This window comes from Seriola lalandi, unplaced genomic scaffold (assembly GCF_002814215.2).
Source record: "Seriola lalandi dorsalis isolate HSWRI2012SDOR001 ecotype SW California unplaced genomic scaffold, Sedor1 jcf7180002054825, whole genome shotgun sequence".
Taxonomy (NCBI): Eukaryota; Metazoa; Chordata; class Actinopteri; order Carangiformes; family Carangidae; genus Seriola; species Seriola lalandi.
Genome location: NW_019525378.1, coordinates 1 through 124,988, shown reverse-complemented (window position 1 = coordinate 124,988; position 124,988 = coordinate 1). Strand labels below are relative to the sequence as shown.

Genomic DNA, 124,988 nt, shown 5'->3' with positions numbered 1-124,988 from the left:
CAGGCTGTAACATTTCATGAAAATAGACATCATTAAGTAGAAAAAGAGAAATCTTATTTTATCTCTTATAAAAGATATTTCCCAACTTGTGATGCAAGATCTTATTAATTGGGGATAAGCACAAGCCAAACACTAAGTCCTATGCAAAAGTTGAAGACACTAAAAGTCAGGAGAGGATGCTTTCAAAACTAATGTCATCAATAGTTTTTATTTATCAATTGACTCCATAAGTGCAGTAAACAGAGTGGTGTGACCACGCTTTGCCTTTAGCACCAGTTCATCCTAGATATACAAGGTACTTGACAGGTGGGTTGTTTTCAAGCTTCTTAGAGAACTTCAGTTCTTCTGTGGATTTTCAGGCCGTTTCAATGTCTTCTGTCTCATGTGATCCCAAACTGACTCCATGATGTTTAGATCAGGGCTCTGTGGAGGCTCGACCATCTGTTGGAGGACTGTTGTTCTTGTCTTCTTGTTGATTTGTCTGTGTGGCTCTTAATCTTTGGGTTCACTGTCATTCTGCATCTTATAATCTCTAAAGTGTGTGTTTGTAGAGATAAAATCTGGCAATGTGATGGTAGCTTCCGTGAAGAAGACATTCAGGGCATGATCCCTTATTTTCAAGTCTATCTGAATTAATAAATGCCTCATAGACATATGTATAAAATATGTATGGTGCATGAATGAATAGGAAAGTACATCCAATATAAAATTAATAAATACTACTCAAGTGGTTTTGATGAGACAGTTATCATAGGAAGATCTACACCACATCCAGTTTACATCAGTTTTCAGCCCATTTTTAATCATGACTAGTTTCTCTGGATATAGGCATATAATACTAACATAGTAACTAATATTTGCATGAAGTGGTTCATGAAACCAAGACAATACACCTTACATAAATCTAGCTTAAAATACAATGATGAAGGCCAGCTATTCACATTTCTAGAGGTACTCAAGAGAAAAAGAATGAGTTTTGTTTTGTTGCACATCTATTCCCAGTCCCTGCTGTTCTTCATTCCTCACAACATTGCAATATATTTTAGCCAGTTTAAAAGCGAATAGCCACCAGTCAACAAATACCATTGTTGGATCAATATGATGATTAAGGGTTACACAATGTTTAGTAATGATTATTGTATGTTAGTAAGTTTGGTTCTTCCACGGTTGAGAGAAAAGAGGTGGAAAACTCAGGATAAATCATCACTTAAATGAAAGATTTAATTGAATCATCTCAATCACAGAGATATGAATAAATCCAGCTCTCTAATTTTAAGAACAGTAATCATGCCAGGGGCAGGATGCTAATCATGTGCATGAACCATGTACAGCACAGAACTTTTGGTTCTAGACAATCAAAAGATTTTATTCACACACATACACCACACCATTTGCAATCTGAATATTAAATTGTCTCTTCTTTCGAACTTGCCATCTTTCTCAGCTGTATGGTGCTCACAGACTGAGCGAGATTTGTGAAAAATGGGTTTTCACTTCACAGATATATAATTTATTAATATGAATGGTGACAGGTGCTGGACTGTGTGGGCAGGTTATCAGCCGTGATACTACCTGAGAATAGTTAGTGCCATCTGAGCTTTGGCTTGTTCTGCTTCCTCCAGTATACTGCACACATGCTAAACACCCTGTGTAGGCAATTGGTTTAAGGGTTACAGTGTATTACACTTACAAGCCTTCATTAACAATTTGTCTCAGAGCTGAGGAGCCACTGAACCTCCTGGTGGTGAAATGAGCAAATTACAGTGATTGTAATGCATCAGAGACAGCCAGTGCCTAAATCAAACATATTTTTCTGCCCATTGTGGACATCCTGCAAGAATTATTTCTGTATCAGTACAATGTCGCCATCTGTTCTTTCATTTAAGCCGTTATACATCTCGGTGCAATAAATGTATTCACATGAGGGTTTAAATATGAGTAAGGATCCAGCAGGTACAGTATAATATAACTCTGATGGTCTAGAGCTGTGAATTATATGAAGGCAATTTCACCTTTTCGTTTCATTTAAAAGCGCACTTGTACACTCCCACTGGTGCTGTATAGTCTTACTGTGGCTTATACAATATCTCGCAGCCTGGTGATGGGGGATTTTATCATAGACGGGCTCTGTGTGCTCACTAACCTACTGAAGACTAAAAGGCTTTTTGTTATTATAGAGCTACTGCTTTGACCCTTTATAAAATAATAATATTTTATCTTGTGATTATTTTTAGAATCCCAGTTTCATAACAATATTGCCGCTGACCAAGCCACTGGTCTCAAAACTGTGGCTTGGTGCACAAACATATGTCAGTCTGGTCTGTCATATGTTAGACATATGTCAGACACGTCTTGGTTGGAAACTTGGCCTAAAGTGAGTTAGATATTTTTGCAAAAACAGACAAAACTACCTCAGGCCATCCCACAATTAAGGGATGTTCATCGACAGTAACAATCAATGACTATAGTGCCACAAAATGTCGTGGAGTGAGCAATGATAAGGGAAATGTTCTGGATTAATTTCATGTCACGTCATACTTCATCTCCACTGCTACAAGTCAGAAGGAAATAATGTACTTTTTACTCCATAAAATATGATGCACTCAAATAATCTCGACTTCAGTCAACTACAACAGTAAAATGCTACTTACACCTGAATGCATCAGCGATAATAATTCTACAGTATAACATTCAAAGCATTAGGTTTTCTGCTCTGTGAGTACTTTTACTCTCGATACTTTAAGTATGTACTGTTACAGTAATACATGTTATTATTTAAGTGACATTTTCATTGCAGGGCTTTAACTCGTAATGGAGCGTTTATGTTTTTGCAGTATTGCTACTTTTTGCTTAAGTATCTAAATACTTCTGTCACCACTGAAAATGAAGGTCCCAGGTAATTTCGCTCCACATTTTCTGCTGAAACAGAGGAGTAGTTTGTCATGAGTTTAGATCAGAAAGAGTCTCAGTTAGATTCGATTATATAGCAAATTAGTCCAACTCAAGATAGTCCAGAATTAGCATGAACATGAACATAGATGTCTATCTAAAGCGTGCTGTATTGTTAAATCTTAGACAGATAGGTTTGGGCACTCGAGAGCATTTGTCGGTATTATCCCATCCCTCTAAAATGCACAGGAACAATGTTTTCCTCAGAGATTAATAAAGTATAATTTGAAACAGTCATATAGCTAAATTAATGGTGTTAATATTGTTAAGGTAACATGCATGCTACTGTTTGACTCATTCAGAAAACAGCATGAAAGGCCTAATGGTTAAGAAATATCTTTAAAATGTTCCACACTAAGATAAATGGAAAAACAGTATATACCAATATCACTAAATGACAAAATAAAATATTGCCTTATTGGAAATATTGATAAGCATGATATATGTGCCAGAGGAGCAGATGTAAACTGCAGAGGTTGTGGGTGATCCAACCATTCGTAAAATATCGCATGTGAGAGAGAGAAACTCAAAGTCCTGATTTTACCTTCTGAAGTAAAAAAAAAGATCATTCATGAACATTAGTGCAAGAAATGTCATGCTCTACAATGAATGACAAAACATCTTTTCCCACCAACTTTATTATACAAATTCTTTGTAAGTCCATGTCGTATCCAAGGGGATCAATGCATTAGACAATAACAAAAGGGTTGTTTTGTAATTTACAGGCATGAAAATAAATCCATGAATTTCGTTACTGGACACTGTCCCTGTCCCGTACAATTGACTGTTAGTAATGCTTTACATTTCAGGTGGCCATAAACCCTCCTCACTCTAAATGAATTCATAATGGTAAAAACACACACCATATTCATTCATTTCCTTCTGAAAACTAGCCTTTTTAGCTCACTTGCCTGTATATCAGTTCTCAGTTGTGAAAAAGAAATAACTCCTGTAGCTGTGTAGGAAGCTACGACAATAGAAAGACAACAAAATGTTATGAGTTTGGCACTGTACAATTCATTAAATACTAACACATAATTTGTTGAATCCTCAAATTAATGTCGAAGAGATCACTCAAAATATTCTGATTGTACTAGCTATACAAAATACAATACTTGCACAAATTAGATTAACCATTTATAAAATTGTGATAATGAGTTTCGATGGATATGGCTTGTGAGATATTACAGACTTTGCTACAGACCTTTTTGTGGCTCTATTAAAAAAATCTAAAACTACTGTGTGTCATCTGTCCTAATTCCCTGAAAAAGACACTGCACTCAAAAGCATTCGGGTGTCCGTCAGACCGGTCTTTATCCAACCTGTATAATAAACATTCATCCGAACACACATACATTATGGCGTCATGGGCTTTGTGTGTACAACCCATTATAAGTTATTGGGTCAGGCAGCTGCAGTGGCGACATCAGACTGTCTCTAGTCTGGTGGCGTTCCCAATTCCTGGCCCGTCCCAAACTCATCTATCCCTCACTGGCTGTTAAAACACCATCATCTACACTTACACGTTTAGAAGGCTGCAGATTTTTTCAATAGATGTTTTTGTACCAGAGTGGAAACCTAAGTAATCACTTGAGATCAAGAAGTCATAAGGCCGATGTCTAGGCACAGTACATACAGCTGGAAAACTGGCCATATAAGCATTGATGACCTTAAAATCCAGGCATACTGTAAATGCCTCTCAATGAAATGGAGCTGGCATGCATCAAGATTTGGAATGTTTTTAAAAACTTGAATTTATGACCAGATGTATGAAAAACCAACTAGTCATGAGAATGCTAGTTATCTAAAAACAATAAACACTTAAATCCCACCAAGTAAAAGAACATCACATCATAAGATAATTGTTAATAATAACCATAACAGTTATAATAATCATTAATAATAACACTCCATCATATTCATAACAACTACATTTAGCACTGTGTATAGGAAGATTGTCCAAATGAAATCTGTGTTTCTGTTTGTCAGCATTTCGTCTCTGTATCCTTTCACATGACTGAACAAAAACCGAGCAGTAACACGTTCCTTCTGTGATCTGCGTAATTACCTCCGATTTCTGTTGATTAAAAAAAATCCTCTCTCAATACAATACCTTGACACATTGATCAGTCACACTTTCAGCCGTGCTCGTACAGAATGTAAACCTTGAGGACACGATACAAAGGGTGTTTTGTATCTGGTGCAAATATCAGGGGATAGATTTGTGCAAAGTTTTGTCTCTGTGTTTCTCTTTGAACTGTGCTTAAATTGCTCTTGTTTTTTGTACACATTAATACTTAATACATCATGACAATATCAACACAAAATCAAGAGAAAGAGATAGCATTTTATATGGACCACAGATATCACATACTACAGTATATAGGATAGGATAGCCCTTAGTATTGATAATAAGCGTTGTTATTGATGAAGATTTTTTTTTTCTCTTTTCTTTTTTTTTTAAACTCATACTGGCTGAAGTGCGTTATGATACAGCAAGGTCTTCGTCTTGAGGATGGGAAGGGCTTCCTAACCATCCAAGTCTCTTACGGCATACGGAGCCATGCAGGAGAAAGGCCTCAGGATGCCCCTCGCTCCTGACTCAGAGGATTTTGGCTCGCTTTGAAGCCAATCCTTTGACTGTACAAAACATCACTGACTCGTATAATCTGTCACCTGGTGAGAAGAATAAAATGGTGATTGTCAGACCAGCTTCTTCTGTTGTTTTTTCTTTGTATCTCCATAAATGGCTTTGAAGGACAGTTGTGTAAGTGCAACCTCTGCGTCATGGTCTATTCATTTGTGCTCTGTAGAAAAACCTTTGCTCCTCATACACAACCTACATAAAAGCAAGTTGCCTTTTTATTGGTAAACTGAACACATACGTCTGTTCGGTAATCTCTTGACTCGTGTGTGTGTGTGTTCACGTCAAGATTTTTTGTAATATTGTGGCTGATGGCTCTATATTATTTGGTAGCCCACTGTTTTTACAGTTAGCTCCTGATCTATAGATGGGAACACTAGGGAAAACTTACCCAAAATGTAATCTAACGTCAGCTTACACTGCTGTAGTGTAACAGTGATCAGAATGTGTGGTCCTCTGGGGATTTGATCTAAGGTCACATGGAAAACTAGGCAACCCAGGCGTCAGATTTGTAATGTGGGTACGTCTGCAGTTTAAATCGGTCGCAGAGTCCTGCCAATAGTGTCAGGCTGCTGTGTCCCAGTCAGAACCAGCCCCCACCTTGTCCGCTCATTTACAAAGGAAGCAACAAAAAGCAGTTCTGTTTCCCCGTGTCAGGATGAGGTTGGTTCAGCAGAGTGTCACATCTCCAAACTCCCTCACCAGGCGCTTGGTTCATCCAGACTCATCCGGTGCACCGGGCTCTTTACCTATGGGATTCAGTTTAATAAATCATTGATGGCGAGGGCTGAGCAGGTCGACAGTCCAGCAGGTAGTTGGCTCGATTCTCTATGAAATTCTGTGATACAATATTCCATATGGTCCTCCTCCTCATCCGCCTCATCTTTTATTTTTTTGATATCGTCTGGTTCCCTATCTAATATGGCTCCTGAGTACTTTTTGAAAAACATATATATAAAAACAAAATTATGAACGACACTTCTGTTGGTTTTGTTTCACCCTTCTAGTCAGTCTTTCTACAAGTAATGGCACCGCTGTATATGGCAATATGGCAAATTCTGTTACAAAATATGGCTGATGTAGGCTATCACATAATTGGAACGGATATTCCCCTCCTAGATATTTAATTAAGTAATCATATTTAAGCTATTTAATTACAAGATAACACTAATTTGAATAGCCTAAACACATTATACTGTTACTATACTTTATACTTCTAGTTGTATTTCTTGTAGTTGTATATCTAATAGTTAAATGCAGAAGGGTGATCTATTCCCATACCTTACATGAGGGGTAAACTCTACATTAGGCACAAACCTCACACTGTCACCTCATTTTTACTCCCCGTCCTGATCCCCTGACTGCCCCCTCCACTTCCTCCTGACCCTCCGCCGCCCCCTCCCGGTATGAAATGTAGCTGCTCAATTGTGTTCTGCCTTTTCGCTGCAAAAGCCATCCTCCTCGCACTGTGGCCCCCTAGTGTTCCCGTTCCCATGACTACCCCCGCCCCGGGCATCTCCCCCGCCCAGCCCATGCCCCCACTCATGTGCCCCGTCATGGCCGTGTTCCTCTCCTGCTCTCGTCCAGACGTCGGGTGAGAGTTCATCTTGATCATGTGGTGCCGGTCAAGGGAGGGCGTGGCGCAGACGTTCTGCTGGGACTGGGCCTTCTGCTGGCGAGGCAGCGTGGGGACAATCCCTCCGGTGTGGGCGTATGGATCTACAACACCCATACCGCCAACCCCCATCCTGTCCTCCAAATGGTCCGGTGACATGAGCAGCCGTTCCTCCTGCCGTCTCTCCTGCCTCTCCTGGGTCTTGCGGGTGAGGGTCTGCGTGTTGGAGTTCTTATTGGAGGCAGCCATGGCTTTGTAGTACTGGTGTTGCTGGTTCTTTGACAGCCTGGACAGAGTCCCCGTGTTGCCAGGGACATCACCCATGTTGAGCAGCTGGTCAGTGGACTTGACTTTCCTCGGGGGCTTGGAGAGAGTGTCGTAGTTGGGGTTGTACTGGGGCTCCGGGGGATCCAGAGGGTAAGGATTGGGGGTGGGTGAGGCAGGCATGCCAGAAGGCGGCGGTGGGATCCAGGGACGAACTGCGTGCCTGGGGAGGGTTCCTCTCCCACTGAGGGTGTAGTCTCCGCCCCAGTGGAGGTGATGCTGAGAGGACTGGAGGGCCGGCTGAGCTGTGTGAGGCCGGCGCTTGGTTGTGCAGTAACCAGACGAGTACTCATCAAGACCTTTCTCTGAAAGCCAAACAAAATTTATCTGAATTGTTTATCACCACTGTAAATAGAATCAGCACATAATGACGAATCCTGCACTTTATGCCATAGTGTCAAGAGTGTCACCGTGCTTCAGTACACATGAAACTGCTGCACAAAACACAGTTAGGCGAGTGAGGGGTAGACAGGCTGGTACATTTGTCCTCATTTTTCGAAAAAGGAAGGTACTTACCGAGGCGTTTAAGGGAGGAGTATCTGTTGAGCTCAGGCTTGGTGGCGCTCTCATAGGAGGGAGGCAGCTGAGCCAGGTTGTGCAGGGAGTGGTGGAAGGCAGGCTGGGATTTGGTGTTGTTGTGTTTACTGGAGAGCAGGGTGCCTCCAGCTGCCAGCTGAGCATTGTTCATTCGAGGGGTGCGTTCTACGGAGACCACAGGGAGAAAACGACTGTGTGTTAAATGAGATTTTCTCCTCTGGATAAAGCGCGCTGCACGTAGCAGCATGTGAATCTGCTAAGATTCACTGGAACAGACGGATTTTAACTTGTTTTCAACACTAACAAAAGCAACGAAGGCTATGACAATCATTATTATTGTTGGGATGAATGAGTCTATTTTTGAGCTTAAAATGAAACTGAATGAAGTAAATGAAGCATCGTGGTGATTACATGTAATTTACATAGGAGCCCGGCTTTCACCAGCTGCCTTACCGATAGTTGCGGTGTGTTTGGGGCTGGAGCCTGATGAGTGGATGAAATTGTGTTGCAAATTGCCCACTGTAAGTCAAAAGAACACAAGGTAATCAGCTCACAAAATGGATGTCAGGCAGTTTCAAGCTCAATGGTATTTTAGCATAAAAAGATCAAGGCAACTACGCACATATAGCTATCTGCATCAATTATCTCCACATGATCCTATGAGGCATACATATTTTGTGGGCACTTATGTCCAGATTCCTGTGCATTTCACTACTTTTGGAGTGCAGATTTACTACTACCACATGAGGAAGTCAGAGGTATCTCATCTTAGTGACCGCAGTCAGTACAGAGAAATACTGAGGCTAAAGATTTACTTTCTTTTTTCGTTGAGAATTCTTATTTTTCCTGTATTTTAAATAGTTGCAAAGTTATCTTGATGGTGGGACTGGGACACACACACACACACACACACAAAAGAAACATGCGTTCATATACAGACACGACATACACAAGGTCCCTCTGCATACAGAGGATGCAGTTACAAAAGCTCTGATTGTGCTATTCACTAATTCTGTAACAGCCCTACACCCTCACATCTGTTGTCCTTGCTGGGCAGTCCTGGGGCGTAAAGATTTTTTGGAGCTCTCCCCAGTGTCCCCTGTCCATCCCCAACAGTCAGAGCCACGCTGTTGTTTCTCTCATCCTGCTGGACCGGGCTCGACTGGTGCCGCAACATGTCAACCAGGGCTCTAATGACATAATAAACACAAACGAAAAGGAAATATAAAAATAAACTTGACAGTAATTGGCTAATGGGCGACTGTAATGTCACTTCAGTTTCTACCAACATCTCTAACACTATGTTATACTTAGTAGTCTATGTTTTAGCTCTAACACTCTTTCGTAATGAGGATTTTTTTTATATTTGTCATTACAAATATTGATAACAACGTATCTTATTTACCTTAACATGAAGATTTGTAAGAATAAGATTTGAGAGCAATTTATTGGTCCCTTCTTAAAGGGGCCAACCACCACTTAATATTGGTCTACTACCATCATCCTCCACTAGTGTAGCCAAAGACTGAAAAATGTAACCTGTACAAAAATCTAAATGCACATATTCAATGCCAAGATTATTGGTGTTATATGAGATGAAAAGCCCAGAGGAAATCAAAACAACTACGAGTTCTGCAGCAGCCACTTGATGAAGATCAAATATGTTTCAGCTGATGACTAACAATATTATTCCGAGCCCAGAATGATGAATCTAGGCCATTTATGGAGTCCTGAAAACCTAATTTCATTACAGCATTCATATATGGAATGAAGAAACAAATCCAGCAGTGACGGGTGATGAAAGGAAAACTTGTCTAAACCTCACCTGGGCATATTGAGGTCCCTTTGATTGGCTTCCTGTTGCACCTTGTTGAAGACCACTTTGATGCCCACAGCAACAGCCACCATGAACACAACCACACCACCGATGACAAAGCCAGTGTTGTGGCTCTGCTGCTTCAGTGGGTCAAAGTCTGGGTCAGGACCTAATTCTCCTGGTAATATCATGGCGTCTGTCTGTGGCTTGGCCCAGTCTGGAGAGTCATAGTTTTTACAGCTGTCCTGCTCCAGTTGCCGGCTACGCTCTGGACAGCAGAAGCGGTAGTGGCAGGTTCCACAGCAGTAGATGAAGGTGTCCTTGGAGCAGTTGAAAGCGCTGTCAAAGTGTCCCATTACGTCATAATACCCCCGACATACATCCATCCATACATCTATCAGTCGTGGTCGGATGGGCGCTACCTGGGCGGCACCTAAGGGAGGAGCCAGGGCCTCCGCTGAAGTCACATTCTTAGGGAACATGACCTGGGGCAGGGGTCTCGGAGGCGCCTCCAGAACTCCCTCTGAGGTCTCTGGAAGTTTCTCGGGGGTTTTGGTCCTGCCTTGGAGAGCAGCTGGCCTGATATTGGCCTGGATGGCAAGGAGCAGGAGCGAGGGGCTGGGGTCAGTTTTGGGCTCCTCTGTGAACGGCCTCCCTGAGGGGTCAAGGTGCTGAGGAGAGGGGGAGGGAGAGGTCTCGACAAAAGTGGTAAGTGGGGCAGTAAGGAGGGAGAGCAGGGAGACAGCGAGGACTCTGAGATTGGTGGTGGGCGTCATTTTTACATGACTAAGAGATCTATTTTCTGTTGTTGAGTCAATGCAGTTACAACGCTGTATCCGCTTTTGCAGTTTAACCCACTAAAACAGCATGTGAAATATTCAAGAAGCATGTACGACCTACTGAATATTGATGATGTATCAATAGTTTCATTCAGTAATGTTGCATGATGAATTTTGAAACCAGGTGTTTTGTTTGGTCAGAAACTGAGTATGTATATGATGTAACTGCAGAAAAGACTCAGTTTGTGTGTTTCAATAACTTTGGTTAATGGAATTAAAATTGTTTTAATTTACTCCTAGAAAGGAACTCTGAATGTGTAATGATTTCATCTTTTGCCCTCCAAAGCCACCTCTCAAGTCCACAACACTAAAATGGATGCAGCTTTGTAAAAAGGACAAATTGAGAACAACGATCCTCATGCTTTTAGTCCTTAATGTCTTATTCTACATGTCCCACTGAACAAAAGAGTGTCTTAACGTCCTGCTGGATGGAATTAATTTTCACAAGCACAAAGCCCAGTAGAAATTAGTAGCAACTATTTTCACTAAAATATGGCAGTCCTATACATTCCTGTGCTGATCATGGCACTTGAACAATAGTCTATGGCCAGTGCTATGTCAAATGTAAACAGTTTTATCTGTTTTGTTCATTCCTGGACGACTATTCCAGTCTGGTACGACATACATTCAGAATTGGCACTTATTTAAGCCGTAAGCAATTCTTTTCTGGAAAAACCTATGAAATCTTTAACTCTTGTTATATATTTGGTGCTTTTTGGCATTGTAAACAATCAAATGGAAACAAAAGACTGCACCACTGATGAAAACTGTTCATTAACGATGCCTAGTTTCTCTGGAGCAGGGACTTATCTCCATGTTAACTTGTTCTAGGCACTCGTCACATCTGTAGATACACCGTGTGCTTTATCTCAGTCTTTTCTATGGTGGGATTAATGTGCATCAGTTCTTGCCTGGCACGGACTGTTTCTGTGATTGGGATGGGGGTGATAATGAGGCAGGCTCAGCTTAAGTGCTAGAAGACTGTAACAACTGAAAATCAGGAGTAAGCATAAACCAAATTAATGACTCCCAGCATGTGAAACACATTGCAAAATGAGGCAAATGTCGTGGATTTTAAATGCTCCGCATTCAGCTTTTAGGCACAAAATAACTCATTAGATATGAACTGAATGGCACATCGCTTCTCCATGTGACACGTCTCTCTAAGTAAAATTATTCCTGATTTGTGTCGGAGGTTCAAAGAATATCACTTTTGTTGAGAAATATGTAAATGTGTGAAGTTATTGTGTTGGAGGTGTTGGCAATAATAGACAGAGGCAGATCTGTCTCCCACAGAAATTATAATTATATGTAATTATCAAAACGTCCCTATCTGTAGCAGAGAATGTAGGCACAGATGGGGGAGACAGAATGCTGAAATCACCGAGGGCTCCACTTGTTTCAGTTACATGCTCCTCTAACCTTCTGAGGAGAGTTCAGTGGAGGAAAAATGAGAGACACAAAGCAGCAGTTCTCCCACTGACTAATGTTTCCAAAAGAGCTCTCCGGCACAATTTTTTTTTCTTCTCGTCGACTCTAAACGTTCTGCTTGATTTCCAGAATTGTCTTGAGGTTTACATGTCGACAATCAAACCTGGAATGTGCTGGCCGAGAGATCCACTGTAACACAAACGAGAGACATGATTAGAAAGGAGCTCTGCAACCTCTTCTCCGCACTTATTGACACCTGGGTGCACGCACATTTTGAGTACATGTGCACACAATACAGTCATTTTTATTAATTACATTATGTGTGTGTGTATGTGTGTGTGTGCATTGTGGGAAGCTGAGTGTGTGTTAGTGTGCCTGTTTGGCTGCAGGAGGAACACACTCCTGAAAAGCCAATGATAGAGAAAGAGAGAAAGAGAGCAGAGGGATAAATGCAGGGTAGGGATTTAAATGAGCAAAGAGATTGTGGCGAGCGGGAAGAGCCAGAGGTATAGATGCAGAGACGACCATGAGTGGGAGGGCGGTGTGTGGGTGGCACAGAATCAAGTACATTTCTCCCAGCACTTACCAATACAACATAGCACATCACACAAACAGCACCACCAAACAGGTCTGCAAATACTGTCCATGCCACACACAAGAAGAGTGCTAATCAAGACTGCGAATCAGTCCCTGTTAGAACAGTCAAAGGGGAAGAATCTGAAACTGTACAAAGGCTTTGTGTGTGTGCATGTGTGTGCATGTGTGTGCATGTGTGTGCATGTGTGTGCGTGTGTGTGTGCATGTGAGAGACTATAGTAGGCATTCTGTAAATCTCCTTGTAGTCAGTCTCTGCCTCTCCTTTATTCCTCTTGCTCCCTCCTTCTCCTCTTTCTCCCTCATTCTGCCTTTCTCTCTTTCTCAGATTCTGTGCGTGGGTTGAGGCAGCTAACTCTCTCAGAATAGCACTGCAGCTCTGTCTGTGTGTGAGTGAAAGCGGCAGTGAAAGAGAAGGGAGGCAGAATCCAATCTACACCCATTAACCAAACCAGATTTCAAAGTCACATCTGCATCTTGCTCGACAAGATGACGCCGATGCCTTACACTGTCATCTGCCAGCGCTGCTCAACTTCCATTGCCGTTTTCGCCCCCTGCTCTGACTCCACTCACTTCATGAGGATTTTCTGGCCAGATATCCAAACCACCCCTCGATAAATGTGCAATTACAGCTGAATGAGGTTTGAAATTCACACTAAGGAAAATATTCTTTCAAATGATTGAGGGCAAGTCCTTCTGCACCCAAAGTCTAATATTACATATTTCCAGTAAAAGTGACTCAACATACAAAAGCAGCAGTCCTTCTTGTAGGTACCTCTGTCTGTACTGTGCTGCTGAAGCAATGCAGTAGAGAGGGAGAGAGTGAGGATGGGAAGCAGAGGGTGAAGGGCACACATTGAGAGCTGTGAAGATGCATCCCTGAGTTACATGGCCACTGGAGGGAGGACAAATCGTTTCAGCAGAATCCTGGCATTGCAAGCAATTGTATAAAAGCAAAATGAACCAAGCGCCCCCCCACCCCCTTTACTTTGGTTGCAGGTTGCTAACGAGCCGTGCAGACGGCTGGGCATTCAACAATTTCAACAGGTGTTTGTTGGAAATGAAACAAAATGGCCTCTTTTTCTTTAGACACGCTGTGGCAAACCGCACTGTGGTGTGAATGGGTGACGGGGAAAGAGAAAACCCTGAATACAAATGTCGATGCAAAAGAAATTCAATTAGAGTGAAAGCCGCGGAGCAGCTTTGATCAAATATGAGCTGCGCAATGACTTTGCATCAGCCGAGTGATTTGGACATCGACTCCTCAGACAAAAGTCCATCCTTTGCTTAATAAGTTGCAACTTGCAATGAACAAGCACGCGGGTTACGGACATGACTTGCATGTATCAGTAGGCTAAGAGTGCGTGGGTGTATCCGTGCCGGTGTGTCTATGTGTGTGCGCGCGCGTGTGTGTTTGTGTGTGTAGTCCAGCTGGATGTATCCGTGTGTGTGTGTGTGTGTGTGTGTGTGTGTTATCAGTGGTCTTAACATCAGTATGTTAATAATGTCGCATTTGTCGAATAAAGTGTATAAGTGATGAAAAACATGTCTGCCCAAAGTAAATCCTGTGTGTAGATGTTTCTGTGGCGCAGCTTTCATCCAAATGTTTTGTCTGACAGCCTCCAGCACAGCTGATGCGTCTAAACAGATGCCAAACTCATTTTTCATACACACGGAAACAAGCAGTGAACGTATAAAACAGTTTAGCCTGTAATTCGGTAATTGCTTTTGCATTAGTAAAAGGTGCATAATGTCGTGTCTTACCTGTGCGTTGCTCTGGGGTTTGATGCTGGAGAACAGCGCTGGGAGAGCCTGCGCACTGTATCTCAGCGTCTCGCGGATGGCAGCCTGTTATTGAGGCAGAAGATGATCAGGACAGCTTGAACTGTTGCTGGATCTGCCACCTGTTTTAAACGCCCGTGTTCTTTTTTACAAGTGCCGCAGATCTCAATCGTTCTTGATGCGTCTCCATCCGGCTATTGGTAATCCATTATCACGGCAGAAAGAGGGGGGAAAAAACGCGAGCAGGAGAGTGAGAGAGAGAGAGTCAGTGCCCAACGAGATGTTCTGAGATTTTCTGATACATGTGACAAGGCAGTTCAAGTACACACTACATCGGAAAATTCCGTTTGCTGTTCAGCACAAGTTACAGCGCAACTATCCCGAAGAACACGCAGTAATCCTGGTGCTCAAAATCTCAAACGCGTCGCTAAAAAAAAAAATCTTTCCCCTCAATTTAACTTTTCTCCTTCTACAACTGACCGAAGCTGGTTCCCTTCATAATTTCCAAGCCAGATAGGTTTACACCGCCTAACTGCGACTGGCCTCACAGAGGTCCGCCAGTGGGGGAGCGCTGTGATTGGTCGGTCAGACTGGCGCTGACGAGACTCTCAACTCCGCGCTGCTCGTCGCTGATGGTCATTAGGCCCATTCAACTGGTGGCGTTCATCTTTATTCACCTCCATTTCATTTCCCTCATTAACTGAATGACCCCGAAGGCTTACATTTAACACGGGCTCTGACGTGGGATTTTAGCGACTATTCCTTTCAAAAAAAAAAAAAGTAAAAAACGGGGCTGAGACAACGCTGCAAAAAACAGAAAACCCTGCAAAATTAAAGCAGCCGGTAAATTCAACGGAAGATCTCCGAGATCCAAAGTGTGTGTGAGTGTGTGTATGTGGTGTTTCTTTTTGTGTGAGAGAGAGAGAAAAAAGAGAGACACAGAGAGACACGGTTGCCACAGCAACTGTGTCATTATGTTGGTGGCAATTATGAAAGCGATGAAAACGGGGAAGGGGGAAAAAAAGCGCAAAAGCTTTAACACTGGAGCGTGAGCGAAACTCAATTAGAGCCAGACCTACATTGGCAATTCAGACATTTGTTTTTAGTTCAGGGCGAACAGGGAGGTGATCAGAGGTTTGTGAGGGATGAAGTTGGCTCTTGTTTGGCTTCAGTCCACCGTCACATTACAGTAACTGCCTCCTCACGATCCTCAGCACATGAATGAATTTAGGTTTTTCCAGTGAATTTCAAACCGAGTATTGTGTAACATGAAGGGAAATCTGTGATTACACATTAGGCCTGCAGGATGTTTCACAATTAACTAACTACACTGTATGTGACACAGGAAAATCAGCATGCATTCCCCTTTACACCTGACCCAGACCACACATCAGCCCAAAGATTCATATTTAACAAAAGAAACATTTCAACCCGTTTTTTTTTTCTCGAAGGTAAATGTTGTTTTGCATTAAAGGGGAAAGCTGTGCCATGGAGGTGGATACCAGGTGGGGAAGGAGGTAAGCACTTCCAAAATGGGGCTTGGGAAAAGTGTAAAGTGCTACGTGGAAGCCCAGGTGTCTAAGAAGGGCCTGATAATTACCTGCATAGCAAACTGCTATTTCTACACAGGTGGGTGGGCTGCTGCATGTGTGCAGCAGAGGCCAGTGGAGCCCTTCATTACATGGTCCTGTGACGCTCTACCGGGTGCACTTTCACGCACTGGTTTGCTGGGGTGGATGCAATTACTGCTTTCTTCATAACGGTTATTCCATCACTGCAGAACAGGAGACCACTATAAACAAAATGAAGTGCTATTATACGTCACTGAGCAGTAACTCTTTATCCTAGTAGCCATTTATCGGTGGTTACACTGATACACTCGCACCCATCATTGCATAAGTTACATTTTTAACATAACAATTATTCATGCAAAGCAACACCAAATAAAAGCGCAAATATGACTCATTTTTCATTTCACTTCTCATATTTCAATGTTTTATTTATTTAAATAATTTAAAATGGACACAAAATATCCAGCCAACAGTCTGCACATTAACAGGGGTTTCAAAGGCACCTTTTCCATCCACATTAAGACAGCGCTTCAGTGTGTTTCCTTGGGAAATGTAGGCCCCGCGTGCATTTAGAACAGAGAGAAAACCTGCCCAGGAAACCCTGCTAGTGCAACGGGTGGGGAGACAATTTCTATCAAACGTGGAGGTTTTCCTACTGATGTCTTCTCTGGTACCCACATGGCTGGTCGGAGAGCTGGGTATTTAAGAGCACATACTTCTTTGTAGGGAAGTAGGGGTAGTTTAAGCAAGTCACATCACTGTATGCTTAATACAGAGAATAGATGATTCTTTTTTTTTTTCTTTTTCTTTTTTTTTTTTTTTTTTTTAAATAGAGTTGTCTGGCAACCTACCCTGTTCCCATACAGCCACTGATCTATGTCTTCACACACAACCACAAGACAGCTGAATATGGACATGTCAATTATAAACAACTTTTGAAAATACTGGACAGTGAAACAATTTTAGAGAAATAAAAAAAACTTAAGGGGGTTGAGACTCTATGAAGAACACAACAGACTTTCTACTCCGCTGCAGACTCCTGCCATGCCTTTACTTCAGTCAGTTCAGTTATGAAAAGTACACTTTAAAAAGATGTTACTATTTCGTGTGACATTAACAACATTTCTCTCCCAATTGTGACTTCTTGCATAATTGTTTGGCAACTTCCACCATTATTTCCTTTGAGCTCAATTTGAAAACCTGACTTTAATTAAAGTAACATCTTGGTTCAGACTCAAGAGTGAGCCTGGCTGAGCAGTACACAGTACCATCACAGCAGTATTTACCAAGAAATACTTTAAAAAGGAGCTGCTATCAAGTCTGAGGTTATGTTTCATTAAAGGACAGACATTAGAGGCCACGTTTTACACAGTGAAAACCATTCCCTGTGTCATTCATTCTGAAGACGGCCGAGGGAAGAATACAAATGATGGCATAATTTTCGCAGTGAAAGTGTATTCGTTCATTTAAAAGAGGGAACAAATATTTTTCATCACGTCTTTAGGTATGGAAACAATTAACAAACCTGTAATGCCAACTGGTGGCAAAACAAAGGCTAAGGTATGAGTACAAAGTGGATAGTCTGGATTGGTGGTAGAAAGAGTCAGAAAAAAAGGGAACAAAAACATCGTCAGCACACTTCAATATTTATATTTACACACTCTTGCGCGCGCACACACACACACACACACACACACACACACACACACACACACACACATTACACACACACTGAAAATTTCACTGAGGTATTAAAGTCGCCTCAATGCACGCTTTTTATCTGCTTTCTTTTTCCCTGCTACATTATTAGTGCTACTACTACTACTGTTGCTATTGCTGGTGGTGGTACTGGCTCCATTAGCGCCATTACCCAGAGCTGCTGGCACAGCTGCTGCACTGGGTCCCGCTCTCTTTGTGGGGTCACCTGCGTGCTTCTTTGGCTGTGGGCCATCGTTAGGGTCCTGAGGAGCCCCAGAAGTCCCGCCGGGCCCGCCCATTGCGTGGATCTCTGTGAGCAGACGAGCACGGGACTCATACTCTGCATAGTCCTCTAACAGCAAACGCCCGGCCTCTTCGTTCAGAGCCGACTCTGGGTTCGGATGGATGAGAAGACACTTGATTGTCTGTGGGGAAATAAAGGAGAAGACAGAAATGTAAAAAATAGTGGAAGAAACAATGTCAATACTCAGAATAACGAAGACTGATGGTTCATCTTACAAGTAAGACATGTCTGAGGCCGAGTTCTGCCTTCCAGTCCCTCTTCAACACGTTGACACAGATCTCTCCCTTGTGACCCACGTTGGGGTGAAAAATCTTGGTCAGGAAATACCCCTTGGGTGGAACCGCAGGGAAGTCCTTCCCAAGGACCAGTCGCATTCGGAAAATGCCACCAGCAAATGGAGTTCCCTCTGTCAAAGCATAAAGAATTCATCACATGAACAGTATGTCCTCACTGTGCCAAACTTGCTCCATAAAAAGAAAGAGGGTCATAGAGCGGCAACTGAGTCAACTAACAAAAACAGAAAAATATTACATCCAAGCCAGTCATAGATCATTAGTTCAAACTCCTTGACTTAATCATAAATATTCTGGTTCTAATGAAAACTCTAATGAACACATGACCTTATCAAATGTACTCTATTGCTTCTCGAAAATAATGAATACATTATCCGCAATAGCTTATAAGTACACCGTCCTTGGACTGAGGAAAGCAATACGACAGTATTGGCTGTACTTTGTTCTGATACCAGTACTAGTATCAGTAGCCATTAAGTCAAACTGATGCAGAGAGGGTCCTCTGTGGAGGAGTTAACGAAATGTGTACAAGTGTCACTTAACAATAACAAGGTCTGAAGCAGTGAGCTCATAGTTACAAGACAGCATGGACTGTCTGTGTGGTAAGAGTGGGTTATGCTTCTCACATGATTTGCAACACCCCAAAAATAAAGCACGATAATATAAATCTTGAAGGAGCCATGGAGAAGAATATTTTCTACAATGAAAAACTGATACATTAATGCACGTCTTAAGGAAGTGTTAGCCTGATGAGTAAAAAATTATTTAAAGAGTTACAATTAAGCTTGCATAGTTAACCACCAACTACCTAAACATAGTGGAGCAGACGACCGTCACATGTAAGCCATCATAAGAGAGAGGTTAAAAGGCAAGAGCTGTTATTACCTTAGGCTGATAATAGAAGTTTGGTCATCAAGTGAAATCTCCATCTACTGCCAAATATGCCAGTATGAGCCGTTTTACTCAATGTGTAGTGGTGGGGCAGCTGCAAGTATGACCAGTGTTTAGGTAGGCTCTATTTGGGCAGCCTGTCCAGGTACATAAAACCATTTGGTTTTAACCTAGGTTACTCTTACATTAGAACACCTTATTTCACTCTTACTAAACTAAACTCAGTAACTGAGTGACGACTCAAGGCATCTTTGTGGTCTACCGATAGCCTGCATGTGAAATGTTTAGGGAACATCGGTAGACTGCAGGGTCTTTCACAGTCTGAGTATGAGGCATTTACAGGACATCTGTAAATTGTAGCTGCAGAAAATGAAACTCTCCCGCTCGAAACTGCATGAGCCTCTGCATGCACATCGGTCAGACATCGCAGCAACCACCACAAGTAAATTCTCAACCTGTGGGAAACACTGATGACGCAGATGCAGTATAGATTAAAAGTTGCAGTTTTTAAGTCGACCTTTAAAGTACAGTGCATTCACAAAGTATTCAGGCAACTTCTCTTTTTTCACACTGTTTTATGTTGCAGTCTTATGCTAAAATTGTATGATTCATTTTTCCCCTCATCAATCGCCACTCAATATCCCATAATGACAAAGTGAAAAAATTGAATTTTAGAAATTTATTAAAAAAGGAAAAACCTTAATATCACATTGGCATTCCCATTTCTGAATGCACCGTATATGGTCTGCTCAAGAATCTTTACCGTTACCCGATAGTTTGCATGTCTGATAAATAAAATGTCAAAATACACATTCTGTATTAACCGTTCAGTAATTCCATTTGGCCAGGGTCTCCGATGTATTTATGGACAATGAGATAGTGAGATATGCTGCCTCATGGTCAGACAGAAACAGATCCAAACCAATACTGAGATGTGAAAAACACTGTGGTGTGAGATTCTAAAACTTGAAAATGAAATAAAAGATAAAAAACAGTGGGCCCATCTCTGCACAACCCTTACCTGGTCCTTCAATGGCTGTGTGCAGTTCAGTTATGTCTTCCTCACTGGGATAAATCTTGATACCCTCAGGCGGGTCTGCTGCTAAAGCTGAAACCTCTTTGTAGACCAAGCGAAGAACATGAGGGGGCAAATTCTCCACATTGGAGTTCTGGAGAGAGATGTAAAGATGGTTTAGACAACTCAGGTTATGCATATGTACAAACACAAACCTACTATAAAAAGGGAAAATCTAAGAGCTAGGGCTATTTTGATAATGTTGAGAGAAATGCTCAAACTACTTTACTGACACCATTAACTTGGCAGACAGAAAATAGTTAAATACACCTAAATGTTTATAAACTTTGTGTAGTATATTGATAATGGCCTGCGACAACTTTAGAAAGTTAAAACAAGACCTTTAATAAACCATTGTTGATATTTTACATGCCAAATATATATTTACCATGCCAGCAAGCAGCGTGGTTTTATTTGTTTCAGACATTTTGACTTCAGCAAAAATGCCACATCAAGGTTGTGAAAACAATGATAACTGGCATCAGCTTCGATGAGCCTTATGAAGCTATTAACAGTCAATTTTCTGACATCGTGCAGTCGATAGTTAATTGCGCTAACACGAAAATAAACCAATGTGACCGTCCTTAATGATATCCACAGAATATGTTCAGTATACTAGTGTTTTTAATAATGAGAAATACTCACTATATCACTCAAGATCCATGTAGCATAAAACAAAGACCCCATCAACCTGAGATCTTTTTTCTCCTTTCTGACTCTGTGTTAGGCTGCTCTTCATCAATTGCTGTTCTTAATTATATTTTCATAATGATGATACAAAGTTTCACCTTTCTGGCAAAGGTTCATACACTCGGTAAGTATCCTCAAATAAGTCAGACAAGTTTTGGCCTAACTTGTTTAACCTGGTCTTATCTGACCTCGACACAATCCCAAAAGCCAGGTAACATAACTATAATAGTGAGGTAAATGTAACGTTCATCCCTTTGTAACTTTACGTTAGCTTTAGCATTGCTAGCCTAGCCTCAATCAGATAGCGTTAATGTTAAAGCTGCTCGGTGGTTTTAAAATGTGTGATACAGTCTTTGTTATATTCAATCAAATAGTTAAATTATACAAATATAGAAGACGACTCTTAGTTAAAGCCAGAGACTCCAGCAAATAGACACAACCCAAATTAAAAGCTCGACGGCTGGCGACGGATAAACATCGCATCAAGCTAGCAGCTACCCCCATTAGCCCCGTTAGCAGTGAGCTCGGCTGTCCGACTTACCATCTTTAATATGAGTTCTGCTAAGGTGTTGGATGCCTGGCTACTGTCAGGTAAGAGGAGACCTTTCCGTTAACGTTTGAAAAAAAAACTATCTTTGATGACAACTTAGCCCAGTGTCACTGGCTGCTGTTCTTTTCTTCTTTTCGTTGACACAGGAACAAAAATACGATCCTCAGTTTAACCTACCACCACTGACCAATGGGCATCTTAGAGACATGATACGTCATAAAACTTGATCCAATCACGATGCACTATTGTCGTTGCATCCCAGTCGAAAGCCCTATCAGCCACACGGAGTCGAAACTAAGACTGATACTGTTCAGCTATTGGTCTATTTGAAAAACTCACACCCCCCCCCTCATGAGCAGTACTGAAAAAAATCTGTTAAAATGAAACACAATAAAGATAAAGAAGATCCACAAGAGTAAAACAGAAACACTCACTTGGAAACATTAATAAACAGAATATGTGATCAGTAGACTAGATTAAGTGTTAGGGGAAGTATTCAGACCCATTACAATACCACTCTGTGAAAATTCTCTAGTACAACTAAAAGCCCTGCTTTGAAAATGATACTTGAGTAAAAGTATGTAAACATAATCAGGAAAATGTACTTTGTCCAATCAATAGACCAAACCTTAAAATTATTAGAAATAATACAAAGCAGAAAAGGAAAAGGAGCAAATCTTCACATACAAGATGAAATGTAATCTCCACATTTGAGTTGCCAAGTACTTGCCAATTATTTTTCTTTCTATTAACTAATGGTTTAAGTTCTACTGGCAAAAAGTGGCAAAACCCACAGGATATTTTGTTGTTCACAACTTAAATACAACTATTATTTTTTAGTTAAGTTTAATTTAGTTAATTTTAATTGACATCACAAAAGGAATAAATCAAATCACAAACAACTACAAAAAAGGTCAAGGATATCCAAGACTTATTTCCACAGTGGTTGTGGATGTGAGTTCAGGTGACAACAAAACTAACACAACTGATATGTACAGTATATCATAAACAATAATAACAGGACACACAGGACAAACATCCAGAAAAGACAGTGAAATTAATTAGATTTAGGTTATCGAGATGTATGAGTTTTAGCTACCCCTATAGATAACTGCCTTTGTCATGATTTAAGACAACAATTTATATAAAGCATAAACAAAATACTTAACAGCCAGAGTTAGCTAAAAGTACCTGTTCTGAATAGTACTTGTACAGATCCCTGGCTTGATTCCAGCTGGGGACCTATGTTGATCCTTATGCTTGTCTCTTATACTGCCACTGTCCGACAAAGGAAAAATACAAAAAGACATAGAATCTGTACTTTCAAGATCATTGATCAGGATAAGTGCATTCATTGCATTGTGATACACGCTTGATGCATACACATACATACGGTATAGAGGGTTATATGAAGGCCGTTATCTCCTTCCTCATAAACATCTCAGATGTGGAGGCCAATTTTCAATAAGATGCTTATGGAATTCATATTTTAGGTGCATGTGGTGGCCTACTGGTTAAGGTGCATACCACATAACCACAACATCCATGGTTTGATTCCTGGCTTGGTAACCCTTTTGCATATTATACCCAGTGATAGAAGGTAACTGAGTATAATTAGTCAAGTACTGTCTCTGTACTGTACACTCATACTCTGGTCTCCCCTGGGCAGTTTCCCACTGTGCCCAGTTGGTCATCCAACCCTGCATGACACTTGTATTTGTATTATTATCCATTTTTGGTGTTAACTAAAGGGAAGAAGAGAAGAAACAGTTTTGCTGAAGGGCCAGGTTTAGCCCACGGGACGCTCTTGTCCACCGCTGGGTCACTATTATCAACAATAACCAGGCTGAGCACTAGAGGGCGCTTAGACATAACATCCACAGTTGTTAGCAGGGACAGAGCCTGGTGGGTTGTGAGCAGAGCGCTTATGCTCGGTGTCTCTAAACAAAGGAAACAGGCTGCCTGAAACGTTTGTTATTATTTGAACAAGTTCAGCGGAGTCACGGTTAAAGTGACGGAGTTTCTAGTGCTCCTGTGCTTATATCGTAAGTGGGCGTGACAGCTGCACAACAACAACAACAACACAACAAAAACAACGGCTCTGCTTCCGGTTTCTGGATGTAGCTGTCAGACTCCAGCATCTTTTTTTTAACGAGGAACCGCTTTATCAGCAGGTCAGTAGCTTCATTTAGCTGTTGTCAATTAATAATTGTCACTTTTTTCAAACGGTCAACAATCAAATTCAGAGTATAATCAGCAGGCTGTCACTTTTTAGCCTCATTTAACGTAAGAAGTTGCTAACATAATTTAAGTTACTGTTAGCTTGAGTGGGCTGTGAGCTGCGTGGTTGCCCCGTTAGCTAACCAGCTGTAACGTGTTTACTCCGTTAACGTTACTCCTTTCTGTGTGTTTGTGTGCGGTAAGCAAACATTAGCATGAGCGAAGGAGAAGTTTTTCATGAGAAGCAACGACTGGAGCTGTGCGCCATTCATGCACTCAACAACGTGCTCCAGGAGCGGGTGTTCACCAAGGAGACAGCCGATGACATCTGCAAACGGTAGGGTAACGTCTGGATGATGTGTCGGTGTACGTGCTCACTTGGCTATAAACAGAGGGGGAAACACATGCAGCTGATTTGCATCATCAAACAATTACTTTCAAAGCAGGAAACGTATAGAATTAGGATGCAACAGTGGCGTTGCTTAGAAACCTGCCCCCCTTCCCCCCACTCACTAATAGACACACACATGCACACGCACACATTTTATGTTCAGTTTTTGTTGATTCTGTGTTAAAGAGGTGTTGATTCACTGTTTGATCATTTGGAGGTTGCAACTTGTGGTGCTGATGAATTATATGGCATTATGTTGACAGATTTTTATTATTTTGTCCACCGATTCAAATCAATAAGTGTAGGCTAAGTGTCACTAACTTAAAAAGAATAATAAAATAGATGCTTCATTATAGTTGACATGTCACCCTTGTTTTGTGTGACTGTTCCAAATACAATTCTTTAATTAAAAAATATATTATAATAATTATAATATATAGTGTTCCCTAACAAAACCTAATCTTCTCTGTTACTTTTTGTGATTCCACTGATGTCTACTTTCTGCATTTTATCATTCAAGGTAGACTATACATCTGTGGGTTCACAAAAATACATTTGAACATGCAACCCAGCGCTTGATAACAGATGGAAAAAATTTCAAATATATATGAAATGTAATGTAACCTTCAGGGAAAAAGTGAAGTTTTCACACAGCAAAAACCATTGTATTTAGTGTTGCTATTGTTTAAGAGGTCATTTACTAAATGAATCAACTAGTTGACGAGATGAGTCATGAGCTCATGACCTGAAAAATTCCCTGTGGGAAACCGTGTGACTCAGAGAAACTTTGTTCAAGTTGTTATAAACAAGTTTTATTTCAATGAAGGGTGGTTTTTGAAAAAATGAAGACACATCCAATTAAAATTACAATGGAGGATAGTGAACAGCCCAGATTATGGAGGAATAATCTTACAGAGGAGAGAGGAGAATTAACAAAAAAAAGTATTCTTGATTCTGAAGTGATGGGAAGAGGAGTCCTTCCCACAAACTTAAAACTGAGCTGTACCAAATACGAGGTGGGTTTTACCTTTTAAAATGCTGTATTGGTCTGTTGCTTCCTCTTTGTAGGCTGGCTCCACAGTGTGTGGTGAACCCTCATCGGTCAGTGTTAGGCACGGGAAACTATGACGTCAACGTCATCATGGCTGCACTACAGAGCAGGGAACTGGCTGCAGTGTGGTGGGATAAACGCAGGTGAGTGAGACACACTGAGCCTGTGCAATTAGAGTTTTTTCTTTTCAGCAACTTTAAGCCTTACTGCACTAACATGGGAGCTCAGGACACTCATGACTTGAAAAGCTCTGGGGTTTGACGGGTTCACACCAAATTTCTATTTTAAAAATCCCAACGTCATTTAATGAGCCCTTTAATAGATACGTACTGTTACTCAATTGACAACAAGGCACTGACCCCAACAGCTCAAGAGGCCCTTATCACACTAATTTGCAAGCCAGACAATGGCCCTGTTCAGACCTTGTATTAACATCCGTCTCTGGTGATCACAAGTGGACAGCTCTGTGAATGCATCCAAGACGCATTTGAGATCTGATCACTCAGACCACATTCGGAGGCGGTCTGGGCCACATGTGTCCACATTCTTTTAGCAGTTTGAATGCAAATGTGTCCAGGGCCACATTGAAGGACCACCTACTCAACTGACGTCCTCTGCCACAGTCTAATTAGTCCCGCTGCAGTTTCAGTGTATGAGTATTTATGTTTGCTTGAGTGCATGTGATTATCTTCTTGGTCACCCGCCAGTGCTCATCTGTATATACAAATTTGAAATGTGTAACTTGCTCTTTGTGCCAGGCCGTCTTAATCAAAGAACAAAGGCATGTTTTTAGACTCACAGACGGATGCAGAGATTCCCATTTCTGCACAATTAGTAGACCATAATACCAGACCATCATGCAATCTAACCCCACGGCATATTGCATTGTAGATATGAGGCGTGACTCTCACTTTTTACCCACACTGAATGATCTCTGTGAACCAGTGGTTTAATCTTAAGGATCTATTACAACAGTTCATCATTAAATATCTGCTAGAATGCACTGACATAATAGCTGGATAACAAAAAATATCTCAAAATGGAAACTTTGTTTAACACTCTTTCACTGTTGTTTTTTCTGTTTGTTTTTTTCTAATACAGGACGGTACAGAGTCTTTGCATGTCAAAGGTCCACGGCTTTATTCTTAATGTCCCATCACGAGTATCGCTTGGGATCGTTTCCCTCCCACTCAGACGGCGGCACTGGCTCGCAGTTCGGCAAGTTAATGGACAGTACTACAACCTCGACTCCAAACTGAAGAGTCCCGTCTGTATTGGCGGAGAAGCAGAGCTACGGTAAGAATGTGCATTTACATCTTGAAAATGTTTATAGGCTTCTCTGTAAGCTGTGCGTGTGTGTGTGTGTGTGTGTGTGTGTGTGTGTGTGTGTGTGTGTGTGTGTGTGTGTGTGTGTGCGCGCGTGTGAAAACTTGGCCTCTGTGTGCTGCTTGAACTCTGTCTCAGTGAGTGAGTCATCCCATATGAGTGGTCACATGAGGCTTACCTCACTGTTTGTTTGTGTTACGATGCTGTGCTCAAGTAATCTTCCCCATGTCTGTGTCCATGTTCTTTTAACCTTTTCTCTTCTGTCATCCTGGTTTCACTTTCAGCTCATTTCTCAGCGAACAGCTTTCTCAGGATGTGGCAGAGATGCTCTTGGTTGTCCGGCGGGAGGTGGAGGAGGACGGTTCATGGCTGAACTCTGACAACCCCAAAAAGTGATGCCTTGGGACAGGACATACCTTTATATTTTAGCATGAAAAAAACCTCCTCTGGGAAAATGACAGACGTTTTTTTTAAAACAAACACCTCATTACAAAAACCTCTTCAGGGAATGCACTAAAATACATTTAATATCTACAAACAAACACACAGTGGAAGATCCAAAGAGAAGCAGAGATGGATGTTTACTCCCAAAATAAAGAACTGTTTTGATTGTAAAAACTGTAAAAGCAATTGCTCTGATAGGAACTGTGTATTTGCATTGTCCTGCTCTTGGTACGTTTGTTTGAGAAGGTGCATCAAAACTAACAATGTTACAAGTTTGTGGGCTAGTTTGATGATACTTGAGACATATGACTGAAATTTTACTATTATGGTAGAAAAATTGCAAATTGCATGAAAAACCACCTGCAGTAATGATAACTGGACTACTTATTGATTACTAAAAACGAGAAAAAATCATTGGTTTGAATTTGCCATGTAGGATATCACTTGATTTTAATGATCCAGTTGGCAAAATTATATCAGTATGTACTGTATGTACAAGATGGTTAAGTCCAAATTTATCAGCACCTGAGTGCATCATCTCTTCCCTCGACCTTTGTTGTAAACTTTCTATGCACTACAGAGTTAGATTTGTTAGCACTGTTTGTCTCTGTGTGTGTTCATACAGGCACATGTGATGTGAAGGAATCACCCGGCGAGGCACTGAAGGACAATACCAGTGTATTTGCATGTTTTCATCAGTTTACTTCAAATCACCTTCCATTGTTCATAACATGATGCAGTTCCTTAGATCTTGGTATATGTTTTTCTGATCCTCCAGGCAGCCTTTGTTTTCCTTTCATTTAACTTCAGTGTACAAAAACCTGTTTGCAGAGATTTGAAACATGGTTGAGACAGGTACAACGAACATCTTGCCTCTTTATTTTTGTCCAAGTTATGTTATTGTAATGTGATAACACCGTTGAATCCACACAGTAATGAAGCAAGCTTTGACAAAAATAAAAGTAGACATGACCTATTGCAACCAGGTTTCAAGTGTCTTCAGGTTGATATTAACACTGCTTTGTATTGAATGAAAGCCAGGGACGAGCAAGATGTAAGTAGGATTACTATTTTAAATCTAAAAGGAAACAGCAGGAATGTAAAGAACACTATTCTTGATTAGTTGTAACTGAGTTAAACATGCAAAAACACTGGTTCTGTGACTGTATGTAACCGTAATGTTTGTATTCTGTCTCTCCTATTGATCTATGCATATCCAAAAGAACGGCAGCACGGTCTCCAGTACACACTAGTGACTAACTCACACATAAACCTAAGCTCAGAGGCTCGTAATAATGAATCTTATTTATAATAAACTTTGATCTTTTGTTTTAAGTATCCATTGTAACGCATGCTGTGTGTGTTTCTTGTAGACATGATGAAGACCAGTGTCGGGTAATTGAAGTTATTTTTATTTATATTAGACTCTTGAGTGTAAAAGGATGCCATTCAAAAGGAGCATTGATAACCATACAAACTCAATTCAAGGGTTAACAAGGTCAGTTGGAAAGGAAGGGGGATTCAATGAAATCTCCAACATACCATACCATATATACACAAAACATCTTGGAGAGATCTCAGAAACCCAATGCTATACATAGTTATTATTGCTAGTTACGGTAGGGCTACTGCAGCACCAGTAGCAAGATTCATATTGCTATGTACCTGCTGTCATTGCACGGGATTTGTAGTTCTCCACTCTCTAGACATGAGTGGCAGTTGTAGTTCTCAGTTCAATCAGGGTCTTGGTAGCCCTCAAATATTTTTTTTTTTAAGAGCAAAGGTTCATGATTATTCAGATATTATAGACAGTGAGATATACAGAATACCATAAGGTAATACAAGGAAAATACAGAATTGCCACCTATAAAAAGTAATAAAAAAAATTAGACCATGTGAGGGAACTGCATAACCATTCACAGAAAAAAATGTGTCTTGTTGCTACGTGCCAGTGCTTTTCTACAACAATATTTATATAAAAACTTGAAAATAAATTGGTGGTACTGATACATTTAAGAATATAAAACTACAACGTAGTAACGTCAATACCATTCTGACTTGCCTCACCACTGTTCACAGTTTACACAGAGTTCAGACAGACAAGGGGAAAGAATTTAGACCGAGTGGACTTGGTTCGTAGCTTTGCACAACCATCCCTACCAGTATTATCACTGTCGGTTATATCAACAGTCCGTTTAGACTGTTTCTTTTAAGTGCTTTTCACAATAATAATAATAATATTCAGTGGTACTGACGTTACGCACTTTGAATTCACACCTAGCATTCATTTTATTTAGATTAGTTTCTTTTTCATTTCAGTAAAGTGTCCATTCATATGAAAACTAAACATTTTTTTTTCTATACATTTCCTAACAAAAAAAAAAAAAATCAACGTGAATACAGGTTCCTCGAATGGGCGGGGTTGGGGTGTGATTGACTTCCCCCGTAACCAGTCAGCATGCTGGGAGAGTACTGTACGTCCAGAAAACGTGATGGGAGATGGTCCAAAGGTGTATTGAGACAAATTACAAGAAAGAAGAGAAGATTATATGTTATTAACGAATGTTATAAACATCAACTCATCAAGACGTGTTTTTTTTCACTATGTGACCAACAGGCTTTAATATAAATATGGAGATTTTTCAAGTTTCAAGGAGAAGGATAAGTAAAGGTACTTAATTTTAAGTGGCCTTTACTTCATATTAGTGTTCACTTTCATTCCTTCCTCAAAAGTAACCGATTACAGTCAAGGTCCACTTACAAACTTTTTTCCTGGGCGTTAAGCTGCATCTCATGGTCTTCCTCAGCGAATGGAGTTGGCTCAGTTGTGTTATAGCAAAGTCACAAGACTGAAAATTAGCTCACATGGGAACTTGACATCATAATAGGGGGGAGAGTTCGTAACTCCAGACTCCATCTACTGTGGAAGACCATGAGATGCAACTGAGAAAAGATAGTAAGGGGACCTTGAGATCAGATTTCTTTTTCTTTTTTAGTTTTCTTTTTTAGTTTTTTCAAAGGTCAAAAATGAACTTCAACTGAAACAGTTTTGGTCACTGTGCCCAGATAGTGATGATAAAACAGGATGAGCTCTCTTATAAAGTTCATTGGTAACAGGGAAAACATGTAAATACGCACAATTTGAAGCACTGTAACAAGAATGAAAAAAGGGCCAGCCCACAGGGTCCTGCGAGGTTGAAGCCTCGCCACCACGTTAGTCCGTTTGCTACACATAATTGAAGCGAGCGTGTGCACTAAGAGCAGTGACAAAATGGCACAGATTGCAATGGTGTCACAAGTACAGAGGAACTCACAGAGGGGGGTGGGGACTGCCTGTCAGTCAGGGGTAGGCTCTCATAGCCAGGGTTGCCATTGGAGGAAACGTTTGGAGTCCTGTATAGAGATAGAAAGAGACAAGGAGAGGAGGAATGGAGGATGAAGAAGAGAGGGAAACCGGGGTGAGACACATTGAGAAAGACAGAGGGGACGGGGGCCGCGGGGTGACGGGAGCCAAGGACAGGTAACAGGAAAGAAGGAGAAAGTGGTTAGAGATATAGTGCGTAAAAACACAGCACTCAGTATAACTAGTAGGTATTAGTACCACTGTTGCTCAAGCACCAGCAGCAGACGTACAGTCCACTCCTGACTGTCGATGCACTGCAGGATTTATACAATAATCTGCAATTACATGCATTTAGAGCTGGGTGTGACCCACCAGTCCATCTCAGCTATAATGTTGTTTTCCTAATGAATCTGTTTATCGGCATGATGAACCCCAGAAAGCTTTTAAAGCAGTCCTGAGCAGATTCCATTTAAGAGGAGTGGACTGTATTGTTACTGTTCAGCTGAGTTTCTGAGCCTTGATAGTTTCGTCAGTATCGTTGTCTTTGTGTGTTAATACTGGAATATGGGGGAGTCAAGATGATCAGCTGGCATTAGACTAGGAAGTTAAATAGTCCACGATTAGGTAGCACTAACTATGCTTGGAAACTTCAGTGAGGGAGAAAGGGATAAAACATAATAAGATGAGAAAACTCGAAAGAGAGAAAGAGGGAGAACCAAAAAGGAAGCAGGAGGAGTGATGAAGAGAAAAGCAGCAGGACAGATGCAGAGAAATAATCTGAGAGATTTGGACACCACAGTGGGGAGACAGATGAGAGTGATGCAGGAGGGGATGGGGGGGGGGGCTTGGGTGGGGGTTGGGGTTACCTATAGTCAACCTGAGCCTCACATCGCTGGAGTTTTTACGAGCGCGGCCTCGTCAATGACACCCTCCCCCCAACACAGCAGTAGTCTACTGCCGTTTAGGAGACAGGACGCCATTTGAGACAAGATCTGTGAAATGACCGAGCGGCCTACATCGTCTGTCCTGAAACACTCGACAGACGAATAGACAGACACACAGACAGACAGACAGACCTCTGGAGTTGTGTCTGTTTCTCTGCCTACTCTGTAGTCCATATTGACCTGTCTGTGTGTCTGTCTGCAATGCATGTGTTCAACCTGACAGCTCTGTGGATTTGGACTAATCCTACATGGATTATACATATATATATATATATATATATATATATCCTATATAGACAAAAGTGTGTTAACCTAGCTGACTACACTGCACTGCCACTACTCTCTCGTAAAGATGGGTGTGCATTATGTCCAACATCTGTTATGTCTGTCGTCAATACAAAAAAGTGTGTTTTGAGAGAAAACAGAATTTCAAGCTGAATGTCTTTAGCAGAAAGACTATGTGTCTGCACGTAACAATCTCAAAAGACCTCAGTCAGTCTCTAAGTGTTGTTTACATGTACTCTGTGTTGTTGTGCTACATTCTGGACTGTTTACGATCCCTGATCTAGGGGGGCATCAGTACAAAAGTTGCCCAGAGGTACAGATTAGAAAAACAAAAACACTTCAGTTTAATGCTAAAACCGTATCTTAGGGCAACTTCCTCCTGCTCTTGCAACATCTGGGACATTCTGTCTGTCTGTCTGTCTGTGTGTCTGTGTGTCTGTGTTACTCACGGGAGGGGCGGCGCACTAGAAAAGGGGGGTGTCCACCCGGCCCCCGGGTAATTATAGAAGGGGGCCATGGCCCCTCGCTGAGACCCCGAGGCCGTCTGTCTACGTGCCTGATGGGAGGTGAAGGGGTCCTCACTCTCGCTGTCCGAGTCTTCGTACTCCTCTGATTCACTGTCATTGTCCATGAAAGAGAGAGAAAAGGACGTGTGAGAGCAGAGCAATGATGAGTACCACTGTGTCTTCATACAGAGCAGCATTCATTATTATAGTTACATATTAAGTAAACACGGATCATTTTTTTAAAATCAAAAGACATCTTACAGGACAGCTCTATTTATTCTCTTGGCCACTAATCATTATCAGTTAGACACTAACATTTACATTACACTGTGAATGTTAAGAAGGATGTATTTTCCACAAATGGTGAACACAGAAAACATCAAACTGCCAGCAGCACCAGTTACAAAACACTTACTCTCCCTGTCAGCTGATGACAGTCTAAGAGGCTCCGTATGTGGAACTACCTGCTCCATATCCACTCGCAGCAGATACTACAAACCTGTGCTACTGACACCAACAACTGAATACTAAACTGTCTGCAAAAAGAAAAATGCATTTGATAATGGGTTAACAAGAACCAAACCTTCAGCCATTATTGGTAATTTTTACTGTATCCCCTTTTAGACACTTATCCCTCCTGCCAATTTCCATTTGATATTTTCCAAGGCTAAATTTGAACTGACACCTTGCAGTAGATTCCAATATTTTTTCCGCATTGTATGCCAAGCAGCATCGTATGGCGTGCAGACACGCCAACATTTTGTTATCATGATCTGCTAGTGGATCACCAGCACACTGTTGTTCATGAACAGAGGAGCAGAGGAGAGAACAGTATATCCTTCCCAACACTGTGGGACATGATGGATTTATTGCTTTTGAACAATGTTGTCTGGTGTGGTCTCTTAAATACTTGGCGATGTTTATAATAGGCAATTCATAGTGCACCTGAGCATGAAAATTGTAATATCCCACCTGTCCTTATTTCAGTAGGACAAAGGTTTAAAGAAATATTGCAGTTAAATATCAGCACTTATACCTATGCACAAACAAAGAGGCACATTCACATTCCTCTCACCTGGGGAAGCTCCTCCAAGCACCGGGCAGAGAGCAGAGAATAGCAGTGAATGCCAGCGCAGAGAGGAAAGAGTACAGGGAGAGGTAGAGCAATCCCTCCATGCCGTCATAGCACAAGCCTTTCAGTGAGTCAATGTAGTCCTAAAAGAAAATGGAAAGAAATGCTAATTAAGAAGCAGTGGCTTGGTAGTTTGTTGTTTTTGCTCATTAGCACAGGGCCTATTTCCTGTCTCCAGTGCCTCACGTTACCTTATTCAGACCCCGGCAGTTCAGTAGCGCCACCAACTGATGGAAGTTGCCCTCCGTGGAGTTGAGTATCTGTTGAACCTCCCTGAGTGATTTCTGCAATGGCACAAAATCACTGAACATGAGAAAATCATGTTCATGTGTAACAGAAATTACATGTGTTGTGTATGAATTACAACATACCTCCGCTTTGGGGAACTGTGGGAGAGCGTTTCTGTCCAGACTGGAGAGGTGTGTGTGAATGTTTGACAGAGCCCTCTGCGACTGGGTCAGCAGCTGAAGCCAACAAGTCAGTAGAATTAAGAGCTTTTATTTTGCATTATTGCTCAAATACACCATTAATATGCTGAGGGTGTAGCTATTTATCTGGGGAGCAAATCATTTGAGGAGAGGACACACAGCAGCAGCTGTGTGTCCTCTCCTCAAATGATTTGTCCTTAACCGCCCTTGAGCAAGGCTGACATGCAACCTGCTCACTTACTTTAAATCCCTCAGTAAGAGTTACAGCTAAATGCCTGCAATGTAATATGTTATATACATAAGACATGTGACTGACAGAGGTCACATTACCTGCTGGAACGGACTGTTCATGCGCCTGCTGCAGGTCAGGTAATAATCCAACACATCTGAATGGCCAACAAAACACCAGTGCACAACAGATCAGTGCACAATAGACAAAGATGTGGGAACATTTGACTGCCATTATACTGAGTTCTGCTGACATAATCACAGTTGGGGAGGGGAAAATAGTGTGCATGACAGAAATGGAAAACAGCTAGCTCTTCCAGAAAATATTGCTTGGATAGGGGCAGGTTAATTCTGTACCTGAGCTGGTCCCAGTGTTGAAGTTGGTGGAGTTGAGGACAAATGTGTTTGGGTCTGAGCAGAAGTCACTGAGAGCCTGGCAATGCAGAAGAGTGACAGGGAGCGTGAGAAAGGATGACAGGAGAAAAGAGAAAAAAAATAAAACAGCGTGAGAGAGGGACAGATGAGGCAAAAGAGGGAAGGTGGGAGAAAATGATCACAAGGGAAGAGTTAGTCGTCACACTGACCGACTGACATATTTACCTCCTCAGATATCTGACAGCAGCTCACAATGTAGTGGCAAATATCGATCTGCCTACATCACTTTGCTGCCCTGGATAAAGCTGCGCTACACTCTGACATCCAACTGTCTTTCCATTAGGTCATCACTCATACCCTCCCTCCCATATCACCGTTAACCTCTTTTTCCAAATCATCTCTATACACTGTTGTGTCTAGCTTGTTTTTGAAGAGGATCCATTTAGTTCAGAAATCGTACACCCACAAACACACTCAGCTTGAAATCGCCCCACCAGAAGAGGGAGTGAGAGCCACACAGAGAGCCCCACAACTGACGGGAAGAGCAGCGTCCCCGAGACAGAATGAAGTGGGCAGGCCCACAGCTGGCCCATTGTTTCCCTGTCACTGACCAGGGACAGAGCGGCTCTGTGTGGACCCACAGGCCTTGGGACATCTCCCGCCAGCTCCACATGACACTGAGACTCAGACAGCAGTGCAGGAAAACAGCCACCATTTACCCCCTTCAGACACCCCCAACCCCCAGACCAAAACAGTCTCCACTTCAGAGAGTACAACCAGACTTCACAGCAAAAATGGATATAAAATGTTCTCTGTGCTCTTTGTTCATGAGAAATGTCACTGTGCTAAAGGCGGTTGGACTGTTGCCTGTAGGACACAGCACAGTGGCGGTGTTGTCATGTTTAGGCGTTAAAAGCACAGCTGGACTTTCAGCTGAACATGGTCCAGCAGCATGTTAGAGAATTTCACTTTCACAGGATTACACTCGCACTTCCATCTCCGTGCATGCTCGGTAGAAAGCCCCAGGGGGCCCAGGAACAGCCACAGCTTTAAGTCTGGCACTGCTGATGGCAAGCTGATGGTCTATCCACTCTCTCTCTCTCCATCCCTCACTTTAGCTCTCTCTCTCTCTCAAACTGATCTCGAGATGCACTCGCCAGCTCTTCCTCTCCCCTCCTCACTCTTGTTGAAAGCACTTCTCTTCATCTTCTATCTTTACTTCTTGAAGCCAAACGCCCACACACTTGCAAACACACTTACATGAAAAACACGCACTCGAGTGCACAAACACACTTTGTTCACAAACGCACTCGTGCACACGCACATTGAATCTTTAATCTCTGCCCCCATTTTCCTGCCTTTTTGGTCTTCTGCCACGACTGCAGTGTTCCCTAGGAGGCAGGTCTTTTCACAGTTTAGCACAATGGGCACAGAAATCACACACAAACACACGCATACACATCGCGTTGGCCTGCCATCAGGGGTCGGACTCCCAAAGCTCTCTTCCCACTGCTATAGCCGGCCAATCCCTCCCATGACAGCCCCGTTCGCTTCCTATTCCACCCTCCCCCGAGTCCTGGTCCCGCTCACCATCGCAGCTTCACTGGGTCTACTCACCACTACAGTGGCCGTCTCCAAGCCCAGGGAGCCCCAGCTCAGGAACAGAGCCAGCCATGCCAGCACGGTCATCCTGTGGGAGAACGGCACAAACTCTTCAGCCAAGAGGACACCCTGACCATCAATCTAGTGTTGTATGGTTTGAGTCCAAAGAGTGCGTGTGCATACTTGTTTTTGTGTGTGTGTGTGTGTGTGTGTGTGTGTGTGTGTGTGTGTGTGTGTGTGGCTGTGTACTCACAGGATGAGCAGCCAGCGGGCTTGCTTGGCCAGTCCAAGCAGGATGAACAGACACACTATGAGGTCAAGCAGCAGCAGCAACACGTATGATAGCCACCTATGATATAGAAACACACATACAGCAAATGTCATTATATCAGAAACAGTTATAAATGTTGAGTGTGTAAGGTTACACTTGATCTTAGAAACAGTCTGGCCTTAACTTAAGGTCCACTTAAGTTCACTGTATTGTACAGTTTTCTCATTTCTGACATCTGACTGATCTTAGTTAAGATCTCTTTATTTTAGTAAACATGGTTACAACATTTGTATAACTGTGTGTTTTATGACTGTGGTTACACAGAGGCACAAAAACAAGCTACTGACAACAAATCCTTCAACTATATTTTGTTATCATATACCAACAGATATGTTGTGTTATTTTATCCCATGGGGAATAAATGGCAGGAAAGTTTATGGTCCATAGTTTTAATGTATAGTTTCATTTTATGGGTATTCATTTCCTATGTTTGGGTAATCAGGATGGCAGTACTGTAATTTTGATGTTTTTAACTTCAGCCCTTCAACTGCTCCATTTAGCACGACAACATAAGCAACTGTTTTCCAACAGTGATTCCTCCCACAGCTGTTGTCAGGAGATCAGACTGCTCCCATGAGGGCTGTCAGACTAAACCTGTATTAACTAGTGGATCGCAGTTTTTGCAAAATTGCGAATGTAGGTTGTTGTTTTGATTTTGTGAAGGAGGGATTTAGTTTAATTACTAACAATTACAGTTTCTGTTTTGCCGGAGCAGGAGACATGAAGTCTCTGGAGATGTCTAAAATGAATTGGCAGCTAACTGGATGTAATGCAGCCGACAGTCTTAAACTGAGGCCAAATAGATAACAGACCCTTAGCACAGAAAACACTGACATGTTACGCTAATAAAAAAAAAAGAACAGGTGTAAATAATAAGCTGAATTCTGTTTCGCTGCTTCAGTTTCAGGGTCCTGCTGTTGCTCATGTGGCGGTCACTGTCACACTGTCATGTCTTACTGGGACACTTGAATAGAACTCAGCCATGGTTATTGTGAATGGTGCCACCTGTGTATCTGTAGTGAAAAAGGCCTATTGTTGTGAGAGAGAGAGTCACCTGTTGTTAATCAGCTCATCGGTCCTGACAACAGTCGGTGAGAGCACTGACGGCCGAGAAGGGACACGATGTCTACTCTCAGGCTTTTGCTGAATTAGACAGATTTTTCCACCTGATCTGGGATTAGAACTTGCTTCTCTTTTCCCCACTGTACCCTGAATTAAAACTGGTGACAAGTGTAATAAGATTATTAGGACTCTGATACCACCGATGATCTGGGAGATCTATTTATGTCTCTATTAAACAGAAGAAAATGAGACATTCCAGTCTGTACTCAGCTGGATTAAGAGTTTTGTTTTTATCTCATTGTTGTTTTCTTGATTAGGCGACACAAAACTTTCTGGTATGAAGTCGTGGTTAGGATTACGCTGTGTTTGCTTTGTGTGGTTTGTTTATGGGAAGCAGAAAATTTATATTGTTATTACTCACTGGACATTATTTATCAATACTAAGATATATTTGTGGGCTTTTATTAACCAATAAAGAATATGAAACGTAGAAGCATCCTATCAATCTATTATGTGTAAGAATCTTTTTTCCATTTTTTTGTTGCATTACCTCAACAGACACATCGTAATAAACATGCAACATTTATGAGAGGCTGGGAAGCACAGTTTTCCTAAGAGCAGGGGTGTGGCAGTGTTGATAAACAGCTTGTACATGTTGATATTTGTCAAATTGTGTGCACATAAGTGAAAAATGTACTCAAGGATTGAATATATTTTAACTCCTCATGCTCCTCATATTATCATTTCAGAAAAAACAATACTCACAATGCTTGGATTGGAAATTTGAGCAATCAGTGTTAGCGGATCCTAAAGTTTGTAAACTCTAGATTGTTTTAGTAGGAAAAAAAAAAAAAGGATAAAAATGAACTCACGCCATCTTTTAGAAATTGCTAAAGAAATGGAATTAGAAAGGAATTATGTCTTGCACAATAACCAGAGGAAGGACACAGTTTCATGAGCAAAGCTAATAAACATCAAATTGGAAGCAGAAAATGAACATAAACAGCCCCCGACCGAGGAAGAGAGGGAGAAGGCTCTACTGCCAGTACTCACTACAGTGCACACCTGTACACAAGCTTGATATTTTTCCATGTTCACCTGACAAATCAAACATTGTCTATTTTATTCTAATTAGTATCAAACAACATCTTTCTTTAGAGGAAACTACTTTGAGATTTGGAGCATTAAATGAAGTGTTATCATCTTAATTGTAGGTGAAACAAATCGTATTGTATTGTACAGTTATGTGTAGCGTATCGTGGCCCACGTATCTAGATACATGCATATGTGTATATCTATATCTCTCTGGACTGCAGCCTCACCTGTAGTCCTCATTGACCATCAGCGTGTTGGCTGCCCAGCCAGGTGAGAAGGGGCTGGGAATTAGGCTGCTGGTGGGCACCACTGTAGGAGCCACAGACGGCGGTACTGGGGTTAGAGGTATGATGGACGCCCCGCTGATACTGCTGTCATTCCCCAGCCCCGCGCCAATACTGGACCGAGCCAGGGAGATGGAGGAGAGGAGGTTCATCACGTTCTCAGATAACCTCCGGCAGTTCCGCGTGGACACCAGGAAGGGTTTACTGCCAGTAAAGAGCTCCTCCATTGTGGTCAGTGGGCCAGAGATGGACAGCTGCAACCCAGCAATTGTGTCTGAAATCTGATGAGGGAGAATGGAAGAATGTGAGGTTAAGTGAAACATGAACCACAAACTTGATCTGAGTCATGGTCGGCATACAGTGGTTGTGTTATTGAGGGCACTGAAGATGTTGAGCAGTCTGTTGATGCATATCCCTCATAATCCATACCACATGTTAGTACTCAGGTCCTGTATTTATCAAACTTTTAAAAGTGAAGTTTTACTCCTCCTTACAAACTGAAAGCCACTAATGACATTTCTTTTGACTTGACATAACAACATTTCAGAGAGCTGCAGAGTTCGCTTGAGTGGTTTGAGAATAGATGGCTGCAGGAAAGATACTGAAGTGAACATAAACATGATTTGGATTGACTGTACACAATGTCTTTGGTCATGATGAATCATTTGTTTTCTCAAATTCAGAACAGGGTCATATTCAGCAGCTACAGCTGTCTTATAAAGTTGTAATTTACTATCCAGGATCTTATCTGTTTATTATATACCTGTACATATAATTATATATATTAGATACTTGGATGTACATTCCTGTATTTTACATAAATGTACACAACTGTTTGCATATTCACTGTAGAATTATTACCAGTGCTGATCTATGCAATTAAAATGAAACACCTTGATATATTAATATCATTGTATGGCATGGTCTTACTTTATAGTTTTAGACCCTGCATCTTCATCGTCTACAGTCGTCATCGCTGAACTATATTCTTCTTCTTATATGATTTCTCTGATGTACCTGATCTACCAGCTGCAGAATTTCTTTTCTTCATCCCCTTAGGTTTTGTTTTTGTTTTTTACTACTATTTCATCCCTATCCATGTATAATTTCTACTCTATGTATATACATTTATATTACAAATATCACTCAAAAAAATGACTGAATGTAAAATGTATAGTAAATCCTTCTATTGGTTAATTATTCCTGCACTGAGCATATATGTGATCAATCATTTGATCATATTTGATCGTACACTTCACTGTAAGTGGGCGTAAGTCGTTTGATAATAAGTCTTATTCTTCACTTTCAGAGAAGAACTTTTTATCTCTTAATTTGCATCTTCAGATTATTGTTGAACGGAAGTTAGGTATAAAAACAAAAAACAGAAAGTTTCTTTGTTTTTCATCTCACTCATACGTATTCATTAATCATCTGCATAGTTTTTCCCTGCCTGCATCTTCCACCGAGCGCAGTGTAAGGAGGACATTTAGCAGTCTGACACATCAACCACTGTCTGACCACATGTGGGAAATCAATACAGCAAAAGTTTGTATCTGATTTTTCTTCCTCTCTCTCTCTGCAGACCACACACATCCTCTCTCTGTCTCTGGCTCACACACACACACACACACACACACACAAACACACACACACACACACACACACACACACACATACAGCATCCAACAGTGTAGATATTCTGCATGACATTTCACTTGCGGAGAGCAGCACTCACCAGCAGATCGATGGAAGCTAGCGTATAATTGGCTGTGAGAAGAGACGAGGTCAACTGATACATCCCATCATTAGCCTCGCTGTTGCCATAGAAACCGATGCCTATGGCAACACTGCAAAGGGAGAAAAAAAAGAGACATGAAAACATTGTGGGAGGGCGTATATGTGAGGGAGAGAAGGGGGATAGAAGCACAGATAGCAGAGGCATAAATGTAATGTTTAATTCAGTGTGTAAGTACATTTTAAATGAATGTGACACAAAGCGATAGAGCTGGTGAGGATGTGATATGTGTGCTTTGAATGAGCATACCATCAGTGGAGCACATGGGGAAGGAATAAACAGATGATGGGAAAAAAGCTGACTCTTAGTGCTCAACGGTTAAGCTTCAGCAAGGAAAATATTCGAAATGTTAAACATCGCGACATGTTTACACATCTTTCTGTTATTCAAATATTCAGATTAAGGCTCGGGCCAGATGTTCATCAAATCCCCTCAAACCCGAGAGGAATGGTATGGCCCAATCTCCCACAAAGTATGTGACCCAGATTAGAAAGCAGGGGGGAAAAGGAGGAATGTGTGTCTGCGTCTGTGTGTGCTTTGCATTTCAAGCTGGTAAATGTGAACGCTGTCTAATGCAGCTGCATTTTAAAATGACATACGCTGTTTTTGCACTTGTGACCAAAAGGCCACCATCTGGAGGAAAGCATGTCACATGAAATATTTTCAAGAGGAAAACTGCAGCATGATTTTTTCATCCTGTCTCACACAGACAGCTCTTACATCGAGCATCAGAGAGGGAGACGACTACATTGCATTACATTACATTACGATCCATAAGGGGGAGACACGAGCCACAGCAACTTCCAGTCTGTATATGATGACATCATTTTGACAGCTGAAATCATACCCCCAGTACATTATGTACTGAGATATAATAGTGCATATAAATGTACAGGGGAAGTGCTGGAATAAAATAACAAGCACTGCTTAAGCATTAAATTGCGCTATAATTTTATTACAGCAAACAGCTGGGCCTGTAGCTTTAGATTTAAAAGGTCTGAAGGGCAGCTGAGCTTTTCCTCAGTGACTCATGCTTCCGCTACACAAGAGTGTGTTGGAGAGATGTCAAGCAGCATCTCTGTGTAATGTACAGCTGAGACAATGCACTGACTTGATGACTGCATGGTCACCAGATCTGAGGGTTAACACCGGTGGCTAAATGACTGCCGTACCGTGCTGTAGGTGGGCGAGTTGAAATCATCCTCACATGCACACACACAAAAATACCCAAAAACACAATGAAGGGGAACCACTGAAATCTAAACAGACTCTGCTGTCACAGGCCTGCGGTTGGTAAACAGCAACATAACATGACCATCAGCTGTCATCCAGGCCCACTTTCCTCTGCGATGACAGCGGTGACTAAAAAGCACATGACGATGGAGAGGGTGACAGCTTATGATTCACAGCCTTGTTGTTGCTGCACCTAAAAGGCAGCGGTGGACAGTAACTGAGTACATTTACTCAAGCAGCCTATTGTACTTAAGTGCCATTTTGAGGAACTTGTACTTTAATCGAGTATTTCTGTGTTACATCTGTGTCCTGTGTTGCTTCTGCCCCAGTAGAATTCAGAGGGAAATATTGAACTTTTTTTTCTACACTACTAACAGCTGTAGTTTCCTTCCATTTCAAGATTTTTCCTACAAAACTAAACTGATACAATATAATTTCACTGTCAAAGATTAAACTGATGATTCCCCATCGTCTTCTTGATGCCTCACATTTCAGATTATGTATGAGGCTCCACCAAAGAGCATTGTCCCTCTAAATGTCTCAGGTGGTTTCATTTAAGAGACACTTCTTTTTTTATATATATATATTTTGGGAAATTAGCTCATTTTGTTTCATGTTGAGTTTGATGAGAAAAAAAAGTAAAAAAAGGAAACAGCTGTCTCCTTCCTCTAAAGCTCAAAATGATGTCATATTCATTGAAGAATATTTCCCAAAATGTCACACTATACTTTAAGATAACTGCTTTAGGCTAAAAGAGGTAAAATGATCCATCTCGCTGTCGCTGACACATTATCATGTGACATGAGATTGTTAATACTGATGCATCAGTGTGTAAGTAGCATTTTACTGTTGTAGCTGGTGGAGGTGGAACTACTTTGAATACACTGACACTGTATTCATTGTATTTGTGCGATCGTTGGTTGTTGTTGTTTTTTTAATATAAAATCAAAATCTGAAAAGTAACTATAGCTGTCAAATAAATGCAGTGGAGTAGAAAGTACAATATTTCACTCTGAATTGTAGTGGAGTAGAAATATTATGTGGCATAAAATGGAAATACTCTAGTAAAGTACAACTGCCTCAGAAGTATCGTGTACTAATAATGATTTGCATAATAAATCAGTCACAGGGGCCATTTTCATCTTTCATATTCTGTGTTTTGCTGATGATATTTCTTCGTTACTCCCACTGAAGAACAATTTTGAATGCAGGACTCCTGGAATATTTTTACGTTGTTAATGATCTGAATACTTTCTCCACCACTGCTAAAAGGCGACTTGTGTAGTTGTTGTGAAATACAAGAACTCTGGGGTTGATAATGAAGTCTGAATTCTCCTTCTCACCAGCACAGCGTGACAGCCGCCACGGCCACCCATGTGACACAGCAGATGCCCCTCCCCTTCTTCCCACTGTAACCGTGACCTGTGCTGCCATCTTCATCCTCCTCCTCCTCATCTGATCCCTCGCTCCGGTCGCCGCGGTGGCAGCAGCAGTAGTGTATGAGGAAGGAGAGAACCACCAAGAGGGAGATAACAAGAGCAATGGCTGATAAACTGGACAGAACCAGCAGAGTCTGAAAAAGGGAAGAGGGGGAGACCAAAAGAATCAGTCAGCGGATGAGTCAGTGAATGTGAAAAATGGCACTTTAATTCCATTTTTACAAGTGAAGAAGAGCAATTTGAGAGGGTGAAATACCAACTAATCCTGTTAAATTTCATAGCTTGTCATATTGTTCCGCCCCCATTAGCAGCGGGAGATGGTGATTAAAAAGGTATGAGAATATAAATTGTGCGCGTCAAAGCAGCAGGAAAAAAATCAACGATTCCGATGCACGCAGCAGGTACATGCCACAGGCAAATACACACTAACGAAGATGGAAAAGGGACAAGTTCAACACAATTAATTTGAGGTGATTCTTGACCATCTATACTTGGATCAAAGGGTTTAACCTATAGACCTGTGATATGTCAGTACACCATAGTGAATATTAATGTCACTAAGCCATACCAGACTTTGCCTTTGATCAGGCTCCATGTCATAAAGTCAACATTACTGAAATGCATTTCACTCCGACACATATCTACAGTATTATCCGTCACCCATCTGCCCGTCTGTCACTCCCCATTCCTCCACCTTCTCTCCATCTCACCTCCTGTTCGCTGAAGCCCCTCCCCGTGGCTCTTCTCCACCCATCCCTCTTTCCCCACGTTCTCGCTTGCTCCCACTCTCTTTCTCTCCCCCACTCTCCCCTCGCTTTCTTTCTATCCACACCACTGAATCTCTATTAATAATCTGTGACCTACTTAAATACATTCACTGCCACTCTCTCTCTCACTCCTACTCACACTCGCTTTGCCATCTCTCTCTCCATCTCCCTCTCTCTCTCTCTCTCTACTTCTCTCTGCCTGTCTTCTGTTCAGCAGCCTCCTCGCATTACTCATTCCCTCTCTCATCCCCTCTCTCGGAGCACTTTCAGTCTCTTTTGTCTTTCTATTCTGCAGGATAATTTGCGTCCCCCCCTCTTTGTACCGCAGAGAAGTCACAAACACGCACAGTGAGACATGGCTAGCTGGAGCGCTCGTATGAGAGCCTGCAGGAGGAGAGGGATGAAACCTTGCATTTTGCTGCAGAAACTGCACAGTTCACAGCCATGCAGACAACAGCAACCATGTTGAATCTTGTGTGCTCCTCCGAATCCGAATTGCATAAAATATCTCAAATTTGCGTGCACCGAAGCAGAGGTGCAGGGGATGCATTAAATCGTCTAAAGCGAAGTAGAAAAATTAACAAGATTAGATGTTAGCTCAGGGGTTCTTGGAGAGGTCTAGTGCCGTCTTCCCGCCAATAATTAGGTCAAGACATTGAAATGAAGAAGTGGTTTATAGGAGGCTGTACGCCATCATCATAGCTCCACAGATTGCTGTTAAATTCAGGGATTTATAGAGCAATCTATGGAGTGATGAGGAGCAAATTGCCCATCATCCACTCACTTAGTTATAGTAGAATATTCCAGTACATTTCTAACTACAAATGGAGCAACAGAGGTGTCATCATTGTCCAACGTGGCACTGGACAGATACAGTACAGCATGTGGTTACAGTGCGGTATGAGCGGTCGTGGCAGGTGTCCGTTACCTGCTGATACTCCCAGCTGTCAGGTACAAAGATGTTGTCCCTCATCTGCATGGTGAGGTCCAGCCGAGGGAGGGCGTGACACACTCTCACCCACAGCGAAGGGGTATAGCTGGGAACCGTTGTCATGGCAGCCATTTTCTACTGCCACTGGTCCACTCCACCCCTCCTGCGGGAGGAAGGAAAGAGGGGTCAGAGCAACCAGGATGTGAAGTAAGGCCAGAGGAGAGGAAAGAGGGTAAGGAGGGGGTGAAGATCTTCCTGAGCTCATGCCCAAGTTGAGAGAGAGAGAGAGAGAGAGATGAGAGGCTACTGCGAGATCTGCAGCCACTGCGGCCTTCCTCCATCCTGATCAAATTTATGACCCGTGATGACCTGAGCAAAGTAAAGGTCAAATGCAAGCTGTAGTTACTTGAGACTAACTCTCAGGAGTATAAATCAGTGTACACACCTCACTCACAGTGGAGTGCAGAATGGTTTTGTGCCTGTAGTAGTTCAGCTGAAGAACAGAGTTTGGCTTCCTCACGGCAACATTTACAAAAAGGTAAACATAAAGTACATGGCCGGACTGGATTAGCTTTACTTTCATATTTTTGGGGGCATGCACATTCATGTGATGTGTTTAAACCCAATTAGTTAATTAATCAAGTAGTTGAAAATGAACAGTGATTTTGATCAGTTAATCATTAATCAATCATTTAAGTCATTTAATCAAATCAAAATCTTCTAGTTGCAGCTCGTCAAATGTTAAAATTAACCATTTTCTGTGTTTCACCTCATCCTAAATTGAATATCTGTGGGTTTCGGGCAGTTGGTCAAACAAAACAAAATATATGGAGATGTAACCTTGCGACACGTACTATTCACTATGTTTTGACATTTTATAGCACGAACGATCAACAAATTGATTGGTGATGAAAAATAATGGTTAGGTACGTTGCCTTGAAGATTACATTACTTTACATGACAAAACTTGGCTGTTATTCACAGACCGCTCTCTTAACCGTATAAAATTGTGGTATATGCTATAGGGGCACCATGGATTACACAGGGGATATACAGCAGGTCTTTGAAGAGGTCCTCCTGGCATGTATGAGGTAACAGGAGGACCATGATGTAGAAAGGGATGCATTTGACTCCTTCACCAACCACCGTTTAATGTTCAGCATCTCTTACTTAAAGCCAGCCAAGGGGGAGAAAGTAGGGTAAATACAAAGGGCAAATCCGGTTAGCCAAAACACACACTGGAATCCTCATTACAATGACAGCACAGAGGGGGGACAGAGGGCGAGACTCAGCCTGGTAGGCTTCTGATACTGGCTGCACAGATTAAGAGACCATCAGAGCTTTACTGTTAAAGAAAGGACTGTTTTAAGACAGCTCAAGACACAAGAGCACAGAGAGAAGCATTCATAACAACAGCACTGATGCTTAAATATAAAAGGTTATACAGCTCAGCTCAATGCAGTTATTACAGACAGATACAATTCTGCATTCTGCATAAAGGCCTGTGCAGGATTTTGTTATCTTTTAATGCAGCTGTTATTTATTCAGTACAACTTTCATTCAGCACAGAATTCTACACCAGTGAGGCTTTTTACTATCCCCTATTGATTCAACCCCACAATCCACTGCACATGATTGCTTTAAATAGTGTGCATGATAAAAGTTTAGATTTAGCCACATGTCGAATTGAGCGCCAGACAATTTCCCCATTCAGATCTGGGCCAGTTATGGCCCAGAACAAGTTAACAGTTCGCCCACAGGCCAGACAGGGCTGCTCTAAGCCCATTACAATAAGCCTGTTCACCTTAATGGTTCCAGCAGCCCAACTGTCACAAATCGAATCATTGCCAACCCTCCATTTCCCTTATTAAAACTGTGTTGAACATAATGGTTCACACACACTGCGAGAGCTACATCTATCCACCACACATCAGCAGTGTAAACAGACTGAGTACTCTGGTGTTATATTTTACACATTCCTTCTTGAGTGACTTTATTAGATTAGATGTATTATAGGAACTGTGAGGCAGGTCTGTGAGATACATTTATCAGACTTTGGAGAGGGCAAAAGCTTTTTGAGAGACATAACAGACAAAACTAATATTCCACAAAGGAGAGTCAGACTACCAGTTGTGGTTACCATCACCAATAAAGTGGGCCAATAATATTGATTTTCACTGTGAGGCAAATAAGAGGTGACACAATCAGAATCCACCATATAAAACCTATTATCAACAATTAAAGGTAAGTAAATATGAATCACCAGCCTGGCAGCAGGTTACCTGTCTCACTGTGATATCATCTCTTGCACAATATCAATTAATTCAAGATGTAATGCTGAGGAAATGCAAAGTGACGGCAGTCATGAGGTCAGAGTTCAGGTAGGATTCTGCTGCAACCCAAAAAGTTATTGAAGCAACCTAATGAGGTGCTGATGGAAGTGATGGGGGGGGGGGGGTCCACAGTCCTGGAGCAGCAGTTACTCAGCAGTTGTCACAGATAGAAAGCCTCAAGTTGACGTGATGTCTCCTGCCAGCTTGTTATCATGCCTGTTACCATTGCATAACTGAAGGCAAATAAATGGAGTTTGAGCTCAGTCAGTGGAGAGAAAAGGGAAAAAAAAGGAGAGTCAAGGAGCGAGATGGCGAAGAAAAACCTCAGACTCTCACCCAACCGTGAGCGCTTAAGATAAAACAAAGCAGGAGAATAATTCTGTTGTGTTCTGTCCACACAGAGCTCAGACAGCACCGAGAGTGAAAATCAGTTGCATGATATGAGACTCCATGATGTCTGAATGTAAAGAAAAGGGCCATTTTGTGAGGCAGCTAATGAAGCTGGAGCATCTCTGTCAGCTGAATTTAGGATCATCTTTAGCACAGGAAAATCATCTCCACCTTCATCTTTTTTAATGAGAACACAACTCTCTGAATCAGAAGATATAAATAATCGAGTTCTTTTAGCGCTGAAATGATCCACATTTCCACTTTCCCTCATAAAATCTGTTATGATTCACATTACAGCCTGAGTAGTCATGTAACCGCCTCTTTACAACAACCTTAATGACTGTAATTTATGAGAAAGCATTACAGCCGTGGACACACTACATCAGCCAGGAGAAATTCATTTGCATCTCTGTGAAGGGTTACAAGTTACCTTTGTCTGCTGAGGCCACAGGACAAGAAGAATATTCTCAATTTAAAAAAAAAAAAAATCAATTTTCAGTTCACATTCATTCTGCAAATGAATGTTCAGTTCCAACAATGAACCTTCAAGTGAGTGCAGCTGACCGAAGGTAAGTGAGTGCAGCTCATAGTCAGTAAGTCAGAGCAAATCAGTGCTTTGATGTGTGCAGGAGTGCAGCATGACAAGTTGATGTTGACAAAAATGTTTCCACACTACTGATCAAACTGAAAATCCTATATGGAAGAAAAGCATTTGGTCCAAAGCATTTTGAAAAAAAATATACATATATACATGAGACTAGATGAAACCATAATTGGTTGGAAAATGAGTGGATGCAATCAAATCATTACAGCATCATCTATCGGTCAAATTTCTTATTCTAAAAATGCTCATGGGAGAAAATTCACCCATTAGGTGTGATAGCTGAAAAGATAAAAAAATGAATCCAGTTTGGCTCTATGGTGTAAGATTTCATGAACATACATTATCAGTCATTGCAAAGATAAGAACACATTCCAATTAGCAGTAAACTGTGGCTGTTGTATTGTATTTCACTTAATTGATGATCAATCTTTGCAAACCACATCAACAACCGAGCCATAATCAACAAGACAGAGATCAGTCTCTTACCTCTGTCAGTTGTGTTGGGAGGTTTCTCTCTCCTTCTGTCTCTTCTCTTCGCCGGTGTCCGTGAAATATTTACCCACTCAAAGAGGTATACTGCCAGCCATCAACGCTTGATGCTCTTGAAAAAACATCATCCTGAAAAAATGGCTTGGAGACATGCCAAAAATATGTCAAAATGAAAAAAAGAAGGGGAAAAAATAAGCCAATAATTCTTGCAATTATTAAAATATTAAAATGCCAATAATTGAATGGTTGTCTGGTGCCAGTGGAGAGGTGCTTGGGTTGATGGATGAGAGAGGAGCTCTCAGCGAGAGCGAGTGAGTGAAAGAGAAAGAGAGAGAGAGAGAGCGAGAGAGAGAGAGAGAGAGAGAGAGAGAGAGGGGGATTAAGATTGAGGAGACACCCCTAAGGGACTCTTTATCGTTGCATTGTAGCCCTTCGTATCTTAACGCCCAAGCGACTTCACAACACGGCAGCAACACGATATTGCCCAAAGATAATTAATCTGTTAACAGGGATTAGCGGGGTCTAACCCCTCACTCACTTCAAACTGAGATACCAGAGGCTCACTCCTAACACCGACCCCCACCAAAATCCATGCACACTCCCATCAACCTGACCAATCTCTGTCCAGACTACCAGACTGAACCCTGACCAGATTACTGAGAGAAACAGTAAAAAGGCAGAACTGCCCACCAACCGTTTGCGCTAAATGATAGTGAAAAGAGATTTTTTAAAAATCCACTCACATGTTGGATGCAAAGTGGTGAACTCCTGCCTATGACAGCACTGTCAGGCTGTGATGTGTCGAGAGCTAATTTGAAGTAGAGATGCACATAAATTTATAGTAAGGGAGGCGAAGGAGCACACACAGATGAATATGGGGAGGGGGAGACGCAGGGAAAAGCAACATGAAACACAGAGGGCAAAAAAAAAGAAAAAAAGTGGGTTCCCAGAGAGTGATGCTGAGAGAAAAGAAGAGGGAGGGCGAGAGATGGAGTGAACAATGAATAGAGAGGGGGAAAGCGGCATGCAATGGATTTGTAGGCAAAACCAGTTTTCAGTGGAGGCTGCAGAACAGCATCAACACTGATTCAGTGACAAGGAGGCAGAGAACATGCAACAACATGACACAAGTGAAGAGAGCGTACTGATGGAGCTGCTACCTGAGTGGTCGGTCTGAGAAATGCAGATTGGAGATGTACTGGTAAAACACAGCAATAAAGAGTAAAAAGAGTATGGTGTTTGTCTGCCATTGGAGAAAGGGGGGCAGAAGCAAGCGAGCAAAGAGGGAGGGGGCGGCGTTAGTTTTTCTGTGTCACTGAAAGGGAGTGGGGGAAGGGAGGCAGGGAGATAATGCGAGCCAGGGAGCAAACAGTGGAGAGCCAGAGAGCATACTCACTGACTCATGTAGCCTATGTAAAGTGTATGTGTGTATCTGGGAGGAAGAGGGGAAAGAAGACAGAAAATTATATTATGTATGCAAGAGTTGCTCAGGGAGCATTTATGCAGCCACTGTGTGTCTGTATGCAACAGCAACTGTACTGCATCCAGGCCATCCATCCCTGCACTGATAAAATATCACCACTCAGGATTTAAAATAACCAGTTCAATATTTAATGTCCTTGACAATCTAGTGGTTATAATTCATTGTTAAATGATACAAAGACATCCTTCTTGTGGAACACAGCCCATACAATATTCATATAAAACAGATTGTATAAATCATGGAATTACAAGCTGCAGAAAACAACTACTTTGGTAAATTCATGGCTGTAAACAAAACATAATTTTTACCCTCTCATAAACAATTTATGTATCCTGTAATCGCCTTCGTGGCAGGTGCATATGTCCTGTCAGCGTAGTAGTAAAACACTAGATATCAAAGATGCCCAGAGTGGGGCCTGCAGGCCAAAGTTGGCCCCAGTCACCTTATTTGGCCCAATACATAATAGATAGAGGGAAGAAAAAGGCAATGTCTTTTTTTTTTTCTTGAGGCAATTTTTGCATTTAAAGGAAGTAGGTATTTCACTCTACATGGGTAGTGAGTGAAAAGACTCAGCTGATGAAAAGTGAGCAATTACATCATCTATATCATCATCTTTTCTCTACAATAATTTTCCTTGGTTGCAAAAGAGCACATAAAAATCATGTGCTACCTCCTGGACCTGGAGGCTGATTTGACCCAAGTACAAATCGAAGTTTACACTGAAATTTCGTCATGATTTACACAGTGGGATCCATTTTGACTACAGCTGCCACTGATGTTTGTTTTGATTATTTTCACAATGAAATTATTAATTTAGGTCTTTTTTCATGAGAAGTCCAAGGCGATGTCTTCAAAATGTCTCTTTAGTTTAACCAACAATAAAAAAATGTAGAGTTTATCATAACATAAGACAAAGTGACAAAGTAAAGCAGCATCGGCAAGTTCTAACAATGCACAAGTTAGAACTATCAATCAATCGGTCGTCAAAATAGCTGCAGATACATTTTCTATTGATCAACTATGTAATTAATTTAATAATCTTTTCGGCTCCCGTTTTGAAAGATGTTTAATCAGCAAGTGCGTGTTTCATAGTGTTTTAATCTTCAATTTCTAGCAACTGAAGGCAACAAATAAGAGGACTGCTGAAACTTTGCATTATAACATGAAAAAAGTTTGCATTATAAAACTGTATTATGTGTGGGCTACATTCATTTCTCATCTTGAAATATCAATATGACATATAATGTAGATAGATTAAAATACATTTTTAATAACTGAACAAAGGGTGTTTATCACTGTCCCGCAGCTCAAGTTTCACTTTACGCCCTTTTACCCACAGTGAATCTTCGCTAATTTAAAACATTGAAACGCGGATACAAAATTTGGTTGGTAAGGCCACATGAATCGTTCAAATGCAATGTGCTCAGTGATATTGCACCCAGTAATGTAATGTTTGTAGTGCATGTGAAATGGCTCGGTCTTCTATCGAAGAGTTACTGTGCACACAATCTCATAAAAACCATCAACTCTGGAGCCGCCCATGGCACAAAGATGTAAGGTGTTAACCGGCAGACGGCCAAAATTAAAACCCTTCCCCACCTTAAGGTCCCCCACCCCTTCAAAAATCCTCTCTCCCTCCTTGTCCTCTACCTTGGCCAGAGTGAGGTGGTAGCGCGGGTTGTAGGAGTCCCTGTGGAGCAATCCCTCCTTCCTGTAGGCTTCCTGCAGGCCACTGTTGAGCTGCTGGAGGGGCAATTGAGGCTGGGGGCTAAGATAGAGCACCTTCCCATTGAAATGCTTCAACTTCACAGGAAAGGTCACAGCCACCGGGGGATTGCGATCAAAATGGGCAAACCGTCGGAGGATCTCCCCAGCAGCGGCTACTTCAGCTGGGCTGTGCAGCACCAAGAGGCACAGGGTGACATGAAGGTTGGAGGCAGTATGCCAGTGAGGGGCAGAGGAGGGCAAAAGGGAAAGTACCTCCTCCTGCAGCTGCTGGAAACTGGTGAGGATACCAGGAGTGTTGGCCCTGAAGGTGATGAAGTGCGTGGGTCGTTTTTTAGGGGGGCGACCACCACATTTCTCCTCTCTCTGCTCCAGAGGTGCTGGTGGATTCTGGCTAATGTCCAGGGCCTCGAGATAACTCTGTGCAAAGTAGAAGAGGAGCATAAAGAGAATTACTATGTTAAACCTGAACAGTAACAGCAGAAGAAGAATGTATTTCAGGGTGAGCTGTGCTGTACTCACCAAAGTATCTTCATTGCCCTCCAAGCTTTCTTGCAATCCTACCAAAGCACCTCGCTCTCTCTCCTCTTTTATAGTCACTCCCTCTTTTTGGAGTGAGGACAATTGTTCTGTTGAAGCCTTAACTCTAAAATCAAAACAAGTGACTAAAATTACTCAAGAGGTAAGGCAAGTAACTTCTGAGATTGTTTTCCAAGGTTCAGCTTTAACTTAAAAACCAAGACACTCCTATAAACATAAACCTCATAAATGTGAAAATGATATTCTTAAATCAAAATGCCTGTTTTCCTTTAGTGCATTATATTTTTTAAAGATTTCTTTTGAAATCGGGGCTGTATAGATGACTAGCGAACTGTGTCCATTACATATAACCACACTTGACCTTTAGCTCATGGGTTGTAGCTGACATAGTGATTTATATTTAAAAAAAGGTGTGGGTGTGGAATTATTCATTCATTTCTCCTTAATCATCCACATCCTGATCCAACAATGCGGGTGAGGAAGGTGTGGGTGCGGGTGAATTGTCCTCTACATATTAAGACAACATATTCTCTGAATGTTTTGACCATTTTTGATCCAATTGAATATAAAGGATCCAATTTAAATCCCTCTTGTAACTAGCACCGCACACATAATCTGGTTTACATTACTGAGGCTAACGACGTCCTAGCTTCCATGTTGTTTTGACTTTAAGTAGGCATTTTGTACAAACAGGCTCAGGCTGGAACATGTAGACACTAAAAATACCATTTTGTGCCGTACAGGAGTTGTCTGTTCCCAGTTACATTTAAAAGATGAACTTGAACACCAGACCTATTTGCAGCCTCCTCCACAACACATGCTCCTCGTGATTGCTGTTCCTGAGAGGCGTTTCCTCTACACGTTGGTGGTGGTTGTGTTGAGTCAGGGGTGTGAATATTCATCTCATTCTGCTCCTTTTCCTCCAGATGTGTGTTCCCAGTTTGAGCACACTCTTCTGTTTCACTCTCTTCCTGCCCACTGACTTCTGTGACTTCTGTTGTTTTAATGCCGTCTTGTTGTTGCTCTTGGTCTTCTGTGTTCATTTCTTGTAAAACAGACGGATATTTTCTTTCAGCTTACATTCTGAGTGTACTGGCTTTTGTATATTTTGTCTGAAATTACTTGGCATGTGGTTGTGTGTGAGGTGGGGCAGCACCCTAAGGGCCCTCTCTTACCCTTTACTTCCTCATCCCCTCCAAAGGGGGGAGCCAGAGATTGACCGGTGGAGCCAAACACCCTGTCAGTTCTGCTGTGGCGGTCCCAGACGCGGTGCCCTCTGTAGGTGAAGTACTGGATCCTGTGTCTAGGCAGGGCCAGTTCAGAAGTGTAATCACAGTCGCAGGGGTTTGTGTCCCAGTTGAAGTCACAGAAAGGTCGCTCCAGCACACCAAGGAAGCGATCCACATAGCCCACTACAAATTCTGATGCATTGACTGATGTGTCCCATAGTATCCGAGAGATAACGTCATCTGCTGTGCGCATACGGGGCTTTTTGTTGACTTCTGCGGAAGAAGAGATAAAAATAGAGCTAAAATATACTAATGAAGGGAAAAGGTGATTCCTTCACTAGTATCTTATAAGTGTACTGTCATCAGATTACTTAACCATCCAAATATGCAGTGACCTTGTCCCTCCTGGTATTCTGGCTTTTTTGCTTTCTTCACTTTGCCTGTCTTCTTCTTGTGTTTTTCCATCTTTTCTCCATCCGGTGTGTCATCCGGATCAGGAGACAAAGCCCCTGAATCATCTAGTGATGGATCACTGCGAAATGATAACAAAATGTGGAAAAAAACATTACAGTCCTAATTCAATTTGACACGAATAAACGGTATATGAACATTTTGCGGCACCGATATTCAGTCATGGCTGAGTTTAAACATCTGTCTGTGATGCAACATGACTAGATCTTTTAATTGCTAACAAGTGTGCTACAAAGATCTCCAACTTTTTTAATAATGTGGTTATTAAAAATAATCTGAAGAATTCTCCTAAACCAGGCAGGGTTTATCAATAAGTTGATAAGATGAGTTGATATTCAGACAGCCATATATTTAATGCTAACAGGCTGCTGTAATACAACTATTTCCAACTTCTTTAGTGTTGAAGTTATTAAAAATCAATTAAGAGGATGTCTAGAATTTATTTGAAAAACTAAAAGTCCTCTATTATCTTGTTGGTGACTGGGTCTGAACAAGGTGAGGAAAGCACACCTGTGAGATAAGCGGCACCTGAGTCCAAAATGACACTTTCCCATCAGGAAAAACTGGCATACTTTGACTCCATCCTCATCCCGCTCTGCTGACTCTGTAAATGATAGAGCCACAGAGAGAAAGAGAGAGTGGAAGCAAAGGTAAGAGGGGCAGATGTGCAATGAAATTGTATTGAAAGTTTGTTAAGAAAGTTTGCAGCCGTTCAAATTGGGCTCTGCATTTAAATTATATCAGAAAAGTGACACAACAACAAAACAAGAGGAAAACAAATTTTGTAACATGGCCAGTCTAGTCTGAGTGAAACTTCAATTATCAACATATGTGCTGTTTATATGATCACTCAACAGGTGATATCGAGAGCCACTTCCAGGAAATAAAAATAATAAAAATAAAGAAAGACTCAAATGTCAGCCAAGTAGTAAGGACGTGGTTTCTCATAAGCTCCAACACATACCACACACCCTGCAATGCTATTTCCCAATAGGAGAACTGAATATGACTCAGATCCACTAATTATTAGCTATAATATTTTCCTTTCTACTATGATGGCACTGGCTGGCACAGATTACCCAGATCATGGGACAACAGCAACAGACTTTTATGGGCATCTTTGACTGTTTCCGGACATAAGATGTTGGTACAACTGACTAGTGAATAAAAATGTAAATATTAATTGATGTTCTTCACTCCTAGCAATGTTTATTTGGAGTTGACCCCAGTAAGACAAGTGGGAGTGGAAGCAGACAGTAAATCTACTGCTCATACTGGATTTGGAGGTCAAAGCCGGTACTTGTAACTCTATACTTGTTCAACAATCATTTTCAATGAGAGGAATTCCAACTACATAACTTAAGCAAGAGCTTACCATAACTCAACTTGCCCACAGTAACACAGAAACGTACCACGGACTGAGAAATTACTTGGAAAGGATCCAGACTGACCTCAGTAATACAAGTTACCAGCAGGTCAATAGTGTACATAACCATGTTTTCATAAGTGACATATTAGACTTTATAATGTATTAAATAAACTCAGTCGCCTTTGAAGACCCACTTGACAAATTACTGTGTATCAGTGTATGTAAAACTTAACAGGGTGATTTACCTGCTGTGGCTTTTAGAGTGTCTTCACCACTATTAGGGTCAGTTGAGACCCCTGCCTCTGTCAGGTGGCCATCATCTCCTTGGTCCTCGGGTGATTCTGTGGTCACTCCTGGTCCGTCTGATGCCATGCTCAAATCTGTTATATTCAAAGGCGATGTTACCTGAGAAAAGTGTATCGTATCTCTGTGATATTTGCCAATACACCTTTAGCTTTGTTTGACCTGAGAGAATGACAAAGTAAAACGTGGCACTCCTAAAACTGAAAAAATATATTTCTCAATGCCGATTCTCACAGCTGCTGCGGAAGTGGTCAGTGTCGTACAATAGTATGGAAATTTCGTAATTCAACAACTCCTTGAAAAAATATTTATCTAAAACAATTTCATAAAAAAACATAAAAACGTCTTTAAAAGTCAACTGAATATTATTCTTTTAATCTTTGACATACCAACCATAGAAGTACACGGTTCTGACTTTTTATTGCCCTTTGACCCCGAATTAGTCGACTCAGGTGGAATTATGGGTAATGTAGTTTTAATTTGTCTTTACTCGAAAAATGACCTTGTTGGAACCTTATCATACGTTAACATACGTTATATTATATTATATTATATTATATTATATTATATTAGTTATAATGATATTGACAAATAATATGCTGTTTCTTTTCGCTTTGATAATACACGACATCGATTTAAAAAGTGTTGCAATTAATGCCGCTTTCAAGACATGTTGTTTAAACAGTAAATTCGACCACCAGAGTGAGAAACCCCGTTCATTTCAGCCAGTGATTTATAATTTTAATTTCTGACACCAAGTAAATTTCAAATCACAAAACGTGAAAAGCATTACAGACATGAAAACAATGTGTCAGCAGAATGGCTCCAAGTAAGTTTAGGAGCTATGTAGTCTTATATATCTGTTCTCATTTGGTAACAAACTGCGACAAAAACGTAACACAACAGGATATGCTAATTTAGGCGGTTTATCTGGTGTGACTACAATGTCAGCAATAGGATTAGCCACTTTAAAACAGTGCTTGAACAGTCCGAACTCTTGTATTAACGGCTGTTTTTCCTGTTCTTCCCATTTTGTCGATGTTACATGAATGCAGCATAAAAACCATGCGTCAGTTGTGCTTGAGGCGCGTGACTCTGCCTCACGTGATATGGTCTGTTGTTGTCAGTTAGCTTAGCAACTGCACAACCTAAACTGAGAAACATGGATCGGAAAACGCACTAAATACAAAAATTAATTCTGTTTTATACCACAGTTTTGCTGCTTCGTATATCACGGCATTTTGGACACTGCGATCAGTGAATGTCCTATGAAGTTGCATTTAGCGCCAGTCATTTGTTGATCTTGGGTCTCCGCTGAAGGTAAGACTATGTTAGTATCACTTAAAATGACCTGTTAATAAGAAACTTTTGAGAAACCGCCTACTAGTGTTCCCATATAAGTCACATATTCAGCACTATAAATACTTCTCTCTCAGATGAATGCTCTGGTGGCTCTCTGTCACTTCTGTGAACTTCATGGCCCTCGGACATTGTTCTGTACCGAGGCACTACACCCTCCATCCCCGTCCCCTTCATCCCAGGCAGGGATCCCGGCACCTGGGGACAGGGACCGAGACGGTGACCGGGAAGGAGAAGGGCTGACCATGAGAGCCAACAGCTCAGCCACACAGAGAGGAGAAATGTGTGAGGTGAGGGGAGGGGGGCAGGCCAAGGAGAGACGGTCAACTCACCATGACATTTTCAGAAACTTGCCTCAATCTGACCCTAACCACCTGCTACGTTACACTCCAGCTTTAACTTTCTGTTATGTAGGTGAGTCCATAATCTTGTCATCTGTCTCAGAGTGCTCATTTTCTTCTTCTCTTTGCTTCATAGGGATGTCGATCTCTACCTGCATCTCACCCAGGCTTTGTGAGCATTGATGATGAAACAGGTATACGCTTCCTGAGCCACCAGCATCCCAGACAGCCTCAGCTTTTCAGTGTGGTCCGCCAGGCCTGTGTACGCAGCCTCAGCTGTGAGGTAAACAGTGACGTACGTCTGCATGTATGTATGTGTGTGTGAGTCACACATCTCATACACCAAATAAACACACAGATTTTCTTTTTCCTCTGTCTCCTCATATGCTTCCTCCAATTTTCTCTGTCTGTTTTGTCAGGTGTGTCCCGGCCGTGAAGGGCCAATTTTCTTTGGAGATGAGCAACATGGTTTTGTGTTTTCACACACCTTCTTTATCAAAGACAGCCTGGCCAGGGGCTTTCAGCGGTGGTACAGTATTGTCATGGTAGCCATGGACAGGATCTACCTTATCAACTCCTGGCCTTTTCTGTTACGCCACCTTAAACTCACAATACAGAGCCTGCAAAGCACAGCCCTCAAGGTAGAGCACGCACATAGACACTACATGCATTTAGTCACTTTACTAAAATAGAAATATAAAGACTTATTCCATAGGCATGTTTCTATTACAACACTTAATGTCTTCTTGTTGTACTCTGCATCAGGTGTTTGACAGTGAGCAAGGAGTTTGCCCCCAGCGAGCTGTGAGGATAAACAGTGTGTTTTCACCTGCAGTTTTCCCACACCAAAGGAGCGGCAACGCAGCCCGATCACTAACTTCTCTTACCCAGCATCCCAACCTCTGGGCCAGCCTGCACTCCTCCTTTAGCTGGTGAGTTGATATATTGTCAGTGCCACAAGACAAGCTGTTATCCATTTCCATGTGACTGGTGTGTAATCCCTCACCTGGACATGCTGATGTGTGTTTTCACCTCATTTCCAGGCTGCTGAAGGCCTGTGGTAGTCGTCTGACAGAGAAGCTGCTCGAGGGAGCCCCTACTGAGGACACACTGGTGCTCATAGAGAGACAGACAGGTAGAAAGAGTATCCTTAATTAAACAGGGTGATTATTCTGTAGTGCAGGACTTTGTATATACTCATCTAAGATCTTGTTATCCCTGTAATTGGGTAAAAGCTGAAGACAAAAAACTGTCAGGTGACAATTTACAATGGCAAGAAAAAGTGAACCCTTTGGATTTACCTGCATTTATGTATTAATTTGTCCTAAAATATGGTCAGATCTTCATCTAAGTTACAATAATGAACAAACACAATCAATTTTAACTAATAACACACATATCATTATATTGTTCCTGTATATATTGAAAACATCACTCAAACAAGAACTGGATCTGTGGGTTAGAGCTACGTTAACCTATATAAAGAAACACATTTTGAGTTTACATTTGCTGATGTGAACAATGCCTCACAAAAAAAGATCTCAGAAGACTGGCATGAAGCTGAAAGGGTTACAAAGTCATCTCTATGAGTCTAGATATTCATCAGTCCACAGTACAAACTGTCTATAAATGGAGAAGATTTCGTTTTGTGGCTAATCTCCTTAGAAGCGAACGCCCAGCTGAGATGGCTCCAGAAGCACCACGCAGGATGCTTAGTAACATAACAAAGAACCTGAGAGTAACGGCTGAAGGCTTGAAGGAATCATTGGATTTGGTTAACATCTCTGTTCATGAGTCTACTATACACAAATCAGGGCGCATGGTTGCCTGGAGCATGTTGTCCTGCCATGGACACCACAGAGGAAGCCACTGCTCTCCAAAAAAACATCACTGTGCCTCTGAAGGGAAAAGGAACTCCCAAATTTACTGAGACAAGTTGGGTGATGCAGCAGAACAATAACCTAAACATCAAAGTAAATCTACAAAATGACTTCAAACTCCACATTAAGTGGCCCAGTCAGAGCCCAGACCATAATCCAGTAGAGATGCTGTAGACTGACCCGAAGAGAGACGCTCACAGCAGACATCTAAAGCATATGTCTGAGCTGAAGCAGTTTGTAGGAAAAATGGTCCGAAATTTCTCCTCAACTTCGTGCAGATCTGATCTGCTGCTACAGAAAGTGGTAGTTTGAGGTTATTTGTGCCCTGTGAATGTTCAATGGGTTTGTTCAATAAAGACATGAAAAATTGCAATTGTTTTCATGTTATTAGTGTAAACAGTCTGTCTTAGATGAAGAGCAGATCAAATCTTATGACCAATTAATACATTCTTTTTCTTGCCACTGTATGAGCCAAAAAGAACACAATTTACCTTGGAGGGCATTGCTTCAACGTGTCTTACTTTCTAGGCAAGGTGTGGCCCCTTTATGAAGTGTTACATCAGCAGATGTCATTTGTTTGCACAATGTTTCATCAGTCTTAAAAGTCTTCTGTGAAAGTCTGATTCACTGGGTTAACCAATGCAGAGAATCTCTAGCTGTAAAAAATAGTGAATCATTTAACCATTGTACACAGACATGCTGCCTGTCCTGGCAGAGTTTACACAGTTTTTAGTCAAGATTTACAAAAGTGATAGAAATTATTTGCGATATTTCCCAATCCAGATTGGCTCTTAGGTTGTAGTTATAGCAATATCCTGCTTTCTAATATTTATATAATAGATAAATAAACTTCATTTCTGTAGCACTTCAAAAAAGCTAGATAAAGTACATTTAAAATGCCCGTTTTGTTTTTTTGTTGGTTTTTTGTTTTTGTTTCATGTTGTACAGACTCAACCTGATACTGTGAGTGACACATGACACAGGGACCATCATGTGCTAGCTAGTATTAGCAGTAATCTATTAGTATATGTATTGAAAAAGTCATGGATATGTGGTGAAATATTACAGTGTTGATTTTATTTTTGGAAAGAGATGATGAGTAACATGCACATCATGTAGTTCCAGCCATTTATGGTGGTTTTCTTAGGGAATTGCCTACATTTGTAATGAGTTCGGTTTTAAAACATTTGGTCATCTCTACATCTGTTTTTATGTCATGTTTTTTTTCCCAAAAGAGCAAGAGGAGGAAATGAGCTGCTGGGAGGGAGCAGAAGGAGGTGCTCTGAAGTCACAGCGGCACCAGTCAGAGAGCGAACTGGGCCACGACTTCCTCTGTGATGATGTAAAATTTGATGAATTACCTGGTCCAAAGTTTAGATCACTGAGGCACTTGAGACAGGTAAACTTAAGTACTTTTTGAGCTTTACATTTTGATGCCCATGATTACACAAAATTAACAATGCAGGCAGAATAAAATGGATAAAAATGCTCAATATTTTTGCAAGAATCTATAGATTTATGGCCTTAATCTGTTAAGTTTTAGTTCATGATGATTCGAGAAATGAATATACATACTGTATCAGTGAGCTCTTGTACAGTACTGTCTAATTTGTTCTGCAGGTCCTCGGGGCTGCTGAGTTTCGTCAGCTAGCATGGCACGTGCTCATGGGAAATCAGGTCATATGGAGGGGCGCACACCCCGGGCTCATCCAATCAGCATTTACAGTACTCAAGGTACTCTACTCTACTACTGCGTCCATTTCTGCCTCATTAGGAAAAATAATGGTGTTATGATGCAGGTACATAGGAATTAGGACAAGTGGTAACACCTCTGAGGGACCTGTTTAGTTAAACAGTGGTTTAATATTGTGTCATTGGTTAAATGGAGGGTAGCATAACACAGTTTGAGTTGTTATAATCATCTAACACTAAACACACCCATTTTATGTTGGTAAGGTTGGAAAGATTACTTATATAGTGTAAACCACTAAAGATCACAAATGCCATGTTAAGATTACGTTTGTGTTTTAGTTATTTCTCCATAAAAATATCTTTCTTTATTCACTTTCTTAAATTATGTTTTATTTCTAGACACTAAACATATAATTATTTAAGCTACTGCAATACACACCCTGAAATTGTCTTGCCAGTATATGTTTGCCATGCTTTCCTTTGTATGCAAGATACACTGTTCCTTTGAACTGTTTTTTTTTTTTTTCTGTGATAATTTGATATTGTTTAAAAATATTTTGAATTGTATTTGATTATAATTACACTGTTGCATGTTTTCTGTCACATCCCAGGCATTTTTCATGGTGGACATTTTGACTTGTCATTGTGATGTAGGTGTTACTGATAATCTGTATAATGTCACTGTGAGACAGTGAAATGCTCAAAGGACCTCAGTCATCATTAATGTTATTATTTACACTTGTGACATGTAAAAATGTCTGCTGTGAAAAAACCTATCACGTACTAAATGACACCACCCATCCCCCTCCCCTCCAAACGACGTGTTTACCCATATTTTGCTTTATTGAACCTCTTCTTGGGGCTGTGTGGACATTTGCAGACTGTCCTTATATTGTCATTTTCCCTCGCTCTCCTGGTGGTGTTGTTACACTTTTATGATTTGTGTTTTAAAATTTTATCACAAAATAGGAACACAACAACAACTGTACAAATATACAGGTAAGCAGGTTCAGCACAGTGCTGGTTGTTATTAGTTCAGTGTGTGGTGTCCTCAGATAATTCCCTGCACAGCCCCACCCAGCTTTAACTTAAGCAGAGGTCTAATCAGCCAGAGTAAGTGAGAGCTTCCAGTGTGGATGCACAGGGCTACAAATGTTAATTTCAGTTTACTTTGCAAGATAACATCCTTATCATGCTAGGTTTCTTATCTGAATCTCTATTCTTTCTCTCATCAGTCTCTGCTCCCAGTAGGCTGTGTGCGTTCTGTGCCATACAGTGCTCAGTATGAGGAGGCCTACAAATGCAACTTCCTGGGTCTCAGCCCAGATGTTCCCATTCCAACCCACGTCAGCTCCTCAGGTACAAGAGCCTTCAAAATCACACTATACATAAAACGATATGAACCCTCGAAGACAGCTTCTGTCACAAATTGTTGGCTCGTATTTGCAGTTCACTTTATGTTGACTTTACCTTTTGTTTTGTTCTGTAGAGTTTTCAGTGCTGGTGGATGTGAGCACAGAGAGAAACTTCCAGATCTCAGCTGTACACGACGACGATATCTGCTCACTTTATCAGTTCACCATCAGCAGTGCCAACACACAGCCCACAGACAGGGGTGAGCATACCTACCTGAATTTAGAAGTACTCACTTTGTGCTTACTGCCATTTTCAATGTAAAACAAAATCACAGATATTCAGACATGACCCATCCCACGATGGTAAGCAATCCTTAAAAAACAAGATCTGTATCCACATCACAAAATATTTGGAGCAGAAATGATTTGTTCCTCGGATCACAGCCCATCTTTCTACCAACTGTCATTTAAAGCTGTTTTATCAGCCAGGTTTTGAGATAACAAATGTATGAAAGGGATCAAAAACATAACCTTCTTGGAGGTATTTAAGTTGGCAGGGAACACGTGAAGGTCAACTCTGACAAAAGGTTGAACTATAGAAATAAAGGTCATATGATGAACTTTAAAAAATAATTGATAGACTGAATTTTTGCACTCTTTTTTCCAGGTCCCACATTACTGAACAAGCTCGAGGTGGCTCTGTCTAACGAGAACTTGTCTGTGGACGTCGTATCTCACTGCCTGCTGTGTTTGAAGGAGGAGTGGATGAAGTGAGTAGAATTCACTCAGTCTTAATGAAGACTATTTGGGTTTAAGTAAGATTTCTCCATTTTGCATATGAAAGCCTTCTCATAGCTACTTCTCGCTCCTTCAGTAAAGTCAAAGTGCTGTTCAAGTTCTCCAAAGTGGACGGGCGAGGGAGGGAGGACACCCAGAAGGTTCTGGCCCTCCTTGGCGCCACCGGGCCGGGCGAGGAAGACAACGTCAGGCTCCTTAAATTCTGGATGACTGGACTCAGCAAAACCTACAAGAGCCATTTAATGACAGCTGTCCGAGGAGGGGAAAGGAGCCCCAGCCAGTAACAAAGACAAGAAGAAGGAGGAAAAGGAGTTAGCAGGGGGGTGAAGAAAAGGAAGGTGAAAAGACGGGGGGTTTCCGGAGGAAAGGAAAGTGAAAAGCAAAAATCAGTTTTGCTAACTGTTTGGGACTTTTTGTGGAATGAAAGAGGGCTGTGAGTGGATGCCAGAGATGCTCTGGCTCATCCATTATTGTCTTTTAAGTAATGAGAAATTTATTGTGTACCTAACCCTGGTTATTATCCTGCACGGATTAACACAGTCAGTTGGGATAATATGAGGGCTTTTGTTTGTCAAAGAGAATTACTGTAGGAGACCACTTCGTACTAAAATGTAAAGTTTAACTTATTACAAAAAGTCTTTGCACTTTGTTTACTCTTCCACTGAATTTTTAAAATGAAATAAATTAATGTGAACAGTCAGTCTGACATCCTTTTTTCTTTTTTCTTTTTTCTTTTTTTTTATTCCACAATTGGCTCCATCTTGTGGCGAACAGGAAGAATAAAGAGGGAGCAAAAGGGGAGTGTAGGAGGGGAGCTGCATTTCTCTGCCAGTTCCCCACTCACTTGTTTGAATGGCTGTCAGCCAACAAGTCTCTAGTGGTGTAAGACAACACTTTTAAGGTTTTCTGCTGTCCTTAAATGTACAAATTGGTTGCATAACAAGGGTGCACTCCAGTAGAGTCGACCACATCAGCAGGATTTTGGCCTCTTAATGAGCCAGTCACACACGGATCCACTAAAGAGTTGTGCTTTTTTTTTTTTTTTTCCATGCCACAGTTATTTGAGCCTGTTGCTTTGCAGAATCTTGCAGACTTTAGTCGATAAAATTCAACAATATACCGCTTTGATTAAATAGGTTTTTTTTATTGTTTTATTTTTTTTTCTTCAACCATACCTATGCAGTGATTGTGTTAAAGTTCAAACTCTTAGTCCAAATTGAAAGAGCACTGAGTTTATAAATAATAGGATTGAAAAGGAATCTGCCACTCAGCATTGTGTGTAGTGTTGCCTAACTGTTTTGTTTTATGCTTTTCTACATTTTACTCAAATCTGGATTTCATTTTGTAACTTTCACTCATAGAAGCACAAAATTTGCAGCAGCTCCACAAATGAGTGGCATATTTACTTCCCCAACATACAAGTGATATATGAAACAGGAAGACAGAGGGGATATTTATACCCATCATCAAGACACATAGTAGAGGTGAAGAGGTTTTGAGTTGATGATGCCTCAGGGAGAGTTGATACATTGCTCGCAGTGAAGCTGCTGCTCTCTAGTTTCCTTTTCCCCTCAGCAGACATGGGACTTTGGAAAACTGTCTTGCCTCGTTTGGCTTGTGTTGGAAAAGGACACGTAGAACAATTCCTATTTGTCACAAAGAAACAACAGTGTACTTCCTTCCTTTCACTAATAATTAACTCCTCTTCTGACACCTAACTGAAATAGAAAATAACATGATGCTTCACATAACCTGAGGGGGTAGAACAACACATTACAGACAGGATCAGAACAGCTGCGCACAGTATTAGACGTCACAATGACACTGTCCATCTCTGTGGAGCTGTATTCAACGGTAATGACGAAAGGAAAGCTGTCACACATGGAATGACTTGCAAGTTCTGGCAATGCAGTGTTGCAATCCTGTTTGTCAGTTTTCAAGGAATGTGATTTAAAAAAAAAAACACGTGATGATTAAGCAGGATGATACTGCACACTGACTCTGAAGGGATAAAGAGCAGGAGATCCACAGGCACAGAGGTGTGGGGGAGAGTCCAAATTAAAAACATACGCGCCAACTGCATGACTAATTCTCGTCGGGCCTGGTTTGGATGGGGGAGGATGGGGGTAAGAGGGTGGGTGTCAGGGAATGTGGGGAGCAGGGGGGAGGGAGCAGGGTCAGTCAATAGTGAGGTAAAACGTGTAGTGATGGGAGGGGCTGAGACTTTAAGGGAGCAGATAAACCATCCAGCATAGCACTTTCACTTTGAGCGCAGCCTGTGTCTGAGTGAGGACACACAGAGTGGCCAGAGGGAGAGATACAGAAGAGGAGGCTGTGTCTCTCATGCTTTGTCCATTAACCATTTTCAAGCAAGAGGAGAGTGATTCAAATTAGGCTTTTCAGGAAGATTCTAGGTCAGTAGTGAGAGGGAGAAAAGGGAAAGGGAAAGAGATATAGGAGGAAAAGGGAAAAACAAACAAAAGCTTTGATAGGGAAAGGCTGCAGCCACTCAGGCTTAAGTGGGAAAATCCAAGTGAGAGAGCAGGATGGCGTGAGAGGACAAATGAGGCATTTTTTTGGAAAGTACCAAAGGAACTCAAAAGGAAGGAATGTAAAAGGGATGTCAACAAGAAGACTAAATATCAAGCTGTGAAGGAGAAGGCACAGCAGCGTACACTGTGTCAAAGACCTCTAAAAACCACAGAAGAGGAAACTTTGCCTTCCACAGACTGACACAGAAACCCGTGTGCAGAGTGATTGCCGTCAAGAAGAGACATGGAGAAGTGTCCATTCAGATGAAAGGATGTCACTGTCAGGTGAGAGACGAGAATTAAGGGTATGATTATGCTTTTTGCAAACGTTCTTCCAAGAGTCTGTGGGTAAATAAGTTTAACGGGAATTAAAACTGATCTGTTGAGTCACTGTGTTGTTACACTAGCATTTCCTGTGTCTTAATTCAATTAGGACTGTTGCAATGATAGCCTCTGTTTCATGTTGGGGTTTTTTTGTTGCAAAAATAGCTAATTGACAAAGGAAATGATGTCATGTTTCTCTAGGTATGGCATTTGAACACGCTACAAAACCACAGAAAGTTTCCAGCTATTATATGAATGTGTTCTGTCTCTTTCCGCCTTACTCATGTCTCAAACAGTGCTGCTGTTGCTATCACTCTTGACTGTCCAATGTGGTGGATGTCAATTTGACAAGGAAGGTGTGAAAAACATTAAAACGACTATTGACTCTAATCCGACTGGATTTGTAAGTTAAAACTTTTGCTTGTGATTTCATGTCATGCTTTTTGTGTTTCTGCAATGAAATGCAGCTTCTCTGTAGGGATGATATTTTCTACTTTTTCTATCTAAAATATATAGTGGCTCGTATTGACTGTGCTCTGTTAGTTGACTGTTAACAAGGTGGTCAAAGGTGAAGATCTCCCACAAATGAGTCAAAATAAACACCTCCAACTTGTTATCAGATGACAAACACTGTTGCAACTGTAGCTCTATAAAGTCTCTGTGGTTAATTTAGTTGTTTCTTTTCAACTCAGTCATTCTTAAAGTTCAGTGCAGTAATTATCACATTACAAATATTATCTTATTTCTTTATCTCTGGGTTTATTCTCATCCTTTATCTTTCCTTTCTGTTTCCTTCCAGCGGACAGTATTTCCAAAAGATTACTATGTAGTACACCACTACACAAAAAACATGCTGTGCGACTCTGATCCGGTGAGTTACTCATCAGATAAAAAATGGAGAGTGGGGTTTGATGTGCAATACATGTGTCATAAATCTTAAAGTCTTCCAGGTGTTATCAACATCTGATAACAACACGTCTACTGAAAAACATTTCGACTTATTTAACAGGATAATCATTAGCTTTTATCTAAGTGTCAGCTGTAAGTTTAGCAAAACACTGTTCTTTAATGAAGACTTGAGTCTGACTTATAATTGAGCAATTGATGTGGCTCTTGGTAATTTGTCACATGTGTTTTGCATGCTGAATCTAACTTTGCGGTTGTTGTGTTGTACCTCTCCCTGCAGTGTTGTGTGTTCCCTGCTGCAGTAGTCCTCCTGGACTCCTGGCACGTGCTTCTCAGAAACCTCTGGGATGAGCACTTAAATCACTCCTTAATTCTCGACCTGAAGCAGACACTGGATAGAATTATTAAAAAGAACATAAACACAGAGGTAGGGTTTTCTTCCAGCTATGTCTTATCAGAAAACCTTCTTTTACTCTATGAAAGAAAGCGTATGTTTAAAAAAAAAATCCCTAAATGCAAAAAAGGCCAGAACCATCGCCGGTTATTTGACATGTGATTGCTTTTATCAATGTTATAATTTTTGTTTTAAACATGAATTTGAGTAAAAGGACACGTTGTTTTCCTTGAAGATTCTGTGAATGTTTAACTTTCTATTGCAAATATTTACTTGGTCCTTGTTTCTTTGTCTCTCTCAGCGGTTCGAGGAGGAGACGGACCTGTCCCAGTACTCCACATTATCTTCCTCTCCTGAAGAACTCCTCAAGCTAACATCAGAACTTTTCGCTAAGTGGCTCGATGTTGTTTGCTTACCATCGATCGAAACTTGCACCCTGCCCACTTTGCCCCCCTCTGTTGAGAGGAAGGACTACAGCCCATCAAGGGCCAGACTCTTGACCATCCGAGCTATCAGCAGTGTGGAGGAAGGACAGCCTGACAAGATGATAGACATTACACAGCTGCCGTCCAGCGGTGGTCCTCACTCCTTATCATATTCAATGTGGAGCCCCTTGCTACTCAGACTCTACTGGTGGCTGCTGCCATAGTCACTAAAAAAGATCTTTCAGATGATGCACACAAAATGCAAGACATTTCCTGGCACTGAATGATTGTTTCTTATATTTGTTTATGTGTTTAATGCAGTAAGCTTTGTTAATATGAAGTGACATGCACAGGTTGCATTTAATGTCCAAAGTTAGTTTGAATAGCTAAGTTGACTGTCCAACAGTACTCTGTAACAACTGATATCACAGATATAAACATATAGCCATCCTCTCTAGAGCAGGCCACAAACTCCAGCTAGCTATGCTCGTCATGCTAACAAGAGATAAATGCTGAGCAAGCCAATGCACATAAGTCTCGTCTATTGATGTGGATTTCATCACTGTTTACAATGAATATTATGTAAATGTAAGATATTATGGGTGTTTACTTTTGTACATAAATGTAAATTAAAGACATTTAGATATATGCATTGCTAGTTTTTGGTTTAACTTTCCAAGATATAATATCCCAACATTTGTGAGCTACAGTATATTTATGTGCTGTTTCCTGTTTCCTGTCAGCAGTGATAAAAAGTAACTAGGTCTATTAACTCAAATATTGTACTTAAAGACACTTTTAAGATACTTGTACTTTACTTCAGTATTTCTATTTAATGTTACTCTCTGCTTCTACTTAACTACTGTTCAAAGGGAAATATTGTTTTTTGACTGCACTACATTTATCTAACAGCTATAATTACTGGTTACTTTGCACATTGACATCTTACCTGTTAAACATGTGATCAGTTTATAAAATGTGATTTGTTGTTATAAATCAAACTATCCAACAGTTTATTAAGTCATTAAAATCAGCTCCACTTTACACATAAATACATTAACAATACTAACCTGTTAATATAACTATAACAACCACAGGGAGCATTTTACTTTTGATACTACTACTACTACATTGAACTAAAAATACTTACATAGTTTTACTTAAATATAATTTATGACTTATATCTGAGTATTTCCTCCTCTACTGTTTGTCGGTAAGAATCAGAGATATTTACACTTTGGTCCATTTATCTAAGAGAGATTATATTTTGTCCGTGGTCTCACATTCCAGCTACAAGACAGAGTTTATGTTGGAGGCTACATTCATTTGAGCTTCACTGGCTCTTTTAAAGAGTCATTTCCTATGTAGAAATCCTTTACAGCTATTTTGTAACTCTGATACAAAAAAAAAAAGTGAGAGGAGTTGCAGATGAGAGAGGAATGTGCTCTGGATGGGGCCCTGGCTGCGGAGATGTTGTGTCCTGACTCCTGTCAGGAACCACACGAGAAAGAAAAGTTCACCATTTGGTGCTCACACTTGCCCCAGCTTGTACACACCCACAAATATTAAGTGCGCCATTGTCCTCACCGGAGCCTCCTTGTAGTTTCATAATCCTTAAAATAGAGGTATGCTGCATACGGGAACAGATTTTTGGCTTGCACCTCGAGTTTTCACTGACCCTTTTTTCCACATAATTTGTAAGGGACAAACGTAATGCTGCATGAATGCAACATACAAACAGTGAGATAATCATTGAGCTGGATGACAAAGTTTCTGACAAATCAGGAAGACAGAAAAGAAGCAGAAGGGTCGCGTGCTGTATGTCTCTGGACTGTAGGAGGCACCTTTTTTTTTTTTTTTGCGGACAATGCTCATTGCTCCGTAACTGTTAAGGCAATATTGGCAAATACTGAGACGTCTAGCTGTGAGACTGCTGACAAATCCATGTTTCCCATTAGTGGTGCAGGGGCTACTGGCCCCGGCGTCAGTACCAGTCCGTGCTTCCGCAGGTGTCACATTTACTTTCATGCAGCACTCACGACTTACTCAGAGGATGTGCGAGATCCTGTGTCGGGTCAGTACATTACTAAGACCCCAAATGTGGAAATGATTAATCCCATTTCATGAGCATGCTATTCTCCAGAGGGGTGGGGGGCTACGAAACTGAACATCCCCTTAACTCCACTAATATAAGGTCGACGTTAAATGAATATTTAGCTATAGCAGTTTTGGAAACTTCCGAGGCAAATATTTGCAAGTCTGATCTTTCCTGGCAGCAGAGAGACAAGCGCCAAAGGGGCCAGCTGAATTCCCGTAAATGGGGGAAGAGAGAGAGGGAGAGCGGGAGAGAGGGGGGAGACAGAGAGGGTGAGGCAGCATGGGAGGAGGGAAAGTACTGGGTGTTTAAACCACGTGGCCGCTCTCCACACCGGAAATACGCGGACTCCGCTGCCTCTGCCAAGATGTCTGCGCCTGATGAAGACACGTTTGCCGAGGAAGGAGGCGAGCTGGAGGAGATGGACGAAGCCGGCAGCGATGATGATGAAGGGGTAGAGATGGAGGACGAAGGAGCGGGCGGAGAGGGGGAGAGGAAAGTGTACGTGCCCGGGATCGAGCCGCTTAAGCCCGGAGAAGAGCTGGAGATGGACCGGTCTGCGTACCGCATGTACCACGAGTGTCAAACAGGCAAGAGTTGTGCTAAAGTTAGCGGGTTGTCAGCGCTGTCATCGTGCACAAACCCACAGGTTGAATTGAGCTTTGTGTTTTTGTTGTTTGTGTTCAGGTGCTCCGTGTCTGAGCTTCGACGTCCTGAGAGATGCAGATGGGGAAAGCAGGGAGCAGTTCCCTCTGTCCATGCTGCTCTGTGCGGGCACACAGGCGGACACAGCCCTGAGTAACAGGTCGGTACAGACCTCCAGACAACATACACTTCATAAACATGTTCACGGCTGCTCTCACCTGACATTAATCAAACTGAGATCAAAACACCACTGAGTTTATAAATACAGTGTAGTGATTTACATTGTTCAAGTACTGCACTCTACTTGACTATTTTCGTTTAATACCACGTTGTACTTGTACTGCACATCTCAGGGGGAAATGTTCTACCTTTTAATCCTCTACATTTATTTGACAGCTTTAAAAACTTTACAAATGATCATGTTTCCATAAAACTTAAAAACAACTTGGATTAACAATATGATCTTTTGTTATCCATCAAACTACCTGACACTTCACAGTAGTGCAGCTGAAATAATGAACCCACAATGAAAATTAGCTGCATAGTTACATCTGTGCAATAGTTACATCAACCAACTCCAACAGAAAAATCCAGATTTTACATTAATGCATAAGCACTAATAATCTAATGATATAATATGATCGTAATAAGGGACATTTTACTGCATTGACTACTTTTAGTTTTGATACTTAAAGTGCATTTTCCAAATTATACTTGTATTTCATTTTCTTTCTTTTTTTTCAAATATTTTTTTGGGGGCTTTTGTGCCTTTATTGGACAGGAGAGTAGAGAGAGACAGGAAATGGCGAGGCAGAGAGAGGGGGAATGACATGCAGTAAAGGGCCGTCCGATTCAGGATTCGAACCGGGGCCTGCTGTAGCGACTGTAGCCTCTACATATGGGGCGTCTGCTCAACCCACTGCGCCACTCGATGCCCCGACTTGTATTTCATTTTCAACAATGAACTTTCACTTGTTATTTTCTAGAATGTTTTCACAGTGTGATATTCACCACAGTGTTGCTTTACCAAGATATTATCAGTGACAATATCCAGGAAACTCTCACTTTCAGTTATGTTTTGACATCATCCACAGAAAGTTAAGAATTTTCCTTTCAGTGGAAACTTAAAGGACCAATTAGGGGTTGCTACAAAAAAGTTGTTTATATCATTTAGTTTGATACCAAAACTCCACACTTGAATACGGATAACAGATGGCGTTAAAGACTTATCTCTTAAGTAGTGATAGTAGTTGTTTAATGCATATATACAATACAACTCAAAAATAATTAAATGAGAGTGATGGATTATTTGTTATCTACATCCACTTCAATGCAGATGTTTACTTCCTTTGCAGACTTCTCGTCATGCGCATGTACAACCTTCACGGAACGGAGAAGGAAAAGGAGGGAGAAGAAAGCAGCGATGACGAAAGTGATGACGAGGAGGAGGACGAAGACAAGAAGCCACAGATGGAACTGGCCATGATGCCTCACTACGGAGGGATTAACAGAGTCAGAGTATGTTGACATTTATATAAATGAAACCATTTGGTCTTCAGACTTTATTTTCCTATGTTTCCCAAGTACTGATTTTGCTCCTTCGTTTCCAGGTGACGCAGCGCGGGGAGCAGTCATTGGCTGCTGTCTGGTCAGAGAAGGGACAGGTAGAAATATTTGACCTCCGACCTCAGCTGGAGGCCGTCCACAGTTCTGCTGCTATGGCAGCTTTCGTCAAACAGCAGAAGGAAGCCACAGCTCTCTTCAGTTTCTCAGGACACATGACTGAAGGCTTTGCTATTGATTGGTCACCTACAGTACCTGGTGAGTGAGTCTTTACCCTGCAATGTAATTTACAGACAAAAAAACACACTCACATACTTTCTGACCTTTTTGACACCTGGCATTAAGCTAACCTTGGGTGACCACAATATGTTGAGTACTGTAATTGTAAATATGCCCCCAGCTGCACATAGTCTGCTTCGTAATGTGTGAGTAACATGATGAGAACAGTCTGTACTAAATGTAAGGTATAATTTTCTCTCTCACTCTTAACTGTCTCTCCCTCTGTCACCTCAACATCGGAGATTACTGTGTAAATTTCCAAACTGCAGCTTTTTAAGGTCAGAAACAAACAAGTCATTTTGTCCTTTCCACAACCTGATGTTTGCTTGTTGTTTTCCAGCTAAATAGCTTAAAAACTAAATTCTTATGTGCAGGCAATTTTGGAAATATCATCAGACACTTGGATCCAGATCCACTTTGAATCATTTACTTGGCTTAACTTTCTACCAGGTTTGATTGAAGCCTGGGATATCCTGCTAAATTTGAAACAGACAGAAAACATGACCTCCTTTTTAGAGAAAAGGGGGAAAAAAACTTTATAGTGTGTGTTGCAAAATGGTTGGCAATACGCATATGCACACATTGTAGTTATAGAGGTTAAATTGTGCACAGCCACAAAGAATAAAACTGAAACAAGTTGAGTGCGGCACTTCAGAGAGGGGACCTCATCAAAATAGCTGAGTGTGCAGTAGGTGTTAGGACAGAACAATAAAATTGGGGGGGCATGCATGAACGGCTAAAACAGATGTGGAGTCAGATATTTGAATCTAAACTTTATCAGAATTCATCTTAAACATATAGATAGAAATGTGTAAAAGCATAGGTGTGTGTGTGTTCCACTAAAGGGTTAACTGTTGTGCCTGTCTTTTATTAACAGGTCGTCTTGTCAGTGGAGACTGCAAAAAGAACATCCATGTGTGGGAGCCACGGGAGGGAGGGACTTCTTGGCAGATTGACCAGCGACCTTTCAGCTCCCACAGCAAGTCTGTGGAGGATGTGCAGTGGTCCCCGACTGAAGCTACAGTACGTTTGTAGAATAATGGTGACGTAGTGGGTGAGACTAGCGTAGATGGTGACAGTGGTTAGCACTTTAGCCGCACTGCAAGACTCAACCCTCACTAGGACTGACTGAAACCGTTCTGTGTTTGTCTGGGTTTCCTCCAAAATCAGAAGCTCATGCATGCTAAGCACTAGACATGCATGTTGAGATTTAACATGCATGTTATCTGTACTCATTGCCCCGTTGACCACAGTGCTGGCCTCAGAGCTGGAGTAGCCCCACTGATCCAAACAGTTAGGACCATTCAAATGCAGAGGATGAATTTCTCCACAGGGATTATTAATGTCACACTGAGCTTTATCAGTTCAACAGTACTTTGCAGATGTTTCTGTGGAAGAATGAGGTGTGGTGAGAGAACTGAGTTATTGGAATTAACTGTGTTGTCTTTAAAAAAACACCAACTGTTGCTGTGTGTCAGCACAATGTTGTGACTAAAAAGCTGGCTAAAATATGCTGTTTGTGTTGTCTTAGGTGCTATACTTAAAGTTAGTCACTCAACTAGTTTGTGGTATGTGGATGTTCACCCTACAGTCTGACTTTTTTGGCTTTTACCCTACTGCACTGCTCTTGTTGCTTGAGTGGGGCTCTTTGGACACTGTGTAACCTAATTGGTGTTGGCACTCTAACACACAAGCTCCTCCTTAACAAGGAAGAAATACAGTAAAGCTCCTTATTTGCGAAGAGCAGTTTGAACCAGTCAGTCTTTTGCTTTCTTAATCTTTAATCTAAAGTTCAGATCTCAGAATGTGTTCTCTCTCCTTCACCCCAGGTTTTTGCATCTTGTTCGGTGGATCAGTCTATTCGTATCTGGGACATCCGTGCACCGCCCAATTCAATGCTCTCAGCCAATGAAGCTCACTCATCAGACATCAACGTGATCAGCTGGAACAGGAGCGAACCATTCCTGCTGTCAGGAGGGGACGATGGTCTTCTGAAAGTGTGGGATCTGAGACAGTTTAAGGTAAAAACCAACAGCAATTTATCTGAAATCAATCATTAATAATGTAATCATTCAACTCATGCATGATCATTCAGCTGACAATTATATAGCTATGAGTTGTCGCTTGTTTGACACAGAGTGACGATGTTACTGTTTGGTAGAGAAAACGGTCTTAAGGGCTTGTGCTATTACAGTAGATAACCTCACACCTTTGCAGTTTGGCTGCCCCACCCAACTAATTATTATTGTGACACAATACTGTGTAATTATTGCAGTTGTTGCCTCCCTTGTAATGCAGGAAATCATTTTTATTTGGCCTTTTTAAAGGAATTGTTTGAGATTTTGGGAAGTACTCTCTCTTGTCAAGAGAGAAAACAATAGCTAGAGCTTGGCAGTGTCTGGCTGAAATTTAGGAAAAACAAAGCAGTAAAAACACAGATTTTTAAAGCAGTGTTTATTCATTTATTCTAGCCTGATGATGTTTGTAATGAACAGCTGTCATACCTCACTGCTCTTGTTCCACCTCTACCTGTAGACTGGGCGGCCCGTGGCGAACTTCAAGCAGCACAGCGCCCCCATCACCTCGGTGGAGTGGAGCCCCGCGGACTCGAGTGTGTTCGCTGCCTCGGGAGCAGATGATGTCGTCAGCCAGTGGGATCTGTCTGTGGAGTCGTCTGACGTGGGCGCCAGGGTGGAGGGGGTGAAAGACTTACCTCCTCAGCTACTGTTCCTGCACCAGGGTCAGTCAGAGATCAAGGAGATTCACTGGCACCCACAGATACCTGGTGTGATGATCTCCACGGCTCTGTCAGGATTCAACGTGTTCAGGACAATATCTGTGTAGTGTGTGTGTGTGTGTGTGCGCGCGTGTGTGTTTTAGAGAGAAACAGATGATTTTGCATTTACATGAGTAGTACACATTTAATGTGTGTAATGAGCAGTAAATCCAAATATGTTTCTTTTGTAAGGACCTTGTAATAATGTACATAATTTGGTGTTCAGGTAATCATTTGCTTTTTGACATTTATTTCCCAGTGTAGGCGCCATATGGTGTTATAATCTTTACCACCGGACTTTCAGTCTGTATGTTTTACAGATGTGTTGGTTTTTTTAGGCATTCCCTAGTGCATGCTTAAAATAAAATGTTTAAAACCATAGTTCTCGTTTGTACCCGAATGAAGGTTTTCAAAGACAGAGGGTAAGCTGCTCTCTTTGTATTTTACTTCTAATGAAGCACAGTTACTTCATGTCAAGAAGTGGCTGCAAATAAAAATCTGCTACTCCCTATATAACAGACACTCAGTTCTCTTTATAGGAAGCAGTAAATTGAGATTTTGGTTCTCATTTTGCATTATCAGTGGCAGGTACGATGCTGCACCACTATAATTTTTACATCTATAAAATACAACAGATTCACTTGATACCGTTGGCATAAAGTAGTGGAAATGCAATTGATATTACTCTTTTTTTGTCAGATTGCAGGAATATTTTAGGGTACTGTAGAGTGTAAGTGTCAGTCAGAATTTGGACACTTCAATAAAATGGCAGTTAATACAGAGCACTATAATAAACGTGGAGTGAATTCGGACACAGCCGAGGTCTTGGGATCTTCAGATTCACACTGAATAGAAAACACTTTTCCTTTTCACTCCAGATTTTGCCTTGCAATCATTTCAAAGATGAGTCGTAGCCAAGGCTGGTGATTATTTTAAATTCCCAATAATAGTTTTATTGTTTTCACTGTAATCCTTTTGAAACCACAGGTTAACGTGTTTAAACCAGCATTTTCAACAGATGAGCATTGTGATCTCTCCCTTTTACAGCATTATGACATAAAACCAACAAAAGCACAAGCATTATACAAGCAAAAAGCATGTACAAAAATACACCGCTGGTCCTTAGCATTTTAGTGTCAGTCCAGCCCCACAGCCCCAAGAAACTTTTGTAGGTATGAAAACATACAATATAACTGCATTCTGAGAACAGCTGATTCGGTCTGAACCAGAGAAACAGTGTCAGATTAGGAATGTGACAAATTCACAGTATTTCATAATAACTTTATTTTCTGACAATGTCTCTCTGGACCCTTTGTATGTAAAGCTTTTCAAAACATGCAATACGAGAAAAAACTAATAAGACACTGGTATAACACAGGGTACAATAATGTAAGTACAGCTCCCTTTAAGGCACAATAAGGTAAAGTTCAGTAAATACAACACCTGTTGTGTTTACTGAACTGATGGCAAATATAAGACATAGTTAAAACTTAACAATGCAAGCATCATTCATTTAGCCTGAATCAAACTTTCCACTGAGCCTTAGTTTCATAGCAAAGCTTCCAGGTGAATGAAAAAAAATCAAAGTGCTACAAACGTTTCACTGTAATAACCTAAATTACATTTTTGCTTTTTCTGATCAAAATTCTTTGGCAAATCTGTTACCCTTGTAGATAAAACATACAATGTCTTTTCCAGTTGAGCAACATCGTCTTAACTGTATATCTCTGAGTCTTGAAAAATCCAGTTTGCATTCATATATATTCTGTTTCAGCCTCCCATTCAAATGATACTGAAATGATGAGTTAAGGAAAATACAGTATCCTTGATTTACTCAACAGCAAAGATCTGTTTTCATGGGGAAAACATACCTGTCCCCTATAGACCAATTTCATCATCAAACTCATCTTCAAATGTGTAGCCTCGTCCTACTTCCCCCTCCTCCTCCTCCTCCTCCGAATCAGTCTCTGAGTGACAGCTGTCGACCCTCCTTCTGTCCAATGGGGTGACTCCTTCATACTCTGAGCTGTGTGATGAGGCAGGACTAGGTGGCAAATCTACTTTGTGATTGGTGAACTCAATTTCACCTTCTCGGCTCTCGCCCCTCTCACTCTTACCACTCGTTGGACTTTGACACACCAGCTGATTCTCATCCTGGAAGTCAAACCCTTGACTTTCTTCCTCTTCAGATGCTCGGCGAATGATCTCGTCTCGTTTGTCACTGAATCTCACTTTTGGTTTTAACCCCTTTGGCTTGATCCCATTCCCATCTGGTATCCTGCTGTCTTCCTGGTTTCCATCCAACCCTGACAAGTTCTTCCCGTTCAGCTCATTCTGCATGTTCACAGACATCTCCATGGCCCCTTTTCCCTGCTTTGTTTCCACCGAGGACGTGCCACTTTTGGGACTGAATGCATCTCCCTCATTGGACTCAAGCCCCAGTCCATCCATCACTCCTAATACATCTCCCAGCATAGACGGCCCCAGATCCAAGTCCAGGTCCAGGGTGAATGAAGACACTGACTCAGAGTGCTGAAGCTCATTGTCCTGTGGGCTTCCTGGAGCATCTGTATGAAGATCACTGTGGTTGATTGCCACCTCAGGATCAGCAGCTGGCATGATCCCTGGACTCCCCAGGTCAGGGCTGGCTGGACTCGGGCCGAGAGTGGACAGGAAGGAGGTATCCCCAAAGGCATCGCCTCCCCTTCCAATGTGCATTGTGTGGCGAAAGTCACCCAGTGGCGCTGAGATCATGGTAGGGTCCAGGCGAGGGGCCCGGGATGATTTGTGAAGTGGCATAACTGCAAGAAGATTGAGGATGGGGGTAAAAGAAGAAGGGCAAAATAGCCAGGAAGTAGCACTTTGAGAAAATGAGATAACATATAAAAATGCGCAAAAAGCAAGTGAATGCTGGAGCCCGGGTCCAACCTCCTGATAAGACAGAGCAGTGTAAAAACTTCACTGTGTTGTGCAATATTGTAGGAAGCCAATGAGCATTTTGGCACTGGTGGCTGTGAAGGCCATGCTGAGACTTGTACTTGAAGCACACACATGCAACGCTAGCACATACTTTTCTCTACCCTCAGGGTGTTTGTGGACAAAAACAAGACTGTGATGTTCCAAACATAAAAACTGAATCTAAAGTCCTAAAACTCCTGGGTTGTGTTACTGTGATGGGCATTAAATTCAGATGTCAGCATGACAAAACTATTCCTGTTGAGGTCTGCAACGTTTTGAACTAATAATTATTACAGTAGGTGGAAGCCAATATTACCACATATATTTCATAATGTCTTAGAGATTGAGTCACTAATAACATTTTCTTTTCATTATCAGCCTCATACGTTGAAAGCCAGTATATACATTCAAGACATTATTCTCAGAGTTAGTACATGTGTGTATGTGAGAGAGCTAGATTTGGGAAAGGGAGGGGGGGGGCTAACAGGCCTAGCCCCAACCCACAAGACTTTCCAATGATAATTAAAGTAAATGATATATGATATTAGTTAAATGTATGACTCATAATTTATATGACGGGCGAACGAGGGCAACATTTATTGATGAAGCAGTGAGAGGATCGTTTTGATCAATGTAAAACTCAGCTAATCGATTGACCTGAGTGAGCGTCACCAAAACAAGTGAAAGTATGGAAAACTTACTTTAAAGCGTATATTCTGGTCTTTGGTTGGCTACCTCCACAGTATCCCACTTTTTCATCTGGCTTTCTGCTCGCGCGTCCCTCTCGACTTTTCCCTCGCTCTTTTTCTCGCCGTCGTTTGTCTGTGTGAATTTTCTTTTTCTTCCAAAGGGATGGGCACGGGGTGAGGAAGTGACGCGACAGTTATTAGGGAGAGCTGGATCAAAGTGCTCTCGACTTTACCAGACATTGTAAAAATATGACCCAGACCAGCAGTCAACTTTCCACAGAGTATTTTTATTCAAAGTTTTTTTTTTTTTTTTATAATTGTGGGCCATAGCTTATTGATTAAGCAACAGGACAATGTAGATGACTGGAAGTTGGAGTCAATGAGGGTTTTGTGTGTAAATATCTACTTAAAAGTATCAAATTGTAACTGAAAACCTATTTTTATATGAACTTGAATGGCCGGGATTTAGTACTGTGCTGCGATATTAAGTTAAAGTCCTGTCGGTACCAAAAAGTATTTTTGTAAAGTGTTATACTTCAGTTTTTCATATTTTATGGGGTTTTTTTTTTCAAGTTCTATATAAAGCATAAGGCAAAAGAAATATTCCATATTTTTATTACTCTGAAGAAATCCCAGCCCCAAGCACATTAGTTCCCTCTGAAGATGTGAATCTTTAAAATTAATATAGATTTAAATTTAAAAAAAAAGCCCAATTAATTTTATTACACTGTTTTTAGCAACCAGGAGTTAATAGTGCATTAGTTGGGGACTATTGTCCGACATTTTGTGTGTTAGTGAGTATTAATGGCAGTAGAAAGCATATTTAGTACTGACTCAAAGCTACAACGAAGGAACATGTTATGACTCACTAAAGTGTTTCTTTCTCTTTAAAAAATGTTCTGTTAGTCTGGATGAATTGATTGTTAGTATTGGTCTTTTTATGGGATTTGTTGAAAATATGAAAAATACAGACAATATATAAACCAACACTAAATTGAATTATTCTCTTATTTTCTATTTGTACTTAGTACTATTATTTAGTACTATTGTTTAGTACTATTATACAGTTCTTTCCAGGAAACTACCATGGATATTACTAATTTGTAAAATAAAGTTTTATTTACCAACTTGAATGTCAAATGTTGTTTCAAAACTCCATATGTGAGATTAGAAATACTGGAATCAGTCAATTTTAACTCCCACAAACTTGCTGAAATCCCCACATTCCTAAAACAAATTAAAAATACTGAACCCTGACTTCTGTGGTAGCTTCAGTGGGATGAAGTCATAGGCTATATTAAAGATTTTTTTCAGGCTGTGGTTAAGTTTAATGCGACGCCATCATATGAGACAAATTTCATTTTACTTTGAAATTATTATGAAAGGTTTAACTTAATATGGACTGCAATTATGCTTTCTTTTATTGGATGCAGTCAGCCCTCATATAGCAGTATTATCTGACAAAGCATATTTTTGAAGGGTTTCAGTCTGGTGCATATTGGGTCACATAGCTGTAATAGTCGGTAATCCTCTTGAAAAAGACTGGAGAAATTGGTCTCAACTTCAGCAGTGGATTGGAGATGACTTTTAGGAGTACATATTATCAAGCTTCCTCCCATGGGTTAAAGAAACAGAAGCTTTGCAAAAGCCCAGGTATTCATACAATAGTGCCGGGCTGTGAGTCATTGTTTGCGAGATCTTGTCACAAATGCTCAACATATTTGTGCAATGATGTAACCGACAGGACAACAATGGGAACAAATTATTCATTCAGCTGGCACATGATTTCATTCACTGTGAGAAATGGACTGGAAATTACAGTTAATACAGTATTTTATTTGTTTGAAAGCTGTGCTCCTGAAATCCAACAGGATTTTGCCCACAAAAGTGAGATATTTAAATTTTTTATGTGTGTTTAAGAGCAAAACATTGCGTCCTCCCTTCAAGATTATGGACTTTACAACAGTATGTAAGTATTAAGAAGCAATATATAAAACACTTAACCTCCAGAAATAATAAATGAAAGAAAAAAAACATCTGAATGTTTTGTTTAGTTTGATACCAGAATGTACCACAAAGGAACATGTCCTTCAAAAGGCATTGTGATCACTGCTTTTCATTGCTGTGCAGCAATTTAGCTACGCATTCATGAACCTTACAGTAGTTGCAAATATAATTTGCACTCCACAAAGGGTCATTCCAAAGAGACCTCCAAATAATTTAGGGGATCAAGTGTGGGAGAGACTGACAGGAAATGACTCCCTTCTGTGTAACACACTTGCACACACCCTGTGACACAAACACACATCCTGCAGCTGTTTGTGCTTCACAGGAAGGTAGAGGGAAAACGTATGTAAGATACTCTAATGAGAGACTATGCATACAATCTATGATTCTTGGGGTGGTGGTGGTGGTGGGGGGTAAAAACAGATAGTGTAAAATGATAGCACAACACAACACATGAACAAACAAGATGAGTTGATGTTGAGATTAATATCATAAATTGGGATTAAACAGATATTTGGTGATATGTAGATATATTGGTAAAAGAGTGTAGTTAAGTTTATTTTTATTTTTCACTAACTTGAGGAAAGTGTGTGATTGTTGGGAGTTTTTTTGCCCTCCGTTTAGCCTCGCAGGCATCACAATCCCTCCCTATCAGTCCTGATTGACAGGCTAATAGCTGAATACGAGTGTGGCCTGAACTTAAAGTTAGACATTAGATTGGTGGAGCTTGGAGGGGGCGGGACAAAAGGCTTGCGTAAATTCTGCCTGAGAGGACGCACTTTGGGCAGTAAAACACCGGGCAACAAAACACCAATCAACAAGACGATAGGACGTCACTTGACTTGGCCGGTTTAACTTATCTGCCATTTTGTATCTGCACAGTCTGGTCAGACGGAGTCAATCCCTATCGCAGAAGGAAGCAAATATGCCAATGTTCATGTTATTTTTAATTTCTAACTTTAATTAAGTGCATTATCGTTTGTTTTGTTAAGATAGGTGGCGTTATTCACAGTCGTCTGACTGCTTTTGTAGTAATCAGACGGTTGACATCGTGTAGGACTTCATCTTGTTTACCTTTGGCTCTAGCAGGAGAACTAACGCTAACGGCGTTAGCCCACTCCCTTGCTAGCCTGCACAGTCCTAGCGTTAGCTTAAAAAGCTAACTCAAATCTGTGGCGAAATGGCGGCCAATACGACACAAGCAACCCCAGCAACTAACTGGTATGTCGCATTTTCTAGCCAAAATAAGACTCACAACAAGTGACGAATGAGATGAAAGTCATAAATCAATACTATAACGCTACTATATGGTGTGGTAGCAATGGCTACCAGCTATAAGCTTGAATAAATGATAATTAGCTAAGCTCAGGGTGTTTTCAAATCTTAGCACACCTAGCAACACACAGGCCGTTGACCTGGTTAACAGAAAGCTCACCCGTTATCTGCTTAACGGCAATACTTTTTAGTTCGTAACAAAGTTATATTTCGTTATCTTTAACGAACGTTAACCGATACGGTTAACTTATTTACGAAGTTATCATCAGCAGACCATACACTGTGCAGCAGACACTAACGTATGCATATTAAACTGAACTGAAATACCGGGACAAGCTTCGTGTCCACAGTGTAACGTTGATTTTGATAGCTGTTTTGCCTCAATCGGGATAATAAGCGGATATATTTACGATGCTGCCAGATAGACAGTAGTGAACATATTGTAGCCGTTTAAACATACAGCGTTTAATACGTAGTCTGTCCTGAATATGTGTGCATGTCTGACACTTGATAAACGTTAATGGAACCATATAAGCCGGGTGTGGAATCAACCGTTGGTCTGTGGTACAATTGAACTATATTGTATTATTCAACGGGGTGCGTCGGCTGTTAAGTCTACCCTCACAACAGAACAGAACAGAACAAAAACCTTGTCACATAACGCAGTCTAGTTCAACAGCACCACAAATCCTCCAGAATAATCGTGCAGTTTAGTCAACACAAATTTAACAGTTTCATAACGAGTGAACACTGAAACCTTTTGTTGTTGTTAATTAACTGACAACTGAGTGTTTGGTTTGGGTTCTGAAAACACCCTTGATTAATGTTGTTGTGTTGATGACAGGTCCTATGGTAGCGCTGGAGATGGCCAGGTTCATGAAAACCCAGAATGGGAGAAGGCAAGACAAGCACTAGCATCCATTAGCAAGAGTCAGAGTTCTGCTAAAACAACACAAGCCAGCCGGACCACAGCAGAGGTGTGTTTTTATCTCTTTGTGTGTGTCTCTCTCTTTATGTTACATCCAGCATTGAAATCCCTTGATGTGATCACAACATGAGATGTAAAATTACAAACACTGAATAAAATACAAACATAAGAATAAATCTGATCAACCACATTTGAAGGTGGCCTGCTTATTTACAGTGAATGCATAGTGTTTCCTGATGAGCAGAGGTGTGTATATATACTGTACTTTCACTGCTGTCAACATAATCAAGAGTGCAGATTAACTCACAATTACCAGTCACAACAACAGTAGATGCCCACAGATTACTACTTGCTTTGTTTCTAACATCTATGCAGTAATTGTACAGCAACCATTTTTTCAGATAGTGTATGGCTAAATCAAGAATTAATAAGCTTAAAAAATGGCAAATTGGGCATTTGCAGATGGACGTTTATGTTGGGGGAAACATGATTTATTTAGTATGTTATGAAGTGTTGGTTTGGTATTAGATTCACAAATGTGTATTTTTATGTTCTTGCTGAATTGTCATTTCGGTCCCTGCTTATAGAATTTCCTCTTTGTTCTTGATTGTAAGACCAAGGTTATTTGTACATGTGTGTCATTTCAGGCCGGTCAGTTCCAGCCAGCAGTGACTGACCCTGCCGCGATGCAGCAGCAACAGCAGCAACAACAACAGCAGCAACAGCAGCAGCAGCAGCAACAGTATTATCCGTGGTACCAGCAACAACAGCAGCACTATCCTGGATACACATACCCCTATAACTATTACTACCCCATGGGTCCAGTAAGTAGAGGAAGGAATTTTGTCATTATAAACATGCTACCTTAATAACTTTTAATACAACTGCTGGGCTTGTACTGCATTCAACACTGTTAGCTTGTATGTCTATGTCTCCCAAAATAACATCTGTTGCTGAGGGATAGGGATATGGTTCTATATGTACACTTGGGTACAAATAGTGAATTGGATGTGACAAAAATGGCAACATGGCTTTTTTCTGAATTCCCAGTATGGAGCTGCATATCCACCAAATCAGTATGGTGTACCCCCAGGGCCTTACCCAGGAACTCCACCCTCCAATGGCCAGGTAAAAATATCAAAAAATTGCGATTATTTGTGGGCCCTGTAATTACGTTACAGATATAACCATGGATCTAATTTATAAGGTTTAGTCAGTGACCCTTAGATTTTCTCATTTTGTAATAGTATGACAGAACATTTGTGTTTGATGTAATGCATAGTGACTTTATTCCCCAGCTATTTCTGTAGCTTCTGGTACAGTTCTTTTCTTGTAAAAGATGTTGCTGTTTAGCTAAAATAGCCTTTTTCCCTCTTTCTTATCATAGCCTCCTCCAGTGCCGGGCATGGAAGACCAATCCCCCAGCTACCCCTCTCAACCACAACCTCCTCCCCCCGCTACTCCCCAGCCACCCCAGAGCCCAACCACTTCAGAGAAACCCCCTCCTCCCCCACCCCCACCTATTCCTCCCCCATCCAACTCCCAGTACCCCCCTCCTCCATCACAAAATGCTTACAGTGCCAACAACTCCATGCCATACCCACCTGGTGACCCCAACCAAATGCAGGTCTACAATCATTCCCAGGGAAGGCCTAATTATGGCCAGGGCTTCCAGGCCCAGAACACCTACCAGCCCTCTCAAAATACCTCCCAGCAGCAGAGCCAGTATGTACCAGGGTTAGGCAGAGGAGAGGCCAACAAAAACAAAAACCAAAAACAAGGACAACAACTTTGGCACCGTATGAAACGTAAGGTTTACTCATTTGTGACATAGCTGACATGTATGTTTTCTCAACTGAATTATTACAGAGTCTAATGTAGGTGCTGCTCACACACTTTATTTCTATTACTGTATCAAACTTAGTATTTGAGTGCAGTAATTACATGCTAGTTTCAGACATGTTGAAAAACTATATTAGACCAATAAGGCCAATCCAAGTTTAAGAAGAAAACTATGGACAGAAGGCAGAAAGCTGCATTTTGTGGGATTTAGTCCAGGTGTCGGTTTTAGTCGTACAAAATGTTCTGTTAGTTTTTATTTCTTAATTCTTTTCCTTTTTTTTGTTCTCACAGAGGCACCTGGTACAGCTTCTGTGAAGTTCAACATTTCTAAGAGGCCCTATCAGGTTCAGTGTTCTCCAGTTTCCAATCAAGCTTTCCCTCCAGGTGAGCAGCCTTCAGGATTGAATCCAGCGCCCTCTTCCCCAGCTACTGCCAGCGCTGCACCTGGAGGTGCTCAGACACGGTGAGAACTGGTCCGTTTCCGCTGATTCTTTTTTCAGTTGTGAATAATATATTTACTTTAAATGCTTTCAATCCAGACCCCAGGACTGGCCCCAAGCCATGAAGGAATACGTGCAGCGCTGTTTTACAGCCTGTGAGACGGAGGAAGACAAAGATCGCACAGAGAAAGTGCTGAAGGAAGTCCTGCAGGACCGGTTGAAAGATGGCTCTGCTTATACTATTGACTGGACTCGTGAGCCACTGCCAGAGTGAGTTTTAGTTTACTATTACAGATGTGAATTCTGGGTTTCTTTCCAATAAGTTCAAACTGCAACAAACTTGGCTGATGCATTTCTTTGCTCTGAGCATTTTTTGGCATGTTAGTGTTGCTGGCAGGCTCAACACACATTGAGGTTTTTTTTTTGTGTGTGTAGATTAAAGGTCAAGCAGTCTCGCTGGGAAGCTGTACCACCCCAGAGGACATCAGATAACTCAATTAGCCGTGGTGGAAGTACAGCGGCTGCAGCTTCAAGAGGCAGGGGTGGTGGACACAGATTGGGCCACTACAGGAATATATTTTCTCAAAGGAGTCCATCCTCTAGTTCATCCCGTTCCTCCTCTCGCTCCCCATCTCCCTCTCATGGCAGACACAGGGACCGCAGCAATCAAAGGCACAGGCGAAGGTAAGACACTGTTTGCTCCACTTTTCTTTGGTGACTGCAGGCGCCCGGGGTAATTCCTCTCTAAATGTCTTGCGCCTCTGTGCTTCTAGTGATTCTGGCTCACAGTCAGACAGCAGCATCTCCAGTGACCTCCGACCTCAGCTGTCAAGACGAAATCAGAAAGGAGCACGCGGTCGTGGTAATGACAGGGATAGAGGACGAGGAGGTGGAGAGAGAGGACGAGGAAGAGGAGGAAAAGCAAACAGAGGAAGACGGTAAATTGTTGAATTTATTATTACAAAAATCATGGTGTATCATCTTATCAGGCCCTTATTTTTCTCATTCATCACCGTTCTGCTTTTTGTTTGCACTGCCCTATGCCATAGGAACAGCTTGTGAATAACCTTCTCTCTTTTCTCCCAGAAACATGGAAGAGTCCGGTGTTGGAAAGAAGAGGAAAGGCGGGAGTGCTGGTCTGGATTTCCATGACCCCAACAGAGAAGCCAAGAAGCAGAGCAGAGCAGCTCGTTTCCACAAGCAGCTGCGTTCAGAGCCCCTGGTTCTCTCCATCAATGCCCTGGACCTGCCCGATGGAACACAAGAGGGCCTGAGCTGGGAGGACTGCCCCATTGTGGGAACATGTCAGGACATCACTAAATCCTACCTGAGGCTCACCTGCGCCCCTGACCCCTCCACTGTGCGCCCTGTGCATGTAAGTTGTTCTCTTCTGTCAGCCATGTCAATGTATTCTTACTGTACTTTTGCATGGTTAAAATAAGCCAGATTTTCCATACTTACAAAGAAGAAGAAAATCATGGGAAGTGAAAGTGGATGAAACCTCTATACTATGTGTGTACATTCTAGCCTCTTTCATCACAGACCACCAAGAATAACAAATTTTTCCACCTAGGTGCTAAGAAAATCTCTACAGTCTGTGAAAGCCCACTGGAAAAACAACCAGGACTATGCCTATGCCTGCGAACAGATGAAGTCCATACGACAAGACCTCACGGTTAGTTGTCTTTATATAGGTTTCATTTATCCTTTTTTACAAAATTTTACAAAGTTCCAAGTTCCATATGGGTAAGTTTTTCTTCTTCATTTATTTACTTGTGTTTTCTTTTTCCCTTTATCTGTCACTATCCAGGTCCAAGGAGTTCGAACCGACTTCACAGTGGAAGTCTACGAGTGTCATGCACGCATTGCTCTCGAAAAGGTGAGTGTTTACTTTTTGTAAAGTTGCATTAGCTAAAAGTGACAACAGTACATGTAATATTACCTGAAAATGTATTGTCTGTAGGGAGACCATGAAGAGTTCAATCAGTGCCAGACCCAGCTGAAGGCCCTGTATAAGGACAACCCCTCAGAGAACATTGGAGAGTTTACAGCATATAGGTTGCTGTATTACATCTTCACTAAAAACTCTGGAGGTATGCCCACATTGGTCTTTTGAGTCACTATTACACATCACATATGTGTTTTCACCCTTTGTACATTTTCCTATCACATTTTAACCTTGGTCATTCATCTTCTCCTCCAGATCTGACCACTGAGTTGGTGTACTTGACCCCGGCCCTGCGAGCAGATGGTTGTGTGGCTCATGCTCTTGCACTCCGTGCTGCCTGGGCATTAGGAAACTTTCGCCGTTTCTTTAAGCTCTACCTGGAAGCCCCACGCATGGCTTCATACCTCATTGACAAGTTTGTAGAGAGGGAAAGAAAGATTGCACTTCGGGCCATAGTCAAAACGTAAGTCGCATTCCAGAAAGATGTATTTTGAAAATTTTAGGTTTCTCATAACTTATCTATGACACATATTTCTGTTTCCTCTGTCTGCAGGTTCAGGCCTGACTTGCCGGTGCAGTATGTGCAGTCCACTCTGGGCTTCCCTTGTTTAGACTCCTGTATGACATTTCTTACTGGGCTAGGTGTCTCTTTCACCCCATCTGACCCCAAAAAGATAGACTGCAAAACCAGCACAGCTGCTTTGGCTGCCTCCTGAGGGGGTGGGGGTACCACAGTAAAGGGAGACACTAAGGGACCCTCAGTGATCCTTACATATTCAATGCACTGCACTTCAGACACCTCAGCCAGTTCAGAAAGAGTAGTGGCAAACTAACACCTATATAAGACCCATAGAGAAAGATACATGTTAACATACTCTACTGCAAGACCTAGATTTCAGAATGAAATGTAATTATCTGATACTCAGATAAGAACTGTTTTTAAACATGAGGGAGAATGTCTGCACACACTGTCACACAACTATTATGAATTAGTCCAAGGCCCAAGTTATCTCTACAAATATGATGCCAGAAAAGTGAGTGAACAGTTTAGATTTGGGATGATCATATAGTCTCGGTGCTTAGAGGCCAAGAAGTCACAGAACCAGATCAGGGAGGCACCCCCCCCCCCCAATGGTTCCTGTTCCTTTACCACCGTCAGATGTCAAAGCTAACAGTGTTCTGTTATGTTTTTTCCTTCCTCAAGTCAACAGCTCCAAGACCTGAAGATTCAAGCCCTGTCAATCAAAGGGGAAAGACAAACAGCTCTTCTTCAAGTCACATATCCAGCTCTCTGCTGTTTGAAGTCAAGCCTATGGAAGCAGGTCAACTTTGCATTTCCTCTTAAAGACTGTGAGACGATGCGGTGAGAAGATGCCAGCAGTTTGTCTGAAAGAAGAGATGGTGGTTTGTATGTCCTGCCCTGCATCCCGTTTCCTCAATGTATCTACAGCTGGTTGTTCATCCTGTCCCTTGTCCCAAACCATATGGCCCGTGAAAGCAATGGACCTAAGTCAAAAGTCTTGTTCCTGATTTAATTAAGTAGTATTCATCTGTTGGTCTCAGTTATGAAATGGCTGGCCAACATTGGAAAGAAGTCTCAATCTCATGACCATTGACTTTGTGTATGATAAAGGATACAGGCAAGTGTTCATCAAGGTTATCCTCACTCCTCCGTATCCTGGAAGCTGAGCTCCGTCAACAGAATTAAAGCAGCCACAGACGGAGAGTAAATCCCCATCATCCTCAGGTAGAAGTTCCCGCCAGCACCTAGAATCCAGCACCGTGGTCAACACAGCAAAGTGCAGTGGGGATGACCTTAACTCCATGAGCTGTTATTCAAGAGAATCGGGCATCTGAGCTGGAATCTACAACAGCTGAAGGTTCTTCTGGGTGGAGCATCGAGGGAAACATGCTGCTTATTCTCAAATGAGTGGTTTGTATGCTGCAATCTGGCTCTGGTGTGTGCAAGGCTGGTAAGAGAAAGGGACTTCTCTGGAAGGAGGTGGATGACGGCACAACAGACATGTTGCCTCATGTCTCTCCTGTGTTAAATGTTTTATGTCTTGCATTTTATGGACAGCAGTATTGGCCTTTCTCCTGGGAAAAAAAGGAAAAAGAATTATGGAGCTGCAGTCAGTTTCATGAAAATTTACAGGTTGATATTGGACAAATCAAGTATCATAAATTTGACAAAATGCTAATAGGCAGAGTCAGTAAGATCCCAGAAATGTTACTGCGCAGATGTTCGCTGTTTGAACGTTATGAAGTATTTAAATCAAAACAGATAAGTTTGAAACTGTAGACAGTAATTTAATAAAGAGGGAGATACAAGTGGAGTGCAGCTTTGTGCTTTTATGTCCATTTTCCAGTAGATATGAAATTATTTTCTAAAATAAATACAGTAAGTGTAGTGTCTGATATACAGAATAGTTTTTCTATGTGGCAGTGGAATTGTAGACTTAGTCCTCTCTGATGTGATTTGGCCATTTTCCTGCAGGTTTGTGCTTTTCAGGACCTACAATAATATTGGTGGTGGTGCGCATTGTCTTAGGTGATGATTAGGAAATTAACAATTAGACCGCTCGTAAACGTTAAGAAATTGAACCCTCACCAACAGAGTAAACAAACATTTCATAGACTTCTTGTTTTGCTTACTACCGTATCCTGCGATTTGGGTCCTCATTGAAAGATTGTGCTGAAACTTAAAACGCAGATCAACATTGTTCCACATAATTTTGAGGTTTTTTTTTGGTTTTTTTTTTTTGTTGTTTTTTTTTTAACAGTATTATTTGCCACTGTAGAAATATTGAGCCTGAGGAATTTACAACTTTGGTGTAATTGACCAGAGCGTGAGCGGATGCAGGCTTGCTGTACAATCTACATGTTTACTTGTCTACAAAGTTTATTTTTTGTAAATACTGTATAATATTGCTGTGATTTCTTTTCAGTTGGTACATAGGTTTTGTTTATTTTCACACATGGGTAAGTGTGAATAGTTTTTTGTTTTTTTCTGGGTTTCACAAAACTCAGACCATTTATGTGAATATGTAAACTTACATGCAGACAGATCTGGATTGGATTGTGTGCAATGTCTTCATCATCATAACAGTTGATATAGTGTAGGAGTTTATAATTGCTGGTGGTAGGGTTTCCTGTTAAAATAATTACAAACTCTCTTACCTAATTTTGGCAAGATGTTATTCTCAAATCCCACTGATATGAAACGTGGTTTTTTCCCTTCAGGCAAAAACAAAACATGACCACATTTTGTCACTTGCCTTTTTTGCAGCAAAGACAAAGAAATTTCCATCAAGTTGACAAAATGCTTGTTTAAATCTGGATCATCACTTTGTTTCTCAAACTGTTCAACTGTTAACCATTATTTCAGCAAATATTTTGTAATGTCAATGATTTCAACATGTTTTCTTTCTTCCCCCTTCATCTACCTGATCCCCTGTCCTCTTTGCTCTTCCCTCCCCTCACTCCCTAAACCTTTCTCTCACACACCACCAGACTTCTCATTCTTCAGCTCGTAGCACTGCTGCATTGCAGGAGCACATGGAGCGATGATAAGTGGGCGAACCTCCTCCAGATGCCAGCCGGAGAGAGTGAATTGTGAGCAATCCAAGTCTTGGTTTGACCCACTCAAGTTGAAGCCATACAGCTGATAAAATACATGGGAGCCTCACATGATGAAATGTGGAAAATGTTGATCTGCTGCTAATGTGATTTGCTGCTAACCCAAATATTTAAAAATGTCTCTGTGCAACATGATACCTGTTTTAGTTTTAAACAATGTTTGAGGATTGAGAAACTTGCAGTGTGCTGTTCTTTTCTGTTTGTCCAGATGCATTTGCATTTTTGAGTCAGTTTGCTGGTAAAAATGTGTAATTCTTTTGTTTGTTTTTTTCCACCCAATTCGTTTGTACTTAGGAATCATTCGGCTAGTTTTTGCTCAATAAGACAGACCTGCCTGACTCAGTTGTATATTTAAGCCTTCTTTTGAGAGTTTTATTGCTCATTATCTAAAATGTCTCTGGACATACAGAATGTGCTGAAATTCACCTCCATTTAAAAATAATCTTTTCTTAGTATATTGGCAAAGTTGACATGGCTGGTGTGTGCTCCCATGCTAAGAATTTCCTCTTGGGTTCTTCACGTGATGAGCTTGCTGACTGTGATTATAGTTTGTTGCCTTAAGCTCGTGTAAATGTAAACTTTACCCAGGGTTCAATTGCGTACATCTGATGTCTCAGGTTGAAACAGACCAGGATGTTAGCTTTATTCTTTTTTTTCTTCCTTTTTTTATTAGAAAATTCACCCCAGACTAACAATACACATGTTCATTTCGGATGTGTTTTTTTGTTTGTTTTTTTTTTCCCCCTCCAATGCCTGAGTCATATTTTCAGTATTGTTTGCTCCCATGTTACTGTATATCTCATCAGTCTTTGTAACTCCTTCCTTGATAATTGACACTGGAAGAACTCCCATCATTTCCCACCATTTACCCTTTAACTCGTTTTCATTTCAGTTTATCTTGTCTCTGTTCTCGCTTTCTCTTATTCCCACCCCCTGCATGCTGTCCTCTTCCCTCTCCTGCTCTCCTACAAATCTCTAACCAGTATTTGTTCTCTTTTCATTCTTATCTTTTCCTTTAATGTTGAGTATGTTTGTGACCGTTTGCCGTGTGCAACTAGTCACTCTCACTAGTAAGTATTGTATTGCTTCTGCAATGCTTTAATAGTTTATGTTGCAGCTCACTAACAACTGAAGCTGAAGGTATATCTAAAATGCCTTCTCCCTGTCCCTCATTTCCCCATGCCTCTACAGATCTGATATGAAAACTGCCATTTTGTAAATATTGTGTACATATTAACTTTTGAAAAAAATCTAATAAAATAAGTACAAACGGCGCATAGTGTGGTTGGTTTTTAAATCATGATTCACAGGTTTAAAGTTCAATGGATATAAAATAGAAGAGTTTGAGCAAGTGAAAAAATAGGCCACACAAATTAGGAGTCAAGTTTTGCAAAGACAGTTTATTGTGAAATGTCATAAACGTGGAGTGAGAGGCACCTGTGACACCATAAGACTAGAAATAAGGGATCAGCTTAGTTACTTGTCACAATGAAGATATTTCCTGCCTAATTTCCTGTTACAGCTATGAGGTAAAAGACGGCTTCAAAGTCATTGAATGGAGTAGTTGGAAAAGTTAGTGTTTAATGTTAGAAGGAAAAACATTAGAAAAGCTGAAATTAGAGGGAAAGGATAGAAATCAGCAGAAAAGAATATAAAAGAAATGGCAAAAATGTGAAGCTACATGCAATCAGGAAAAGAAAGAACAGGGTTGAGCTGATGCTGTTTAGTTTAAAGAGAAAGTAAAGTGAAGGAAACAGCAGGAAAAGAGTTAAAAGTCTTTTTAGTTAGAAGCGTTTAAACTAGCTTAGTATTGTCACACAGAGGAAACTAAGTACAGAAACTCAGGCAAAGAACAAAAGCTAATTCAATGTCAAGAAAGTGAAGCTAGACCTACATTATATACAGGAGCAGAAGAGAGGAAATGAAAGGAGATAAATCATCATGCAAAAATAGAGAAAGACAAACAAAGATTACAGTTAGTCATAGAGGAAAGATGTTTAAGGAACAGTTAAAAAGATTGAAATCTATGATAAGCAGGTACAACTATAACTACTAAAGATAAAAGTGATTGAATTTGAGTAAAAGTTCACAAAGAAGAGCAAATACATAGAAGAAGACAGACTGAGCTAGATTTCACACACATACTGTTTATGTGTTTTCTACAGTGAAGCAGAGAAAGACAAGAAAAAAGCTAGAGGGAAAAAAGGAGGAAGTAAGGCAACGAGGTAGGCAACCACATTGAAATTGGAAGAGAAGAACAAGTAGGACATAAAGTAAAGTAAGAAATAGAAGGAAAGATGGTTTTTCAGTCATGGGATGACATTTTACAAATCTCAATAAAAACTTACTTTAATTTCATGAGCTGTTAATCCCAATTCCCACAGTGAATGAAGAGAAATGACAAAAAAAGACAGATTGGAAAATGAGTAGAGCCAATAAAGGACAGAGGAGAGGAAGAGAGAGAAAACAGTTTTATTCAGAGGTAAACGTCAAGCTCAGCAGCAAAAGGGGTGTAACAGAAACAAAGACAAGGCCAAGAAGAAATGATCAACACATGTCAAGAAGTCATTCAGGAGCTCTGAGTAAGGAGAGAGAATACAGGAAATGTGACAGTAAAGGGTGAAATAAAGCAACATTAGATGAAGAATAGAATAGAATAAGATCATTGTATTCTTGCACAGTGAGCTGTTATCTTGCACTGACAGCAGGATCATTTTAATTCTATTGGGGGGGGGGGCGTTTAAGCAAGACCTGTAATCCTCAGTTTGTGTAGTAAAGCCAGCAGCAAAAGACTGCGTCTTAACTGTGCTTACCTATGTGAATAAAACAGGGTTTAAAGCAGCTCAGTGAAATCAACCCCCTCTTCCACAGAAAAATAAAAATAACAGAGTGCACTGGATATAGGCGTCAGGCTCATCAGGTAGTGAGGTACAGAGCCACAGAAACAGAAACTAGTCAGTGTTAGTTAGGATTTATGGACAGGAAAAGAAAGCTCAGCAGACTTAAAAGATACAGAAAACGATACAGGATCAATAATGACAGCTGTATGAAAAGCTAAAAATGTATGAGAGGTAGATTGTTAGAACTGGCAAAAAAAAAACAAAAAAAACAAAAACAAATGAAATTCCAACTACATCCAGACAAACATTAGCCCTGTGTTTGTAATGATGATACCAGTGTCACAGCTGTCTCTGGGTACAATATTGATGCATTACCTCACTCATATGCTCACACACGCACACACACACACACACCCACACACACACAGACACACACACACCAACACACTCAAACACAAGTTTAGTAAATAACTCACTGAAAATAAGTCATTGAACATTGTACAAAACGTTCTTTTTTTGTACAGTTTGACCCGTGAAAACTTGAAAAATCCCAGATATGAATCACGAAAAAAAAACTTTCTCACAGTATTTTTCACCAGCTACCCCTTCTGTACTGTTAGCCCACATTAATACTCTTTAAATTCAGAAAACCATAATCCATGAAAGGCTTTAAGCAACTGTCTGAATATATTACATACGTATTCTTCTGTAGAATGGACAGCAAATGGGTCCTACAGTATTTACAGCTTCAGTCTGTTTAGTCTCTCGAGGAGAGGTTGTGATGGAGACAGGAGGTAAAATCATTTTTTCCAGAGTTTAAGGATCTCATAACCTGTCCTGCAGCGTCCATGGATCAGCCAATCCCAGAGTTCCAGAGAGACACTTTCCCCTCCACCCCTTGCTGGGTGACTCAGTATGGGGTGAAGCGGTTGTATCCCCCTCTGTACAAACTGGCCTGGGGGCAGACGAAGGACAGCAGGTGTCAGCGCACATGTAACAACAACATGGCTTTCAACAGTGGCTGTGTATGTTTTGACTGAACTCACCATTGTACCAACTCCATATGTCGTTGTTGGTCCAACTGAGTGGTGATAGGGATCTGCAGCTGTGGCGTAAACCCGTCCGTATCTGGACAAAAACGTCAAGGCAGATGTGAATGTCACACAACGTGTCATGTTAGCACCAACGCCACAGCCAGGATATTACAGAGGCGGGATCATGAGTCCAAATTCCACCGGCACAACCCTAATCCCAGAGGGAACAGCCACCAAAATCAGTCTACAATTCTGTCATAGTCTTCTCTAATCTACAAATTGAATTTACTTATTTACTGCAAAAAATAAGAATGTTTTCTTCATTTTACCATGTGGAGGCTAAAGAATAAAGCATTACACGTCTTTTGACACTGTTTTCAGGGTTCTGCAGCTGTGGTTGTGTACTGCCTGCACTCATGGTAAACATGGTTTACAGTTGTTGTCACATGTGGTAAAGATGTGTTTGTAAATGTTGCAAGTGAGAAACCTGCTTGAGGAAGTGCGAAGGCTTTATACACACGCCAGTATCTTCTCTAAGCAAACAACAAACAGTACCTTTACAACAGTACACAGCAATTGCCTAAGTCTCTATAATAAAAAAGAAAATCATGCAAGAGAAAATGAATTCAGAGCATATGCATTTTTCATAAGAGCATTTGAAATGTAACAAATCACTTGTGAAATGTCTCTGTTTACAGGAAAAATTTAGTTTTGACGTGAAAAAAAACATCAAATAACATCTGTGAAAATGTGAAAAAAATATAGCTGGACTATATTTGAGAGTCATCTGGTAATATGTCACTTTTATTATTTAATGAAGACATAAAATGAATAAAAGTTTTGTTTCAAATTAGTTTTTTGAAGATTTGTGACTAGAGTTTATGATGACAGAACTTTTCAGTGCTCTCACGTTTTGGCGTTTTCATACTGATATGTCTTGTTACTTATTGTCTGACATGATATATCTGCAATAACTAATATCAACCGGCGAATTTATTGCTCGAGCTCCAGATAAATAATAAAAAAATCCAATATGTAGAAAAAGTTTCCTGTCTTCAGAAATCGTCTCACCTGAAGTAAAAGCTGATTGATAATGTTAAAAACATCTCTGAGAGGAATACATTAATGATTACCTACCCATCACTGTAGGTCGCTGTGGCAGCAGATGCTGATTGAGCCACTCTATAAGCTGCTGGATAGCCACCCTGAATGGAAACAATAAAGTAAGATGAATACAGCAACAGCAGGTTTCGAAAAACACTGTGAGAAGAGTACAGATACTTACATAGACCTCTGCTCCGTACAGGCCATCCTGATACACAACCCTGAAAAACATGAGTAAAAATCATATTCAAATGTTTTGCAGTGAATGAAATAAATGTTGACCAGACACTTGTACATGGACGCAGACTCTCACCCGGGGTAGGCGGGCACAGCAGCCGGTGTGGCTGCAGCCGAGCGAATCGTGTTGTAGACGGCTCGACCTCGACCGCGCAGAGCAGAGCCCCGGTAGGCCAAGGTGGGAGTTGCTACAGGGTACGGGAAACTGGCCACTAAAGAAACAGAGAAGAAGAAAAAAAGCATTGCATCAGAAAGGGTTAATTGAATGGTGCTGATGAGCTCATGACAATAATATATACAGGAAGCTTATTTACCTGTGTAGAGCTCAGGTGCGTACATTGCTCCCATGACAGGATTGATCTTCCATCCAGAAGCTGCTGAGAAAAAGAGAAAAAGGATCTTTTTCCCTTCCAACAGTTGTAATAAGAAACTAAAAAAAACTTCCCAGAATCCCTCAGCCCTCAAAAGTGAAATCTGCAGTTATGAATGTAGTTGTTTCTTACTTGAAATTTCACAGTTCACAAGAGGCGTCTGGGGCTTCTTGGTCACTACTCTTGCAGTGGCATTATTAACCTGGAGAGACAAAGAACAAGGAAGCAAAGCTGTGATAAAGGATGATTATGCAGAATATTAATGTGGACACCTACAGATAGTGGGAAATTCTCACCTCAATCTTTCTCCCTTCCACAATTGTCCCATTCAGCTTCTCTCGTGCTCGGTCTGCCTCGGTTGCACTCTCGAAGGTGACGAATCCAAAGCCCTGCAAGTTTGTTTGGTTATATTGTTCATTTCTTTTGATTCTTCTCATGCTGGTTTCCACTCTGATAATGTTTCTGTGATACTCACCTTGGACCCCCGCTCATTGAAGATAATTTCTACATCAAGGATCTTTCCAAATTGCTGCAAGTGTCAGATGGATTTATGTCAGCATAATAGGATTAAATAAATATGCATAGTACATACATAGTTTATATGTCTGTATTAACAATAATTGCATCAATATCTGTGTAATCGTATCATTTGTAGCTCATACGTAGGGTGAACTTCATACCCCAAACATCTGGCGGAGGTCTGGGTCTCTGAAGCGGAACGGGATGTTTGAGACGTGGAGGCGTTTTGGCTGGGCCTTACCTGACCCCTCCTCCTCACTTCCACTTCCTGCCCCACCCCCTGATGATGCCGACACACTCAGAGACTGGGGGTCAGAGGTCACAGGAGCCAAAGCGTCCTCCTGACAGTGAGCAAGTATGAAACAAGAGGAGGAGGAGGAGGAGGAGGAGTGGATGCGAGCACGTGGATAGAGGAAGAATGGACGAGAAGGAAGAGGACGTGAAAGAACAAACAAAAACAGAAAGACGGAGAACAAAAGATGGAAAGAGTGTGAATGGGATGAGATGGATATGAAGAAAAATGGGGAGAGGGCATCAGTAGAAAAGTAAAGAAAGAAAGAGGGAAAAAACAATAAAGTCAATTTGACAAATTTAGCAACATCTTTCAGAGTTTTAGCTACTACTTGTGTAAAGATTCAGTTGCATAAGCATCACATGTCATTAGGCAAAGATCATTTTCATGAAGTCAAGTGATCCAAACAAAAGTTCAAAGAGCATTCAGCAACCAGTGATCCTTCTCAGGCAAAGGTGAGGAGGCGTGAAAAGGGCTCCATTTTAGTGAGGCGTCTTTAAATACATGCCTGAAGGAGAGTTTCTATGGGCTAATGCACTGTACACTGCCAATAAAGATTACATATCTGACACTAAAACTACGTATGTTCACTGCAGCTGTGGCAAAGAGAGTTAAACAAAGTTAAAGTTCCCCTGAAAAACGAGAAAGACTGTAATTTTTAAGCACTCGTATTATCTAAGCAGTTTTAATAATCTATAAAATACATAAAACTGCCCCATGCAGAAAAAGGACTAATGTGCCAACACCAAAACATTCACTATCCCACAATGCACCACGATGCTAGTGTGTGCGTGTGTACAGGTATGTGCATGTATGTGTTGGTCAACCAGCATCATCAACCATTGCAAAAACAAAGTTAAATATTTTTTAAGACAAATGAATGAGTCCAAACAAGAACGTGAGAATGAAAAGGTCTGCAAGGAAGGCAAAAAAAAAAAAAAAAAAAAAAAAAGTATGGTGAGCTTCAGCAGTGAGAGAAAGAGAGGGAGCAGGAAAAAAAGAATTTAAAAAGCATTTTTACTGGAAAATGTGCTGATATTTGAAAATTAAAAATCTAATGAAAATAAGAATTGCAGTCCCAAGAATTGAGTATTAGCATTCTAGTACCAAGAGGCAGATAAACAGTGGGAAAGGCCTCAGTGCAGCGGTGAAACATAAAATAAACCAAAGTAAACAAGGCAAAGAAGGTGCGCAAAAAGCTTGAAAAGGAAGAGGGTGATGGGTGGGGGGGGCAAAGGGGGTAGAGATCAAAACTGAACGTTCCACAAGGGTCAGTCTGGGGTCACGGTGCTGCTTTTCTGCCAAAGGTTAAAGGTCATTTGTCAAGGGGCATAATTAATAAGTGGGGATTGACAGAAGAAGGTAGAGAGACATAGTCACACACAGGGGGAGCGTTTTACAAACACATAAACGCACACAGGCCACTGTATTTCACTACACTGGCCAGCCGCGGCTAATTACAGTAGACAGCAGACCACCCACATTCACCCACATACACACCACACAGACACAGGCTAGAGTGGAGGGGAGTGGGAGACAGGGAGAGAGGGTTGAGTTGGGCAGTGGTGTCATGTCACGATGCAGATTTGTGTTTCTGGACCTGAGTGATATTTCAGAGGGGGAAAGGGGGTCATCTGGTCAGCCTCCCCCTTTCACCCCCTCCCTCCATGGCGACGTCTCAACTTTCCCCCGAAAATCAGCGCGGACCCAAGTATGTCAGAGGCTCTAGTAATAAAATATATAGATGGGGCCACAAAACACCATTTATGAGAGGAGGAAGAGAGATGTGCTGCAGCAGCAGGACGCAGAGCCGACCTGCCACACAGATCAGACTAAACACCTCTGTCTTTATCAGAGTGGATGTTTTCATGCCTGAAGGAGACTTGTTTACTCTATGTCATAACATAAACTACAAAGAAATCTCAATCTACTCAAACATCTTTCTATATTGACTTCTTAAAACTCAACTCAGAAAAAATCTGCCAATGTAATCAGAATTTTTTTTAAACCTATCTCCACATGAAATTGTCTTTTTCAAGATTTTTCCAGACATGAACTTCTTAGATAAATAAAACTTTAACTTTAACCCTTTTAGAAAATATTGTTATAGCACTATATTGTTGTCCTGCAATCACTGGTGCATTAATTTGTAAAAAGCCTATTGTTGTAGTTGGTCAAAGTGGTGCTACATTTTACTGCAAGTTGTGTAGTTAATCCATTAAAAAGCATTATTTTTTTTAATGATTATATATTTTGTAATGCAAAATCAGAAAACTAGTACCTATCGCTGACAGATAAATGTAGTGGAGTAAAAAGTACAACTCTGAAATGTAGAGGAGTTCAAGCATTTAGTAGTCCAGTAAAATTTACTAAAGTACAATACGTCAGTACGGGACTTGAGTAAATTTACTTTGTTACTTCCCACCTCTGCAAATAAACTTACTGCACTGTCAGATTTCCTAAACACAGTTGGAGACAAAAATGACTTCATAAATCTTTTTTTAGTGTGATAAACATACATAGTACCAAAACAGACATCATGCTCTAGTCCAACACAGTTATTGACTTTATCTGCTATGCATTTACAAACTCCACTGTAAACTGTCAGTGTCAACACAAACTTTCCCAGCTATGATCTTGAAAGGTGATCTGTTTTATTGCCAGCTAAATAAGACACAGGGGAGAAGGAAAAGTGAGGATTTATTTTCAAGAACAAATCCCCTCTCAGCTGTCCCGCCACTTTGCTGTACTGAGTGTGAGTGGCATTCCCATACATGGACATAACAGTGGAGGTGGGGCTCTAAATATAGACAGAAACTCAATCTGGCCAGCGCTCCTCTGATAGGACATATGGAAGGACTACCTGTTGCAGCACGGCTTCTTGTCACATTAACTTCCTGAAGATCATGTTTTATTGGGACATGAAGTTCTTGTCATGATGTGAATTCCACGAACAAGTTCACAGACTGTTCTTACCGTGGTACTGGATGTCAGAGTCTCCGCCCCGTCGTGCTGAGGGCCCTGGTAGACTCTGAGCTGGGCATGTTCAGGATACTCTGAAGTGGGATGTGCAGAGCTAAAGTCAAGAGGTGGCAGTCTGCCCGCAGATGTTGGTGGACCTTGACCTGGCGGAGGGTAGGAGGGAGGCGGGGCATAGACCTGAGGCAGGGCAGGGTCGCTGCTGCCAGGGCCGGCCTCCTGGGTGGGGCCTCCCTGAAGAGAAGAGAGAGAGAGAGAGAGAGAGAGAGAGAGAGAGAGGAGGAGGGGATCAGCAATCAGCCAGTGATACCAGAGAGGATATCTGATGTGAGACGTGTAAACAAACTAACCACCAGGTGTTGTTGTTGTTAGATCTCATCTGCTTTTACAATATAATGAAATGTTGTGAGTTTGAAGATTTAAAGATTATCACCAATAAACAAACTGCACCACAACGTTACAGTAACGGGCAACACCACAGAGTTTACTTGTCACAGGGAGTTGGTTACAACTGAACCAGGGAAAACCGGTGTTAATAACATCTTCTGTTGCTTTGGAAGAAGCTTTCTAAAGTCTGAGACAAAAAACATCCTCAGGGTTTTCTCTGACTGGGCTTCAGACTTAACACACTTTTCTTTTTCTTTTTTTTTTTTAACAAACTTGGATTGTGATGTTTAAAAGATTCAGTATAGACAACACTGAGTTGTGTTGCTCAGTAGGAATTGTAGGATCAGCAGTGTTTTTTGCTGCTTTACCTGCACTAGGAACTAGAAGTCAGAATATCTCAGGCCTCCGCTGCCTCAAGTTTGACTTCTTCTTTTGTCTATTGTAAGTACTCCAATTTAATGGGAGTATAATGTTGAATCACTGGAGTGTCTCTTTAAAAAGCACATCTGCTCACTAACCCCAGGCTTTAAATGTCCATATGCTTCTTACAAATGATACCATTAAAACAGCAGGAAGAGCTAAAATAATTAACAGGAAATGGAAGCAATTCTGATTAATAATTAATAACTTGTCATGCATCTAGTAAAAATGCCAAATATTCCCTGGATCCATCTTCATCTCCAAGATTGGCTTCACTCTGTTTTATATGGGTGTAAATGGACTTTTCCAGTTTCAGAAAGCTAAACAAAAGAACTGTGACAGGCATTTTGTATTATTTTGACATTTTATATATGAAATGTTGAAAAGAATAATAGCCAGATCTAAGTAGCTAATATCACAGCTATGAGAGGGGTTCAGGTTTGATTTGAAACCCTGATTTAGACACTTAGTCTCATTTCACTCAAATCACATTATTTTTTGACTAAGTAAAGTATTGTTTAAAAACGGTGTAAACAAAGCAAACTTCAACCGAAAGACAATTAAGCAGAGAAATACACATGAGAACAGATGTAAATGGTCACCATCCTGTACATCTTCAATACAAGTGAATTACCCAGTTAAGATCTAAAAGCATTGTCTTACCCCTTTACTGCATTCCTCGATCTGTGATGCATTGTCCAACAACTGCCGCATGTTTTAATGCCAGCTGACCACCCGCCCACCGCACCATAAGTTCTACTCAGCCACCAATCAAATCGAATGACTGCCAGAGCAAAAGGGACCAGGAGGCTACACCAGCTGTGGTCATCTGTAACTGTCAGTCACCTCGTTCCCTCCACCCACCCTGCCTTCACTTTACACACTCATGAACAACACACACACACACACACACACACACACACACACACAACCTAGAATACAGACAGCTCTTCCCCCCAGATGAGGTAAAAATGTAAATGCTCCTTCAGTTGCAGGACAGTATATCACGCTAAAGGTTGCCTCTAAGAATACAACCTTTGATAGGCCAACTTGGTTTTATTACTTTTGATGCATCTGCAACTATGTTCCCATGACATTAATCTTATGTTGTGTACGCTCGTTTTCCTTTCACATAACTGAGGAATTTATCTATAAAATAATTTCTTACATTTTCACGTTTGGAGTCTGTTCTGTTCTGAATGATTGGATAACCAGTGACCCTGACAGAAGACAGCTCATCCATTTACCAGTGATATTTGTGACTTCATGCTCAAATATTTAAGAATTATGAATAAAAAATTATAAACTTTGGTGGCAGTAAATGGTAGAACAACAACACGATCATCTTACTGAGAGATACAGTAACTACTTCTCTATTTGGAATTAATAGTACTTGTGTGTATCATCATGTTTATCTTATGATTTTGTGCAACCTAACATTTTTGCTCTGGTAAATTTATGTGATGACCGTACCTGCTACATTGCAGATTAAGAGGTTACGTACAACATAAATAACCTCATAAAATACAGCTGTTGTTAGTTAAATTGTTCCAGGAAGAGAACGCCTTATGTCATTGAGATTATATATTTCTGACGTTATCCAAAAAGATTTATGAAAGGAAAGTTTCCTTCGGCCTGTAAAGAAGTATACCTAGGTTTAGAGATGATTGAAACGATATGTTCACTTCTTCAAACTAAAAAAAGCCATAACCTTTACTTTTGTGAACATTTTAATTATAATACTTGTTTACTTTTATTCAAGTAAGATTTCGAACCCATAACTTTACTCTTAGTAATAGCCTGACTGAAATTGGACACATCTTTGGGAATTTTTACCAAAATTTCTTGTTACTCATCAGCAGACAAATATGCCAATATATTCACCAATGTATTGGTATTTTTCTGATGCAGTATCAATACTTCCACTTACATAAAGGATTAGAGAAGTTCCATCTCTACATCTACTTGTTGCCTCACAAGCAAAATGCCACAAGTTTGTCAGCCAGCTTCAGGATTTAGAAGGATCTATTATAATTAAAACTCTTAAAACTAAGTCTCATATATCTATCCATCAGCTGTTGAACTTCAGAGGTGTGAAAAATTAGAGATATGCAGATGCTGGTAAACAATAGAGGAGGAACTGGAGGATGCGTGGTTGAGCTTGATAGTGAGTAAAACACTTGCGCCAAGTGACATTTACTAAATAAATGTTGTCTCTAGCTGGAAACAATACAGACCCTATCAGAGAGTAGATTAAGAGTCTCACATTTTAGACTGAACAGATTACAGAACCTGTCATTCCTCAATCCATCAGTTTGTTAAATCAGAGTATTGGTTCTCAGTAGGGCAGGGCTAATAGTGATCTGAGAAGAAGTAGTTGTAGAAGAAGAAGAAGAAGAAGAAGAAGAAGAAGAAGAAGAAGAAGAAGAAGAAGAAGAAGAAGAAGAAGAAAAAGAAGCACCTTTATTTGTATAGCACCTTTCATACAAGAATTACAGCTCAAAGTATTTAGTAATATAATGCACCCAGCAAGTGTGTTTTTAGCGCCTGTGTAGCTCTGTGTCGCTGAATGAGGAACTAACTACACTGCAACTACACGGTTGTAATATTTGATAACACTACAAATGTTTGCGGTATGGTTGAATGTTATAGTTTTTTTCTAATTCAGAGTACAGCATAACAACAGATTCTCCAAGGTTGTGATTCAAACTCCATCATGTCTCAGCGGCAGCCTTAAGTATCACTCTGGAAAATGTCTCTGACACTAACTTTTGCCTGTATTGTGTCTCATTTATCTGAAGAAACAACCAACGTCTGACTGTCTCGACCCTGTCGCGGATAAATAAAAAAAAAAGTGTCAGAGTAGTGAAGATAACACAATCTGTTAGATATCACTGTCGGTTCTCCTGTCTTGTTTTGTACCCCCAGAGTCTGTGGCTGTTGCAGTATCACAGTGTCAGCAGACTACAGACACCATGTCCCCTTCCCTTCCTTGCAGGCTTTTTTTGATTCCCATTTGTTCCCTCTTTCTCTCGTCTCCCTCCTCAGCTGTCAGCTTGTGGTCAGAGGTCAACGGCTCTGAGCCAGGTGCCTGCTGGGACAGCTGCCACAGGATTTACAAACAGACGACACTAACTGCAGATGTGGCCTTTTAGTGCTGGCCAAGTCACAAATGCAAGCAACACGTAGCTTATTAAATGAAACTGAATATTCAATTTTCCGTCCATCTCTCCTCTTTACAGTGTTTTCTCCTGCACAGGTTCCCTAGAAAAATACATTTTGGCTTTTATTAGACAGTCAGTAATGAAGAGAGACAAGAAAGACTTTGGCCGAGCAGAATACTCCAAAACTCTAAGAAGAGATGGTGCACGTCAATCGTACAAATCTTTTTTCACCAAACCACAGAGGGAGCTGTGCAACCCTAGAACCACAACATTTTACTGAAAGTACAAAAAGGTTTCTGGAAGGTAACTTAATTACTTTGGTGAATTTTATTGTGCCATCGAATTTTGGATAAATATTTCGTTCCTCACGGCAAAATTCACGAAAGGAATCAAATTGTTGTCGTTAACATTTTGTACATTCAGTACAGTGAAATCTTCCTGGACCTGAGCCGTCCCTGATGAAGGCCTGTTTCTACTGAAATATGACAGCTTTTATTATTGTTCCAGTAGGGACGAGCCAGTTTTCTTTCTTCTTCTACTTCTGTCAACACCTGTTTTCTCAAGTTTTCTAAATGCCTAAGTACGCCATCATATGTGAATATAATGTACAGACTGCTAAATGCACAATACCTAAACGTACAAAAGAAAAGCTAAATGCACGAGAGGCAGGATTCACACCTATTTTAAGGAGAGTTGACAGCAGAAAACAAGATAGATGACACAATCTCCTCTCGTGATTATCTGCTCAGGAGAGGAAGGCTAAAAATACGGCCGGTGTGAAGCACAGAGACACGGTAGAGAGATACCAGATGCATTGTGGCATTAATGGTATGTCAGGGACACTTACACACACACACACACACACACACACACACACACACACACACTTGTACAGTCTGCTGGCATCACTGAGGCCAGTGGACTAAAGATAACCCCTCACATGGTCTTGGTATAAAATAAATAAAATCTTTCATAATTGTACCAGCTCCCATCAGACCTCTTTGATTAGTCATTCCTCCAGTCTCCTCTCAGCATGAGATATTAAGTCACTATTAAGCAACGCATCACTAAAGTAAATTAGATAGAAGATGTGACTCACTGAGTCAAGGAAATGAGGGCCCTTTGCTGTCTTATTCTGAATCATTATCTTACTCTAAATGCTTTCCTCCTCACTAGGGATATGTTGTGTGGATAGTTTATTGACTGCACTGACATGAAGTTATAATATACGATTAAAAAGTCATTTTTTAAGCAAAAATGCCGAAATCAAATTGGTTTCATTTTCTTAAATGTGACTACTTGCTTATTTTCTTAATCCTTTGTAGCTGTAAACTCAATGTATATGGGTTGTCTGCTTTTGTTCAGATAAAAAAGACATTTTAACATGGAGTCTATGAAATGTTGACGGGCATTCTTCTCAATATTCTGACATTTTAGTAACGAACCGATTAATTGGTGCTGCAGATTAATTGGAAAAATGTAAATAACTGTTAGTTACAGCCCTAAACTCAATCAAGTGTAGATTTTACTCCAATTTTTAATAATTTAATAACATAAAGTCTCTTATTTCCAAACGCTGAATCCTGAGTCACCTTATGTAAAAACGCAAAAGTGCCTGACAGGTTGGACTTCCTAACGATGCAAGATTGTGAAGACAAGGCAAGAGTTTACCGATCAAATGAAGGAGAGTTTTTACCTGAACTATGCTGGGGTAGCATGTGGTTGTCTGTGGGTAGACAGGCAGTCCATAAGGCTGGAGAATCACAGTGGGTGAGGAGAGCATAGCCCAAAAACCACGCACAAGGAGACAGGGAACAGTAGAAGATAGGAGGAAGAGGAAAAGGAGAGCAGGGGGAAAAGGATGGATGTGATATGCACACAAGAGAGCAGGCAATCAGGCGGGAAAAAAGAAGGAAAATCCCAACAGGAGGAACCAGAAGATCCAAGAGGGTGATGGGAAAGAAGGTAAAGTCTCTGTTTAACCTCGCAGGTGAGTCACACACGAAAATACAAAGAAAGTCCGCAAAACAACTAGTGTCCTGTCAGGAAAAGACAGGATATAGAGCAGTGAAAGAGAAAGCAAGTGAGCTTCTGTGTGTCCATCAGTTGATCATGCAGCCTGACAGACAGAAACACATGCTCAGGGTCCCATTTCAGTTATATAAATAGTCACCCATGTCCTTCTCTCTGAGTTTACCACCTTTACACCCTCACTCTCACACACTTTGTCGTGCAAGATTTCTCACAGCTTGTTATACATTTTTGTACAATCACAGACTATTCAACAGCAGCTTGGAGAAAGAGTAAAGTTTCCTGAACTCAAAGTGGGTCCTTTGTCATTTAGGATTTAGTCTAACAGCTGAGAGTCTGCTATTATTTTCATGTCCATGACGATATGAATCATGTTTATGATGCTCACTTCTCTACAGGCAGTAAGAACTCACACACACACACACACACACACACACACACACACACACACACACACACACACACACACACACACACAATTCAAGCTATTACCGCGTGTTTTCAGCTGTTGTGTTCCGTTTGACCAACAGAGGGCGAGAAGGCCAAAATTTCTACTTCCGTTAGTGAGCAGAGGGGCATGATGGGATATGTAGTGTGTGCGTCGGTCCTATAAATCCAAGGGAACTTCCATGAACGTCCTCTTTACTGCGCGAGCCTGAGCGAGACAGGTACGAGCTGCCGCCTCATGCTGTTTGATAACACATATACAGAAAACCTGGACTTTTAAATGTTCAGAAGCTAAACTATAATAACATGACGTTCAGATGTCGGAGTGAATATGTCTTTTAACGGCCTTCGTTGCATTTTGTAATGGGTTTTAAGGGAGAAGCTAACTCGGCTAAGCTAACGATAGCTTGTCACATTGAAAAACGTGGTGCGGTGCAGCTGCGGCCTAGTCGTATGGCTGACAAAATGCTGGTTGTGAACGCATATTTAAACGATTTCTTGAAGATTAAAGCAGATTTAATTAACATGTTCTGGCTTGGTAGAGTTGTGACGTTAATTAACAATAGTCACATCTGCAGACAAAGATGTTCAGCTACTTATTTTAGTTGGCTGAAGGGAAGGGTTATTTTAAAGAGAAGTCAAAGGTTCTGTGTTGCTTCCTATCAGAAGTCGAAAAAGCATTGTTCTAAACAGCAGTTACTCAAGAGTTGTGAAGTTAAATATGAATGTTTTAATGTAAACCAGTTTGTCATCTTGGAAAAGCAATACAACTGCAATTAAAGGCTAAAATAATTGCTCTAATTGCACTGATTCAGTCTGAATGAGAATATCCTCAGTTATTGGAATTTTGTTACTCCCACGATTCTCATGTCAGATGGTTTTTCAGCTCACTGTAGATTTTCTTGTCACTGTTTTTTCTTTCAGTCATCTTGGCTGAAAATAAGTATCTATTACACTGATTTACCTAATGTCTGATGTACTCATGTTACAGGCACTTCTAAGCCGCCATGCCCGTTGCCAGGAGTTGGGTTTGTCGCAAGACATATGTCACCCCCCGCCGTCCCTTCGAGAAGTCCCGTCTCGACCAGGAGTTGAAACTCATTGGTATGCTGAGATTTCATCACCACCAGAACTAGCAAACATATAACACATCTTTATTTGAAATGAACTTAATTATATCTATGTATGTTTCCTTTTTATCACCTTGTTGGGTTAGACTACACTGAACTTGAAATCTGTTTTCCTTTCAAGGCGAGTATGGATTGAGGAACAAGCGTGAGGTGTGGAGGGTCAAGTTCACCCTGGCCAAGATCCGTAAAGCTGCCAGAGAGCTGCTTACTCTTGACGAGAAGGACCCCAAACGTCTGTTTGAAGGTACACAAATGAGTTCACATCGCTGTTGTAATGGGTGTTTTGGCCAATGATTTTAATATTCAACTGTCAGACCTCTCTGTGGTGTCACGAATTCCTCGTCAATGAGGCCAATATTGTCATGTTAATATAAATACAATGGATCTTCCTGGATGTTTGGAATTGGAAGTCAAAGGTTCCTGTGTGGTTTTCCAGGTAATGCTTTGCTCAGGCGTCTGGTGAGGATCGGTGTGCTGGACGAGGGTAAGATGAAGCTCGATTACATCCTCGGTCTGAAGGTTGAAGATTTCTTGGAGAGGAGGCTGCAGACACAGGTCTTCAAACTTGGACTCGCCAAGAGCATCCACCATGCCCGTGTCCTTATTCGCCAGAGGCACATTCGGTAAGCTCTAAGGCCTTGGGGAACAGATGTGAAATACTAAAGGGTTTAAGTCTTCTGAGGGACTCATGAGAAACTGTCAATGCTTCCTGTTCCATCAGAGGACCACCAACATGTAACGCTCACCGCTGAGATCAGTTTAACATTTCAGCAAGGTCAATTCGGTATCAAAACCGTATACCTTGTCAGTAGACATTGCCCAGAGCCAATCCTGCCGCCGAGGGCTCAGACTGTGCCACTGTGGTGTTGTGGCTGTCAGGTAAGGTACGGGGGATTGTACCTCGGGCAATTATAGTGCTCACCGCATCTCGTGCGTTGTGATGTACCAAGTGCACTCAGGCTGATGATTTAAGATATACATGTTCAGATTTTCTGTGGTGTCACGAATTCCTCGTCAATGAAGCCTGCAGTGAACTGATGGCTCTAGCCCATCTATATGTTTGAGTTAAATTGGATAACTTGGTTTGACCCTCGTCATTCAGTTATTTGTTTTTAACTCTTAACTCTTTCTCACATGTTCTGCTTTAAGAATTTGAACGTGTTTGTTTAAAGTCATTATGTCTGTATCTTGGCAGTGTGCGCAAGCAGGTGGTGAACATTCCCTCCTTCGTGGTTCGCCTGGACAGCCAGAAGCACATCGACTTCTCCCTGAGGTCACCATACGGTGGTGGACGCCCAGGCCGCGTCAAGAGAAAGAACGCCAAGAAGGGCCAGGGTGGAGCTGGAGGAGCTGATGACGAGGAGGAGGATTAAGAAGGATGTCATCCAGGGAGTGTGATAACTTCCTGTTGTGTCAAAATTTTCAATAAAAATATTTGGTCTGACCAGAAAACTGAGTTTTGATGATTTTTTTTTTTTAACTGTTGAAACTTGAGTAGACTGTAGCATTAACACAGGCCATGAAAAGTCCGATGGTCCACAGAAAGTGATTCACTCAAATAATGCATGCACAAACTATGAGTGTTTGAAGTTTACTCATGGTATCCGATATGTCAGAATGGTACAGGCCACACCCCCGTAGTTGAAATGGTACCGTCACTTGGTCGCGTCATCGTTCATCAACCAGGAAGTAAATGCAGTCGGCAGTCGGTGGTGTGTTAGCGGTGTGGGTGTGCTCCCTCTGCCAGAGACCTTCGTCCTAAACCCGTGGTGATCAACACTTCAAATGTGAGTAATCGAAAGCTTAGCAAATTACTCTTGCAAATGTGTCGGTTGGTCATTAAAGTAGCGAAGAGCCGATTTGTGTAGAAACCAAATGCTAACAGACGGATAGCAGTGAACACCGTGGTTTAACCTCCGTCTTTTACGTCCATCCTGTCCGGTATCATCTGTTAATTATAAAGCAGCAACGTAGTACACACAATCCTTTAGTCAGGCTATGATGGACGCATTGTATTAAACCCTCGAGTGAATTAAACGAGGGCTGTTTCCTACTGTGTAACTTCTACAGACCGATATCGACTTTGTAATGTCGCTGTGACAAACTCAGTTGCTTCCTGTGGCTTAATGTACCAAAGCATTGAGTTCCCGCATGTTAAGCCGTGTTACGTAATATGTCCCTTGCATTTCATCTCTGTACAACCCTTTTTAATCGAGCATCGTCCAAAAGTAATGTTACAATGCTCTGTTATGCACCTCCACGGATACCGACTTAACCGGGATGATTTTCGCTTCACGCGGAGGAGATATTGTGAAATACACCGTGAAGATGTGATGAACACTGTTACTGTTTATGTTGAATAAACATTATCACGACTACTGCACAGACTTCTTACAGTTAAACATGGAAAAAATAAGATAAACTAGTGACTAAAGACAAACGTATCTTGAGAATATTAGGAGGGTGACTGTATAAAAGTATAGTATAAGTATAAGTATATTTGGTGAAGTACTTAACTTTATTCCCATTTTGTTTTATGTCATACTCATACTCCACTATAGTTATCTGACAGCCAGCAGCTGACAGTCAGGTGTGTACATTCTTGTGGTTTAGGCTTATTCTTGCAAACCCCGCTTCATCACATTGTAGATGCACCTGTAACCTTATGGGAAAAAGTATTACCTCCACTCTGCTATAGTACACGATCTAACACTAGCAACATCCTCAAAACCTATTATACAATTTATTCTGTGATGAAAACTCAATAAAAATTGAAATGATTAGCATCACCAAGGTAGCCTTCGTTGCAGGGTGCTGCAATACATTTCTATATGGTTTGCATTCATTTGCATCCATCATATTTGCATTGTTTTGTATGTGGGCATGTGTGGAGATGATGTGTGTTCCTGTGCCAGCAGAGCAATGTCTCCTGATGAGCTGGTGTATTTGGGAATTCTCGCTGCCTCCATCCCTGCTGGATTCCTCTTCCGTTACCTCAGTGAGTATTTTGGTCAGGTTAGACTTTCAAACCCAAGTTACAGGCTTTTATGAATGTTAAAAATTATAATCAAAATGTATTATTTATTTTTGTATTTGCCTCTTTAAGACTTCTCTTCATAGTTATAATCTAAAAATGGATACAATTTTACAAAAAACAGGATCCAGTTGTGGTCACATACAGAGGATGGACAAAATACCAAACATCAAACAATATAATTTTAACATTTTGGAACTAAGGATGAGCCATACATCTTTAAAAAAAAGTATTCCATTGATTTAGCATGGCACTCTCTTATCACAATTTAAAAACTGAAATGATAAAAATTAATGCAGCAGAGCCAGAGATATGTTTCATTCCACACGTTGTTTTCAGTCTTTACACAGCTGCCTCTGGAGACTTAAAAATCTCTCTACAACTTTATTCACATGTGCGTGAATGTGTCAAAAAAAAGACCTTTAAATCTTTTTTTCTTTTCACAAGCTGATGACTTTTCCATGTTTTAAAAATGGCTGGTCCAAATTAAACGTCAGGCTGAATATGTGAATTTTACAGAGGTTCAACATTTTTCCTGCTGTGACCCACCAGCGGCTGCTCCTTTGTGAACGACTGTTGGTGACTTAATTGTGTAATTTTTCTTTCAATGCAGGTCCACCTGTGAAGCAGGGGGCAGCTCTTCTTCTGGGCCTCTCTATCACCATTGCCACCTGTCACATACACACACTCCACTCTCTGGTGACGGTGATTGGAACATGGATTATTATAAAGAGCAGCTGGCGGTGAGAGATCATGTCTTTTTCACTGTCTGAAACACACACTGTTGGTACGAAAGTCAGGACTGGAGATCTGAAAACTTGCAGCCGAAGATACTCAGTTTACCATAACATATGACAAAGAAAAGCAGCAAATCCTCATTTTGGCATTTTAGCTTGAAAGTGATAGAAACAATGAAACAATTATCGATTATTTATTTATTTTGTAGAAGTCTTTCTGTCCCTGATTATTTTTATTTTAATGTAACTCTCTTTATCTTACCTTGAGTTTTTAGCGGAAGTTAAACTTTTAGTGTTTCCGTCTTTGTAAATATGTGAATGTCTTTCTGTACATTTCAAATCTTTTATAATAATTGTATTTTTTATTTAATTTTCTAACGACTGACCAATTATTTGGCCGACTAATTGCCACAGCAAAGGCTGATGCTCCCTGAACACAACATGGCTCCATGAGTGTAAAAGGAACAGAACAGCCAACATAAACTGAACCGTCGATACTGTGCAGACTTAACATGTAAACTCACTCGCGACATGTGTCTCTGTCTACAAGGCATGCCCCAGCACTGAGTCTCAGCTGGACCTTTGTCTACCTCCTCTTCTTCCGGCTGGTCACCTGGTTCGGTCTGCCACCGCCGACACCTTTTGCCAATGCTGTCCAGCTACTTCTCACTCTCAAGGTACAGAAACCCAGGATCACACGACGAAATCTGTGCAAGGGAGAAATCAGTGGACAATTCCATCGAAGCAGCACTTTGTGTGTCTTTGTTGACTTGTGATGTGTCTTTCTGTTTTTGAAATCAGATGGTGAGTCTCGCCAACGAGGTGAACAGTTTCCACACGGAGAAGAAAAAGGAAGTGAGCTCTTTTGCCAAGTCTCCAGTCATCGGTGGTCTGTCTGAGGAGCCCTCTTTCTACGATATTCTGTCCTATAGCTACTGTTATGTCGGTATCATGACCGGTAAGTCTGTGGAAATGTCTTCTCTGAATAATGTTGGTAGGAGGGAGACGTTTCAGTTTAGATGTTAAGTGAACATTTGAAAATCAAACACGATGTTTGTGTGCGAGTTGTTGTTGCTGATGTTCATTTGCTTTTGCATGAATTTTAACTGTTGTCTCTCTTTGTCTCACTCTCCGCTACTTGTCCAATATTGTGTGAGTCCATATTGTTTTCAGTATTATTTCTAAATTACTTCAAGTTTTCAAACCTCTACTCTCTTTTTTTTTTTCTTACTCCGTCCCCCGATCCAAAAACACCTTTCCTCTCTTGACCCACATTTCCCTCCACTGTTCCCTTTTGTGTCTTGCATTATCATGATTGTCCATTTTTGTCAATCACTGTCTTCTCAACACGGCCTTTATTCCTCTATCTCATCCCTCCATTTCCGTAAAGGTCCCTTCTTTCGCTTCCAAACATTTGTTGACTGGCTGACACAGCCAAGCCCGCTGGCCCTGCCCGGCTGGGTGCCGTGCCTGCAGCGTTTGAAGCTGGTCCCCGTCTACGGTGCTCTGTTCCTGGCATTCAACTCTCTCTTCCCTCTGGCTTATGTTCGCACGGATGAGTTCCTGGATGAAAACTTTTTCTTCAGGTACTGTGACCATACATTACTGATCATGTCTTTTAATAATGGTAACAATTTGAGTTATAGGAATTGTACATTAATTATAAAATCATCGTATGATTTCATTAATAATGTTATTGAAGATGAATAAAAGCATAAAAAGAAATTGTGAGAAACTATATTGAAAGATAAACTAAGCAACTCATATACGATAAGGTATAAATTTAGACCTTTGTCCAGCTAAAACAATTATAAAAATACATTTCTAAAAATGTTTTTACCAAGAAAATTTGAATGGACTTCAGACTGTGAGAGAACCAAATGAATGCTAAGGTCTCATATGAGTCAGACTATTTCTCAAAGGTGTTTAAAAATATTTCAACACATGTACCAAATTGTATTGGGAGCCATTTACTTATATACTATATTACTGATGAAAGAATGTGTTTCTACTTGTTTCTTGTCAGGTGTCTAGCTGTAAATGAGACAAATGAATGAAAACAAAGCATATAGCACTATATTTGTTCAGTGAGGTAAATACAACCATGCTGTGGTTTTAGGAAAGTGAAAAACGATTCCTGTCAAGGCAAAAATTACTCCAGCAGCTTGACGTAGAGAACAAACTGTAGAGGGCCCAGTTGTAATGGAGGGTTGAACGTCTTAGTAATATCCTACAGTTGTTTGGTAATATTAAGATGAATAATGTCCTTTTCCTTTCCGCCTCTCTCTATCACCAGGTTGTTCTACATGGTGGCAGTATTCTTCGTGTTCAGGATGCGTTTCTATGCAGCGTGGTGTGGAGCTGAGGCTGGTTGTATCAGCGCAGGCCTGGGCTGCTATCCAGAAAAGGCACTGTCCAAACCCGGAGGAGGACCCACTGTCAACTACAGGTACTCAGTATATTAAGAGGATGCATCAATATTTGTGTCTGTGTAACTAATATAATTGCAAAATTTAATTGTGTTGCTCACTGACATCTTTGTCTGTTAGAGCTCATGCTTTTGTTGTTGACAGTTAGTATTTATGCCAGTTTCCTTTTTTTTAATTTTATTTTTACATTTCTTTCCCGTGTGGCCAGTCCTGATCCCACAGCTGAAGAGAAATATGACTTCAAAACCATCCAGAACATTGACTGTTACAACACTGACTTCTGCGTGAAGGTGCGACACGGCATGCGTTACTGGAACATGACGGTGCAGTGGTGGCTGCATCACTACATCTACCCCAACGCCCCCTTCAAAGCCTACACCCTCAGGTAAGACTTAACCATAATTAATAAAGTAAAGTGTTCATTTGTCAATAGTTTCTAACTTCTCCACCCTGTGTGTGAAGATGTAAATCTTTATAAACAGGTTGTGATAATATACTTTTAAAAAGGACTAGATGATTTACTGCAGTGACGCAGGGTGCCTCAGTGATGTGTTTTAATAGTTTTTTGCAGAACAATGGAGGTTTTTGGCACAAAGATAAATCAGGCTTTGCCTCCACAGACCGATACAGTACAGGACACAGACAGGACAGAACAGCAAAGACAGTTGTAGCGTTAAAATGTAGAATTTAACTGCACAACAGCTTCGAGCAAAGATAACGAGGTCAGGAGTCTATATCTACGTCACTGTGTTCAAATGTCTCTGTTTTTGCTCGTAGCGCAACCCCAGAGTTTTCAAACTAAAACAGGTCCAGCAGAGTTTCCAAAAGTCTCCGTTTTAGGCGCTCAAAAACTCTGGAGTAGTGTGGGCGTCAGGTGTAAACCTAGCAAAACAAAAGCGTGGCCGTAGCCTAAATATAACAACAGAAGATAGAAACCCTCACAGGGATGTTTCTGTTTGACTTTAACGTCTGTCCTATTTGTCTGTAACTCTCAGGGCTGGCTGGACCATGTTCATCAGCGCCTACTGGCATGGATTACATGCTGGCTACTACCTCTCTTTCCTCACCATCCCCCTGTGCATCGCAGCCGAGTCTGCCATGGAGGCCTCTGTCCGAGCCAAACTGGGTCCTCGCGGCCAGAACATCTTCGACTGGGTTCACTGGTTCTTGAAGATGAGGGCCTACGACTACATGTGCATGGGCTTCGTGCTGCTGAGGGCCTCTGACACCATCAACTACTGGATGTCCATCTATTTTACCATGCACATCGTCGCTGTTTGCTGTATAATAGTGGGCAGGGTGCTGAAGGGAGGGAAAAGGGAAGGGAGGAGAGGGGAGAGAAGAGAGGGAGAGAAGATGGAAAACGTCACCGAGAAAACTGGAGAAAAAACAGACTGAATGGAGATACTGAAAGAACTGGCTTTTTTGGACACGAGTTACTTCGAGACTAGAATTTCCAACATCATTTGCACCAAAACTCATCTTTCTAGCAACAAACGCCACACAAGTCCAATAAGATGAGAAAGGTTCAACTCAATTTTGTTAAAAATACAGTAAATCAGACAAAAGTGTGACATTTGAATCCCACTAAAACATTTTCCCACAGGGGACATTTCATATGTGTAGAAATGTACATAAAAGTGCTGTGAACACTGGGAGAGGAATGTTTGAGCTCAACGAATGTTACTTTTGTATTGTGGGTGGCAACTCGGGAATCCTCCGGTACTGTATGTATGATTTCATTTCAAAATGCCATGCTCAGTTTGAAGTGTTTTGGAACTGTATTACTGGTGAAAACGAGGTCACTGACATGTTGAGGATGCTGTTTTAAAGGCAGGCAGCGGGGCGAGGCGAACAATAACCAGCTTAGCACGCAGAGTGATCTCATAATTAGTTTCCATAACATAACAAAACATTCCAACAGGACTCACTAACATGTTTATACTGGAGTAAAGAAAGAAAAAACATCATGGTCTTATCATTAAGGCTCAGCTGCCATGGCCTGTGTGATAATACCATTATGAGTGTAAGTGTTTTCTAATTTATACATTTTATGAACAAATTAATTTTGCTGCCATTTGGCATCTAAAATCAGCACCTCGATTAAAACAAACAGCCTCTCAACTCGGTTTTAGTTCAATGCACAAAAATTGCAATTTGAAATTGGAAAGCAGAACTACGAGCCTTTTTAGAGCAAAACATGGTCCCAGTTACATTTGTATTGCTACCTAATTACATTAGCACCTCTATTAGTGTTTAAATAACTTAAAGCATTTTCAGCATTATAGTTATTGGCTGGACATTTCTGCGTGATGTGGTTTACTCCCTTGATCCAGTGAATACACAATATTTCTCCTTTTTTTTTTCCTTTACTGCTGTTCTGCCTGTAACTGTAAAGAACTCAGATCATATCAGGAACATATGCACTGTCATCTCTACAGCAGTGTTGTATGTATGTATGTATGCATGTTTGTGCCATGTGAAAGATGGCAACAGTTTGTTCACTGCCAAAATGTCTGTACTGCCATCATGGACCATTCAGGGTTGGGACCAAACATTTGATACAAAAAATGGCAAGTTTAACATCAGAATTATAAGCTGATGATTTAGATCATAAATAACAGCACAGTTAGGGCCGGGCGATACGGTTGAAATCATTATAACAATGTCAACTCGGTTAATTAAAAGTACATGATATATGTCGCAATATGAAAGATGTATTCAAAATCACATAAAAGATAAACAAATGGATGTTCAAAGCAATAAACTGCCCCAAAGTGAAGTATTACATGTAACAGTATAAATCAAATCTTCACAATAAGCTCCCGCCAAAAAGTGATTAATGATAATACTGAATTATCGCCCAGCTCCAACCCGAGTGAACTGTACAGTTTGAAAACACGTCAAGGGACCTTTTCATTAATTCATGTGTCAAACTGTGTGATAACTCTACTGTATCTGTTTTATATGAGCGTGAGTGACAGCAGAATCGAAAGGTCTTTTTTTCCCAATGTGTTTAGTTGTGGGGTGATTTAAATTACGAATTGATTTTGTGTTATTGCTGCTACCCTGTGTCCTCTCTGTGCCAACCCTCAGCCCTTGCACAAACGGTTCCCTTTATTTTTACTATTGCATCACAGTGATGATTGTGGGTTACAGTCCCTCAGCTCATCTCTGGACTATTTATTTTTCCTCCTTTTGTCTGTTTTGTTTACTTGGCTTTGCCTTCACAAAACTGCACCAACTGTAACACTCCCTGCTTTGTAAGTGTTACATCAACATTTCCTCACCAATGTTACTCACTTGTCTTTTCTTTCTTGAAGTCTACTTGATATGGTATATATGATATCTGTGAGGTATTTGTTCATTATAACGTTCATAATTTACCTTATGTGATGCATTAAGACAAAGCTTGTAGAAAAGGGTTTCTGTACATCACATTTATTTTCAGTCGCCAGACTGGGAAATCATTAACTCTCCAGCTTTAGTGAACACAAACACTTTGCCTAGTTACCTCACAACAGTGTTTCAGTGCTTTCTTTCAGCTAAGAGCCAGTGTATGTAGTAAACTACATCCCTGATAAATCAAACCATTTGTGGCTGATGAATCCATATTATTAACTTGTTCTTATTTTTATGGTGTATGATATTTGTTTCCATCACTGCCCACTATGAATTCACCAAATAATTCCTCAGGTTTCCAGTACACTCAGATATTTGTTTGAGAGCCTTAGTAGCATGTTTTTACTTAAGTTTAATCTGTTTGTTACTAGACCTCGCACATTGTAAATGAATGGGTCTTATCTCCCTGGAAATAATGGGTTAACGCATATAAGGAAGTACCTGTGCGGTCAGCTGCAAGGGGAGTAAAGTCCGTGAGAGAAGACAACAGGGAAGTTCATTCCTGGTTGGACTGCATTTCCTCCTGACGAGCTGGTTCACCGTTTGTTTCTGAGTTTGTTGTTGGTGAAGAATTAGATGTGGTTACAGAGGAACTGGTTGTGTTGAACTGCACCAGAGAAATGGCCAGTGAACCACAGAGACAAGGCTCAAGTAAGTTGTATGAATACACTGAGGGTGTGTCTTTCTTATTGCTTTGTTCACTTAAAACCTTTAAACATCTGAATTGACTGAATATCTGAATAATGTTACTGTTGATATTGAATCATATTATAATCTGAGTGCGCTTTCTTGATACATACCGCTTGATCATCTGTTTACCTGTCCCTCACCACTTGAAGGGAATGGTTACCCCGGCGATCAGCAGTCACTGAGGTTACGACGGGTTTCTTCTCGAGTGTCGAATCACAATTACCCTCAGTTCGCCTGGAACTCGCCCCCCGCGGAGGAGGATGAGGAGGGCAACAGCGGCCCGCCCCGGGACCTCAGGAGCATCCCTCTGCCCATGGCTCTGAAAAGAGCTGTGAGGTATTAAAAGTTTTGGTGTAGTTTCAGTAATTTGTTTGGTGAAGATCCGCTACAGACAGGTTTTTACAACATATACTGTAAAATCACCCAACGTTGAAATATAATTTAAAGTGGGTGATGAACCTGCAGAGAACTATCACATGAATGTGCAGTTCCCCTCGGCTTTATTGGGATTTATAAAGACTTTCAGCTTATTGGTTTGGTTCACTCTCACCACCCTCATAGTGACATTTTCAATTAAAAAGCTCTACAAACCCACTGTGCACCTCTTGCTCCGCACCAAACTGCAGACAGACAGTTAGTGACTGGCAGTTCATTCTATGAAAATAATTGGGTAATTTTAATTTTCTAATGATCTGAGAACAATGTAATTGGGTACAGATTACAGGGAAAATATGTATGTTCCTGAAAAAAAGATCTATTTAAACCCAAGTAAATCTTCATTTGTTCTTTATTTGTCATCGGAGACATAATTTTATGTATATGTCTCCATAGATTTTCAATTGTCTCTCTAGGTTAAGTTAGCAAATAACTGGAATGAGTTAACCTGAAATGTACCAACTGAACGCTGTCTTTAGTTTCCCTCTAATTAGACTCAAATTGCATATGTCTTTTGAGGAAACGTCTTGGAAATTATTTGGAAATTACAGACCCATAAAATAAAGTCTTACCAGTAATTAAATCAAACTATAGTTACACCAGAGTCATTCAATGTTTTTAAAAAAAAAATATGTCCATTACAGGCAGGTGCAGCAAATGCAGGTGCCGGTGGTTTCCAGCGTGGAGTCCTGGAAACGCAACAAGACCAAATCTCTGCACAAACTCAAAAACAATGCCAGTGGATTTCTCTATTTTTTCACACCATGGCACAAAACTCTGCAAAAGATTGGAGGTACACATTCAACTTAATATCTCAAATGCATATGGAGAGCCTTGATTAGAGAAGCTTTTCCAGCCTACAGACTACACATATTGTATACTCACTACATAAAATAAAGAAAGGTTTTAATTTATTTTACACATGTGGATTGAATCCACGTTTGCATATTGACTAAATCATGGCCATTCTGCCCTCACAGGAAACTTCGGAGGTGGTGTCCAGTCTTACTTTCTGTTCCTGCGATTCCTGGTGGTCCTCAATTTTGTTTCCTTCTTACTGATTGCTGCGTTTGTCATCATCCCCAGCATTGTCTTCAGATCTGTGGGCTCCAACCTCACTAACAGCACCGGTAATGAGTTTTCCAAGCTCCACTTTGTTAATCCTCAACATTTAATTTTGATTTAACTTGTTGGTGACACATGGCATGGTGTTTTCACAGTTCTTCATTTCATTCATTCATTTCATTCCTTCTAATATGAAGAGGAAGCATCCTCACAGTTTGATGCAACAGTTTCTAGGCAACAGCCTCCGAGGCTGGGGTGTTTGTGGAGACAGAGGCATCAGCCGTGGTGTCCCCCTCAGAAATAGAAAAGAAATACACTCACTGGTGCATGAGCGGAAGATTTAATCAAAAAACAATATCTAGAGAAGAAGTTTATTATTCACCATGAGTAAAATATAGAAGATGTAATAGACCTTATTCATTGCCGTCTGAAGCTGATTTTATTCAACAAAAACATGTGAGTTTTCAAAGCTGTGTGAGGAAATTAGCTTTATCTAGTCGACAGCATTGGGATTAGGATCCTCTTTCTCTGCTATCGAGCGAGTCACAGACTTGCATTTAATCACCACTGCAGCTTTTACTCTGCTTCTATTTCTGTTACTCTTAAAACCATAGGACAAGTACATGGCCTATACATTGAGAAAGGTGCAGGGAAACCTATAGAAATACTCTGCAGAGAATGCATGCAGAGATGATAAATCTGTCTCCTTGCTGTGTTTTCCAGGTCCAGAGGACTGTATGGAATATAACCCTAATCCTCAAGGCTTGGAGGTGTTCTATAATTATTTCCTTGACTTACTTTCGGGAACGGTGAGAAACTGCAGCATCGCAATCATCTGCAAAGATATGAGACTTGCACAACATATAGCAAAACAGATAATGTTTTCCTTATGTGTCATTATGATTCTTTTACAACTTTGGCCTTTTATTTGTGCTTGCACTGTCCATGACAAAACCGTAGCCAGGAAAAATAATGAGGTCATGAGTCATAGACTCCAGGAAGTTACTGCTGTCATCCAAGAAATAGACCACAAATTGTTATTTTTACATTTTAAACAAACAAGATTGTTTTCCACTCAGACAACACAAGCCTTGCTGTTTCCACTCTTTATGCTGAGCTCACCATCTCCTGTCTCCAGCCCCATATTTAATGGACAAGACATTTGAGTGGTATTGATCTTTACATCTAAGTCTCAGCAAGAAAGTAAATAATAGAATCCAAAATATCAAACTGGTGTTTTAACAAAGAAGTGATGATGAGAACTGCATTATACATGTTCATTTTATTCTAATTATCCAATGTGGCATCTGTGAGCATTTTTTTATGACCACATAAAAAAACAACAAAAAGAAAGACACATGGTCTTAAAATCAAAAAGGTCATAAACATCACAGGATGTGACGTATTTGAGCTGAAGCTTACATTTCGAAATAAAAGTGGATGAAGTCAATGAGTCATCAGTATCCTAGCAGGCTATTTCCACACTCAATATCCAACCAAACTGAAGATTACACATCATAACAAACACTGTAAACAAAATCCTTCACATCCCCCAAAATACAGTGGATATAACCTGAGTGTTTCCTTCCACATGCTCCTGCCATATTCTCTGCCGATTAAAGTAAATTTAAACTCCATCCCATGTACATTTACATACATCAGACATGCTTAGTGACCAGCCTCTCCTCTTTGTTTAGGGTTTTATGGAATATTCCTACCTGTTTTACGGCTACTACAACAACACAATGGTTGAGGACAGGAACTTCTCCTACAACATCCCACTGGCCTACCTCTTCACTGCTGTTTTCTACTTTGCCTTTTGTCTTATTTGTATCATAGCACGGTCAGTCCTACAACACTTTCAGGTTCAGCGTTAACAATCAATATCCAAACTATGTGTGTATATGTGTGTGTACGTGTGTATTTGTGTGCGCTCAGCCGTCTCACAGAAGCGTCAGGCCAGTGACTGAAATAAACACAAGAACATGAGCTGGGATTTCTGTCACCTTGACCTGCATCTGTATCCTCCTCCCATACACAGCATGGGGACTGCAGCTCGAGTTGCCGTGGCAACGGGAGGCAGCGCTGTGGGCAACTACAGCATGATAGTGTTCACCGGCTGGGACTTCGGTTGCCTGGGAGACCGAGCTACTAGACTGAAGCAGAAAAACATCCACTACCGGCTGCAGGTCAGAGGGGATTTGTCCTACTTAGCAGGAAGGAGGGCAGTTAGGAAAAAGAGAAACATGATCGACATGTGGCAATTTTTTTTTTCTCTCTACAGTTTTACACAATCATTACTGACCCTTTACCTCACCTCTCTACTCTCTCTCTCTGTCAGGTGGATCTGGAGGAGGAGAGCAGAAACAAACGGGCAGCTGCTCTTACTTTGTGTCAAAAAATCGTTTTATACTCCCTACGCATTTTTATGGGTTTTGTTGCATTTGGGCTCATTATAGGAGCCTTCTACGGCATCTTTGAGGCCACCAACTTCAGCCAGGTAAATGATGTTAAAGTAGAGCGGTGAGGCTCCTGTGGTCTTGTTTAGGCCTTGGGTGACCTTTTGGCTCCCGTCTCTTGCAAACAGAAAATGAGCGAGGAGCAAGGGATCCTGGGGTTGATTATTGAGTATCTTCCCTCCATTGTCATCACCGCTGGAAACTTCGTGGTGCCTCTGCTGTGTGACCAGATTGCCTTAGTGGAGAGATACTCCCCCAGCACCACCATCATAGTGGCACTATTAAGGTTTGCACTGGTGTTTCTGTTGGAGAATGATAATCTCAGAGCATTTGCATTTAGTGTACCTAACAATAGTCTTTAACATAGAGTTAAGATGATGAATCTCTAATCTTTAAACCCCTTTAATAACCTTAGTATCAGAATAGTAGATAGTGATTCTCTTCCTTGTCCAGGGCAGTGTTCCTGCGTCTGGTGAGTCTTGGTGTTATCCTCTTCACCCTGTGGAGTCAGATCACCTGCGAGGGGAACACAAGTAGTGGAGACTGTGAATTGTGCCAATACAGCCATAAAGTCTACCCGGTAATTATACCATTTGACTGAGTGCATGAAAACTATTTTTAAAGATGCTTCTTTTTCACAAACAGGATTGAAGGAGTCGCCAAGCTGTTAGAAAAGTTCCAGCTTAAGAAAAACAGAGGGAATGCTTAGGATAACAAATATATGCAATTCTGCAGTTAGGCAGTGACAAAATGTTTGTTTTTCTAATCTAACTTCCTTGTTATGGCTGTGTGTACATAAGCAAAAATCCTGTTTGCTGTTTGTTTTTGCATTAACACATTGTAGAGTGGGATCGACTGAGGGCTACAGTAGACATCTGCAAGAGGAAAGAGCAGAGAGAGTGAGAGATTGATGTAGTGTCAGTTTGCCAAATGCCTGTGGGTCACCAGAATAAAAAGAGAATATGACATAATTCTGCAAGACACCCATTTTGAATCTGTTACTGTTTAATTAAGTCATAAACAACAAAGATAAAATATTCTCATGATTGTCTCATGATGTAGTGCTGGGAAACGCGTGTAGGACAGGAGATGTACAAGCTGACACTGTTTGATTTCCTCATCAACATCGCTGTGCTCGTCCTGGTGGAGTTTCCACGCAGGTACAAATCAAATTACTGTGTGAACAATTTGTCTACTTTAATTAATATGGAAACAGCATTGACAGTAAGCTCTTTAGTCATGTGCCTGTACTGTGTTTTTGTGTGTGTCAGGATGCTGGTGGACAACTGGTCGAATAAGTTGGCTCAGTGGCTGGGTCGGCAGGAGTTTGTGGTTCCCTCCAATGTGCTTGGTCTGGTTTATGGTCAGACTGTGGTTTGGACAGGAGCTCTTTTTTGCCCTCTGCTGCCACTCATCAACACCATCAAGTTTTTCATCCTCTTCTACAGCAAGAAGGTGAAGATGAGGCTTCGACACAGCCAACATTTCACACAATGCCACTTGGATTTGTCCCTAACCCTGTTTCATGTCCCCATTGCCACTGTCCCTGTCAGATCACACTCTTCAATAATTGTCGACCAGCACTGAAGACGTTTCGCTCCACCACCTCCACCTTCTTTTTCCTCGTGGTACTCCTGTTTGGCTGGGGCCTGGCCACAGTTGTCATGGTTTACAGTCTGGCTGTGTGAGTGTTGATTGCTGCATTCTGTCTTCTAACAAATATAACGGAAGTGCTTTTTGATATAGTGAAATTGCGGTAAAAATGGACAAGATTTTTCTCTGCAGGTCAGAAAGTAAAGTATTGTAAAAACACAGTCAAGACAGCACTGCTAGAAACTTTGATTAAATATGTTTTCCGTGTTATATTACTTTTTTGAAGAGAAGTGTTTCCCCCTGTCCTCACAGGATCCATCCGTCTATGGGTTGTGGTCCTTTCCGTTTCTTCCCAACCATGTGGTCGATTGTTCCAACCTCTTTCTACAACCTCTCTAAAACTACACAGGAGTTTCTCTTCTTCATTGGCTCCCAGGCCTTCTCCATCCCTCTGTTTGCGTTATCATGGTGAGTATATTTCTACTTTCTGGGCGGACCATTACTCTGGTGTATACGGTGCTGTATTTAAATCTAAACATAGATTTCAGCCTCTATTTTACCTGCATATTATATGATCGTTCATGGTCCATTTTATGGTGTATAATCATGGCTCTTTTTTGCCTGACAGTGTGGTGATGTGCTATTTCATAGCCCTAGCCTCTGTCTATGGGAAAAGTGTTGCTCTGCTAAGAGCGCAACTAAAACTGGTAAGCTGTTGGCATTAACCTTTATGGTGTACTGTAAAGCAAAGACTTACATGGTCTTGAATTTGATCATATGTAAGCTGGCCTATGTTATTTCCTAATACTCACAGTTTTACTAATGCAGTGGTGGGTCTTTGGCCTGCAGGAGGGCTGTGACAAGAAGTTCTTGGTCAAGCAGATTGAGGAGCTGAGTCGACAGCTTCAGATATCTAAACACAATGCAGGAGTACAAGACTGAACATATGGAACATGTTTGGTGTTTTCAACCTTCTCTATCACCTTAAAGCCCCCCTCCACTCAAAAATGTGTTTTGGTAATTGTTCCTTCTCTTGTATGTTTGAACTTCACGATGCAGAATAATGTATGTTTGGAGTTTTACAAAGACTGTTTCCAAATTATTCTGCTGAAAGTGGAAAGTTTCTATGTGCTCACATCAAATCTGAGTTTAAGGCGCTTACCTGCGAGCATGATTTTTGACATCACTACTAGTTTTGTGCCAATCCTGGTCCAATAAACAACTTACACAAGTGGCATGTGAAGACTTGAAGCCTGTTTTGCACATGCACAGAGGAATGTCTTTCAGTGATATTGGAGACATCTTGCATCCAGCAGCTAAACTTTTGGAATGAAAAATATTTGCATATT

At 41.0% G+C, this 124,988-nt stretch overlaps 14 protein-coding genes and 1 long non-coding RNA gene across 25 annotated transcripts; 8 read left to right on the top strand and 7 right to left on the bottom strand.

Annotated features, from left to right (window-relative positions):
* Nucleotides 1-3,579: 3,579 nt before the first annotated feature.
* On the bottom strand, nucleotides 3,580-15,409 carry shisa7a (shisa family member 7a). Its single transcript, XM_023426440.2, has 6 exons — nucleotides 14,514-15,409; nucleotides 9,895-12,344; nucleotides 9,105-9,259; nucleotides 8,523-8,588; nucleotides 8,049-8,234; nucleotides 3,580-7,837 (listed from the first exon to the last, which is right to left on the bottom strand). The coding sequence occupies exons 2-6, from the start codon at nucleotides 10,659-10,661 to the stop codon at nucleotides 6,912-6,914; spliced, it is 2,100 nt and encodes a 699-aa protein (XP_023282208.1). The 5' UTR covers nucleotides 10,662-12,344; nucleotides 14,514-15,409; the 3' UTR covers nucleotides 3,580-6,911.
* Nucleotides 15,410-16,496: 1,087 nt separating this feature from the next.
* Nucleotides 16,497-21,776, bottom strand: ube2s (ubiquitin-conjugating enzyme E2S). Its single transcript, XM_023426277.2, has 4 exons — nucleotides 21,595-21,776; nucleotides 20,310-20,457; nucleotides 18,320-18,510; nucleotides 16,497-18,225 (listed from the first exon to the last, which is right to left on the bottom strand). Exons 1-4 carry the CDS (start codon nucleotides 21,595-21,597, stop codon nucleotides 17,854-17,856), a joined length of 714 nt encoding a protein of 237 aa, XP_023282045.1. The 5' UTR covers nucleotides 21,598-21,776; the 3' UTR covers nucleotides 16,497-17,853.
* A 1,724-nt stretch (nucleotides 21,777-23,500) lies between these two features.
* josd2 (Josephin domain containing 2) lies at nucleotides 23,501-28,373 on the top strand. Of its 2 annotated transcripts, none has more exons than XM_023426341.2 (5): nucleotides 23,501-23,777; nucleotides 24,038-24,160; nucleotides 25,283-25,408; nucleotides 26,367-26,561; nucleotides 26,876-28,373. In XM_023426341.2, exons 2-5 carry the CDS (start codon nucleotides 24,039-24,041, stop codon nucleotides 26,985-26,987), a joined length of 555 nt encoding a protein of 184 aa, XP_023282109.1. In that variant the 5' UTR covers nucleotides 23,501-23,777; nucleotide 24,038; the 3' UTR covers nucleotides 26,988-28,373. The 2 variants fall into 2 exon arrangements, with proteins under 2 accessions (XP_023282109.1, XP_023282108.1); XM_023426340.2 differs by having other exon boundaries at nucleotides 24,028-24,160.
* A 53-nt stretch (nucleotides 28,374-28,426) lies between these two features.
* On the bottom strand, nucleotides 28,427-49,857 carry ttyh1 (tweety family member 1). 3 transcript variants are annotated; one of them, XM_087179325.1, is made up of 17 exons: nucleotides 49,792-49,857; nucleotides 49,375-49,439; nucleotides 48,629-48,772; nucleotides 44,813-44,978; nucleotides 43,022-43,251; nucleotides 40,386-40,497; nucleotides 38,594-38,931; nucleotides 36,132-36,227; nucleotides 35,894-35,966; nucleotides 34,259-34,334; nucleotides 34,004-34,059; nucleotides 33,617-33,709; nucleotides 33,437-33,529; nucleotides 33,189-33,328; nucleotides 32,057-32,224; nucleotides 30,350-30,428; nucleotides 28,427-29,507 (listed from the first exon to the last, which is right to left on the bottom strand). In XM_087179325.1, exons 4-17 carry the CDS (start codon nucleotides 44,945-44,947, stop codon nucleotides 29,424-29,426), a joined length of 1,773 nt encoding a protein of 590 aa, XP_087035451.1. In that variant the 5' UTR covers nucleotides 44,948-44,978; nucleotides 48,629-48,772; nucleotides 49,375-49,439; nucleotides 49,792-49,857; the 3' UTR covers nucleotides 28,427-29,423. The 3 variants fall into 3 exon arrangements, with proteins under 3 accessions (XP_087035451.1, XP_023282107.1, XP_023282106.1); XM_023426339.2 differs by lacking the exons at nucleotides 49,375-49,439; nucleotides 49,792-49,857 and having other exon boundaries at nucleotides 32,164-32,224; nucleotides 48,629-49,341; XM_023426338.2 differs by lacking the exons at nucleotides 30,350-30,428; nucleotides 49,375-49,439; nucleotides 49,792-49,857 and having other exon boundaries at nucleotides 32,164-32,224; nucleotides 48,629-49,342.
* A 362-nt stretch (nucleotides 49,858-50,219) lies between these two features.
* On the bottom strand, nucleotides 50,220-56,209 carry leng9 (leukocyte receptor cluster (LRC) member 9). Of its 2 annotated transcripts, XM_023426467.2 has the most exons (8): nucleotides 56,141-56,209; nucleotides 55,694-55,828; nucleotides 54,590-54,683; nucleotides 54,004-54,140; nucleotides 53,555-53,881; nucleotides 53,172-53,424; nucleotides 52,362-52,485; nucleotides 50,220-52,259 (listed from the first exon to the last, which is right to left on the bottom strand). In XM_023426467.2, the coding sequence occupies exons 1-8, from the start codon at nucleotides 56,145-56,147 to the stop codon at nucleotides 51,597-51,599; spliced, it is 1,740 nt and encodes a 579-aa protein (XP_023282235.1). In that variant the 5' UTR covers nucleotides 56,148-56,209; the 3' UTR covers nucleotides 50,220-51,596. The 2 variants fall into 2 exon arrangements, with proteins under 2 accessions (XP_023282235.1, XP_023282236.1); XM_023426468.2 differs by lacking the exon at nucleotides 56,141-56,209 and having other exon boundaries at nucleotides 55,694-56,117.
* Nucleotides 56,210-56,839: 630 nt separating this feature from the next.
* On the top strand, nucleotides 56,840-63,876 carry flcn (folliculin). 3 transcript variants are annotated; one of them, XM_023426443.2, is made up of 12 exons: nucleotides 56,840-57,071; nucleotides 57,188-57,400; nucleotides 57,588-57,746; nucleotides 57,871-58,092; nucleotides 58,217-58,383; nucleotides 58,495-58,586; nucleotides 60,567-60,730; nucleotides 60,952-61,065; nucleotides 62,259-62,382; nucleotides 62,513-62,638; nucleotides 63,046-63,148; nucleotides 63,253-63,876. In XM_023426443.2, the coding sequence occupies exons 2-12, from the start codon at nucleotides 57,188-57,190 to the stop codon at nucleotides 63,458-63,460; spliced, it is 1,692 nt and encodes a 563-aa protein (XP_023282211.1). In that variant the 5' UTR covers nucleotides 56,840-57,071; the 3' UTR covers nucleotides 63,461-63,876. The 3 variants fall into 3 exon arrangements, with proteins under 3 accessions (XP_023282211.1, XP_023282210.1, XP_023282212.1); XM_023426442.2 differs by having other exon boundaries at nucleotides 57,588-57,758; XM_023426444.2 differs by having other exon boundaries at nucleotides 56,841-57,071; nucleotides 57,588-57,734.
* A 1,550-nt stretch (nucleotides 63,877-65,426) lies between these two features.
* Nucleotides 65,427-68,404, top strand: LOC111669834 (uncharacterized). 2 transcript variants are annotated; one of them, XM_023426287.2, is made up of 5 exons: nucleotides 65,427-65,992; nucleotides 66,328-66,434; nucleotides 66,831-66,902; nucleotides 67,218-67,364; nucleotides 67,633-68,404. In XM_023426287.2, exons 1-5 carry the CDS (start codon nucleotides 65,980-65,982, stop codon nucleotides 67,978-67,980), a joined length of 687 nt encoding a protein of 228 aa, XP_023282055.1. In that variant the 5' UTR covers nucleotides 65,427-65,979; the 3' UTR covers nucleotides 67,981-68,404. The 2 variants fall into 2 exon arrangements, with proteins under 2 accessions (XP_023282055.1, XP_087035439.1); XM_087179313.1 differs by lacking the exon at nucleotides 65,427-65,992 and having other exon boundaries at nucleotides 65,999-66,434.
* A 1,778-nt stretch (nucleotides 68,405-70,182) lies between these two features.
* Nucleotides 70,183-75,493, top strand: grwd1 (glutamate-rich WD repeat containing 1). The gene is made up of 7 exons (XM_023426360.2): nucleotides 70,183-70,441; nucleotides 70,539-70,656; nucleotides 71,852-72,014; nucleotides 72,107-72,317; nucleotides 73,216-73,361; nucleotides 74,168-74,359; nucleotides 74,874-75,493. The coding sequence occupies exons 1-7, from the start codon at nucleotides 70,219-70,221 to the stop codon at nucleotides 75,180-75,182; spliced, it is 1,362 nt and encodes a 453-aa protein (XP_023282128.1). The 5' UTR covers nucleotides 70,183-70,218; the 3' UTR covers nucleotides 75,183-75,493.
* A 548-nt stretch (nucleotides 75,494-76,041) lies between these two features.
* Nucleotides 76,042-78,933, bottom strand: cdc42ep5 (CDC42 effector protein (Rho GTPase binding) 5). The gene is made up of 2 exons (XM_023426362.2): nucleotides 78,774-78,933; nucleotides 76,042-77,915 (listed from the first exon to the last, which is right to left on the bottom strand). The coding sequence occupies exon 2, from the start codon at nucleotides 77,911-77,913 to the stop codon at nucleotides 76,993-76,995; it is 921 nt and encodes a 306-aa protein (XP_023282130.1). The 5' UTR covers nucleotides 77,914-77,915; nucleotides 78,774-78,933; the 3' UTR covers nucleotides 76,042-76,992.
* Nucleotides 78,934-81,639: 2,706 nt separating this feature from the next.
* Nucleotides 81,640-92,113, top strand: leng8 (leukocyte receptor cluster (LRC) member 8). Its single transcript, XM_023426293.2, has 15 exons — nucleotides 81,640-81,989; nucleotides 82,888-83,020; nucleotides 83,619-83,795; nucleotides 84,022-84,099; nucleotides 84,359-84,779; nucleotides 85,105-85,276; nucleotides 85,353-85,523; nucleotides 85,689-85,937; nucleotides 86,027-86,191; nucleotides 86,340-86,628; nucleotides 86,827-86,928; nucleotides 87,064-87,132; nucleotides 87,217-87,346; nucleotides 87,457-87,664; nucleotides 87,755-92,113. The coding sequence occupies exons 1-15, from the start codon at nucleotides 81,949-81,951 to the stop codon at nucleotides 87,915-87,917; spliced, it is 2,568 nt and encodes an 855-aa protein (XP_023282061.1). The 5' UTR covers nucleotides 81,640-81,948; the 3' UTR covers nucleotides 87,918-92,113.
* A 1,185-nt stretch (nucleotides 92,114-93,298) lies between these two features.
* rbfox1l (RNA binding fox-1 homolog 1, like) lies at nucleotides 93,299-106,304 on the bottom strand. 3 transcript variants are annotated; one of them, XM_023426294.2, is made up of 12 exons: nucleotides 105,884-106,304; nucleotides 100,214-100,450; nucleotides 97,107-97,286; nucleotides 96,902-96,955; nucleotides 96,723-96,815; nucleotides 96,559-96,628; nucleotides 96,370-96,432; nucleotides 96,132-96,267; nucleotides 96,000-96,039; nucleotides 95,852-95,919; nucleotides 94,727-94,808; nucleotides 93,299-94,635 (listed from the first exon to the last, which is right to left on the bottom strand). In XM_023426294.2, the coding sequence occupies exons 1-12, from the start codon at nucleotides 105,968-105,970 to the stop codon at nucleotides 94,591-94,593; spliced, it is 1,155 nt and encodes a 384-aa protein (XP_023282062.1). In that variant the 5' UTR covers nucleotides 105,971-106,304; the 3' UTR covers nucleotides 93,299-94,590. The 3 variants fall into 3 exon arrangements, with proteins under 3 accessions (XP_023282062.1, XP_023282063.1, XP_087035433.1); XM_023426295.2 differs by having other exon boundaries at nucleotides 96,370-96,429; XM_087179307.1 differs by lacking the exon at nucleotides 105,884-106,304 and adding an exon at nucleotides 101,687-101,795.
* Nucleotides 106,305-106,804: 500 nt separating this feature from the next.
* On the top strand, nucleotides 106,805-109,247 carry rps9 (ribosomal protein S9). Its single transcript, XM_023426297.2, has 5 exons — nucleotides 106,805-106,886; nucleotides 107,657-107,769; nucleotides 107,917-108,039; nucleotides 108,232-108,418; nucleotides 108,991-109,247. The coding sequence occupies exons 2-5, from the start codon at nucleotides 107,673-107,675 to the stop codon at nucleotides 109,166-109,168; spliced, it is 585 nt and encodes a 194-aa protein (XP_023282065.1). The 5' UTR covers nucleotides 106,805-106,886; nucleotides 107,657-107,672; the 3' UTR covers nucleotides 109,169-109,247.
* A 213-nt stretch (nucleotides 109,248-109,460) lies between these two features.
* mboat7 (membrane bound O-acyltransferase domain containing 7) lies at nucleotides 109,461-117,607 on the top strand. 2 transcript variants are annotated; one of them, XM_023426373.2, is made up of 9 exons: nucleotides 109,461-109,582; nucleotides 110,714-110,793; nucleotides 111,443-111,572; nucleotides 112,117-112,243; nucleotides 112,368-112,524; nucleotides 112,957-113,152; nucleotides 113,863-114,015; nucleotides 114,204-114,380; nucleotides 114,991-117,607. In XM_023426373.2, exons 2-9 carry the CDS (start codon nucleotides 110,718-110,720, stop codon nucleotides 115,391-115,393), a joined length of 1,419 nt encoding a protein of 472 aa, XP_023282141.1. In that variant the 5' UTR covers nucleotides 109,461-109,582; nucleotides 110,714-110,717; the 3' UTR covers nucleotides 115,394-117,607. The 2 variants fall into 2 exon arrangements, with proteins under 2 accessions (XP_023282141.1, XP_023282143.1); XM_023426375.2 differs by having other exon boundaries at nucleotides 109,464-109,582; nucleotides 110,711-110,793.
* LOC147817940 (uncharacterized) lies at nucleotides 115,173-118,338 on the bottom strand. Its single transcript, XR_015438469.1, has 3 exons — nucleotides 118,198-118,338; nucleotides 117,839-117,946; nucleotides 115,173-115,297 (listed from the first exon to the last, which is right to left on the bottom strand). It is a non-coding gene; the product is annotated as an uncharacterized LOC147817940 (long non-coding RNA).
* On the top strand, nucleotides 117,724-124,874 carry LOC111669883 (transmembrane channel-like protein 7). Its single transcript, XM_023426372.2, has 16 exons — nucleotides 117,724-118,048; nucleotides 118,237-118,423; nucleotides 119,167-119,315; nucleotides 119,503-119,652; nucleotides 120,311-120,396; nucleotides 121,285-121,430; nucleotides 121,629-121,776; nucleotides 121,929-122,087; nucleotides 122,175-122,332; nucleotides 122,500-122,626; nucleotides 123,109-123,206; nucleotides 123,318-123,501; nucleotides 123,600-123,730; nucleotides 123,952-124,107; nucleotides 124,268-124,346; nucleotides 124,489-124,874. Exons 1-16 carry the CDS (start codon nucleotides 118,018-118,020, stop codon nucleotides 124,579-124,581), a joined length of 2,082 nt encoding a protein of 693 aa, XP_023282140.1. The 5' UTR covers nucleotides 117,724-118,017; the 3' UTR covers nucleotides 124,582-124,874.
* Nucleotides 124,875-124,988: the final 114 nt, after the last annotated feature.

Excerpts from the sequence above, each read along its gene's own strand:
- grwd1 (XM_023426360.2), top strand. The coding sequence starts at position 70,219 with ATGTCTGCGCCTGATGAAGACACGTTTGCCGAGGAAGGAGGCGAGCTG. Across the intron at positions 72,015-72,106 it reads GAGGGATTAACAGAGTCAGA|GTGACGCAGCGCGGGGAGCA; the intron begins GTATGTTGACAT and ends CTTCGTTTCCAG. Across the intron at positions 74,360-74,873 it reads GGGATCTGAGACAGTTTAAG|ACTGGGCGGCCCGTGGCGAA; the intron begins GTAAAAACCAAC and ends CTCTACCTGTAG.
- flcn (XM_023426442.2), top strand. The coding sequence starts at position 57,188 with ATGAATGCTCTGGTGGCTCTCTGTCACTTCTGTGAACTTCATGGCCCT. Across the intron at positions 62,383-62,512 it reads AACCCACGTCAGCTCCTCAG|AGTTTTCAGTGCTGGTGGAT; the intron begins GTACAAGAGCCT and ends TTTGTTCTGTAG. Across the intron at positions 62,639-63,045 it reads CACACAGCCCACAGACAGGG|GTCCCACATTACTGAACAAG; the intron begins GTGAGCATACCT and ends TCTTTTTTCCAG.
- ube2s (XM_023426277.2), bottom strand. Across the intron at positions 18,511-20,309 it reads CACAGCCATTGAAGGACCAG|AGGGAACTCCATTTGCTGGT; the intron begins GTAAGGGTTGTG and ends ATGCTTTGACAG. Across the intron at positions 18,226-18,319 it reads GCCTCAGACATGTCTTACTT|ACAATCAAGTGTCTTCTCAT; the intron begins GTAAGATGAACC and ends ATTTCCCCACAG.
- shisa7a (XM_023426440.2), bottom strand. The coding sequence starts at position 10,661 with ATGACGCCCACCACCAATCTCAGAGTCCTCGCTGTCTCCCTGCTCTCC. Across the intron at positions 8,589-9,104 it reads GCCCAGCAAGGACAACAGAT|TGGGCAATTTGCAACACAAT; the intron begins GTGAGGGTGTAG and ends TTTGACTTACAG. Across the intron at positions 7,838-8,048 it reads CTCCTCCCTTAAACGCCTCG|AGAAAGGTCTTGATGAGTAC; the intron begins GTAAGTACCTTC and ends TTTGGCTTTCAG.
- leng9 (XM_023426467.2), bottom strand. Across the intron at positions 53,425-53,554 it reads AGGGGATGAGGAAGTAAAGG|AAATGAACACAGAAGACCAA; the intron begins GTAAGAGAGGGC and ends CTGTTTTACAAG. Across the intron at positions 52,486-53,171 it reads GTGGAGGAGGCTGCAAATAG|AGTTAAGGCTTCAACAGAAC; the intron begins GTCTGGTGTTCA and ends TTTTGATTTTAG.
- rbfox1l (XM_023426294.2), bottom strand. The coding sequence starts at position 105,970 with ATGCTCTCCTCACCCACTGTGATTCTCCAGCCTTATGGACTGCCTGTC. Across the intron at positions 96,629-96,722 it reads TGGAAGGGAGAAAGATTGAG|GTTAATAATGCCACTGCAAG; the intron begins GTGAGAATTTCC and ends TTGTCTCTCCAG. Across the intron at positions 96,268-96,369 it reads CGCACCTGAGCTCTACACAG|TGGCCAGTTTCCCGTACCCT; the intron begins GTAAATAAGCTT and ends CTGTTTCTTTAG.
- ttyh1 (XM_087179325.1), bottom strand. The coding sequence starts at position 44,947 with ATGGCTGCCATGACAACGGTTCCCAGCTATACCCCTTCGCTGTGGGTG. Across the intron at positions 38,932-40,385 it reads TAGCTTCCATCGATCTGCTG|ATTTCAGACACAATTGCTGG; the intron begins GTGAGTGCTGCT and ends CTCCCTCATCAG. Across the intron at positions 33,530-33,616 it reads CACAGTTCCCCAAAGCGGAG|AAATCACTCAGGGAGGTTCA; the intron begins GTATGTTGTAAT and ends GTGCCATTGCAG.
- cdc42ep5 (XM_023426362.2), bottom strand. The coding sequence starts at position 77,913 with ATGCCACTTCACAAATCATCCCGGGCCCCTCGCCTGGACCCTACCATG.
- leng8 (XM_023426293.2), top strand. The coding sequence starts at position 81,949 with ATGGCGGCCAATACGACACAAGCAACCCCAGCAACTAACTG. Across the intron at positions 85,277-85,352 it reads CCTGGAGGTGCTCAGACACG|ACCCCAGGACTGGCCCCAAG; the intron begins GTGAGAACTGGT and ends CTTTCAATCCAG. Across the intron at positions 87,347-87,456 it reads CTTCACTAAAAACTCTGGAG|ATCTGACCACTGAGTTGGTG; the intron begins GTATGCCCACAT and ends CTTCTCCTCCAG.
- josd2 (XM_023426341.2), top strand. The coding sequence starts at position 24,039 with ATGAGCGAAGGAGAAGTTTTTCATGAGAAGCAACGACTGGAGCTGTGC. Across the intron at positions 24,161-25,282 it reads GCCGATGACATCTGCAAACG|GCTGGCTCCACAGTGTGTGG; the intron begins GTAGGGTAACGT and ends TCCTCTTTGTAG. Across the intron at positions 26,562-26,875 it reads GGCGGAGAAGCAGAGCTACG|CTCATTTCTCAGCGAACAGC; the intron begins GTAAGAATGTGC and ends TTTCACTTTCAG.
- LOC111669883 (XM_023426372.2), top strand. The coding sequence starts at position 118,018 with ATGGCCAGTGAACCACAGAGACAAGGCTCAA. Across the intron at positions 122,333-122,499 it reads ATCATAGTGGCACTATTAAG|GGCAGTGTTCCTGCGTCTGG; the intron begins GTTTGCACTGGT and ends TTCCTTGTCCAG. Across the intron at positions 124,347-124,488 it reads TAAGAGCGCAACTAAAACTG|GAGGGCTGTGACAAGAAGTT; the intron begins GTAAGCTGTTGG and ends TTTGGCCTGCAG.
- rps9 (XM_023426297.2), top strand. The coding sequence starts at position 107,673 with ATGCCCGTTGCCAGGAGTTGGGTTTGTCGCAAGACATATGTCACCCCC. Across the intron at positions 107,770-107,916 it reads CCAGGAGTTGAAACTCATTG|GCGAGTATGGATTGAGGAAC; the intron begins GTATGCTGAGAT and ends TTTCCTTTCAAG. Across the intron at positions 108,040-108,231 it reads CCCCAAACGTCTGTTTGAAG|GTAATGCTTTGCTCAGGCGT; the intron begins GTACACAAATGA and ends GTGGTTTTCCAG.
- LOC111669834 (XM_023426287.2), top strand. Across the intron at positions 66,435-66,830 it reads ACTCTAATCCGACTGGATTT|CGGACAGTATTTCCAAAAGA; the intron begins GTAAGTTAAAAC and ends GTTTCCTTCCAG. Across the intron at positions 67,365-67,632 it reads AAAAGAACATAAACACAGAG|CGGTTCGAGGAGGAGACGGA; the intron begins GTAGGGTTTTCT and ends TGTCTCTCTCAG.
- mboat7 (XM_023426373.2), top strand. The coding sequence starts at position 110,718 with ATGTCTCCTGATGAGCTGGTGTATTTGGGAATTCTCGCTGCCTCCATC. Across the intron at positions 110,794-111,442 it reads ATTCCTCTTCCGTTACCTCA|GTCCACCTGTGAAGCAGGGG; the intron begins GTGAGTATTTTG and ends CTTTCAATGCAG. Across the intron at positions 111,573-112,116 it reads ATTATAAAGAGCAGCTGGCG|GCATGCCCCAGCACTGAGTC; the intron begins GTGAGAGATCAT and ends TCTGTCTACAAG.